At 40.4% G+C, this 121,892-nt stretch overlaps 2 protein-coding genes and 2 long non-coding RNA genes across 10 annotated transcripts; 2 read left to right on the top strand and 2 right to left on the bottom strand.

Moving 5' to 3' along the window:
* Positions 1-13,503: 13,503 nt before the first annotated feature.
* Positions 13,504-43,175, bottom strand: LOC5566950 (cationic trypsin). 6 transcript variants are annotated; one of them, XM_021852118.1, is made up of 6 exons: positions 43,117-43,175; positions 27,295-27,448; positions 27,121-27,201; positions 26,918-27,042; positions 14,216-14,493; positions 13,504-14,146 (listed from the first exon to the last, which is right to left on the bottom strand). In XM_021852118.1, exons 2-6 carry the CDS (start codon positions 27,422-27,424, stop codon positions 13,552-13,554), a joined length of 1,209 nt encoding a protein of 402 aa, XP_021707810.1. In that variant the 5' UTR covers positions 27,425-27,448; positions 43,117-43,175; the 3' UTR covers positions 13,504-13,551. The 6 variants fall into 6 exon arrangements, with proteins under 6 accessions (XP_021707810.1, XP_021707809.1, XP_021707811.1 ...); XM_021852117.1 differs by having other exon boundaries at positions 42,848-43,157; XM_021852119.1 differs by having other exon boundaries at positions 43,075-43,156.
* A 9,347-nt stretch (positions 43,176-52,522) lies between these two features.
* LOC5566951 (nudix hydrolase 2) lies at positions 52,523-91,884 on the bottom strand. The gene is made up of 5 exons (XM_021850284.1): positions 91,336-91,884; positions 91,136-91,260; positions 53,375-53,466; positions 53,103-53,316; positions 52,523-53,037 (listed from the first exon to the last, which is right to left on the bottom strand). The coding sequence occupies exons 1-5, from the start codon at positions 91,473-91,475 to the stop codon at positions 52,646-52,648; spliced, it is 963 nt and encodes a 320-aa protein (XP_021705976.1). The 5' UTR covers positions 91,476-91,884; the 3' UTR covers positions 52,523-52,645.
* Positions 91,885-101,047: 9,163 nt separating this feature from the next.
* On the top strand, positions 101,048-101,966 carry LOC110678473. The gene is made up of 2 exons (XR_002501647.1): positions 101,048-101,612; positions 101,676-101,966. It is a non-coding gene; the product is annotated as an uncharacterized LOC110678473 (long non-coding RNA).
* Positions 101,967-115,420: 13,454 nt separating this feature from the next.
* LOC110678389 lies at positions 115,421-116,554 on the top strand. 2 transcript variants are annotated; one of them, XR_002501560.1, is made up of 2 exons: positions 115,421-115,679; positions 116,157-116,554. It is a non-coding gene; the product is annotated as an uncharacterized LOC110678389 (long non-coding RNA). The 2 variants fall into 2 exon arrangements; XR_002501559.1 differs by having other exon boundaries at positions 115,421-115,838.
* The last annotated feature ends 5,338 nt before the right edge of the window (positions 116,555-121,892 follow it).

Genomic DNA, 121,892 nt, shown 5'->3' with positions numbered 1-121,892 from the left:
ATCCTACGTCATTGACGTAGAGGGCGCTAACTATCGACGTGACCGTAGTCACCTGAAGCTACGTAATGTACCACAAACGCCATCGAAATCTCCCTCAATTACTGAACCACCCGAGCCACCAACATCAAAAAAGCTACCTGTTGCATCTTCAACTACCATTGCAACGCCAGCGATGGCCAACACCACACAGCATCAACAGACACCGATGGTCAACACTCCTGTCAGCGAGGTCCCGAATATTTAGAGCAAACAACGAGAAACACTATCCCGATTCCTCCAGAAACGGATTTTTCAGCTGTCGCCAGTGGTTCTCAACTGATCACACCTCGGCGTCCAAGAAGAGAGATCAAAGCGCCAGCTAAATTTGAAGATTATCTTCTAAATTTTGATCAAACTGTCTTATCTTTAATTTTGCGAAAGAGAAGATGTTGCGGTGTTTACTATAATGTCCCTCTTCAATATTCCAACTACACCCCTGTGCATTGTCAAAACGTCAAAAGACATCGTTGTAACATTCAGTTAATAAAGCTACCTTCTGAAATAAACACGTCTTTCAACAGGTTGAATAAATTAAATTGAAATTTACGGAAAAAACTCCTGATGAAACTCATATTAGTTATACCCTTTTTGTTCAATGCAAAACCAGTAAAAAAGTAAAATTATTATAAGCAAACGAGCATTTTAAAGTATGCGCAAAGTTAGGCACATCATGCGCAAAGTTTGGAACAATTCAGATTTTGTGCGCAATGTTAGGCACAAGGTGGTGAATCACCTTTTGCATTTTTTAATTTTTTTTATGGATTATTTTTATTTTTTTAAATTATGTGTTCTACTAAAGGGTTAAAAGCCTATCGTTGGCAAAGGTTTGAATGAAAAAATACAGATTTTAGCCTTGTTTGAAGCGTAAATAGGATGATAATTTCTTAACTGCGCAAAGTTTGGTGCGTACACGGTAATGCTAATCAAATGGGAGCGAGTCGACAATTGTCACCCCATTCGACTCGACTCACCTCAAACGCCACGCAGAATAAGCACAATTGTCTTCCAATACTCTAAGTTCCCTTCGTTGGACTTCACATCGAATTTCATCCTATTTTACTTTGGAAGATGGTACATTGCACGCGATCCAAACACCTTCAAGTGATGTAGATTCGGTTTTCCTTCGAACCATGCTTCTTCCGGTGTAACCATGTCAAGTGATCTGGATGGGCTGCGGTTCACATGATACGCCGCTGTGGAAATAGCATATATTGTCGGCGCGGTAAAAAGTTAGAAATGGTTCCTCGCCGAAGTTGGATTTTTCTCGGAATCCATGCAGGATACCCTACTTCGGAAGTGGTGCATTCGATTCGCATCTGGATGCGCTCGAATGCGCCCTACTTCCGAAGTAGGGTATCTTGCATGGATTCCGAGAAAAATCCAACTTCGGCGAAATGCATTTTCTAACGATTGACCGAACTTACAATACAGTACCCACCATAATTATGGAATCGCGTATTGCAACACTCATACTGAATATTGCAGCACCTTGAAAAGTTTAGCATCACCTAAAATGAATATTATCTCATGATTCTGAAGTGCTAGATCAATGTATTTTTGAGGTCATCTTAAAAAATATGTCTTTGAGCCCCTGCGATTTTTTTTTATTTTCGTTGGAAAAATTTTTAGCACTGGATTTTGGGTGATGATAAACTTAAAAGTGCTGAAATATTCAGTATTGCTACGATTCCATACTTATGGTGGGTAGTGTATCTCGTCGTTCAGCATACCTTCTCCACTAACGTGCGATTCATCCGCTCGGCTACTCCATTTTGTTGAAGTGTATAAGGACAACTGGTGTAGTGCACGATACCGTCTCGCTGCATGCCGCATTCTTGAATTGAAATATTCCGTGCCATTATCCGTCCCCAATACCTTCAATTTTCTGCCAGTTTGCCGTTGGACTAGACTTAAACAGTTCGTAAACCTGTGCGACTTTGAACTCCAAACAATACACGCATACCTTCCGAGTTGCATCATCGATAAAAGTGGCGCACGGTGTGCTGGAACACACATATTATCGAACTTGCATGAACCTCCGATCTTTTTTCACTAAAAGTTAGCCTTTATAGTCAAGAAAAGCTTGCGGAATATTAAAAAATCTTTCATCGGCAAAAAATTGAAAAAAGTCGATTTTTGTATTTTTACCCTTCTCCCATATATGAGTTCATAGGAGAATATTAGAGTTACACTAATTTTGATGCATTGCAATAGCTCAAAGACTTATTTGATATACCTTGATCACGAATCGATTACAAGACGTTTCAAATTTAGCATAATTTCTACCTACATTCACACAAGGTGACCAGCCCATGGTGGTATGCCGTTTATTAACGACATCGCATTTTTACATAAATTTATTAAGGTAAACATACTACAACTCATCAAGTTTCAATCATTGTTTCCTATTCTACAGAATAATTGAAATCATTGGAGTTCGTTATTGAACATGAAGCTTTTTTAAGATAACAGACAATTGTATAATTACATGCAACCATTAAAATAAACCGCCATACAATTATATAGGGCAATGTACTGTTTAAATTTTGTATGGTGTGTTCACATCTAGCTGGTCTTGTTATTCACATTTGTTTTGATTGAAAGATGGAGGATGATTCTACGTAAACATGTATACGGTATGTCTGCATCCAAAACAAGAACGCATACAAATATTGTAAAATATCGTTACATATACAGGGTTTATACACAAAATGTAAGATGTGAAAATAAAAAAAAAACTATGATAGTCTTATATTTCTTGTATGAGTAACAATATTATATAATACTTGTAAAGTTGTCATGCAGATTTAAATGGAAATCTTGCAGCCGCTGGTTGGGTGCGTTTGCTAAAACCTCACATCATTAACGTATCCCTAGTTACATTCATATACTTAAAACTAAATACATACCATCAAACGGGGTAACTTTGATAGTGGTTTTTTAGAGAAAATCTAAATATTTTATTTTTTATTTGTAAATCAAGCACTGGTTTGTTAGTTATCGATTGCACATGAAAGATTGCATAACGGTTCGATCTTAATGAATCTATAGTTTTTCATATAATCGAAAGTCAGTTTTTGGTAATGGGGTAACATTGATAATGAGTAGATAAGCACATGACAATCCAAAACAAACTATTGTTTGACATCATCACAGTTTGAATTGGATTGGAGAATGTTAACCTTCCAGTCGTCGCGCGGTTTGCCACCGTCAGAACGAAGAGCGAGGTTTTTCCACCAGTGTTGTACAGAATACAACAGCGCGACGACTGAAGTGTTAAAAGAGAAACTGGATTAGATTTTATCAATTGAAGTACAGAATTTATTGAACAAAAAACATCTTTAAAACGGTTTTCAGTCAAAACAAACATGATAAACACCATCATAAATTGATAATAATGGGTATAAGAGTATATCTCTGAATAGATATCTATCGATAATCATGTTTCGACATTGAATTCACCAATCGTTTTTGGAACATGAATGAGTATAAATCGAATGAATCCCGTAAAGTACATGAGGCGTTGCATACCTCTAGGCTTTTAATGTTATATGGGAATTTGTGACTTTGATTACGAAAATGATTCCAAATTGTAAAACTGTTTTTCCCTATGAGGTTTGATACCGGATTCATGTTCTACTATAGCTAGGCCATCAAGCATACGTACCGAACTCATTATAGTTTCATGAAATAGTGATAGTAAAACAGATTGTTTGTGAGCGTTTTGAAAGTACCAAAATCTCATCATTTTTAAATATTCGAATATAAAACCTCAAATACTCTCGATTGGCACGAAAACAGCTCAGAGGTGAAGTGTCACACTGATACCCCTTAGTTTCGTATTCGTTTTGCTTAACTGAATAACATAATTTTTGTTATTTTGTTTAGTACGTTGCGGATCCCGCACTATCAAAGTTAGCCGCATTTTTAAAGATACCTCGTTTTACGATACTAAAATGTATGTGTCCATGTTGGATATTGAAATTTTTGTGTCTATTTCGCAAAATTTGCCCCCTCCATAAGTGCGAAGTCTTGAATAAAAGTGCTGAACTACGTTGGATCGATTTGTCATCGTCGCCACATTTATTATTCATCCTATGACAAATAATTGGAGTGATGACATAATGTCGATCCGAAGTAATCCAGCCCTTTTACTCAAAATCAGGCACTTCAAACCCCAAATATAATGTGCGCATTGCATTTGAGTAGATTAGTGACAGCACAAAACTTGTATAACGATGAGCTTGAGACCACATTAAGGCTATACAAGCCGTTTACTGTTAATCATGTTATAGTGAACCCTCTCTCAAGACTTTTGCGCGTAGAAGCACATGAATACAGCCTATTCTGCCATGTGTATCCATTTCTGGGAATTCCTATTCTGATTAGAAAACTTTACCGTATACGTAAAATATTACTTATTTGATTCAGAAAGAAGAATACAAAGCGTTCGTATGAGCTTTTCTGAAGTGAAAAGTGAAATTTCCATTATATAAAATACGGCATACCACCATGGGCTGGTCATATTGTGTGAGTGTATGTAGGAAATGATGCTTAATTTAAAACATCTAAGAATTCATTCATGTTAAAGATATGTCAAATTGATCATTAAGCCGTTAAAAGTCATCATATTAGTGTATCTCTAATATTCTCCTATGAACTCATATATGGGAGAAGGGTAAAAATACAAAAATCGTCTTTTTCCAATTTTTGCCGATGAAAGATTTTTTAATATTCTGCAAGCTTCTTTTGACTATCAAGGCTAACTTTTAGTGAAAAAAGATCGGAGGTTCATGCAAGTTCGATAATATGTGTGTTCCAGCACACCGTGTGGCGAGGAACGGACTTCTTCCAAACGATAAAACTTCAACCAGGCCGCAGGCATCCCAATGCACCTAGTCCTGTACGCCTTCTGCTTTCGAGGAACTAAAACGAAACGTGTCTCGAATATGCTTACCTTGAAGACAAGCGATACAATCTTGAAGAGCTTCCTTCTTCAGCAGGATTCCATCTGCCATCGATACAAGCTTCACTACTCTGCTGGTTCAGGTGTCCTAATAGCTAGTGCCAAATATTGAAATCCACCGTTAGAAAGGACTTATCATTTCTATGATTCAGCCGATATAGTTCATCTTCTTCCATTCCTGGTGCGATTACCTTGCCATCATTGTCCACAATTTCACATTTCGACTTTGTCAAAAATATCTTTCAAGCTTTTCTTGCAAATTTAGCTGATTGATAACAGGTTTGTGGCCAGATTAGGAACAATCAACACGTCCTGTACTTCAATACTTTCTTCTTTGTGAATGTATGAAGTGTAAAATTAGTTTCACGATAAGTGCTATTTGATCTAGTATAAGAAGACCTGAAGTTATCGGAGTCAAAATCTGTTTTCAAGCTCAACTGAAAGGTAGCAAATATTTCCAATGTTGCGATGGATCTTCTTCGTGAACAATGATCGACGCATTTTCGCGATCCAGCATTCGCCAAAATTCATTTTTCATTTTTGCGATACGAAGAGCATCGCAAAAAGCGAACGGATGCAACGCCGAAGAAGCAAAATGAACACACCGATAAGTGGTTCGCGATGCCTTTCCACTCGTAGGATTCATTTATCCACGCGCTGTTCATTCTGGTGATTGATTGCAAGGCGATGTGGGGTATGGACCTTTGCACGAGTTCACTAATTTGACGTTTGAGCGGTGCCGAATTCACTTGTTACCATGGTCACGTAAATAACACGGCACCGCTCAAAAGTCAAAATAGTGAACTCGTGCACCGGTCCATTTATATATCACAGTTGCCAGCTTGCTTTGATAGCAGTCGGTCGCATTTTTCAATCGCTCCGTATAGAGTAGGTAGTAGGTAGTGCGCAGCCTATTGTGTTCACTTAGCTACACATTTTCGAGTGCGGTTCTGCTCGGTCAACGAGCTCGGTTAGAGTGCAAGTGTCCTTGAATTCAATACTCGTTCGAACAAAAGTGCAACAAGTGTAGTGCGAATAGTGCGAAAAGAATAAACATAATAAAAAGAACGACCCGTGTACCAACGCCAGTTTTTGGAAAGCATTACTTAGACGCCATCCCACTCCGCCGGTATGATGCCGGGGAGTGGGTCCGCTCCCCACAGAGGGGACCCAGGGGGCCCTGGTGGAGGAGGGAATAGTCCGAGGAACATGTTTCAAGGAACTTATGCCGGACAACGCTTGCCCACCTACATGGACAAGGAGGGTATCGCAGGTTCACTCCAAGTCCTCAAAATGCAGGCAGTAGGGGAAAATACCTCCCTCCCTAATGACCCTTTCCTATTACGGCTCTCGGTTGAAAAATGTGTCGGAGGACCCATCGATGGGGCCTTTAAGGAGAATCGCGGCATTTCTTACGCTTTGAAGGTGCGCAGCAACGTGCAGTTCCATAAACTGCTAAAAATGAATCGGCTTATCGACGGAACCGAAGTGATGATTACCGAACATCCGCAACTCAACACCACAAAATGTGTTGTTAGTAATTATGATTCGGTCGGACTTTCGGATGCTTACCTGAAGGAACAGCTAGCAAGTCAAGGGGTACGAGACATCCGTAGAATACAAAAAAGGAATTCGGCCGGAGTGCCAGAAAACACACCCACCATGATTTTGTCCATAGTCGGTACGGTCATCCCTGAGCACATTGATTTTGGTTGGACCCGGTGCAAAACCAGGAGTTTCTACCCCTCACCTATGCTCTGCTACCATTGTTGGGAGTATGGACACACAAGAAAGCGATGCCAGGAAACCCACCAAATTTGTGGCACATGCTCACAAGTGCATCCTGAGGACAACATCCTTAATGGATCCAACAGTCAAAACGCCGAAGATGATGAATTCTCCAACAAGAAACCACATTGTACGAACCACCCATTCTGTAAGAACTGCAAATCTAACGGACATGCCGTTTCAAGTCGAAAGTGTCCTGTTTACAGCAAAGAGACTGCCATTCAGCATATCCGAATCGATATGGGCTACTCTTACCCCCAGGCCAGAAGGGAGTACGAGGCCCAACAAGGTGCCACCGGAAACAGTGGATCATACGCTAGAATTGCCAATCTGAGCAAGGATAAAGAGATTGCTGATATGTCCGACGTTGTTAAGAAATTTCAGGATGACTCGAAACGGAAAGACGAAAAAATCGCGGAACTGGAAAAGATTGTTCAAAACCGTAGTGTCGGCAAGAGGATGGACCAGGTTCAAAAGAACGGTACAATAGAGGATTTAACTCGAAGGGTTATTCAGCTAACCGAAGCAGTGGAACAGCTACAAAAAACTGTTCAGGAAAAAGACCGTGAAATTTCACGCCTGCGCCAGTACGAAACGCTCTACACCCATATGGAACCAAGTCAGTCTATAACAACGGTCAGTCAGTCTTTAGTACCCACTCCTGACTGCGCTTCAATACCGGCAACACCAGTGGCACCCTACGATCTCAGGGATCCTAGAATCAGGTCGCGATGCTCAAAATGGATCGCTGAAAATAACAGCAGCGAAAATGGCCCAGCGCAAAACACCAAGAACAACCGTAGGAAACAGAAACACCGAAAGCAATACGAATCAAACAAAGACAGAGGATTCTCTTCTGAAGAAAGTATGAAGAGCTTCCACTCCAAGAACTCAATGCAAACTACGACCTCAGTAGGAACAAGCGCCTCTAACCCAACCAAAAGAAATCACCCAACCACAGACTCCAACAGCGACTCCAACAGCCGCACTTCGAAATCTAAGCGAAGCGGCGTTGATGGTACGGATACAATCGAAATCGAATAAACATCGCTATCCGTTCAGTCCTCTCAGCTGAAGCTAAACACCCGTAAACTCCTTACTACCAAACTATTATCTTCAGTACCCAAAAGAAGCCCGTGAAGAAGAAGAATCGAGAGTTGACTGAACCAACATCTCCCCTATCAACTACCAACACAACAAGAACAAGAAGAACAGCAGTGAAAGCTCCGGATAGTCGGGGCCCCGTCAGTGCGGACATTACACCCCAACCGGAACTGGCGGACAACCTCCGGCATCCGAGAGTGATTCTTGCATATGGGACGCACAAGGGAATACAAACCCGTTCCCCATTTTCCCCAGATACTTCTCAGGACAGAAAAGCACCTGGCAGAGTAACTGGAAGAGGGACGCACAAAAGTAGCAATACTTGTACCCCTGAGGACAGCGAGGGAACCCAATTCAACGATGGACACCAAAATAGACATTTCCACGCCTATTCTCCATTGCACAACGTGGAAGTCAAGCCAGTTCTGAGAAGATACGATCTCCGAACACGCATCAAACCACCACGAAACAGGTTAGATACTCCTTCCTCTTCAAAAGTGTTTATAGCATCTCGATTACCACCACTTGGCCCGGAGGTTTGCAACGCCGATCTCTATGATCAACTTCATCGTGTCCGCTTTGGAGCTTCAGCTTCGATAAAAGCGGGACCATCAAACCGTTCTTGCGTGTCAGCTTCTCGAAAAAATTTTAAAAATGTTAATCCCTTGGATCCTCCTTCCGATTCCACCGGCACATCTAATACCGCTACCTCAGATTGTTCATCTCCACCGCCAGAAAACAGCGAACCGGAACGCGCTTCCGGTGTAACTTCATCAGATTGTAATCACTTGAGGAAAACAAGTAACTTCGGCCACAGTGAGCAGCACACATGGATCCTTCAGTGGAATATGAATGGGTTTTATAACAATCTGCCTGATCTACAAAAGATTGTTATTGAGAAGGATCCCTCTATCATCGCATTACAGGAAATTCATAAGGCAACAACAGAGAGCATGGATAATACACTTGGGAGAAAGTACAAATGGATTACTAAAATAAACCGAAATATCTATCATTCCGTAGGCATTGGCATTGCAGCCGAACTTCCATTTTCAAATATAACTTTGGACACAAATCTTCCAATTATAGCGGTACGATTGTCTTGGCCTTTCCCGGTCACAGTAGTTTCAGCGTACATCCCAAATCAAAATATACCTGATCTTGAAAATCAAGTTAAGCAACTAATAGGAAAGTTGCCAGAACCAATAATCCTACTAGGAGATAGCAATGCACACCACCAGGCGTGGGGAAGCCGTCACACCGATGCTCGTGGTGCTATATTGCTCGAAATAGCTGGCCAAAATGGACTGACCATACTCAACGATGGGTCACCTACGTTTATGAGGGGCCAACATGAATCAGCAATAGATATCTCTCTTGCCTCCATGACCATAATGAATCGGATAAGCTGGTCGGCAGAATGTGATCCGATGGGAAGTGACCACGTCCCAATAACCATTCTCCTTAACACGACTCCCCCAAATACATCTCGACGACCACGATGGATCTATGACAAAGCTGACTGGTCAGGATTCCAATCATCAATCAACAGTTCATTCAAAAATTCCGAACCAAAATCGATAACGGAATTCACTGAAACAATTCATGAGGCCGCAAAAACTAACATACCGAAGACCAGCCCCAACCCTGGGCGCCGGGCCCTTCGTTGGTGGTCCGACGACATCAAGAAGGCTGTTAAAGCACGACGCAAGGCACTCAGAGCCGCCAAACGACTTCCAGCAGAACACCCCGACAAGGAAAAAGCAGTTTTGAAGCTTCGATGAATGTCGACAAATCGTACGGGAAGCCAAAGAACGCTCTTGGGCAGAATTTCTAGACAGCATAAACGATTCCCAATCTTCCGCCGAGCTTTGGGGAAAAGTAAACGCTATCCAGGGTAAAAAGACAAAAAATGGTATAGCTCTCAAAATAAAAAACCAAACCATTAGAGATCCAGCCATAATAGCTGACGCACTAGCTGATCATTTCTTCAATTTATCATCACTTCAACGGTATCCAGAAGCATTTCTAAAGCGCCACCCAGGAGCAAAGACAGCCATTGCAGATTTTGTTATTCCCTCTGGTACCGACGAAAGCTACAACCAAACGTTCTCTATACAAGAACTTCAATTTGTTCTACAAAAATGCTGTGGAAAATCTTCAGGGCCGGATGAAATTGGCTACCAGATGATCAAAAACCTTCCAATGCACTGCAAAACAATCTTACTCGAGATGATCAACAAGGAATGGACATCCAGAACTTTTCCAGAAAGCTGGCGACATAGCCTAATAGTGCCAATCCCAAAGGGTACTGGACCATCTAGCGATCCACGAAATTATCGACCAATTGCTCTAACAAGCTGCATGTCCAAAATCATGGAGCGGATGGTTAATAGGAGACTGATGGAGTATTTAGATATAAATGGGAAACTAGACTACCGACAGCATGCATTCCGATCTGGCCTTGGCACTGGAACATACTTCGCGACTCTAGGTCAAACCCTCGATGATGCCATTTCGTGCGGTGAGCACATCGAAATGGCTTCTCTTGACTTGGCCAAAGCTTATAACAGAGCATGGACTCCTAGTGTGCTTGAGAAATTGGCACAGTGGGGAGTAACGGGAAATCTGCTGGCCTTCCTAAAAAACTTCTTGACAAATAGAACATTTCAGGTGATTATAGGAAATCATCGCTCCAAACCGGTTGCAGAAGAAACGGGGGTTCCACAGGGATCAGTGATAGCAGTCACTTTATTCCTAGTGGCTATGAATGGGGTGTTCGACGTTCTGCCTAAGGGTATATTTATTTATGTGTATGCTGACGACATACTTCTGGTCGTCACCGGAAAGCACCCAAAGGCTATTAGAAGAAAGCTGCAAGCCGCAGTCAACGCAGTGGTGAAATGGACTGATCTAGTTGGATTTGATATCTCTCCAGAGAAATGTGTTAGAATGCATATATGTGCCCAAAAACATCGACCACCCCAAAAACCTATCACTGTTAGAGGAAAACCAATACCCACAAAGAAGTTTGCTAAGATACTTGGTGTCACATTTGACCGAAATTTATCCTTTCGACCCCACTTTGAAGCAACCAAAAAAAGCTGTGCAAATCGTATGAACCTGTTGAAGATCCTATCAAATAAACGAACGAGAAGCGATAGAAGATCACGACTGAGAATTGCAGATGCGATTATCTGTAGCCGTCTTCTATACGGGGTTGATATCACTTGTAGAGCTTCTGATGAGCTTGTAAGCATCCTAAGTCCCACGTACCATAACGCAATAAGAACCATCTCCGGCTTATTACCATCGACACCTGCTAAAGCTGCTTGCGTTGAAGCCGGGGTTATGCCGTTTATCTATAAGGTAGCAACTACAATCGGTACCAAAGCCGTTAGTTTTCTTGAGCGCACCAAAGGTGACGGATCGCCGGCTTTCCTTGCGACAGAAGCCGACCGAATCCTAAATTCAGTGGCTGGAGTCACGCTCCCCTCGGTGGCTGAGCTCCACCGTATCGGACCTAGGAGCTGGCGAGCCAGCGAGCCATTGGTAGACAATTTCATCAAAAATAGACTTAAGAAGGGATCTAATCCGACCATAGCCAAATCACTATTCAATGAGCGTATCACAACAAAATACGCCAACACAGAAATTATGTACACGGACGGATCCAAACTATCCAATAAAGTCGGAATTGGCATTGTGGGAAAGCACATAGAGGATCATTTTAGCCTACCTGACTCGGTGTCGGTTTTCTCGGCTGAAGCGGCCGCAATAATGCAAGCTGTATCTCATCGATCAACGAAACCCAAACTAATTGTTACGGACTCCGCCAGTTGTATCCTATCCATCGGATCCCAAACATCAAGACATCCATGGATTCAAGTCACACAAAGTTTGCTAGAAACTAGAGGTACCCCAAAAGTAAGTTTTATATGGGTTCCTGGCCACTGTGACATCCCAGGAAATGAGTCTGCAGATCGACTGGCAGACCTTGGTCGAACAAGCCGCCGACTCACTTCAGAGATTCCCGGAGCTGATGTGAAATCCTGGCTAAAGACAGCAGTGAAGCATGCATGGTCTAAGGACTGGTGGAGTGACCGAACATTATTCATTCGGAAAATAAAAGGAATCACAACCCCCTGGAAAGACAGAATCGACCGAAGGGAGCAAATAATCCTGTCTCGTCTTCGGACGGGACATACGAAGGTCTCCCATAATATGGGAGGAGGTCGAAATTTCCGTATCATATGTGATAATTGTGGGACAGCCAACACAGTGGAACATATGTTGTGTGTTTGTCCGGCATTAGAATCATACCGAACGCAATACAATCTTGGAGGCATCGACACAATACTGAGCAACGATTTGGCGATGGAAACAACCTTGATACACTTTTTGAAGGATACAAGGCTTTTCACTGCAATCTAACACAATAAAATAGATAGAAAAACGGACTCTGATGAAGACTACGAGACTACAACAGACAACGAGCACCTGATATTTACTCTGATAAATTAAATATGAGAGTAGTCTTCAGACTATTTTTTTTTCTTTTCAAAAAACTCTGTAAAAAACTCTGTTTGCAACTTTTGTGATGGATCCTTAAGACCCATCTATAATCAGACACGAACCGGCCTTGGGCCGAAAGTCTCTTTAATAAAGAAATAAAAAAAAAAAAATTATATATGACATTGATTGCAAGGTTGCTTCTTCTCGTAAAGTCAAGCAAACACTCCACGCTAAGCCAGCTCCACGCAGCGCATGTATTAAAACTACACAGAATGAGGCAACCAATGCAGCACTGCCTGACTGAGTGAAAATTATGTGTAGGTCGCACTCATTCTGTGAGTTGGCCGTTGGTAAGATGGGGAGTTTTCTGAGATGTTTTCTAGCGAAAAGCCGGAAGATGGTCGCAAATGCGAAAGTTTTTTCGCCATTTGCTTCCACTTCGGCTATTCAAATGAAAAAAATCTCTGAGAAACTTTAAAATTGGAAGTGAATTCCGCATTCCAAGCGTTCCTCCCCTGTGCTTACCACCGTTTGCATAAAATTGAGTACAGCCCCTGTGCACAGAATCTGTGCTGCACGAAAAGAGGCCAATTTTGTGCGCTCGGCACTCATTTTTGAGCGGAGCAAGTTTAGCGTGATTGTTGCGAGCCCGTATGAAGATGATCGAAATAAATATTTTCCTGCTCTTCGCGAAGAACAGGCAGCGTGGATCGTACCGTTCACATTACCGAGCGATGGAAAATCACCTGATGATAGCGTCGGGAGAAACAGCGATCCGAAAATGAAATACGAACGAATGAAGCGCCCGAACGGTTGTTTGTGTTTATTCGCAGATTCTGTTTTGATGCCTACGAAAATTCATCGTGCCTCGCGTTTCCGATCGTTGTTCAGCAACATTGAATATTTCCCCGCCTACCCTCACTCCCTTCTTATTGAAGAATACAAAAATGAAGAGTCCCGAAACGTCGGATGAGGTAAACTCCTGTAAAGTTTGATACCTAATTTTCACAATGTTTCATCAAATCACCGTCATGCTAAATTGTGAATTCGGACTGCTTTATGTAAAGCAATAGAAGTTACACCCACACCAATATTCTCTCATTCTTGAATATGTTTAATATGCAAAAAAATACAATAACTCAAGCTAAACTTACTGTACTAGTAATCCATGGTACATATGAGGCAACATTCACGTAAACCCCAGGAATATTTGAAGTACCACAACCAATACCCCATGCAACTAATCCCACCACAAAGTAACGTCCACCTAAGGAGCACACCAACGGAGAGCCTCCATCTCCGGTACAGGCATCTTTTCCAGCTTCACCGCCAGCACACACAAAGCTGGTCGCGTCCAAGACAAACGTCGATCCAAGTCGTGTTGTCCGTAGTGCAGTTTGACAGTCAGCAGGCGATCTAACGGCTACGTCAACTTTCTTCTGAATGGCTTGATAGGAGCCGCTGACGAAATCGTTCTTACCCCAACCGGACACCCAACAAGTTGTTCCGACGAACGACGTAGCAGGAAGGCACGCCGTAGTTATCGTAGGCGTAGCTCCTAATGGAACCGCTGACGAGAGCCTGAGCATTGCTATGTCGTTCTGTAAATTTGCGGCATTATAGCTGGGATGAACGAAGAATTTGGAAACTGTGTATTCTAGCGCAGGAATCGGCTCCGATGCGGCAGAAGCATCCCATTCGCCCAAACGTACTCGGAGTGCTCTTGCTCCGCTCCTAAAATAAGGAATAAAAATGTTAAATTGAACATATACCAGTCTGCTACTTCAGAAGACGTATACTTACACATACTCACTTATACGGTGTGCTGCCGTAATGACATTCAACGGATCAATAAGAGCACCTGAGCCGACATAGATATCGCCGGGTCCTAGTAAAACCGCTTGCCATGGGTACTCGCCGTAATAAGCTTGACCAGCTGCGGGTGCCTTTGCGGCAGCCACCGCTGGATATTGTAGTCCACATTGGAATGGCCCCGGATAACAACACCGATCTAATCCAGCCGCACAAGTTGGTGGCGTCACGATATTGGGAGTAGGACTAATGGGACTACTGGTTTGCGACTGGAGAATGATAAAAGCATTGGAATCATTGAATTACTAACAGGAAGAAGTAATGTGGGATCAAATGTATTGCTTAAGAGTTATGGATACTGTAGAGTTTGATATTATAATCCATTTTCATACGTTAGACTACATTTCAATGTAAGCTTCTAGGTTGGCAACGTTAGCGACGGTCGGGAGAGTTCCGTGGAGAGTTGACGTGAAAGCAAGTGAGTGAGACCGTGAGGAACGCGGGTTGTAAAACGATCGGACGAATAAATGTAATTTAAGTGCTTTTAACTACCTGTCTGAATTACTATTCCGAAACCAGACTTTACATCTGGCGACGAGGATTGAAATTCAAAAGGTTTCGCTGTTAAAATTTTTCAAAAAAAGTGAGGAAATACCAGTTGTGAGACTGGAGCAAAGGCTGAAGGCAGTGAGTGAAAGAAAAAGGGGCACAGCATCTGCCCTCGACTTCCAGCAGAAGGTAAGCGACGAGGTTATGTACAACATGATGGTAGTTGTTGAAGAGCTTCGAAAACAGTGTTAGAATCGTCAATATTGTTGTTTTTGTTTATTTTTTTTTCCAATGGTGCTAACGGTGTTTTTATGAACGGTGGTATGACCGACGAAGAATGAGAATGAAAAAGCAAACAAAAAGAAATAGTGGTGAAATTTTGTTATGTTTGCGTTTTGTATGGAACTTTGTTTTCAATTACGACGTCATGGGAGGGTTGTGTACCCAGATGGATATTCTACTGCTGCAAAATAAGACACGTGAAGGTTGAGAATGATAATTGTTTTTGGGTTGTTGATCTTGTGATGAGAGTGTACCTAAATTGAGCATTTGGACGCGTTTGTGAGACGGCAGTATTGAATAAATTGAGAAGACAACGGTTGGGTACCAAAATACAAGAGCTCTGGTTGTGTACCATACAGTGGAGTTAAAGGTTATGTACCTGTGTGCGGATCCTTTCCGAATGTAGTGAAGGTTGTGTACCAATGGAGGAAAACTTTTTTTTTTGCTGTGTGCGTTGAATAAAATGAGAATGAAAATGGTTGAGTACCATAATACAAGAGTCCTGGTTGTGTACCATATAATGGAAAAGGCTGTATACCTGTGTGCGGATTATTTCTGAATGTAGCGAAGGTTGTGTACCACTGGGGGAAAGAGTTTTGGCTGTGTGCCATGTGAAACAGTTCTTGTTTTAGCTGTACAAGAAAAAAATATGGCGAACAATACAAGAAATAATAGCGAATGAAGTGATTTACATATGAACATATTGCTAATTGAGGAAAAGCGACTATTAAAAGGAATAACGTAAGTGGTTGGATGCGAGGGTGACAGAATCATGCATTTTAGATTAACGTTTCGAGCTCCCAAGGTAAGTGGAAATTTGACTTTGTCGTATAACAGATATTATTACAGATTACAGATACTATGATTTTCACCGATATATGTAGCACCATTTGAAAAGAAAAAAAAACAGTTCAATGATTTTTTTTAATTTTAATGTAACTAATTCTACGCATGTTACATGCTCATGAATTTTATTGTTATTTTTTATATGAATTAAATTGTACGGAGTTCCGTAACGGATCATGATATGATTCTTTGGAAACAAATAACAACATTATTGACGGTTCAATGCAACAACTAAATACACTTGTAAGAAATGTAAGATTTTATGTTACATTTAAATGTTTTGAATACAGGATGAACATACCTAGCCGCATTAAGCCATTCGATGTGCATATCGAAACAAGCAGGTTACCATCGGAGTGGGAGGTATGGAAACTGGATCTTGAATCGTTTTTCATTGCACAACGTATTGAAACACAATCCGAAAGACGAGCACAACTGGCATACTTGGGTGGACCGGGACTTCAAGAATTACTGCGTCACCTTCCGGGAGTAAACCAGGTTCCACATGTGACATTAGACCCTCCTTTCTACGATGTTGCTATCAGATGTCTCGATGAATATTTTGAACCATTTCGTCGCAAGACATTTGAACGTCACGTATTCCATCAAATTAGACAAACTCCTGGTGAGCGGTTTGCGGACTTTGTTATGCGACTCCGTAAACAAATCTCAAGATGTGGTTATGACGCAAATGTAGTAGACGAACTCATTGCGGACAGAATTGCCCAAGGTTGTGCATCGGAAGATTTGCGTATCAAACTCCTCCAAAAAGATAGAAGCCTTGAAGAAATTGTTGCTTTGGGAACCAGCATGGTCGAATCGGCCGAGCACTCCAAGAAATTCTATCAATTGTCCACATTGAAACCAGAATCTCACGATATCAACAAAGTTTCGGAACGTCGCTGGAATTGGAAACCTCAGAATACCAAGCGGGAAGGCATGTTTCAACAACCTCGTTTTGAGAAACGAACAAGTGAACGTCAAACCGACCGTTTTATTTGCTACAGTTGCGGTCGAAGAGGTCGCATGCAAGGCAGCGATGAATGCCCAGCAAAGCGCACAAAATGTGCAAATTGTGGTAGAATTGGGCATTGGGCCAAACGATGTTATTCTCGTGGGGATTCTCATAAGCGACGTCAACAATCCCCTGGCAGAGGACCACCTCAAAAACGAATTCGTGCGATCACTGAGGAAGTCGAAAAGCAGCAATCATCGGATTACATTTTTTTCGCTATGGGTCGAAACGTGTTCATGTTCAAAGTGGGAGGAGTTGACATCCCGATGACTATAGACTCAGGAGCGGATGCGAACGTGATAACAAGCGACATTTGGGAACAGATGAAAGAATCAGGAGTTAAGGTTTGCGAGATGACCAATGAAGTAGATCGAACTCTCATTGCGTACGCATCGAACGAACCAATGAAGATGAAAGGTATGTTCCACGCAGACATCGAAGCAGGAAATCGACGAACATTTTCACCATTCTACGTCGTGGAAAATGGGCAACAATGCTTGTTGGGTGATAAAACAGCCAAAGAACTACAAGTATTGAAAATCGGCTTAAATGTGAATTCGATAAATTCTGAACCAAAGAAACCTTTTCCAAAAATCCGAGGATTCACGGTTGAGATTCCAATCGATAAGGACGTCCAGCCAGTCCAACAGCCCTATAGGCGCCCTCCGATTGCTATGGAGGAAGAAATTGGGAAGAAGCTTCGCGTGCTTTTGGAGCGAGACATAATTGAACGCGTTGCGGAACCATCACCCTGGGTTTCGCCAATGGTACCGGTAGCGAAAGATTCGGGGGAAATACGCCTATGCATCGACATGCGTCAGGCGAATAAAGCAGTGCTGCGCGAAACTCATCCTTTGCCTATTGTTGAAGAACTACTGGGGTCAGTAAATGGTGCTGTGCGGTTTTCGAAGATAGACATAAAGGATGCCTATCATCAGGTGGAAATTTCTGAGAGGTCTCGGCCGATTACTACATTTATCACCAAATACGGGCTATTCAGGTAAAGCGAGAACGTTATATCCAAGTTTTTTCTTTTATTCAGATGAATTTGAAGTTGTTTTGTAAAATGTTAAATAGATGAACTCCCATTGAAATTATTTGTTTTATTCTTCCAATTGTTATTTTTGACCACCATTGCTTTCAACCAGATACAAGAGGCTAATGTTCGGTGTGAGCTGCGCACCAGAGTTATTCCAGAAAGTTATGGAATCAGTTCTTGCCGGACTTGAAGGAGTAGTTATATACCTCGACGATGTTATGGTGTATGGTACAAATCAAGATGAGCACGATAAAAGGTTGGCCGCTGCACTACAACGACTATCTGAATATGGTATTATGCTAAATGATCAAAAATGCGTCTATAACGCCGAATCACTAGAATTTCTTGGACATGAGCTCTCTGCTATTGGCATTCGTCCAAAGGAAAGCAGATTGAGTGCTATTCAACAATTTCGGGAGCCTCAAAACGTATCAGAACTACGAAGTTTCTTGGGTCTAGTTTGCTACGTGGGTAGATTTATACCACATCTAGCTGCAAAAACTGATTGTTTGAGACAGTTGCTTCGCGCAAAGGTACCATTTAAATGGACGGAAAAAGAGAAAATTGCGTTCAATTCGATAAAAACGGATATATGTAAAATTGAGCACTTGGGATTTTTCAATCCCAAGCACCGTACAAAGCTAATAACCGATGCAAGTCCAACGGGGTTAGGAGCTGTCCTTCTACAAGAAGATATGAATGGACAAACAAAAATAATCGCTTTTGCCAGTAAGGCTCTAACGGATCTAGAGAGAAAATACTTTCAAACCGAAAGAGAAGCTCTATCCCTTGTGTGGGGAGTAGAAAAATTTAAGTTATACTTGCAAGGCAGAAAGTTTGTACTAATGACTGATTGTAAGGCTCTCAAATTCCTATTTAGCACCAGATCGAAACCCTGTGCCAGAATCGAACGATGGGTCCTTCGATTACAAGCCTATACGTACGACGTAGAACATATTCCGGGAAATGCAAATATAGCTGATGCTATTTCGAGACTATCGTTATCCTCACCTGAACATTTTGATGAACCTGTAGATGCGTTTATTCGTACAGTAGCTGAGCAATCAGCGGTAGCAGCAATAGAATTTGGTGACATTGTAAAAGCAACCCAGGAGGATGAAGTAATTCAAAAAGTTATGATAGCATTACAAACAAAGTCGTTTGACGATGTTCCAAGAGAATTCAAACCGTTTACTAATGAGCTTTGTGGAATTGAAGGTGTTCTGCTCAGAGGGACTAGATTGGTAATTCCTCGATATCTTCAACATCGTGTTCTCGAAGCAGCACATGAAGCACATCCTGGAATTGCTGCTATGAAACGCAGATTGTGCCAAAAAGTGTGGTGGCCAGGTATCGACAAAAATGCAGAAGACTTCGTGAAGAACTGTAAACAGTGTATATTAGTTGGTTCCATTGGAGTGCCAGAGCCGATACGTCGCTCTAGAATGCCAGATAATCCATGGACTGACATTGCGGTAGACTTTATGGGGCCACTTCCTTCCGGTCATTCGATATTTGTTATGGTCGATTACTATAGCAGATTCACAGAGGCAGTAGTCATGAAACAAACAACTGCTAAGCGAACAGTTGATGCGTTACATGAAACATTTTGCAGGTTTGGAATGCCAGAGACTATCCGATCTGACAATGGTCCACAGTTCATAAGCGAAGAACTAAAATCATTTTGCGCCCAATACGGAATAAAACTATTGAAAACGACGCCATATTGGCCTCAGGCCAATGGCGAAGTAGAAAGGGCGAACCGAGCCATACTTAAACGTCTAAAAATCAGTCAACTTTCGGAAAACACAGATTGGATATGGGACTTGCGGTCATTCCTTCTCATGTACAATTCTACTCCACATGCGACTACAGGAGTTTCACCATCTAAACTGATGTTCGGTCGTATTTTGCGGGACAAAATTCCAGTTTTCGGGGAAATGGGTAGACGTGCCGATGACGAAGAAATACGAGATCGAGATTGGACAAATAAAATCAAAGGAGCAGAGTATGCGGATGCACGACGTGGAGCAAAGCAATCTGTTTTCAAAGAAGGCGAGACAGTGGTCACAAAGCGCATGACGAAGGACAATAAGCTTTCTAGCAGTTTCGAACCAGAAGAATGTATAATAGTAAGTTTGGACGGCCCAGAAGCTACTTTGCGTTCAACGAAAACTGATCGACTTTTTAAGCGGAACGTCGCTCACTTGAAACTATTTCCTCGAGATGCACATGCAGAAACAATGATGACAAGCGAAGAAGACATAACGGTAAGAGCAGGAACTGGCAAAGATCACTGTACCGTTTGGGAAGAAAAATCTGAACGAGCGAATCAAACCAACCCTAGCACAAAGCTGGAGCGTCCTACGCGCACACATCGAAAGCCGACTTATCTTGATGAATATCGAACATAATTGATTGTAGGTCAGTAAAGTTAAGGGGGGATGTAGAGTTTGATATTATAATCCATTTTCATACGTTAGACTACATTTCAATGTAAGCTTCTAGGTTGGCAACGTTAGCGACGGTCGGGAGAGTTCCGTGGAGAGTTGACGTGAAAGCAAGTGAGTGAGACCGTGAGGAACGCGGGTTGTAAAACGATCGGACGAATAAATGTAATTTAAGTGCTTTTAACTACCTGTCTGAATTATTCCGAAACCAGACTTTACAGATACTACAAATACTCGGGTAATATTGTTAGCCCATCGCAAACTGGCAGGCCTTTACAGAAAAGTCTCAAATAGACTATATGCCTGTTGATGGACGACATTTCTCAGATGTGTCATAAATGCCAGGATGTCATGACGGTCAGGACCGTTCTAGGCACTTCATTCGGATCATTACCTCGTTGCAGCCAGAATTCAATATCCAATTAAAAAATTGTCCACGGATGAAGTGATTGCACAATACCGGGAGCAGCTAGACAAGCAGTTGGAAGTATGATTTTTTCTGGAGCTGTCAACGGCTTGTGGGACATATGTACATATATCTACGAAGCTGTGATCACAACGGCGATGTACGTGACTAGCACTGGTTAAAAACGAAGACGAAACGACAATACTGATGAGGCGTACCAGAGATTGGCATTCGTAAAAAAATGTCACTAGGAATCTAATGTCGAATTCGTTTTTGAACCTAGGTTGGAACTGGCGCAACCCGTTCTGAATCACAGTTTCAACCCCAACCCGATTCAGGTTCGACCAAACTACAATTTGTTTGACGTTAGTTTGTTTATGTGTTGATCACCGACCCAGTTCCTAAAAACGAAAACGATATAAGATAGTGGCTGGTACTCGGTCGAACAGAGAGCGGTTGAGGTGATTAAAAAACTAAGTTAAACTTTGAACTTTCTAGTGCTCAAGTCTGGAGAATCCGACAACCGTTCGCGTTGAAAATTAACCAAATTGTTTGCTTGCTGGTAGTGGTCAAGTGGATAAATTTTCAACACGGAGCGCGGTTTTGGTTTTCAAGACTTGCGCTCTTTGAAAACTCGAGGTTTGGATTCGTTCTATAATCATCTTAAGAACAACTAGCGTTGAAAAAGGATAATCCACCGCAAAATGCAACGGCAGTACAAAGATAGCGTGATAGCTGAAGCACAAGATAGTATGAACTGGAACGATATGTGAAGATTTTATGCAATGGTCAACGGCAGTGCTGGGAATGGTAATAGTAGTAGGCTTGAGTTTTTGCGAAAATCACGTGGCTCTCCTAATATAGTAGTTCAAAATTGTGAATCTCATCAAGTAGCCTATGTTGGGTGCATGAATTTTCTAAATCAGGAGTGTCATTGAAGGCTGCAAATCCGGGAAATGCAACGGGAAATAGAACATTTTTCTACAGTAGTTTTGGGTTGCCCTTAGCAACTGGTGTTTTGCTATTTTCAAGCCATTTGCCTACAGCAGCGACACGCGTGAGTTTCACTGGCTCCGGTGACTGTGATTCGCTACAATAGAAATATTAGAATTAGAACGCTAGAGGCGCTGTTACGTCCATACATTGGTTGTGATGGAGATAAATCGACCACAGTAGCCTTGATTTCTACTAACGCTTTCCTCCGGTACTCAAAGTGTCAAGGAACATTATTTTGGTTTTGTTTTCTTTTTCACTCTTTGAAAACAAAGTGCGACAAGTGAAGCCAGTCAATCCTATATGCAATTGCAGGAACAACCGATGCGATGAGAGAAACTTCTAATCGATGCTTGAAATGCTCTTTAGTTGGAAATCGCTATAATTAACAAGCATTGGTGTGACTCAATACGTGATTCAACTTGTATGTGAGCTTGTGTACTTCTGAGCTAGTTCTAATAGCAATATTTGACCAAGAATTAAACGACAGAGTCAGACCTGAAATTTACATTTGCGTAATTGGATAAATTGTTTGGAGGCTCATCTTAAAAACTCTCAAACTACATTTCCTCTGTGCATCACAATATTTATTTGCAGCAAGTTAAACTGCTTATCAGAATCCTTTATCGATGATTTACTTCTTATTTTTCCTCTCTGTTAGAATGTAAAAATCCGTGGGGACAAGAGGCATTTTAAACTTCTTATATTCGACGCCATCCATTGAAACACCGTCACTGTGGGGAACCTAAGTTGAAAAGCAGTTAGTTTAGAATTTAATCGCGTATATGGAGGAATTAATCACCTTTCGAAGGACACGGCTAGACGGGACTTTCGTCTGCATATGGATTTAAATTCTTCATGATGCACCTGATTCTTACGAAAACACACAACACGGACGTGAGGTGGCAATAATTGCGACAATGTTTATTTTGATTTTATAACCCGGTTACTATGGTTCTATTGAAGGAATTTTGACACTTTGAGTACCATCTTCAAAATTCGCATACTAGATGTTTGTCACACGATTTGCAGCGACAATAGCGGTCTAATTATTATATGTCTATTTTCGCTACGCTTGCCTACTGTAGTGTGAACCTTAGAACTTTTCAGAACTCTGGTCAACGGCACAATTCCTTACCAGTTTCCGCCATGTGCATTGCTCAAGAGTGAAATTTATTGACGGACACAACGACGGTAGCAGTCAGGAGGAAGGAGTACTTTCAGCAGTTGTTGAAAATGAAAATACATCGAGAAATAGGGTGAATGTAGATGGCGGCTATCGAGATGTTGACCCACCGACCATAGAACAGGTTAAAAGGGCTAAACGAGTTTTGAGCCTCTGTAAGGTTGCTGGGAAGGACAAGATCTCGATTGTGGTATTCAAGCACGGAAGTGAGCAGCACGCCCAATAATAATAGTAGTTTATGGAACAAGTTGCAGAATAATGATTTTTACAGCACGAGTCGTAAATTTATCCTACGAGGCTTGCCGAGTAGGATAATTACGACGAGTGCTGTAAAAATCGAGTTCTGCAACGAGTTACGTACAACATTTTTTGCAATTTCGTAGAAGACCACTTGAGGGTATCAGAAATTATATCGGAATGCATTCACCATCATTTCACAATTTCTGAAAAATTGTTGTGTAATGATTCATTACGTAACTCAAAACAGTTGCGTAACGAGAAAGCGTTGCGTAATGAATCATTACAGCACTGGTTTCAGTTAGGTAATGACTATTCCCGCACTGCATACTTCAGTGCAGGAAAGTAGGCCGTTTCATGACAGATTGGCGTGATGAAAAACAGCCTATTACGATGAGAAATTGCAAAAAAAAAAGTATACGAACTGCAATGTGCCAATAAAGGAAGGATTATCATGCTGAGTTCGGCGTACAAAAAACTGACACGCAACCTGTTCAACAGACTGACACTGCTCGAGGAGTCCTTTGTCGGCAAATACCAGGCTGGATTTCGTGGGAGCCCTTCGACGATGAACCAGATGTTCGTCATGCGAATGGTCGTAAGATAAATTACGGTAGTGTAACTTGATGACTTATCATTTCATGTTTAATTTGAAGGCGTTTTACAGTTTGGTGTAAAGAAATTAGCTGTAGCAGTTAATATCTGAAAATGATTATCCACTGAAACTAGACGCACTCTCGAATTTATTGTTCAATATTGCACGCCATAGCGAAGAAACGGTCATGTATCGATCGAAGGACAGTGGAAAAGATCTTCGTGCCTCTGAAGAAGGAGACAACGAATAGGCTTGGCCATTAGTACACTTCAAATATCAGTTTTGAATTAAGCTCCGTTTGCCGCGTGTATCGTGATAACATGATGATGCATTCTGCACGATATTGTCGATGTTTATCTCCGTTGCTACTTCTCGGCACCACGGTGTCCGACCAAAGTGAATCGAAGAATAGTTCATTTTCGTCTTCCACTCGTAAGCTGTCCTTCACGGTGTTTCCACAGGGTTTCTTTGTTCGATACGGTGGTGAATCGTCTTGTAGTCACTATGTGTGTGCCCATCGCAAATTCTCCAGTTCATGTTCGTCGTCAGAAGAGGACTGCAGAGCGAGACTTCCCGAATGGTGGTGGATTCCGTTTCGTTTTTTTCTTTTTCGCTATTGGAACCTTAATTGCGTAATCGTACATTTATCTTCGCTTGAGCTTCCTGCATTAACAGCTCTGTGATTTGGGTTTATTCTACGAGTGGCGTGAGGCGATAAATGTCGGTCTCGGATAGCAAGGTGACAGTACTCGACTCGAGTGAAGTGACTCCCTATTTGATTCAGACGGCTAGTTTCGCTAAACGATACTGACATTTATCGCCTCACGCCACTCGTAGAATAACCTTAATTGGCTCTTGAGATGATTAACGTGTTTTTTTCCGATACTTTATTTGATGCACTGATCTACCATCAGACTGATCTGCTTCAATGTCCGCTTTGGAGGTGCGTAACAGCTGCTCACAAGGGCAAAATTATTTGTGGCGACTCGGAGCATTCACTATTTCCTGCTTGAATCTGTCCATAACTTGTAGGTACCGCAACCTCTTCAGTTTATGATTCGTTTTCCCACAATTCTAGCACACAATTGAAACATCTCTCTTGCTCACTGTCAATGGGCATTTCGCCAAATTCCATTACCGTGTTAGCAGTGGTCACCTGCAGACAGTTATGTCTGTCTTCTTTCATACGCTTCCCTAAACTGGATCGTCATTTGAAGCTCACCTCAGTTGCACTGTTTGTCACTCGCTCCTTTTCTGACGAGACATCATCCGGATCCTTGCACACAATCACAATCTCCGGATATAAAGCCTTCACTTTCTTCACGCAGCGATAGAGCCATGCGCTCCTAGACAGCTGAGCGCTCATTTATTTCATTTTCATTCATTTAGTTAACATCTAGACAGATAACACTGAATCAACAATTTCACGCCACAATACTCGGTTCGTGGCCGCATATCTCCATCCTCGGTTCTGCCCCACGCTTGCCAAATCGATACGCACTTGATCCGCCCACCTAGCTCGCTGCGCTCCACACCTTCTTGTATCAATCGGATCCGACGCGAACACCATTTTTACAGCTTTGACCACCTTCTGGATACTGGGTGGTTCGCCGTAGAGTTGGGTGAGCTCGTGGTTCATCCTTCGCCGCCACACACCGTTTTCCTGCACACCGCCGAAGATCGTCCTAAGCACCCGACGTTCGAAAACTCCAAGTGTTTGCAGGTCCTCCTCGAGCATCGTCCACGTTTCATGCCCGTAGAGGACTACCGGCCTTATGAGCGTTTTGTACATGGTATATTTGGTGTGGGCGTGAATCTTTTCGACCGCAGCTTCTTGTGGAAGTCATAATAGACCCACTTCCACTGATGATGCGCCTCCGTATTTCACGGCTAACGTTATTGTCAGCCGTCAGCAAGGATCCAAGGTAGACGAACTCGTCGACCACCTCGAACGTATCCCCGTCTAACGTAACACTGCTACCTAGGCGAGCCCTGTCGCGCTCGGCCCCACCAACTAGCATGTACTTTGTTTTGGTCGCATTCACCACCAGTACAACTTTTGCTGCCTCGCGTTTCAGGTAGGTGTACAGGTCTGCCACCTTTTCAAATGTTCGGCCGACGATGTCCATATCATCCGCGAAGCAAACAAATTGACTGGATCTCGTAAAAATCGTACCCCGGCTGTTAAGCCCGGCTCTCCGCATAACACCTTCTAGCGCAATATTGAACAACAGGCACGAAAGTCCATCACCTTGTCGTAGTCCCCGGTGGGATCCAAACGAACTGGAGTGTTCGCCTGAAACCTTCACACAATTTTGTACACTTTCCATCGTCGCTCTTATCAGTCTCGTGAGCTTCCCGGGAAAGCTTTTCATGTCCATGATTTTCCATAGCTCTACGCGGTCGATACTGTCGTATGCTGCCTTGAAATCGATGGAAAGGTGATGCGTTGGGACCTGGTATTCACGACATTTTTGGAGGATTTGCCGTACAGTAAAAATCTGGTCCGTTGTTGATCGGCCGTCAGCAAAGCTGGCTTGATAACTTCCCATGAACTCGTTTACTACAGGTGACATACGACAAAAGATGATCTGGGATAATACTTTGTAGGTCGCATTTAGAATGGTGATCGCTCGAAAGTTCTCACAACCTAACTTGTCGCCTTTCTTGTATATGGGGTATATCACCCCTTCCTGCCACTCCTCCGGTAGCTGTCCTGTTTCCCAGATTGTGCCTATCAGCCAGTGCAGACAAATGGCCAGCCTCTCCGGACCCATCTTTATGAGTTCAGCTCCGATACCATCCTTACCAGCAGCTATATTGTTCTGTGCGCTCAATTGTAGGATATTCCTTCAACTCAAAGAGCATCTTTAGTTTTCGGGTACATCTGGCTTTCACCACGTTCTCACCCTAAACTCTGGAACGCATTGTGATTGTTTCCAAAAGGTACCGTTTAGCTGAAATCCTATAATTCTACCCCATCATACCTCCGAATGCCATCATCTTCTACTCTTGTTGTATTAACAAGTATCATAAGTAAATGTAAGAAATCCAAAAGAAGTTATTGTACATATTTAATAATGAGAATAGCTTACCGTCACAATTCGGACATCGATCATGCCAGATCCATCGGTTGGAACCGTAGTAGTGGCACAGCGCCCAGATGGAACGCAAACGCACGTTTGATTGGTGCTGTTTGTGAAACCTAGTATAGGAAGCGCTGTGAGAACAGATATTGTTTCACAAGAAGAAAGCTTAGCATAATTGCACAAATAAATTCAATGTGGTGCGTTATTACCCGTTTGCAACGGAACAGTGCCATTTAGAATTCCAGTGATAATGCCTGTGCTCACATTTGTCGCCAATTGTCTCGTCAAATCTAACAAAAAAAAAACAAAAACAACAAGCCAATTAAGATGAACGAAAAATCAACATATGCCATGATGCATGCAAAAGAAATGGTTCAACTCACCTCCACCGCCACCGCCGGCGGGTTTGTCGTCGGGAAATCCGATTTGGGCATATGTGTGGACAGGCGTCCACGTGGTCCCCAGCAAAATGAGCACCCCCAACGCTGGTAACGACTTACGGTAACGTTTCATGCTGCTCCAAGCTTTGATGTACAACTGAAGATAATAGATTGCACACATGACAAAGCTGATGCATCGCGTGATGCGTTTGAATAAATGAGTTACAATTATTTTAATGGAAAATGCATTTCCATTGATACCATCGAGTTGAGAATGGATTTTCAGATGATATGACACTAATAAGCGCAATGCTAGCAATCCACAATAATTTTCACTCTGCATATAGGGGACAACGCAAGATCAAATATAACGACACTGTTGCTTCAGAAGGACTTCATCGATTTCTCTTTAACGATCCTCTACTTCGCTAATAATAATCGTAAAAAAAAAAATAATCCATAATTAGCAAAAAAAAGAAGAACTAATCAGCAACTTTATTTTTGTAAAGCGATGGTCACATTAAACACTATATAACTCGTTATTGAGAATAGTGCTGGTGCTATGGCCAATACCGGTACATCTATCCTATTAGAGTATTTTATTATAATCTTAACCTTCGGGCTGTCGCGCTGTTGTACTTTGTGCAACAGTTGTAAAATTTATATGGTATAATTTTGCAACAAAGATATCTATCGACACCAAACCAAAATGTATTCCTCAAGAATTTTCTTAAGAACAATACTCGACAGTTTTTATTTATAGTATGGCCCTTTATAATACGGTAAAATCAACAAATGTACATGGAAGTCGCAAAATAATGAACGCACTATATACGATTCGAGGTAACCACAGTTTGAAATCGTCATATCTCAAAATCCAGATAATAGAGAAACTTGGGGTCTTTAGTAAAGTTGTTCTGGAGGTGAAGCGCTATCTGATTATACCTCATTTAATTCGGAATTTGACCGCTAGGTGGTACTAGTGGGCATGGAAGTTTTACTTTTGTTTAGCAGATATTTCAGGATCCTGACCAATTAGAAGAATGTCGTCTTTGACAAAGTTGTTTAGTAAGTTGAGGCCTATCATTTTTCGAGCTAGTTGATTCAAATTTTTGCCACCAGGCAGCGCTAGTGAACATGAAACTTTTGTTTGCAGATATCTCAGGAGCCGGACCACGTAGAAAGATAGTGTCTTCGGCAAAGTCGCTAAGTAGCTCAAGGGCTATCATTATTTGAGCCAAGAAATAGAATATTTTGCCACCAGGCGGCGCTAGTGAGCATGACATTTTTGTTTTGCGGATACTGACTTTTTAGACAGGCACCTTCGGCAAAGTTGTTCAGAAGCTCAGGTATTTTATATCCTGTAAATAAAAAATTAAATGATATGGTAATCAGTGCACAGTTCGGGAAGTCTCCCCTCTGCGCCTACAGCAGCTAGTATTTATAGCTCAGAAATTATGTAGGTACAAGTAAAAGTAAACAAGTAAAAGGTACCAGATTCATAAGGTAGAATAATAAATGAAACACTAGAGATAGGTAGGCATGACAAGGAACTATCATTATTTTACAAAATCTCGAACTTTAAGAATTAAACAAAGAAAGAATTTGAGCTACTCTATAAAAGACGCCATCTTTCTAAGTGATCAGGCTCCTGAGATATTTGCGAAACAAATGTTTTATGCTCACTAGCGTCGCTTGATGGCTAAATTTCGAATCAAATAGCTCAAACAATGATAGTCTTTGAGTTACCGAACAACTTTGCCGAAGACGCCATCTTTCTAAGTGGTCAGGATCTTGAGATATGCGAAACACAAGTTTCATGCTCCCTAACGCCGCCTAGTGGCAAAATCCCGAATTTCTTGACTAAAATAGTGATAGCCCGAGCTAATAAACAATTTTGCCGAAGACGTCATCTTTCTAAATGGTCAGACTCTTAGGATATTCGCAAAACCAAGGGTGTTGTCCAAAGTACAACGCGCGACTACTCGCGTTGCAAAAATTCGCGCGACGACGAAGGTTAAACATGATTTTCAGCACTAAAATCACATTTGTAATAAAAAAAAGTACATGAGCCAATGAAGTTCACTTCACTAAGTACTTGTTTTTTTTTGCATTTAATTGTTTGGAATTGACAAGATTATAGGACTTACTTACTTATTTGGCTTTACATCAATTATCTTGATAAAGCCTCGCCAACAATATTTCGCCAATTCCCTCGGTTCATGGCCGCTTCTCTCCATCCTCGACTGTGACCCACGCTCTCCAGGTCCTGGTGTACCTGATCAATCCACCTAGCTCGCTGCGCCCCACGCCTTCTTGTTCCGACCGGATTCGTGGCGAACACCATCTTTACAGGGTTGTTGTCCGGCATTCTTGCAACATGCCCTGCCCAGCGTATCCTTCCAGCTTTAGCTACCTTCACGATACTGGGTTCGCCGTAGAGTTGAGCGAGCTCGTGGTTCATCCTTCGCCGCCACACGCCGTTCTCCTGCACGCCGCCGAAGATCGTCCTTAGCACTCGGCGTTCGAAAACCCCAAGAGCTTGCAAGTCCTCCTCGAGCATAGTCCACGCCTCATGCCCATAGAGGACTACCGGTCTTATGAGCGTTTTGTACATCGTGCATTTGATGCGGGGGTGGATCTTTCTTGACCGCAGTTTCTTCTGGAGCCCATAGTAGGCACGACTTCCGCTGATGATGCGCCTTCGTATTTCCCGACTAACATTGTTGTCAGCCGTCAACAAGGATCCGAGGTAGACGAACTCGTCCACCACCTCGAAGGTATCCCCGTCTATCGTAACACTGCTTCCTAGGCGGGTCCTGTCGCGCTCAGTTCCGCCAACCAGCATGTACTTTGTTTTCGACGCATTCACCATTAGCCCGACTCTTGTTGCTTCGCGTTTCAGGCGGGTGAACAAATCTGCCACCGTTTCAAGTTTTCTCCCAATAATATCCATGTCGTCCGCGAAGCAAACAAATTGTCCGGATCTCGTGAAAATCGTGCCTCGACTGTTAAGTCCGGCTCTCCGCATGACACCTTCAAGCGCAATATTGAACAACAGGCACGAAAGTCCATCGCCCTGTCGTAGTCCCCGCCGAGACTCGAACGAACTGGAGTGTTCGCCCGAGATCTTCACGCAGTTTTGCACACCGTCCATCGTTGCTCTGATCAATCTTGTGAGCTTCCCGGGAAAGCTGTTCTCGTCCATGATTTTCCATAGCTCTATGCGGTCGATACTATCGTATGCCGCCTTGAAATCGATGAACAAATGGTGCGTAGGGACCTGGTACTCACGGCATTTCTGGAGGATTTGCCGCACGGAAAAGATCTGGTCCTTTGTCGAGCGGCCGTCGATGAAACCTGCTTGATAACTTCCCACGAACTCGTTTGCTATAGGTGATAGACGACGGAAGAGAATCTGGGATAGCACTTTATAGGCGGCGTTTAGGATGGTGATTGCACGATAATTTTCACACTCCAGTTTGTCGCCCTTTTTGTAGATAGGGCATATAACGCCTTGCTTCCACTCCTCCGGTAGCTGTTCCGTTTCCCAGATTCTGACTATCAGCCGATGCAGACAAGCGGCCAACCTGTCCGGGCCCATCTTGATGAGTTCGGCTCCGATACCATCCTTGCCAGCGGCTTTGTTGTTCTTGAGCTGTTGAATGGCATCCTTAACTTCCCCCATCGTGGGAGCTGGTTGATTTCCGCTATCCGCTGTGCTGACGTAGCCATCGCCTTCGCTGTCCTGACCTTCTGTGCCTGTGTTCTCTGCGCCATTCAGGTGTTCATCGTAGTGCTGCTTCCACCTTTCGATCACCTCGCGTCCGTCCGTCAAGATGCTCCCATCCTTATCCCGGCACATCTCAGCTCGCGGCACGAAGCCTTTGCGGGATGTGTTGAGCTTCTGATAGAACTTCCGCGTTTCTTGAGAACGGTACAGCAACTCCATCTCTTGGCATTCCACCTCTTCCAGGCGGCGCTTTTTGTCCCGGAATAGGCGGGTTTGCTGTTTCCGCTTCAGTCTGTATCGTTCCACGTTTTGCCGCGTACCATGCTGCAGCATTGCAGCCCGCGCTGCATTCTTCTCCTCTAAAACCTCCTGGCACTCCTCGTCGAACCAATCGTTTCTTGAGCTCCGTTCCACATATCCGACAACGCTTTCGGCAGCGTCGTTAATGGCTGCTTTGACTGTCCTCCAGCAGTCCTCAAGAGGGGCCCTATCGAGCTCGCCCTCATCCGGCAACGCTGCCTCAAGATGCTGCGCGTACCCATTGGCGACATCCGGTTGTTTCAGCCGCTCGAGATTGTACCGGGGCGGGCGTCGGTACCGTACATTGTTGATGACGGATAGTTTTGGGCGCAGTTTCACCATCACCAGGTAGTGGTCGGAGTCAATGTTGGCGCCACGATAGGTTCTGACGTCGGTTATGTCGGAGAAGTGCCGTCCATCGATCAAAACGTGGTCGATTTGCGATTTTGTCTGCTGAGGTGATCTCCAGGTGTACCGATACGGGAGGCTGTGCTGGAAATAGGTGCTACGAATGGCCATGTTCTTGGAGGCGGCAAAATCTATCAGTCGTAGGCCGTTCTCGTTCGTCAGCCGGTGGGCGCTGAACTTTCCAATCGTCGGTCTGAACTCCTCCTCCTGGCCAACCTGAGCATTCAAATCTCCTATGATGATCTTGACGTCGTGGCTTGGGCAGCGGTCGTACTCGCGTTCGAGCTGCGCGTAAAATGCGTCCTTGTCATCATCAGTGCTTCCGGAGTGTGGGCTATGCACGTTGATTATGCTGAAGTTAAAGAATCGGCCTTTGATTCTTAACTTGCACATTCGTTCATTGATCGGCCACCACCCGATCACGCGCCTTTGCATATCACCCATCACTATAAAAGCTGTTCCCAGCTCGCGTGTGTTGCCGCAGCTCTGGTAGATGGTATGATTACCCCTAAACGTTCGCACCAATGCTCCTGTCCAGCACACCTCCTGCAGCGCTACGATGTCGAAACCGCGGGTCTTCAGTACATCGGAGAGTATGCGAGTACTTCCAATGAAGTTGAGAGATTTGCAGTTCCACGTACCGAGTTTCCAATCGCTAGTCCATTTTCGTCGCTGTGGTCTTTGCCGATTGTTCCGGTCCGTATTCTCTCGTTGACGTTCCTGTGCTGATGTGTTTTTACGGCTGGCTCGCAGGGCCTGACACCAACCCCCTAGATTTCCGGTGGACCATTCCCCCTAAATGTTCGGAGGGCCATAGTGCGCAGTTTAGCTTAGAGTCCTTCTCTGGCACTCGGGCGATGATCAGCCGCCCCTGACATGGGGAACAGACGCTGTTGTGAGCCGCTCCTAACGTGGAGTACAGACGCTCCAGGTTTGCAAAAGCAAACCCCCCCTTCCCTGTCAGCATACGACCAAAGTTCCCACCGGGGGTTGGTTACCCGATCTTCCCCAAGGTTACTCGTACCCCGGCCAGTACCACGAGGAGGTAGGGATAGGAGTTGCTGGGCAAGAGGCTAAGGACCGCACAAAGGGGTCTATTTTATTCCTGCAGGTACGCGAGGTACCAATGGTACGCCATGCCCAGCCATTTACCGCGATTATAGGAACCACACCTTCAAATCGTAAGAAAAGATCAACTTTTGTATAGTCTGATTTAACCCGTATAGGCCTGAGAGAAAGAAAAATTACTAAAATTCTTATCGCTCAGTCAATACTTAACGGATTTCAATTATTTTTTGTCAGTATACTCGTACACATATCTTGTTTCTAAAAAGAATCTCGGAAATGTTCCTGTGGCCGTAGTTATTGCGGTGGGTTACTGGGTCAGGTCGGGTAACAAGGGTTCTGTGCTTCTGTGCCCCTGGAGGTAGGCAAATTTCACGTCACAGATAATTTACAGAATCAGCTATAATGTGGCCACAATATCAAGGAGTTTTAAGAAAAAAAAAACGCATCAGCGTAAACCTTCTGGTAGTCGATTAAATTGAATAATTATGTCAACTGCATTTGTAGGGAGTCGAAGTGCACAGTTTGTATCTTCACATCTATGTCAAGCTTATGGGAACGCATTTTAGTGAACTATTATGTTCGATCTATACTTTTAGAGATTTGAAACGGTTTAGTACCTAACAAATGTAGAGCCGGTTCTTCAGGGTATTAAGTCTGAGTGGCCACATCTGGTACACTCTAAATGTTGAATATCAGATCTTAATGATATATGCAAAATAAAATTAATGGCATTAGAAATAAATAAAGATAACTTGGCATGTCCCAAAAATCGCCTTTTTCTACCCGACTTGACCCAGTGACCCACCGCAATAACTCCGGCTACAGGAGTATTCCCGAGTTCCTCTGGCGGCCATTTCTAGAAACTAGATATGTGGGCCAGTATACTGACAAAAAAATATTTGAATCCGTTAAGGTGATTATAAAACGAAGCCAAACTTCGAATTTTCAACTGCACAAGACTAGAGACACTGACAACAGTTCGCGTTGAAAATCAATCAAATTACTTGCTTGCTGGTGGTGACCAATGGGATAAATTTTCAACGCGGGGCGCTGTTTGGTTCTCAAGTCTTATGCTCTTGAAAATTTGAGGTGTGGCTTCGTCATTGGTGTAGCTAGGATTTTTTTCTGGAGGGGGCCTAGGGGGGCCTAGCAAATACTTGTTTTACAGAAGTAATGTTGGTCCCACAAATCACGATTTACACAAATTTCGTAGTTTTGACAGATTTGTATTGATTTCATTAATTTGTTATTTTGTCTCATTTCGCGGCTCATCAGTAATATTTATAAATTTTAATTTTTGCTACGAAAAAGATTCGTTCATTTAATACTCCAGTCAAAAATCTTTCAAGAATTCTAGCAAAAAATCTCACAAGGAATGTCCTTTGTGTTTCTTGCTTGAATTTTCAGGTATTCAACCATGTGCTTTGAAGAGATTTCTCTGAGAACGAAATTTCTTCATGAATAATGTTCGTCATTTTCAGTGCTTTCTCTAAGAACTTCTTTACCAGTATTCACTGAGTTCGTGCTGGGATTTCCACGGAAAATCATTCCCAAACTTTCTGATTTCACCAGAAAATTTCTCGAAGAATCTCTATCGAATTGCTTAAAAAATCTTTTGAAAAATTCTACCAGAGAATGCATTAGAAATTTTGTTAGTCATTTCTCCTTGAAGGTTCTCTAGGTACTTAGTACATATAAATTCCAATTGCTAGTTAAAGTATCCAAAAAATAGTACAAAAAATCAAGGAGTCTCAACAAAAAACTTTTTCAAAAACACCAGCTGGGAATCATTTCACGAATTCTTCAGAGAGTTCGTCTACAGTTTTTCCAACTTTGCTTTTGAAGTTTCTTCTAAAGTTTCTCTACAGGATTGTTTGAAAAAGTCACAGCAAAATTATCCAGACTTCCTGCAAAAAAAAAACTAAATAATTCTTCCAGGTGTTACTTTAAGGATTGCTCGTAGTATTTCACAAGAATTTTGAAAGCAATTAAAAAGAATTCAATTTGGAAAAAGTTTTTCATGATTTCTCAGGGCTTCGTAGCCGTGCGGTTAGTGTCACCGAGGCATTTAGCCGCATCGTGCTAAGGAGTGTGGGTTCGATTCCCGCCTCAGGCCAAAAACTTTTCGAGAGGAATGTTTTCCGACTGTGCCACTGGGCGTTGCATGCTAGTCCGTTGTCTAGTGTGGTGCTTTCTTCAAAAAGCAAGCAGCCCACTGGAAGCATTAACGTGTAGTGTCTTTTTAATAAAAAAAAATCTATCTGTTTGTTTTCACAGATAATTATTTTTTATGTTTTAACTAAAATCAAAGAGCAACATCTCGCATTCCCTCAAAACTCGAAAATATTAAACTAAGAAATGTTCAAACAATTCTAACATTCCTATAAAATTCCATGCGGAATACGTTCAACTGTTCTTTCAAAAACGCGAAAATACTCAAAGATTTCCCGAGTAATTTGTTCAGAGATTTCCTAGAAATTATGTCATTGATTCCCTAACATTCTTCCGAAAAATTTACCAAAGATTCATCTAAGCATTTTCCAGAGTTTTTTTTTTCTTTAAATCGCACTAGCGATTTTTTTTAAAGAAATTTTTTACCAGATTTACTAAGATCTTGCAATTCTCTTTTAAACTTCTCAACAAATTCTCCAGAAGTTTCATCTTGTATTCTTTCAAGTTTTATCAATAACTTTATTTTTTGCGCATGGTAATCTCAGGATTCTTTCATAAATCACAATTAAAAATTTATCCACTCTCAATTTTTGGTTCAATAAATTAGTCCAGGAATATCTCAGTATTTTTTAGGGATTGTTTTATTGCGCAGTTCCCACCTTATTGGACCCCGCACTACAGAAGTGCGGGCGGGTTCATAAGTGCGGAAACGTCAAACTCTTTGTTTTCGCCGTTGGCGGGCAAGAAAAGGCAGTGAATCGGTTTCGCGCCAACGAAAATTGTTTACGTTTTTGCAAAAGCATGTGCTCTAAGCATGGTTGCTAGTTTGCTTGTTTTATTTGTTTCACGAAAACTTGTTTGTCAAACATTTTTAAAAGTACCGTAATTTCGGGTGAAATTGATCATTTTTCACTGTTTTCTTGGTATGCTTTCTAAAATGTTATCAATTTCATACAACTAAATGCGGGAAAACAAGTACGACGGTGAACCTCATAGGCTCATGTACCGAATTTTTTTAGCAAATGTGATGTTAGTGCCAAAAATCTGGTCTAAAATTAAAAATCGAGGAATTCCATTTCGGGGTGAAATTGATCACTTGTCAATGTTATTATTGTTAGTTTTGAAATCAACTTTACATACTTAATTTGGGCCTCCTGAATCAGAATATGCTTGCCAAATTCTTAACGAGACAATATTTATGGAAATAATCAATAATTAAATTTCAAGAATACTGTGAAAAACGCCTAGATGTATGCAATTTCCAAAGGATTTCCCTTCTTTGTTGCAGAAAATTGAATTTTTCAACAAAACGAGCAAATTGGTAAGAGTTTTGATAGTAAAATCTGTTTTGGAGATATATTGTTGGCATCCTCACAAACTCTCAGGTTTACACCATGTCCGAATCCTTGTTTAGAACTAGAAGTTTAAAGATCATTATCAATTTCACACCAAACTTGATTTTAGAATTTAACATTATTTTCATATAAATAAACATTCTGTGTCACAAAAAACTTCACTATACCCAATTAGACATTATTTAAGACAAACAACGTTCATTTACTATAGGTTGCAATGAACTTGGTGCACTATTAGTAAGAAATAAAATCGAGTGACACGGTGATCAATTTCACCCTACTGATCAATTACACCCGAATTTACGGTATGTCAGCCACTTGAAATAGGCTTGTTCGATTATAATCAATTGTGGCAATGATGCAGTCAAGTGCAAATCTGCATTTGAATAGAAAAACCAGTGTAATTTGTCGCGTAAATGTACATTTGAAGAACTTTGGGTATGGATCCATTTGCATGGAAACATATTTGGAACCACTGCTTGGTGACCTTCGAAGTGCGATACATAACTTTCCCAATTATCACTTTATCAAAGCAAAGCACAATACAAATTCCTATACGAATCACTTGGCATCAGATTTCTAAAGAAGCATGTACAAAGAAAGGTTTGAAAGAACTTTGTTGGTATTTTATTTTAATAATTGCAGCTTAAATATAATTTGAAAAAAAAAACTAAATTCTTGTCGTAAAATTCAAGAATTACACCGCATAATGTCTGAAAATTGTTGACAATGTACCTCACAGAAAAGCTTAAATGGTCCTTGAAGGATTTACTACAAAAATTCTTGTTTTCTTTTCTACGCCTTTTAAAATTGGAGTGAAAACGGATGGATTTTTTGCTGAAAATATTTGTAACTAAAATCTTAGATAAAATTTTGTATAAACTCCGTTGTTTCATAATACTACTCACTTAAGTTATTTTACCGTAATCCGTGAATTTCACCGTAACCTCAACAGCTGAACAGTTCGGCCAAATAAAACACCGTAATTCCGTCGAAATTTAACGGATTCCGGTGAAATTTTACAAAATACTGTAAAAATTTACCGTACTCCGTTAATTTATTTCACCGAACTTTTCAGCTGTTGAGAAAACGGTGAAATTCAAGGACTCCTGTAAAATAATTATAGTTTGTATGATGCACATATTGATGTAGAGCCCATTTTCCTACCTCTATAAATTCCAAGCCAACTTTTTTTTTTTTTTAAGGCACTCCGTGCTCGTGGCCACTACTGTGCCGGAATCAGTTTTATCTGTATCTTCCTTACCGATGCAGTTCTATTTTTAGCTAATCTATATTTAAATCTGCATTCACTCTCTTCTGCTCTTTTGCTCTCACACCGAGCAGGTAGGAGAGTGCTCTGCTGTTGGTCCAATCGATTTCCATAAGCCATACTCCATTGCTCTTGCGGTGGTTCGTTTTGCCGTGTTCCTGAGTCGTTTGAGGCTAGCTGCCTGCGAAATGGGTCAGTTTGTCTCAGTCACCATCTGATACTGACGGAGGATGGATGTGTTCCCCTAAGCACGGTCCTCCGTGCGGTGTCTTCTGATGGCTGGATGGGTTTTTTGGAGGGGCTGGGAATTGAATCCATGACCTTCCGCTTATGAAGCGAAAGCGTAACCTCAAGGCTACGGACCCCCCATATCTGAAGGGGTTATTATCGACTATTTTGACGTGAAAATGTAAGATTTTAATGAATTTAAATCTTAGTGGAAACTTTTGCATCACTTTGAACATTTGTTGAGGAATTCTCAATAGACTTTCAGAAATCAGGAACCATACGTATAAGAATCAGACATCATGTATACGCGCTTCATATAAAGAGCTTGAGATCAGCTTGCCATGAGCGCACAAAAATAATCGCGCGCTTCAGCACGTGCTATGGTGAGACACATATTTTTAGATCTCATGTAGCAATGTACTAGCTCAAACGATCACATCTGCACTGGCTCATGCGCCGTCTCAAATCTCAATGTGACAGTACATTTGAGCCTCGCAGGCGAAGGTTTCAGAAGCAAGGAAAAGGGATTAAACTATGGATCAAACTGCCCGTAGGCAGTTTCAAAGGACTGATGTGGTTCAACAGTAGAAGCATTAACCTAAGAATGCTAATGTCGCTACTGTTCGTGTTACCAACATCTAGTTTGCCACGCGCTGACAGCTTGAGTACCGGCCCTCAAAGTGTCAAATAAATTTTAAAGTCATCCACTACAACATGACAGCGAACAAACGATGAAAAGATACAGTTAAAGGTGATAATAAACTAATTCAGTATTGTGAGAACAGCGCCATTAGCGTTCTACTACTAATATTTCTATTAGTTCAACGCGGTTGAGATTCTAGAATTTGAATCGAAAAACTTGGGCTGGCCAACGAAGAAGCATAGGTATAGACCGAAGTCGTATGCTTCCGTGGAGTTATTGTATTAGGCAGACATAACTGCATAAAAGTACTCCTAGTAAGCGCATGTGACGAGCCTCACGAGAAGTCTCATGAGACTCGCTCACTAAGATATATTTTGTACGTATCCGCATCTCGTGTCTCACATAATCTGTGAGCTGCGATATGAAATATCGCATGGCACACTAGCTCATTTAGGTATACATGAGAAACACGACACTCTGATGAGAATTCTACAATTTAAAAAAAAAACTCCTATAATTTACCTTATTTTAGGTTCTATAAAATGTTCATTCATAAATTTCCTAAAGCGTTGTTGAAGCAGGTAGAACAATAGATGAGCAATGGTACAATGAGAGATAATTTATAATCTTTTCTCGAGAAGTAAATTACAGGATTAAGAAGTTTCTCAAGAAAGTATATTAGAAGCTTCTTTAGAAATTATCCTTGAAATCTATGCTTTTTTTTTTAGAATTCTACCAAAAAGCTTCTAGAAATCCGCCACGTATCACACACAAATTCAAACCAAAAATATGGATTCTGGCAATAATTGGTAAATTTTTTAAAGTGTTTTAAGGAAGATCAATACAAATATCTTTATGAATATCATAATAAACCTTTTCCCCTTCCCAGTGATTTTGCTTCATGTTTCCCAACAGATTCCTTTACCGCTATGCTTATTTCGGATACAAAAGTACCCCCCAAGAAAACTTTTCTTTCCGAAATTAGCATTTAGCAACAAGTTTCCTCTGGAGATTCGAAGGCAAGAGACATTTCAAAAACCGTTTTCTTTCTAATTCTTGAATAATCCAGGGATTTAAAGCAAAATTACTGAAAAAACATAGCACAATTTTTGAATTTGTGAAGTATTTTTGAAATATTTCCTAAGGAGTTTTGATGAACTTCGCGGGAGAATTTGTAATAAAAGGTTTGGGAAAACTCTTTTGAAGAAATTCACAGAAAAAATCTAATAGAACTTTCTGCGAAATATCTCTGTATAAGATTTGACAGAATTAATGATTTTTTGGAATTTCGAGGAAAACTTGATATTATTGATTATATTCAGGTAAATCCGGGAACATTTCCGGAATCAATTTGCTGATAAAAAGTATAGAAGGAATGGATGTCCACCAAGAGGAATTCACCTTGAATGTATGAACAAGTCCCACAATATCATTTGACTAATTTCGAAAAGATTTGCATAGTTCTGAGGCCACCCTTAAATATTCTTCGAGGAATTTGTTTAAACTAAAATTCTACAAAGAAAATTGAAAGGTTTTTTTTGAAAACTTTTGCAACAAATCTGTTAAAAATTAATCAAATAATTAATAAAATATTAAGTTTTCTTGGTAAAATATAGCAAATAACAATATATTAAGCAATAAATTTATTCATGCGAAAACACTTAAAAATTAAATCGAAATTAAAGAGAGCTAATCTAATCTAATCTAATCTAATCTAAGCGCTTGCACAGCCAATATAGAAAAGCATCCTGGGAATACTAGAATATCTTCTAATATTTTCTTGTCATCATTAATATTTGCAGCATATCGAAAATATAATACGAATATTAAAACGGCCAGGCCTACTGTGCAGACTTGGGATTGAAGGTAATTGCAAAATTCACGGCGATCAGATTATCCACGAACAGTGAATCAAATTATCATCAAAATAGACGAAAAACAAACAACAAAGCAAGCTCGCTCACAACCATTTGTCGCAACTGTTGCGGAAAAGGACACAATCAAAAACAAAATTGTCATGACAATCACAGAGCGCAACATTGTTGCAACCTTTTCAACTCACGAATAATCAGTTATTTTAAACACAAAACCAAATTTGTTTTGTGGATGTTGTTTGATAATGTGTCAATGTTTACCAACACGGAGAAAGTTCTCGAAAATTGCAATGCGAAGCCCATAAAATCGCTGCGCACGTGGTGATCGATCTTTGTCATATTCTGTTCAAGTGATGATAAACTTATGTTGCGGAATAAAATTGTTGCAACAAGAATAGTAGGTGACAATGTCTTTGTTTCTGTGTGTTGGGTGACAATTGATTCACTGTCCACGAATGAATAACTTGATAGACGAGAATTTTTCAATTTTACGAAGGAAGAAACGGGGACAACCGTACCAACTGTTTCATTCAGGGGAAGATAGGTCAAATCGTTGGGAGTGGCGTTGCTAAGAAAGTTAATGCACACTCCATTGTTGTGGTTTTCCTGGGATGGGACAAAGGTATTTCTTCCTAATGTCCTGGCTTTACAGCCTAGGCTTAAGCGCCGTTACTCGCTCTCTGAAACGTAAAGATAAATTGTCCCTCTCCTGTTATGTCACCCATCCTATAAAATCCCAGAATCTCCACATTTTATTTGGTGTTGAAATGAAGTGTTCTATCCGGGGTACCTATACATTTTCATAGGCAAATTACTCCCGAAAGAATTTTTCCTTCTAGTACCAAGGGGAAAAAGTTAGGATTTCATTTGGTCGATTTGAAGATTACTGATTATCGTTACTATTTGGGTGTATTTTATCACATGTAACTACGGGATGGTAAATGGAAAGATCTCACCAAGTATTCTGTTATGCCTGGACCGCATTGATGTTACGGATTCACTTCACTTAATCCAGGAGTACTAGTAGCTTTCCTGCTTTCCCTGAATTCCAGTTTCCGGCACAATATCAACCTGTTGGCCCCATTTCAATTTCAACACTTTTTCAATTGCAAATGAACACTATTTCAATAATTACAAGTTTCACCAAATCATAATATTCAGAACTAAATACGGGAAAAATCTTCAGCCTAATGTCAGCCAAAACACCAAATTGTTCATTTTACGCTCGCGTTAAATCGAAATTAAAGAGAGCTGGAATAAAACACTATGATCGATTTTGTTACATTTTTGCACCAGGTTAAATTCATGCCATTCATCTAAAGAAAACTTGGCCATGCCGAAATTCCTTGAAAGTTAACCCTCATTTTCCAACGAAATTTCCCGCTATGTACTGTCTGAGAAATTCCTTTATAAATTCTGTCTATTTTTTCAATTATCTTTTTCGGACATTACCACACACCTCGAGCAGGGTATCTTCCAAAAACATGAGAAAGTAGAATGCAGTGAATATGCTGCTTTATGCTGAAACAGCATTATTTGGAATATTCAGAAAAAAAAAACGATTTTTTGGAATCAAACTTCCGCTTTTTTGTATCATGATAATTTTGCAACGGAGATGTTGAAAAATTGCGCTTATCGCATACAGCAAGAAGCTAGTTTTAACAATAACCAATCGATCGACAGCCGGACGATTAAGCTTTCGGTTGTCGCGCAATTCACCGAAGTCTGAACCGCCACGCTGATGCTATAAAAGACAAGCGAGGTTTTCTCACTATTGTGTTGTACAACATAAAACAACCTTAACTAATGAAGAAATTTGTGTCTATTACAAGAGTCACGTAGGTACGTTGAGTCAGACGATTTTGCTTCATGTTATTATATATTTTTTATTGGCATCAAAAATTCTGGGGGGGGGGGGGGCTGGATGATTCTGGAGGGGGCCAGGCCCCCCTGCCCCCCCTGTTCCTACGCCAATGGGCTTCGTTCTATAATCACCTTAAGTATTCGCTGAGTGGTAAGGGTTTTAGTATTTTTGCTTTCACTCAGGCCTATATGGGTTAAGTTGCGAAATGAATATTGGGATATTGCACAATTCAGTGCAGGAAAGTAGGCCGCTTCATTATAGATTGGCGTAATAAAAAGCAGCCTATTACGATCAAAAAGATTGAAATACAACAAAATTGAATTAAATACTACAATAAAATTGATTACCATTTCCAGTCAGTGTCATGGCATATTCCAGCGTAACAATTCAATCAATACGCCATACAAAAACCGTGTGTTCACAATATGAGTCTGCTCGGAATTTGAGACAACACGATACCTTAACCATATAAGATTAAGAAGCACCATTCATGGATTAAAAATGTTACGAAAAAAAGTGTCCATTTGAACTTTTGTTAAGTAGGATCGTAACGATCAAAGTTATCTCGTTGTAATAGATTTGAATTCAAGCTTCATTCTACACGTTTTTTTTCTAAAATATTAGAATGCACATTTTTTTACCTTGAGAAATATTACTATATAATAATATTAATATTAATCAATCCCGAACTCTTATTTAAACAGTATTTTAATTCTTCATGAAACAGTATATAAAGTCCTTCATTTCCTCCCAACACACTTTGTGTCTATCTTTGAAATTAAACTGTCAATTTATAAACACTTTTTCATTGCGATTACTGCATTGTGTACTACTCCTTAGTGTCTTGTTCGCATCCAGCAAACTTAACTGTTGTGTAAAATATAATCGCAAATTGTTCAAAAATATTCACCAGCCACTATTTGGAATACGTTAACTTATCAAACGTTGGACGACTACTGGAGAGTTGGCACAAAACGAGAGCTCTCTATATTGATAACTTTGAAATTTTAATAAAAACACATTTTGCGAACAATAGCCAAAATATGATTAGACTATTTCAAAGTGTTATAAAAACTTTGCTAAAACAGTTTGCATGGCCATTCTGATGTGATTGTAGCCATGAGAGGTGATGGTCCAATCCATTCAAAAACCTATAACAATGGCTAGTGAGGAAAATGGGTGGATGATCCACATGGCTGCCTACAATGCGCATTAGGGTGGGTAATCATGACCCGTTTTTCGGATCAAGTTTTTTCGGATCATACTTTACACAATTTGGGCGCGATCGGTTTCGTCTACGATGTGCGCATCACAATTGAAATTTGTATGGGATTTTATGGTGGAAACCTCCTTTAAGTACTTTTGTTATTGATGATCCTAATTTAATTGATACCTTCACTAAATTTTGGTTAACTATAATTTGTCAATAAATAAATATGTGAACCAATGTAAACCAATAAAAAATACTTGCTCGATCAGTAAGTCAATTTTCCATACGAATTTCAATCGAGATGCGTACATCGTAGACGGACTTTGCCTAAACTTTAATCTAATTCGTTCAAATTTATTTATATACCCGCCCTAATGCACATATTAATCGTTACTTGCTATTTTTCTCGGCAAATAGAACCAAAAGTAGCAAACCTGGTGAAATTGCGTATGTTAATTGAGCTGCCAATCATTCCTGGTGTGTCGTATATTCTATGACCTAGAATTCTGCACGTTGTTAGATCTATATTATCGTAGCTCTAATCAATCGTGTTAGCTTCCCGGTTAAACAATTTCCGTCCATTATCTAACATAGCTGTACACTAGGGCGATTCAAATTAAAAAAATGTTGAAAAAACCAATCTCCCATATGCTTCTTACCATCTTTACCATAAAAATAGGATTCTTTCAGCTTTCTAGGTGGTTATTTAATGGTGGGCCAAAGACAAAGTAGGTTTATATGGAAATTACATTCTTCAAACCTTAATGAAGGATGTTGTTGATTAATTCCATATAAACCTACATTGTCTTTGGACCACCTTTAAATTACCACCTAGAAAGCTGAAAATTTCACAGAACACTTTTTTATGGTAAGGATAGTAAAGAGTCTATGGGAGATGGGATTCTCAAACATTTTTAAATTTTGAACCGCACCGAGCAAATCTGCCCAATAGTCGATCGGTCGTCGATAAGCCCGCTAACGCTCTAACGCTATAATTGTAGTTAAGGTATTGTAAATTTTGCACCCTATCGGACGCGACGATTTGTAATCGTCGCCGGTGAAACCGTCGCCAAAATCGTCGCCAGGCAAGCAACCGCTGTGTATTTGACGTTTCACCAGTCTTACCAACACAATAGCAAATCACCTCCTTTGATTTTTTTTTTCAGGCATTTGACGTTTCACCAGTCTTGCCAACACAAAGGCAAATCACCTCCTTCGATTGGTTTTGATGGCGACAATTTTTTTCAATTTCCTCATAAACCGACATCTCTTCTCTACATTGCGTCAAGCAGCGATTTGAAAATTGAGTGTTTGCCCCCAAGGTGGAGTCTTGTCACCACTTTCGTGGAATTTCGTAGCAGATACGCTATTGAGGCAACTCAATAATAGCGGTTTTCCAACTTATGAATTTGCGGACGACTATATAGCTTTGATAACATACCAATTGCATAAGCACCCTATTCGACCTGCTGCAAAGCGCTCTTCAGGTAATCGAAAGTTGGTGTCGCCAATATGGCCTTTCGGCTATCCCGAGTAAAACATAGGCAAGACGAAACCGTGATGGAAGTCGACCTTAACGTCTTTTTAGCACTGCGATTAATGTGAATGATCAAGCGAAGTATGTCGGGGTCATTCTAAACTTTCCTGACACCTCACATTGAATTCAAAGTCAAGAAAGCTTGCATGACAATCGGTCAGTGCCGGTGAACCTTTGGAAAAATTTGGGACCTCAAGTATATATGAATGGATTTACATAACAGTTGTTTGACCAATATTGGCATATGGATGTCTTGTGTGGTGGCAAAAGGGTGAAGTAAGAACAATGCAATCAAAATTGGGCCATCTTCAAAGGATGTGCTTGATTGAGATGTCTGGTGTGTTCTCTAAGACTCCAACGACAGCGCTCGAGGCTCTTTTCGATGTTGCACCACTACACATAAAAAAGACACTGACACGTTAATGCTTCCAGTGGGCATTTATGCCCTTTGAAGGAAGCACCACACTAGACAACGGACTAACATGCAACGCCCAGTGGCACAGCCGGAAAACAGTCCTCACGAAAAGTTTACCGGCCTGAGGCGGGAATCGAACCCACACTCCCTAGCACGATGCGGCTAAATGCCTGGTGACACTTACCGCACGGCTACGAAGCCCACATATATTTCAAGCAAGAAGCATTTTCTTGCTCTCACCGTCTATGGGTACCAGATCTACTGGAGGAAAATCTAGTGAATCGTAGATCTACACACACTTCGTTGTTTCCGCTTTTGATGAATTGGGATAAAATTGTCCTTGCTCCAAGTGATCACACAATTGCTTGTCATTTTTCTTACAGGACATTTACCACACAATTCCCTTCCCGGGAAGAGTGGATGTTTAAAAAAAGTATATCAAATAATATACAGTCAACTCTCCCTTACTCGATATTGAAGGGACCATCGAGTTAGGGAGGTATCGAGTTACAGAACACAAAACCAATGAAACTGCGATCCAAGAAACTATTGAATTAGCCATAAGGTAAAAGAAGAATGCCGTGAAAAGTGTTCTGCGATCTGTCAAACTTGGGTATCTTTTGCAGAACCAAGGGACCAAATGCAGTGCTAGAAGTGGTACCCAATCTGAACCCGACTACTATGTCTTTATTCGTCTCTGGTTAGATCATACAATATGACCCTGCGAAAGATAATTTCAAGTCCATTCAAGGTCGATAATTCTGACATCAGCTAGAATGAGGAGGTACGTTTCAAGCGTCTATCCACCAAGGAGGTGCGGCTCAAACAGCGTCTGTTCTGGCATCTAGCGGCTGAGTATGAAATGCTGTATCACGTCAGCTACACCTAAGATGCCAGCCCCACCATCGTGACGTAGAAACTAGTAGATACTTTCGGCAACCGACCAGGCAACGAAATAAAGACTACCCGACCAACCAGTCTTCATAATTCTTTATAGATCTTTGACCAACGATGGCGATCGCTAACGGTTCAAAACGAATCTTTATCGATCGCTATCGAAAATCACTGACTGGTTGACCGGGTATGATTGAAAACTCGGTACCTATAATGTCAGGGCGTTAAATGAACCCGGACAAGTAAGCCTTTTGGTCGTGGCTTGAATTGTATATGGTTGGTGTGAGCGTGGCTGATATTCAGGAAGCAACCCAGCTTCCGAATATAACATTTACCATAGTGGCAGCGATAAGGCAGAACATGATGTCGGATTCGTAGTTATCGCGAAGCAGATGAAGCGTGTTTTGAGGTGGAAACCGATTAATGCACGTATCTATGTATTGAGGAGTTATCTATTTATTTATTTATTTATACACCAACAGACAGTAAGCCCCAATGATGTTTATAACTAAAAGATCAAGCATTTCTCAGGATTACCTGTCAATCGATTCATGTCGCACGAAACTACAAATATATCTAAATCATGTTGAAGAGCAATGGTGTCGGCTATGGTACGGACCCGCAGAACCAGTTTTAAATCATGTGCATAAGATAATCGAGGTCCTTTAATAGTGGTTATCACGCTCAATGGTATAGGTGCCCTAGTGTAGATGTGCACTCTGTCTCGGAATGGTATAGGTGCCCTAGTGTAGATGTGCACTCTGTCTCGGAAAACACCCAGAATCTGGGTATAAATATTTCAAATTGGGTAATATTTCCATATGCATTTTGATCTGTCTGGAAAGTGTGTGCAAGTTTCTTTGAGGAGAACAAAATCAAACTATTCACGGGAAAAAATTCTGTGGTAAAAATTACTATTGTAGCTGACTACGCCCATTCTTGAAACTACCATGGAATTTCAGACCAATTTACTATGTTTACGGTACATCCCACCACATTACTGGTACATTTGACAGAAATAATTTACAACAATCTGATTTCGACAACAGACATGGTAAAATCAAGCGCATTTCTGGTCTGCTGAAAATTGCCGGTGCGAGCGCTTAAGTTAACCCCCTAAAATGGTAGTTTTTACCGCACAATTTTTTTGCGTGTTTAGGATAATGAATGAGCCCTTATTGCGGATGAGATTTCGATCTCCTTCGTAACCTTGGATGGATTTAAGCTAGGCGATGCGCTTTCGAATCTCTTGTTCAGCATTGCCCTCGAAGGAGCTATTAGGAGAGCAGGAGTGCAAAAAAGCGGTACGGTACGGTATGGTATAATAGGAATCGATCTTCGAGCCTTTTGTGCATTTTAAAAGGGAGACTACGAGGATTGAACTTACCATCAATACCAGCAAAACAAAGTACATGAATGCATGTAGATCGTAAAGCGTTTGGGATTTTTGAGTGTAACGTGCTGCGAACAATACTTAGCTTAGCTTAGCTTAGACTGACTACACATATCAATGGTTGCTATTCCGTGATTGATCAAAAGCAGTGAAGATGCACAAAGAATCAATTAGAACTTTGGCTGGGATTGGCCATAATCTTCTTCAGTGTGCATAATTCAGTGCCTCTATTTATATACGGTCAATAACGGCGCCACGTCCTTGCAGTCAGGTGGGATTGGGGGAAGGAATGTTAGTGTGTAACCTTTGCTATTTGGAGACCGTGTTTGCCTCTGCATCTTCACAAAGGTTACTGGGAGGGATGATTGTTAATGAGGTGGATCGTTGGGTCAAAGGATTCACTTTGATAAGTGTTTGATATGACAAATTCCAAGTAAAAGAAAATAATGTCGACACTTAAAGTGACGAACAATTCAAACTTTGTCGAACAAATAGCTAAACGCAACATTCTTACAGTTGTCAGGACGAAAGCATATGTTATCATATTTTACTCATATGAGCATTACCATGAGCACGAGCATAGATGACCGTACAATTCGTAGTTGCTATTACGTGATTGACCAGAACAATCGAAGTTGCACAAGGAATTATTGAATGAGGCTTGGGATTAGCTTACCATTCTTCAATGTGCACACATTTTAAAAGTCAATAACGGCGTCGGCCACGTCCTTACGATCATCGGGGGAAGGGAAAGAATGTTAGTTAGACAACCGTTGTTACTAGAGACCGACTACAGTGGGGATTCGCTCGTTGGGGGTCCGCTACATGGAATGACTCGATCGTTGGATGTTCGCTGGTTGAAAAAAATTCCAACTAAAAAGCACTCCAATGTCAGGAGAAGATGTCAAACTAACTTTGACGTCTGACTACCATCGCATTGAAATCTCCATACATAGAACAAATGTGTATGTATATGTGCGTTTGGTGACGATTTGCGTTCCGGATGCGTTAGTCTGGAGCATTTTCACCAGCTGTCAGTCGTTTCAACTAACGGGTCAGATTCGTTAGATGGAATGCAGTCGTGTTCCAACCAGCGAATCCCCGCTGTATACGGCGCTTTTTCATTTCACTACTCGACCGACGCGCGACATGTTTGATCCTGTCCTCGTCGCTCGCCCAAGCAGGAGCAAGTGTCAAGGTCGAAGAATCAAACAGAACTCTGTTATCATATGTTACTCATATGAAAAGAGAAAGTCTAGCCAATCAACCAACTCAGAACACTCTTATGCCGACGCTTACAGTGGCGAAACGTTCAAAGTTTGTTGTATAAAGAGAACCTTTAGCAAGTCTGCACTTATAGTGTCGAACCATTATATTTTTTAATTACGAAAATGGAAAAGGATGTTTCGAAAAAAAGTTAAAAATAATAATAATAGTAGTAATTTATGAATAAGAGTTTATGTGACACTCACAGTGACGAACCATTCATATTCTGTTGAAAAATCATATTTACGTCCCACCGTTGTAAGGATTAAATGTGCAGTATTTTACAGATTCAAAATTAAAGCATGAAACGAGCTCACCAATTAATCCTTCATTCTTGACAGAGCAGCTTCACTCTACTCGAAAACGACCAAAGCGCAAACCAAGAAAAGAAAAATAAACAAAATCACACCGGACGAAAACGAATTCGAGCGCTTGGGACTTCGTACTGCACACCCGGCAAATCGCACGCAAAATGAGGGAAAATCGCCAAAACGATTCGATTGCTCGGGTCCTTTCTAGACATGGCAAGGAGTTCTAGTCCGTAAAAGGCCCTATTCGCAGCCGCAACACGTCTTTTCACTTTGCGGGAAACGTCGTTGTTACATGTCACAAGTGTTCCAAGGTAAACAAATTCTTCAACAACTTCAAACACATCCCCATCAAACACTACCTCAGCACCTACACCACCATGCCTGACTCTATCTTTTTTTTTTTTTTTTTCATGCATCTCTAGGAGTTAAAAAATCTTCTCAAGACTGGCCTGTATTTGTTCATGCTCATGCCACAGTGTATGGTTTGGCACTGTGTGGGATTCGCAATGGGGCGCCTACCCACTAAAAAACAGTCTCCTAGGTACACCGTCACCGTAAAGAATTCTTCTCCGGCACCACCTTGCGGTATTACTTCGAAGAAGAGGCGACACATGCTACGCGCACCCTTCATTAAGCCCTTCGGCTCCATCATTAATTTGTTAGTTCCTAATCCATGCCATGCTGAGCCCTTCGGCTCCCATTAATAATTTGTTAGTATTCCTAGTTTGTGATCTAAACATGCCATATTCAGCCATTCGGCTCACGATACCATGGGTGCCAGAAACTCCCTGACGAAGGAAGTTCTCTCGGTGCTGGACACATGCCATTTAGCACTCCAGGTTCTCGCGCACTATTCGGATAGTCCCCGGCGGTGAATCTACCCTACCCCGACGAAGACTTCCCCGGAGGTGGAAGTTCTTCCGGTACCGATGCTGCCCGGATAGGTGCCAAGGTCGATCCTGCGATTCCGGTTGGTGGATGACTTCCGGTTCACAGGTGCCCTGACGACCAATTTGGTAAGACAATTTACACCGTCTTCAGCTCAAGGCTGCACAGACTGAACAATCACAAACATTAGGCAACGGACAACACGAAACACCCAGTAGCCCAATGATGAATTTTTCGTTTGACGAAAAGTTTCCACCGACTGGAGTGGGAATCGAACCCACACTTCATGGCACAATATGCCTAAACGACTGACGCCGCTAACCGCACGGCCACGAAGCCTACAATTTCCGGGGCTTTTCCACGATCTACTCGGTCTTGTCCCCGACGGTGGATCAAGCTTACCTACCGGTTGGGTGCCGAGGTCGGTTTGGCGATTCCGGTTGGAGACTGACTTCCGGTTCACCGGCTTGTTCCTCCCTCCACTTCCGCTGAAGCAATGACATTATTTTCGTCACCGCCATGTTCACCGCGTTCCACATCACCTCATCGCTACACATTCTATCCACTACGTTGTCTACGGTAACGTCAGCACCGCAGACCGCTGTCATCTCGCTACGTTCCGCAGCAAAACGTGGACACTCGCAAATGACGTGTTCCGGCGACTCCTCTACGACTGGGCACTCAGCGCAGAGCGGCGACTCTGCGTGGCCGAACCTGTGCAGATATTTCTTGAAGCAGCCGTGACCTGACAAGAACTGCGTCAAGTGGAAGTTGACTTCTCCATGGGATCTGCTCACCCATTTCGCCAGATTTGGAATAAGGCGATAAGTCCACCTTCCCTTCTCAGCGGTATCCCACTCGCGTTGCCATTTCACCATCGTGTCGGCTCGGGCAATCTTCCGGGCTCCTCTAGTACTACTAGCTTCGTAGCACTCCTTATCCTCTTCCAAAACGTAGCCGATAGGGACCATTCCGGCAATCACGCATACTGCCTCCGAAGATATGGTTCGGTAGGCACTCGCTACCCGCATGGCCATCAGCCTATACGTGCTGCTAAGCTTGACTCGGTTCCTCTTCGTCTTCATTGCGGTTCCCCACGCCGGGCTAGCGTACCTCAGGATCGACGTAGCCACGCTAGACAATAGCCTCCGCTTACTGCTGCAAATCGCCGAGTTATTCGGCATGATCCTGGACAGCGCCGTGACTGCCCTTGCTGCTTTCTCGCACGCGTAATCGACATGGCAGTTGAAGTTCAGCCGATCGTCGATCATTACGCCGAGGTGTTTTAGCTCCCGCTTTGAGGCTATGGTGTGTTCTCCCACTGTAATCTCAGCCTTCTGCACCACTTTTCGATTGCTGATAAGCAACAGCTCCGTTTTTTGGTGGGCTATCACCAGTTTCTTCTCGTACATCCAGTTTTCGACTGCGTCCACTGCTTCTGTAGCGAAAACCTCCACCCTTTCCAGTGAGTCACCAATGACCACAAGCGTGATGTCGTCTGCAAATCCAACGATTTTGACGCCTGTTGGCAGCCTAAGCGTCAGCACTCCGTCGTACATAGCATTCCACAACGTTGGACCCAGGATAGAGCCCTGTGGAACTCCCGCATTTACCGACCTCGTCTTCTGTCTGCCTGACTCTATCTCAACCTGCAATCATGTATGTATGTATCATGTATGTATGTTCGTTTTGGTAGAATTAACGGTCAGGTCTATCCTCGCTGTCTCCCTCTTCCAGGAGGGGTATACGCAACGAGGTTCGCCTACCGTACATGTTTTGTGAGCGTATTCGTTTGGCTCACAACGCTGCTAGGCATCCCGCTGTTTGAGTGTTGAAATGCATCAGCATTTGCTGTCTGGCATGGCCCGCGTTCGACCTGTGCTGTTTGGGTCCGCCCGTGTGAGAGATAATGCTGTTTGGGACGGCCCGCCCGAGAGATGATTGTTAGGCGAGCTTTGTTTGTAGGTGACAGCCGTACACCCACCCTGCCCTCTTCAGAGGCACGAAGGCCTCTTCCACTGACCTGCGATCGATTTCAATTAGGTCTATATCGTCCGCAAAGCCAAGGAGCATGTGCGACCTTGTGATAATAGTGCCATTTCTCTGCACGCCAGATCTCCTAATAGCACCCACCCGTTGTCTAGTGTTAGCTAAGTTTTACATTCTGTGCAGGTAAATGACCGAAGATGGTGTCCGTGTCTTAAAAAAACGTTCTCGATTTCGGATTCGTTCTGCAGGTGTTGGATGCTCGGATGAATTCCACTACGAATTTCCCGAGGAATTCCATTCCAAGATCCAAGGAGGAATTCGTTTCGAAATCCATTATGTGACTCACAAAAGAATGTGAAAACAATCTCACGGTTTTGTTAAATGAGAAAATCTAGGTAGAGAAAAATCGACACTTTTCAAATATTCAACATTGTTTTATTTCCATGGAAAAAATATTTACAAAACAATATATGACGACAGTGCATTTCAAACCACATGCGTCGGGCTCATCGTCCATGAGAATCTTATTCATTTGACTATAATGAGCTATTGGGAAGTTTGGTATCTTCGATCTCTACTTGGTAGATGTTGTATTGTTTTTTCAATATCGAATGCACTTCGTCCTTGCAAATGAACTTCAATCCGTTCTGTTTGTACCTCAGATAAGTACGGACAAAATTACGATTGGTTTCGTGCACCTTTTGATGCTGCAAATAATCCTCAATGTCCATCCATTCACATTTGGAAATCTCCCGGTCGCACTTTACGATTTCCCTGTTTTCCGGCGCAAGAGCCATGACTATGTACAGATCAGAGCACCCGAAGCCGGCACCGTGAGCATGCCGTAACGAAACAACCGATTCGAATTTCGTTTTGATGTTGGTCTCCTCCTGGACCTCCCGGATGGCCGCTTCAACGAAGTTTTCACCTAAGAACAAATACATTAATTTTCAAATAAATTTAAATTCTCTCAATCAAATCGGTTATTATCACCTGGTTCCACGTAACCACCTGGGAGCTTCCATGAACCCTTGATGAGTGCGTTTTTCTCACTGACCACAAGAATTTGATTCGTATCATTTAGGACTAGAGCACCGACTCCGACCATTGTGTGCGCGTATGGTGGGATATTTGGAGTTTCATCGGACGGCAACCAACGGTACATCATTACGAAGTTGTCTTTGGCATGATGGAATTTAAACTGACTCTGTAAATGTAACGGTTGCATTTAGTTATTTTTTTTTGCAAAATACGGCACGACTTACATTCACCAGTTCTGGAACCCAGTGACTAGAATTCAGGTACACCTTGAACCATATGCCTCGTTTTTTATTGTCTGTCCAGTGGGAGAGAGATTCTGAAAGGATTCAAAAAATTGTTGTTAACGTTATTTCTTAGGGAGGTCTGTAGTTTTGAGGTTACGCTTCCGCTTCATAAGCGGAAGGTCATGGGTTCGATTCCCAGCCCCTCCACAAAAAAAAAACCGTCCAGCCACCAGAAGACGCCTCACGGAGCACATCCATCCTCCGTCAGTATCAGATGGTGACTGAGACAAACTGACCCTCTTCGTAGGCAGCTAGCCTCACTAATAGCAGAGCTCTCTCCTACCTGCTCGGTGTGAGAGTAAAAGAGTAGGAGAGAGTGAAACTAGATGTAAATATAGATAAGTTAAAAATAGATCTGTAGCAGCTACAGAACAACTGAGTCCGGCACAGTAGTGCCCACGAGCACGGAGTGCCTAAAAAAAACCTTATTTCTAGAATTCAGCTTTAATTTTATGGGCACAGAAATAAAATGGTAAAATTTTGGGATAAGTATGCACTTTGCGGAATTTCGCGATCCAATTGAGTCGAGCTCCCCTTGCTTGAGCTAAAGTTACGCTAATCAGAGTTAGTGTAAGACGTCTTTCTTCATAGTTGAGGAATGGATGAGGTCTAGGAAACCGGGATAAGGCTACTATAGTAGTGATCAATAAACTGCAAGTCTGAGGGGCTCATATAGCCGTAGCGGTAAACGCGCAGCTATTCAGCATGACCATGGGTTCGAATTCCGCTGGTCAAGGATCTTTTCGTAAAGGAAATTTTCTCGATTCCCAGGGCATCTTCGTACCTGCCACACGATATACACATGCAAAAATGGTCAATCGGCAAAGAAAGCTCTCAGTTAATAACTGTGGAAGTGCTCATAAAAACACTAATCTGAGAAGCAGGCTTTGTCCCAGTTGGGACGAAATGCCAGATAAAAAAAGTCTGAGTAAATGGCGCTTATAGGTGACAGCACCACAGATTCCAAGCGATACCTTAAGTAACTCGGGGTATTGATTGATGATAAGATCAGGTTTACTAGCCAAGACGCATGAATCTACGGCTATTACAAAGCTTACATGGATGATGTGTAACAATTCAGCTGTAATTGTGTTGAGGATCAATCTAGTCAAAAACGCCTAAGGACTGTTCATTTAAGAAAGTGGACACGTGTTTTTTACAGTAAACTGTTTATTTTCGAACAAATTCATGAGTTTACCTAAAATACATGGAAATCAACGTAATTTCGATCAAATTCACATAAATTTGAACATTTATTGAGCATTGCTGGAGAATGCTCTTACTTTTCTTTTGATACCTCCCATAAAATTCTGCACAACTTTTTTCGGAACTTTTCGAACTGCTTTTTGAACTCCTGACCACATTTTCTTGAAAAAATCGATGAAGCTTGCTTCTCTTCCATCCTTCTTAAGATGCCGTTTGATTATTGCCCAATATGTTTCAATGAGGCGTAGTTCTGAGCAATTTGATGGATTCGATAATTTTTCTACAAATTCGACTTATTCCTTCTTGAGAATCTCCAAAGTAGCTGAAGCATATTGAGCCGATGCTAGGTCTGGCAAAAACAATGGAGGCATGGTATGCTTTCAGTAGATGGGCAGAAGCCATTTTTTAATGCATTCAGTTCTGTAATTTTCGCCGTTGATTGAACCCGTCGTGAAATATGTAGTACTTTCATACCGCAGGAGCAAATTGCTTGCCATACCAAATCATTTTTCCTAAATTTTTCTGTTGGGATTTATCGTACGTCGTCAGGAATATCTGTTTTGGCCACAGCGTTGAAAAAAATCAATTTGGACACTTTGCGATTTAAGCCAAATCTCGGAACGGCAGTTTTCTGTACACCATTTGTGCAGAAAAAAATTGAGAGTCGCCATGTCAATTCGACCCATCGTTTAGAATTTATAATTTTTTTATGTTACTATAAACACTATAAACACTTGAGATCACACTGAAACAAAATTTTATTTGTTTTTATGGAAATTTTACACCAAAACGCTAATATTTAGGTGCCTACTTTCTTAAATGAACAGTCCTTAGAACGTCCCGAAACATAAAGCGGCTGGAAACCACATATAATGTGCTTGAGAGTAGCGAGCGCGTACCGAACGATTTTCAAATCAATCCCATCATAGCTGAGATGACGCCAATATCCTTAAAGACTGGATTGAAAGAAATCATAGAGAAGTGAACTTCGAAAACTCCGGATTTAGCTGTGGTCGATTTTTAATAGGTAAATCCATTAAAACATGTAAAAATTTTAAATTTTTATTGCCTATCCAAAAGTATAGATATTTAACATAAGTAAATTTGAAAAGAATTGCCTTGCCTCTATGGCTACAGCGTCACGCCATTGCCGGGCGTATTGTAGAGCTCCATCTTCGGCGGTCTTAGGCGAAACTTCTCCAGTTGCCCCGAACGTATAGGGTCGCCTGGTCCTCTTCCACTGCGTACAGTCAGCGTATTCGTTGTCTTCTACCTGGTTCCCTGCTGAATATTATTTTCGCAATTCTTTCTTCTGACATTCGCACTAAGTGACCAGCCCACTGAAGTCTGCCGTATTTTACACGCTTGATAATATTCGCATTTTTGTACACTTGATGCAACTCGTGATTCATGCGTCTGTGCCACACACATTTTTCGATTTTCCCACCGAGTATTGTCCGCAGCACTTTACGCTCGAAAACACCGAGAGCTTTCCGGTCTGACTCTTTCAACGTCCACGCTTCGTGTCCGTAGAGAGCCACCGGGAGATTCAATGTTTTATACAGGACGAATTTTGTTTCGGTTTGCATGCTGCAAGCCCTAAGCTGCTTACGTAGTCCGTAAAAGGCCCTATTCGCAGTCGCAACACGTCTTTTCACTTCGCGGGAAACATCGTTGTCACATGTCACAAGTGTTCCAAGGTAAACGAATTCTTCAACAACTTCAAAAACATCCCTATCAAACACTTCCTTCGGGTAAACAGTTCTCTGAAGCTTTGCTGTGTTAATATTGTTCTGCTTGCAGCTGCTATCAGAAATTTGCCCTTCTTTTATTGGAAGGTTGTTCTTTATAGATAAATATGTCGATAAAAACTGACAGAGCTACTGAAATTTTAAACAGATTTTTTTGGTAATGGTATGCTATTACTTCAAATGTAATTGTAAGAACAAATACTACAGATTCTAATACAGTCAAATTTCGTTCGTTGCACTACGTTTGATTGCACTTCGTTTTAATTGGGCTCCCGTTAAGTGGGCTATAGCCCACCTAAAACGAAAGCAAAGGTCTCTTTCTGACATAAACCGTAATTTGTCAATGTTGGTAGCGCTGAATTTCTATTGTATTCGGTTATTTGACAGCTAAAAACTTAGCCCGATTAGTGAAAGTCTTTCACTAGGTGGGCTACGGGTTTAGTGCAACGAACGAAAGTTGACTGTATTAGATTCTAAGGATCAATGGACTCACTATAGCTACTGTTACTAGGTATAATGAAATAACATAGTGAACATATGGCATTAGGACGTTTGGGCCGAATATCTTTGCGTAATTATGCGAAACAATGTGAATGAACAGCCTTTTATTATAAGAAGGCAAAACTAAGCCAAGCGTTCATTCGGCCAAATGTCCATAATCCACATAATCCAAATATCCATACTCAAAAGATACCGCTTCCAATGAAACTGCCTATCATGTACTCGTTTTTTTATTAGGCTATCACAAAAAATCTAATTTGCTTTGAGTCAAATGCACGTGACAAATTATATTGAACATGTGTTACTTAAAACACATGGATTTTATAAAATATTAATCAATTTTTATCTAATCTTACATCAGCTAGCACGTTAAATACTTTTTGGCAGCAGGATCATGAATAACTTTCAGCATGTCAATTTCATTACGACTTTTTCGGGGAAATGGTACATTCGGGAAAACATCATTCGAGGAAATTGCATTCGGGGAAATGGTTTTCGGGGTAATGTCGGACAATCATAGATTGAACATATTTAGCAATAAAAAAAAAGCACTAAGTTTTTACCGATAAATCAAAATAAATAAACAATAATGTGTTGGAATCTAGTAACTTCAAAGTCCTAAAAAACTTACAAATTAGTCATGACAAATTAGCACAACAAATTTAATATAGCACTTTAAAATTTCAAATATTCCAAGAAAACCAATATTTAGCTCTAAATTACCAATAAAACTTCTAATGAAAAATTAGAACTTAGCGATAAACAATCGAAAAACGTCAATGAAAAAAAGCACTAAAATATCTGCATATTGACAAGGAAACCTGTAACAATTGATTGTTGGGTTTTAGTGCTATATTCATTTTTCTTTGGAAAACTTCTTATATTATAGTGCTTATTTTAATTATTTTCTTGGAAAAAAATCTATTCTTATAGCTATTTTTTTGTTTTTTTTTTTTCTATCTGTTTTTTGCGTTTTCTTCGGCGATAAACACTCTTGATTGCATTTTTTGAATGTTTTAATAGCTTATTTACACTCAATTATTGCTTGTTTCGATTTTTTTTGCTATTTTTGGATAAACTAGTGATGGTTATCCCTTTCCTAGGGCATGATAATATACTTCCTCAAATATTCAATTTTAGTAGGATTTAGTTATGTCATAGACATTTAAAACAATTAGAAATACTCAGAAACAATGTGGATCAAAAACAAAATATTATGTCATCCTTTTGCTTGAAATCTTGATGATTCATTAAATATGTGTTTCATATATAGTATACATATCCCACCTTTGTGAGAAGAATGAACATACTTCTTGAAAGCTTTATCACACACTACACAACATAGTTCTTTCACTACGATATTCGATTAAACTATTGCTTGAATCATAAAGATCAAATACATTGAACAGTTAAGTTTTTTTCAACATTAATATATTGGATTACAAAATTAGAAACAAAAGTTTGTCGAACTACTATTATAAGTAGATGAAAAGACCGAATTTAGTACTATACCATTTAATTCCACTAGAGTTTGTACCCTTTGACAGATACGCGTGTTTCGACCTCAACTGTAAGGCCGTCTTCAGTGTCGTGTACTAGACTACTAGTCTAATTTCTGGTAGTTAGAACCTTACATTGAAGCATACAAAAATCTTACAATTAATTTTAAACAAATCTACGGAAAAGGCCCCTACAGGACTTTGGCTCCGGGGTCTCCCCATTTGTAAATCCGTCCCTATAAACTCTGAAAAACAAACTCGTAAATATTTTTTTTTAGTAAAATTCCTGTTTATGAGGAACATACTCGCAATTTTTTTTTAATTTTGAAGTAGGGGTACAAAATGAATTAGTTGAAGCATTACAAAAAAAGTGGAATCAAACAAGGGAAAATGATTGGTAATAGACAACATTGTGGCGAATTTATTGAAAAAAGTGGATGGATTTCAGAATATTCCTTAAAAATCCTGGCAGAATCCAACATTCAAAAAAAAAAAAAAAAAGCTGAATTTGTGACAGATTTTTTGAAAAATGAAACTCTTTCTTCCACATAAATTGCAACTCCAGAATTTATATTTGACGAACTTTAGACAAACCGAATCAGATGAATGTTGTACATTAGTAATGAGAAAATGATTCCATGCGTACTTAATATATATACATTTCAACTGAACGTTTCAAAAAATAAATTATAGAATGATAATAAATCTTACAGCTGTTTACTGTGGAATACCTATAAGAAGATGAAAACCCGAATTTAGTACAATACCATTTAATTCTACTATAGTTTGTATCTTTTGACAGATACGCGTATTTCCACCTCAACTGTAAGGCCGTCTTCAGTGTCGTGTACTAGACTCGACTTGAAGAAAACCATCGTAAGCACACATTATATATTTAAACTAGGTATCAGTCAGTGCGAACTCTGAGGTTCTTTAAGAAGGCAGGTTTATGATGCTTTCTACACACTTAAATTATTTCACCGACCTCAGCAAAACGATTGGCCGAGAACCCTACAGTTGAGAATTCGATGCTTTTCACTACCGAATCTCTGTGCTAATTTTACCGAAATATCTGCAATCCGAACGCTATCGAAATTCAGTAAACGTTTACCGATATTTCAGTAAAATTGGTTCTATCCCGTTAGGCCGAAAAGATCATTAGGCCTAAAATGGCCGATAGTTATTATTAACCGTAATGTCGATTGGGTAATTAACAGGGATAGATCAGGTTAATTTACATCACCTAAAAGCCGCTGGATGAATTTTCAGGTCGAATGAATTGTTAGTTGTTAGATCTGTATAATTTACATTACCTAAAAGCCCACAATAACTGCTGTGCAATATAACGAAAAAGAGCAGCCTTTCATTAAAAGAAGGAAAAAAAAAACACTGATGAACGCATTAGCAATTTAAAATAGTAGTAAATTATCAATTGATTTTTCGGCCTAACTACCCTTTCGGGCTAACGGCCCTTTCAGCCTAACGACCTGTATCCAACTATTCCAACCAGAAAATTCAGCCCAATATTTCTTCCTAAGTTTTGCCAGAATCTTCTACAAACTTTTCTTAGAATGTTTTCTAGATTTTTCGTTAAAAATATCTGCGAAATATTTATCTGAATTACCTTAATTAAGCTTAATTTACCTTTTTATTTCATATGTTCGCTCATGCAAATGGAAGTTAAAGACACTTCAAACGGCATAACAATATTCTATTGTAATTTCTCATCGACCAAAATTTTAAAACAAGGTGTCATTAGAATCGTAATCTTATATTCTTTGAAAAGCACTCATAAAAAATTTGCAGAAAAATCTGAAAAGTATTCAAAATTAATGAAACAGGCAGTCAAGTCATCGTGCAAAAGTTTGGGTTCACCCCTCAGTATGGTGTATCGTGCAAAGGTTTGGGTTCACCTGAACTTACTTAACCTTAGTTAGATACTGGGGTCATAATGACCCAAAATCGAATTTCAACCTGCAATATCTCTGTTGTTATCAAACGGATCTTTCTGAAATTCCCTGACTTTTAATATTTTGTGGAAACGAAGCGCAAGACCAAAAAAAATTTTTCTTAAGGTGATTCTAAGATGGCGCCACAAAAAAACAACTTAATAAGATACTGGGGTCATTATGACCCAGAAATGTATACCCCTATAAATCAGCGAAATATCAACCGAATAATGAAATTTATGCCGCATTCGAAAGATATACTCCTCAAGATTCTGATCACTACCTGGAATACCGGTTCCGGATCCAGTGGCCACCGGGAATCGGCTACGAAGGGGACCATGTTGGCCACGTGGAATTTCAGTACACTCAGTCCAGAAATCTGCAGTCATCACCAAATTGTATAAGATGCAGGCCATATAGGAATGTACTGTCTTCAGCAAACTTGCTTCGGGGACCAAGAACTTCCACATGGGATACAATTTAGTTCAGAACTCGACCACCGCGTGGCGCTAGCGTCGATACGAACTTCCGGTAGAGGCTAATTATGCGATAACTCGAGAATGCGAACACATAGAAGGATGCTGTCTTCGGCAAAGTTGCTAGGGAGGATAAGCACTTCCTCATAAGATACAATTTAGTTTAGAACTCGACCGCTGCGTGGCGCTAGCGTCGATATGAACTTCCGGTAGGAGCTAATTATGCGATAACTCGAGATTGCGAGCACATAGAAGGATGCTGTCTTCGGCAAAGTTGCTCAGGAGGATAAGGACTTTCACATGAGATACAATTTAGTTCAGAACTCGACCACCGCGTGGCGCTAGCGTCGATACGAACTTCCGGTAGAGGCTAATTATGCGATAACTCGATAATGCGAACACATAGAAGGATGCTGTCTTCGGCAAAGTTGCTAGGGAGGATAAGCACTTCCTCATGAGATACAATTTAGTTTAGAACTCGACCGCTGCGTGGCGCTAGCGTCGATATGAACTTCCGGTAGGAGCTAATTATGCGATAACTCGAGATTGCGAGCACATAGAAGGATGCTGTCTTCGGCAAAGTTGCTCAGGAGGATAAGGACTTTCACATGAGATACAATTTAGTTCAGAACTCGACCACCGCGTGGCGCTAGCGTCGATATGGACTTTCGGTAGAGGCTAATTATGTGATAACTCGAGAATGCGAACACATAGAAGGATGCTGTCTTCGGCAAAGTTGCTAGGGAGGATAAGCACTTCCTCATGAGATACAATTTAGTTTAGAACTCGACCGCTGCGTGGCGCTAGCGTCGATATGAACTTCCGGTAGGAGCTAATTATGCGATAACTCGAGATTACGAGCACATAGAAGGATGCTGTCTTCGGCAAAGTTGCTCAGGAGGATAAGGACTTTCACATGAGATACAATTTAGTTCAGAACTCGACCACCGTGTGGCGCTAGCGTCGATATGGACTTTCGGTAGAGGCTAATTATGTGATAACTCGAGAATGCGAACACATAGAAGGATGCTGTCTTCGGCAAAGTTGCTAGGGAGGATAAGCACTTCCTCATGAGATACAATTTAGTTCAGAACTCGACCGCTGCGTGGCGCTAGCGTCGATATGAACTTCCTGTAGGAGCTAATTATGCGATAACTCGAGATTGCGAGCACATAGAAGGATGCAGTCTTCAGCAAAGTTGCTCAGGAGGATAAGAACTTCCTTTTGAGATACAATTTAGTTCAGAACTCGACCGCTGCGTGGCGCTAGCGTCGATATGAACTTCCGGTAGGAGCTAATTATGCGATAACTCGAGATTGCGAGCACATAGAAGGATGCAGTCTTCAGCAAAGTTGCTCAGGAGGATAAGAACTTCCTTTTGAGATACAATTTAGTTTAGAACTCGACCGCTGCGTGGCGCTAGCGTCGATATGAACTTCCGGTAGGAGCTAATTATGCGATAACTCGAGATTGCGAGCACATAGAAGGATGCTGTCTTCGGCAAAGTTGCTCAGGAGGATAAGGACTTTCACATGAGATACAATTTAGTTCAGAACTCGACCACCGCGTGGCGCTAGCGTCGATATGGGCTTTCGGTAGAGGCTAATTATGTGATAACTCGAGAATGCGAACACATAGAAAGATGCTGTCTTCGGCAAAGTTGCTAGGGAGGATAATCACTTCCTCATGAGATACAATTTAGTTCAGAACTGGATCGCTGCGTGGCGCTAGCGTCGATATGAACTTCCGGTAGGAGCTAATTATGCGATAACTCGAGATTGCGAGCACATAGAAGGATGCTGTCTTCGGCAAAGTTGCTCAGGAGGATAAGGACTTTCACATGAGATACAATTTAGTTCAGAACTCGACCGCTGCGTGGCGCTAGCGTCGATATGGACTTTCGGTAGAGGCTAATTATGTGATAACTCGAGAATGCGAACACATAGAAGGATGCTGTCTTTGGCAAAGTTGCTAGGGAGGATAAGCACTTCCTCATGAGATACAATTTAGTTCAGAACTCGACCGCTGCGTGGCGCTAGCGTCGATATGAACTTCCGGTAGGAGCTAATTATGCGATAACTCGAGATTGCGAGCACATAGAAGGATGCAGTCTTCGGCAAAGTTGCTCAGGAGGATAAGCACTTCCTCATGAGATACAATTTAGTTCAGAACTCGACCGCTGCGAGGCGCTAGCGTCGATATGAACTTCCGGTAGGAGCTAATTATGCGATAACTCGAGATTGCGAGCACATAGAAGGATGCTGTCTTCGGCAAAGTTGCTCAGGAGGATAAGGACTTTCACATGAGATACAATTTAGTTCAGAACTCGACCACCGCGTGGCGCTAGCGTCGATATGGACTTTCGGTAGAGGCTAATTATGTGATAACTCGAGAATGCGAACACATAGAAGGATGCTGTCTTCGGCAAAGTTGCTAGGGAGGATAAGCACTTCCTCATGAGATACAATTTAGTTCAGAACTCGACCGCTGCGTGGCGCTAGCGTCGATATGAACTTCCTGTAGGAGCTAATTATGCGATAACTCGAGATTGCGAGCACATAGAAGGATGCTGTCTTCGGCAAAGTTGCTCAGGAGGATAAGGACTTTCACATGAGATACAATTTAGTTCAGAACTCGACCGCTGCGTGGCGCTAGCGTCGATATGAACTTCCGGTAGGAGCTAATTATGCGATAACTCGAGATTGCGAGCACATAGAAGGATGCAGTCTTCAGCAAAGTTGCTCAGGAGGATAAGAACTTCCTTTTGAGATACAATTTAGTTCAGAACTCGACCGCTGCGTGGCGCTAGCGTCGATATGAACTTCCGGTAGGAGCTAATTATGCGATAACTTGAGATTGCGAGCACATAGAAGGATGCTGTCTTCGGCAAAGTTGCTCAGGAGGATAAGGACTTTCACATGAGATACAATTTAGTTCAGAACTCGACCACCGCGTGGCGCTAGCGTCGATATGGACTTTCGGTAGAGGCTAATTATGTGATAACTCGAGAATGCGAACACATAGAAGGATGCTGTCTTCGGCAAAGTTGCTAGGGAGGATAAGCACTTCCTCATGAGATACAATTTAGTTCAGAACTCGACCGCTGCGTGGCGCTAGCGTCGATATGAACTTCCTGTAGGAGCTAATTATGCGATAGCTCGAGATTGCGAGCACATAGAAAGATGCAGTCTTCGGCAAAGTTGTTCATGAGGGTAAGGACTGCTACATAAGATACAATTTAGTTCAGAACTCGACCGCTGCGTGGCACTAGCGTCGATATGAACTTCCGGTAGGAGCTAGTTATGCGATAACTCGAGATTGCGAGCACATAGAAAGATGCAGTCTTCGGCAAAGTTGTTCATGAGGGTAAGGACTGCCACATAAGATACAATTTAGTTCAGAACTCGACCACCGCGTGGCGCTAGTGTCGATATGCACTTTCGGTAAGGGCTAATTATGCGATAACACGAGATTGCGAGCACATAGAAGGATGCTGTCTTCGACAAAGTTGCTCAGGAGGATAAGGACTTCCACATAAGATACACTTTAGTTCAGAGCTCGACCGCTGCGTGGCGCTAGCGTTGATATGAACTTCCGGTAGGAGCTAATTATGCGATAACTCGAGATTGCGAGCACATAGAAGGATGCTGTCTTCGGCAAAGTTGCTAGGGAGGATAAGCACTTCCTCATGAGATACAATTTAGTTCAGAACTGGACCGCTGCGTGGCGCTAGCGTCGATATGAACTTCCTGTAGGAGCTAATTATGCGATAACTCGAGATTGCGAGCACATAGAAGGATGCAGTCTTCAGCAAAGTTGCTCAGGAGGATAAGAACTTCCTTTTGAGATACAATTTAGTTCAGAACTCGACCGCTGCGTGGCGCTAGCGTCGATATGAACTTCCGGTAGGAGCTAATTATGCGATAACTCGAGATTGCGAGCACATAGAAGGATGCTGTCTTCGGCAAAGTTGCTCAGGAGGATAAGGACTTTCACATGAGATACAATTTAGTTCAGAACTCGACCACCGCGTGGCGCTAGCGTCGATACGAACTTCCGGTAGAGGCTAATTATGCGATAACTCGATAATGCGAACACATAGAAGGATGCTGTCTTCGGCAAAGTTGCTAGGGAGGATAAGCACTTCCTCATGAGATACAATTTAGTTCAGAACTCGACCGCTGCGTGGCGCTAGCGTCGATATGAACTTCCGGTAGGAGCTAATTATGCGATAACTCGAGATTGCGAGCACATAGAAGGATGCTGTCTTCGGCAAAGTTGCTCAGGAGGATAAGGACTTTCACATGAGATACAATTTAGTTCAGAACTCGACCACCGCGTGGCGCTAGCGTCGATATGGACTTTCGGTAGAGGCTAATTATGTGATAACTCGAGAATGCGAACACATAGAAGGATGCTGTCTTCGGCAAAGTTGCTAGGGAGGATAAGCACTTCCTCATGAGATACAATTTAGTTCAGAACTCGACCGCTGCGTGGCGCTAGCGTCGATATGAACTTCCTGTAGGAGCTAATTATGCGATAACTCGAGATTGCGAGCACATAGAAGGATGCTGTCTTCGGCAAAGTTGCTCAGGAGGATAAGGACTTTCACATGAGATACAATTTAGTTCAGAACTCGACCGCTGCGTGGCGCTAGCGTCGATATGAACTTCCGGTAGGAGCTAATTATGCGATAACTCGAGATTGCGAGCACATAGAAGGATGCAGTCTTCAGCAAAGTTGCTCAGGAGGATAAGAACTTCCTTTTGAGATACAATTTAGTTCAGAACTCGACCGCTGCGTGGCGCTAGCGTCGATATGAACTTCCGGTAGGAGCTAATTATGCGATAACTCGAGATTGCGAGCACATAGAAGGATGCTGTCTTCGGCAAAGTTGCTCAGGAGGATAAGGACTTTCACATGAGATACAATTTAGTTCAGAACTCGACCACCGCGTGGCGCTAGCGTCGATATGGACTTTCGGTAGAGGCTAATTATGTGATAACTCGAGAATGCGAACACATAGAAGGATGCTGTCTTCGGCAAAGTTGCTAGGGAGGATAAGCACTTCCTCATGAGATACAATTTAGTTCAGAACTCGACCGCTGCGTGGCGCTAGCGTCGATATGAACTTCCTGTAGGAGCTAATTATGCGATAACTCGAGATTGCGAGCACATAGAAAGATGCAGTCTTCGGCAAAGTTGTTCATGAGGGTAAGGACTGCTACATAAGATACAATTTAGTTCAGAACTCGACCGCTGCGTGGCGCTAGTGTCGATATGAACTTCCGGTAGGAGCTAATTATGCGATAACTCGAGAATGCGAACACATAGAAGGATGCTGTCTTCGGCAAAGTTGCTAGGGAGGATAAGCACTTCCTCATGAGATACAATTTAGTTCAGAACTCGACCGCTGCGTGGCGCTAGCGTCGATATGAACTTCCTGTAGGAGCTAATTATGCGATAACTCGAGATTGCGAGCACATAGAAAGATGCAGTCTTCGGCAAAGTTGTTCATGAGTGTAAGGACTGCCACATAAGATACAATTTAGTTCAGAACTCGACCACCGCGTGGCGCTAGTGTCGATATGCACTTTCGGTAAGGGCTAATTATGCGATAACACGAGATTGCGAGCACATAGAAGGATGCTGTCTTCGACAAAGTTGCTCAGGAGGATAAGGACTTCCACATAAGATACACTTTAGTTCAGAGCTCGACCGCTGCGTGGCGCTAGCGTCGATATGAACTTCCGGTAGGAGCTAATTATGCGATAACTCGAGATTGCGAGCACATAGAAGGATGCTGTCTTCGGCAAAGTTGCTAGGGAGGATAAGCACTTCCTCATGAGATACAATTTAGTTCAGAACTGGACCGCTGCGTGGCGCTAGCGTCGATATGAACTTCCGGTAGGAGCTAATTATGCGATAACTCGAGAATGCGAACACATAGAAGGATGCTGTCTTCGGCAAAGTTGCTAGGGAGGATAAGCACTTCCTCATGAGATACAATTTAGTTCAGAACTCGACCGCTGCGTGGCGCTAGCGTCGATATGAACTTCCGGTAGGAGCTAATTATGCGATAACTCGAGAATGCGAACACATAGAAGGATGCTGTCTTCGGCAAAGTTGCTAGGGAGGATAAGCACTTCCTCATGAGATACAATTTAGTTCAGAACTCGACCACCGCGTGGCGCTAGCGTCGATATGAACTTCCGGTAGGAGCTAATTATGCGATAACTCGAGATTGCGAGCACATAGAAGGATGCTGTCTTCGGCAAAGTTGCTAGGGAGGATAAGCACTTCCTCATGAGATACAATTTAGTTCAGAACTGGACCGCTGCGTGGCGCTAGCGTCGATATGAACTTCCGGTAGGAGCTAATTATGCGATAACTCGAGAATGCGAACACATAGAAGGATGCTGTCTTCGGCAAAGTTGCTAGGGAGGATAAGCACTTCCTCATGAGATACAATTTAGTTCAGAACTCGACCACCGCGTGGCGCTAGTGTCGATATGAACTTCCGGTAAGGGCTTATTATGCGATAACACGAGATTGCGAGCACATAGAAGGATGCTGTCTTCGACAAAGTTGCTCAGGATAATAAGGACTTTCACATGGGATACAATTTAGTTCAGAGTTCAGAACTTCCGGTAGGAGCTAATTATGCGATAACTCGAGATTGCGAGCACATAGAAGGATGCTGTCTTCGGCAAAGTTGTTCAGGAGGATAAGGACTTCCACATGAGATACAATTTAGTTCAGAACTCGACCGCTGCGTGGCGTTGGTGTTGCTATGAACTTCCGGTAGGAGCTAATTATGCGATAACTCGAGATTGCGAGCACATAGAAGGATGCTGTCTTCGGCAAAGTTGTTCAGGAGGATAAGGACTTCCACATGAGATACAATTTAGTTCAGAACTCGACCGCTGCGTGGCGTTGGTGTTGCTATGAACTTCCGGTAGGGGCTTATTATGCGATAACTCGAGATTGCGAGCACATAGAAGGATGCTGTCTTCGGCAAAGTTGCTCAGGAGGATAAGCACTTCCACATGAGATACAATTTAGTTTAGAACTCGACCACCGCGTGGCGCTAGCGTCGATATGGACTTTCAGTAAGGGCTAATTATGCGATAACTCGAGATTGCGAGTACATAGAAGGATGCTGTCTTCGGCAAAGTTGCTCAGGAGGATAAGGACTTCCACATAAGATACAATTTAGTTCAGAACTCGACCACCGCGTGGCGCTAGTGTCGATATGAACTTCCGGTAAGGGCTAATTATGCGATAACACGAGATTGCGAGCACATAGAAGGATGCTGTCTTCGACAAAGTTGTTCAGGAGGATAAGGACTTCCACATGAGATACAATTTAGTTCAGAACTCGACCGCTGCGTGGCGTTGGTGTTGCTATGAACTTTCGGTAAGGGCTTATTATGCGATAACTCGAGATTGCGAGCACATAGAAGGATGCTGTCTTCGGCAAAGTTGCTCAGGAGGATAAGGACTTCCACATGAGATACAATTTAGTTTAGAACTCGACCACCGCGTGGCGCTAGCGTCGATATGGACTTTCAGTAAGGGCTAATTATGCGATAACTCGAGATTGCGAGTACATAGAAGGATGCTGTCTTCGGCAAAGTTGCTCAGGAGGATAAGGACTTCCACATAAGATACAATTTAGTTCAGAACTCGACCACCGCGTGGCGCTAGTGTCGATATGAACTTCCGGTAAGGGCTAATTATGCGATAACACGAGATTGCGAGCACATAGAAGGATGCTGTCTTCGACAAAGTTGCTCAGGATAATAAGGACTTTCACATGGGATACAATTTAGTTCAGAGTTCAGAACTTCCGGTAGGAGCTAATTATGCGATAACTCGAGATTGCGAGCACATAGAAGGATGCTGTCTTCGGCAAAGTTGTTCAGGAGGATAAGGACTTCCACATGAGATACAATTTAGTTCAGAACTCGACCACTGCGTGGCGTTGGTGTTGCTATGAACTTCCGGTAGGGGCTTATTATGCGATAACTCGAGATTGCGAGCACATAGAAGGATGCTGTCTTCGGCAAAGTTGCTCAGGAGGATAAGGACTTCCACATAAGACACAATTTAGTTCAGAACACGACCACCACGTGACTAATTTTTAATGAAAACAAAGAAATAAATTGCTGAAAGAAATTCGTGAAAAACTCCAAAAAGACCTAAACAGTAATATAGGGAGTAATTTTTAAAATCATTGGATAAATAAATAAATTGATAAAATTACGCCTTGAGTAGTACTGGGGGTGTCTCTCCTAGGAAATAATTTATAAGGATGTCACCGAAAAAAAAATTCTGTGGCGTATCGCTAGAAGAAATAAGAGATAGAATTCCGAAAGAAATTCTTGAGCACATTTCATAAGAAACTTCCTACATTTTCTTACCCCTACTTAAAAAATGCACGTCATAAAATTTAATTTGAACGTAATCTTTTGTTTGAGTTGTGATTATCTAATCACCTACACTATTCTTCGCAAGTTAGAGTAAGTAGATTTGCGAGCATGACTTGAAGTATAAAGATGTGAATGTGTTCGGATAGTGATAATTATCAATATTATTATTGAAATAATTAAAAGTTTATAGTACAGTGAAACCTCCATGAGTTGATATTGAAGGGACCATCGACTCATGGAAATATCGGGTCATGGAACAGCATTCCTTTGGATAGCAGCTTCTAGGGACCATCATAGTAACCATGAAAGTTTGTTTTTACTATGGTCCCATGAGTCGATATCGAGTCATGGAACATCGACTCATGGAGGTATCACTGTAAAATCAATAGAGTGTGTGAATTTGATTTAACGTAAAATTTAGTGCTGAAGTAGTTGATTTGATTCAGAATCAATTATTTTTGCGTAAGTAAAAATAATTAACAGGATAGTAACGCCAACATAAAACATTCTTCTCCATTAACTTCTGGACATTTCTTTTGAATCAGCTTCTGCAGAAATTTCAACAAGAATTTGCATACAGGTTTTGTATGATAACAATATTGGCAGGAAGAACTCAGAAAAATTTCGTCAGATTTGTAAAATAATTAAGCAATTTCGCAAACGCCAATGAAAAAATCCCAAAAACCCAAATTTCTCGTAGAATTCTATAATAAAGGATTAGAAGAATCAAATTAGACTCATGTAGAACTTCGAGGAGACCTTCAGTAGATTTCTGGAACAATTGAATAAATGACCGTGGAGGAATTCATACATTAACTCGAACGAATGTTGGAAATATTTTATGGACTTATACCAGAAAGAACAGCTGGAGGAATTTCAAAAATAGCTTCATTGGGACGCATTATTAAAAACTACTCTGAAGTGTTTTTAAAAAATCCTCTTGAGCATATTCAAAATTATCCTTTAGAAAAAAATCAGACTATTATTCCGTCAAATCCAAAAATAATAACTTGAGAAATACCGAAAACAATTTTAAAATCAGATCGTAGAAGAATTCAATAAAAAAAAAATACCTGTGAGGGAATTGCAAAAACTCTGAAGAATTCACTCCAGATAGATTTCTCCGGGAATTAATCCATCCTCAGGGAAGTTTTCCAGGAATTATTGCATAGATTACTTCAAGCACTTCTCCAGCGATTTTTCCAAAGATTCTTCGAAGCGCTCTTTCTCCTGAAATTCCTCTAATAAAAAATAAGAGATTCCCCTAAGGATTCCTCCAAGAAGATCTCTACAGAGATTTTTGCAGAATGTCAGCGGTTTCTCTAAGTAACATTTCTTCAAGGATTACTTAAAATATTTCCACAGTGAATTCTCCAGACATTCCGCTAGTAGTCCTCTCAAGATTCCTCTAGGATTTACTTCTAAGATTTCCTCCAGGGATCGCTCCGAAATTCTATAACGAATTATTCCAGAGATTCTACCATTCAATTGGGGATTTTACAAGAAATTATTTTAGGAGTTCTTATAGGGGTCGCTGGAGAAATTCTTGCAAGAGCCCAAGAAGGGATTCTCGAGGTAAGCTCTGGAGAAATTCCTTACAAAAATCCCCGGAACAGCATACATGCTTTTCAGTTACGCAGTCTTTATTTTTTTCAACGTTCTATTTATGATGAAGACTGCGTGTGTGTGTGTGTGTGTGTGTGTGTGTGTGTGTGTGTGTGTGTGTGTGTGTGTGTGTGTGTGTGTGTGTGTGTGTGTGTGTGTGTGTGTGTATACAATCCACCTCCCACTGACCGGCAGTGCTTTTATGGAAGAAAATTGTATGCATGTATTTATTGATTCCCTTCGATATCTTTATATATGCAGACAATTTTAGCCCGGGAGATGAAAGGTGATAGCTCTACTGAAATTCCAACGACCCATTTCAAGAATGGCAGTAAATACACACACATTCTGAGGTCATTTTCATTTACAGTAAGCCCCGCATAAAAACACCCAGATATCAAATGGATATATGAAATGTTTTTACACTTCCCGCATCGAAAATTAAATTTTCGACCCTGGTACGTATTTAGTTTCAAGTGGTAATAGGTGAGTAAATAATAATAAAGAATAAAGAACGATTTTACCTGGATGTAAGGCTGTTTTTTTCCGTCGCCACACTGAGCTTACCGCAAAATACTATACACTTTTTCACTGCACTACGCGCATAACATGATCGCTTCACTCGCCCCCGCAGGAGCAAGCGTCACGGTCAAAGGATCACACACTACTAAATTAGATCGCGGATCACGCCACTTCCCCCCACTGCACTGCGCGTGAAACAAGATTGATCCTGTCTGATCGCTTCACTCGCCCCCGCAGGAGCAAGCGTCACGGTCAAAGGATCACACGCTACATGAAGACTGCGTAGACGAAACTCATATTTCATTTATTTATACAGTCAAATCTCTACCAGTTCATTCCTGAAACGATATCTACAGGAAACCATGTAGAGATTTTTCTGAAGCGATCCTTGGAGAAATTCCTGAAGAAAAAGCTGGAGAAATCTCTGCAGGAATTCCTGTAAAGATTTGCATAGAGAAATCTCTGTAGGAGTCTTTGGATAGACTCATGTTCTGCCCATAACTGCATATTTGTAACATTCGACAAAAGTAGGCATTGAGTAAATGGAATACCAAGAGTACATTTGATGACAGTATGGGAGGAAACTAAAATTACTAAAAATTACCAGGAACTCAAAAGTGCTTATTTGAGGCTGATATTTTGTACAACTCATATCGCATACTAGGTGAATAGTCAGAAAATAATTCTGGTAGAAATTTCATTGCTGTTACATTACGAGGCTCATTTATAATCTCAATGTTACTGTTATGCGGTTATAATTACCAATGTGACAAAACAACTTGGTTTTTTTTATCGAATTTTCTAGAACAATCTCACATATTTCAGTAAGTTGATCGAAAGTATTTATCATTTGATGACTCTCCATAGTATTAACTTCAATTTGTCAAAAATGTCGAATGTGACAAATATGCAGATATGGGCAGTGTAGGCATCCATGAAGGACTCTTGGAGACATCTTTGGAGGAATCACTGATGAATGGACGTATCCTAGGAAGAATCGATGTAGAAATTTTGCAGGTGGAATCGCTAGAGAAATCCCTGGAAAAACCCCTGTAGATTTTTTGCTGGAAAAACCCCTGTAGATTTTTGTTGGATAAATCCCTGAAAGAATCCTTATAGGAGTATTAAAATAGAAAAATTTCTCGAAAAATCTAAGGAGAAATATCTAAAGAAATCCGTGAAAAGATTAAAAAAAAAATTATAGAGATTTTACTGTAGGATATGTAGAGATTTTTTTTTAATGAAATCCATGGAGAAATTTTTAGCATAAGTTCTGATAATATTCTAGCAGGAATTAATGGGAGAATCTCTAGAGAAATTTCAAGAAGAACTCTTGGGGGAATCCATGGAGTATTATTGAAGACCCAGTACGAATCCCTGGAGAAATTCTTGGGGAATCCCTGGAAGATTATCTTGAGAAATTCTTGAGGCTTTTCATGAAATTTCCTTGAGGAATTCGTGAATATTAGAACACCTGCAGAAATTCCTTGTGAAATCCTTGTAGAATTTCCTCGTAGAATCATCCCTGGAGGAATCCCGGAATAACGAATCTCGAGAGAACTGCTTGGGGATATTTTTGTATGTATCCGTGGAGGAATCCTCGGAAAAATATCTGCAGATATCATTAGAGAAAGATCTTTAGTAATCCTTGAAGAAATTGTTTTAAGTGTTACTCCTGGAGGAATTCCTGAAAAAAGCCTTGAAGATATCTGTGCAAGAATCCTTGAAGACATTTTCTTAGAGAAATCGTTGCAAAAGTCTGTGGAAAATTTTATAGAGGAATACTAGAAGAAATAACTTAAAAAATCCCTGGAGGAATCGCCGGAGAAATTTCGAAGTATTCCTGAAACGAATCCTGGAGGAATCCTTGGAAAAACTCCTGAAATCCCAATCCCAATAAAGATTTTTCTGGAGGATTCTATGAAGGAATCACTAAAGACATTTCTGCTGGAAACCTTTGCGAAATCTCTAAAGAAATCCTTAACCATATTTTTTTTGTAGGAATCCTTGTAAAAATTCCATGTCAACTTCCTGGAGGAAGCTATTCCATGCATGGCAAACAAGAGTTCTTCCTGAAAGAATCTCTGGCAAAAGTCCTAGGGAACCCCAAAAGAAATCATTGTAGAGATTAAGGTACAGAATAGCTTGGATTATTTTCTGGTAAAATACTTGGAGGAATCTTCGAAAGATTTCCTGGAAAAATCTTTGGGAGAGTCTCTGGAGATATTTCGAAAGGATGAGGACAGAAGGGCATGGGTTTGTATTCCATCGGATGAGCTCTCGGTAAATAACTGTAGAATCCATCATACAGTGAGAGGCAAAATAAAGTGCCCACCTTACCAGTTTTCGAATTTCTCTCATTGATTTGGTTCAAATTAAAGTTAACACACCTAAATCTTTTGTGATATTTTATTTTTGATGTTCTTTTAAAGTTGCACTTACGAAATTTTGATAAAAAAAAGAATTTTACTTAAAGACAAAGAAAATCAATTTGTATTGAAAAAAAAGTAGTGACAAAAATAAGTGCCCACTTCCTTCTTGGCCCCAGAAAAGATGATTTAAGAAAAATAAAAAGCAATTTAATAGTTAATGTGTCCTCCTTTGGCCTTAAGGACTTGCTGGAGGCTCTTCGGCATGCTTTTCACCAGGTTTTGTAGGTGTTGTGGATCTAGTTCTTCCCAGGCGCGCTCCAAGGCTTCAAAATAATTATTTTTGTTGGTAACACCAGTTTTTTCAACCCTGGCATCGAGAATCGCCCACAAATTCTCGATGGGGTTGAGGTCTGGGCTTTGTGGAGGCCATTCCAGCGGTTTAATCCGACAAGACCGGAAAAAAGACTTGGTCTTCTTTCCAGTATGCTTCGGGTCGTTGTTCTAGAGAAATATGAATTTCTCTTCAAGGCCCGTCTGGATCAGCGAAACCTCCAGATTTTCCAGCAAGATGTTAATGTAGGAATCTGCCATCATTATTCCGTCGATTTTCACGAGGTTTTCTACTCCACTCCATGAAAAACACCCCCAGACCATCACATTTCCTCCTCCATGCTTCACCGTTCCTTGGATGTGGTGCTCTGCATCACACACGAGCCCGCCGCTCTCGGTTAGACAGCTCGAGCTTCAGGAGCGCCACATCCAAGGAACGGTGACGCATGGAAGTGTGATGTGATGAAATGTGATGGTCTGGGGGTGTTTTTCATGGAGTGGAGTAGGAAGCGTCGTGAAAATCGACGGAATAATGACGGCAGATTCCTACATTAACATCTTGCTGGAAAATCTGGAGGTTTCGCTGATCCAGACGGGCCTTGAAGAGAAATTCATATTTCTCTAGAACAACGACCCGAAGCATACTGGAAAGAAGACCAAGTCTTTCTTCCGGTCTTGTCGGATTAAACCGCTGGAATGGCCTCCACAAAGCCCAGACCTCAACCCCATCGAGAATTTGTGGGCGATTCTCGATGCTAGGGTTGAAAAAACTGGTGTTACCAACAAAAATAATTATTTTGAAGCCTTGGAGCGCGCCTGGGAAGAACTAGATCCACAACACCTACAAAACCTGGTGAAAAGCATGCCGAAGAGCCTCCAGCAAGTCCTTAAGGCCAAAGGAGGACACATTAACTATTAAATTGCTTTTTATTTTTCTTAAATCATCTTTTCTGGGGCCAAGAAGGAAGTGGGCACTTATTTTTGTCACTACTTTTTTTTCAATACAAATTGATTTTCTTTGTCTTTAAGTAAAATTCTTTTTTTTATCAAAGTTTCGTAAGTGCAACTTTAAAAGAACATCAAAAATAAAATATCACAAAAGATTTAGGTGTGTTAACTTTAATTTGAACCAAATCAATGAGAGAAATTCGAAAACTGGTAAGGTGGGCACTTTATTTTGCCTCTCACTGTACAAATCATTTAAGGTTACTGGACTATATCCTTTGAATAACTCCGATGTGAACTACGTCTTGAGATCTAGATAACTTTTTGGAGGAAATCCAGAAGGAAATACTGGTATAAAGTCATAAGATTCCTCCGGATCCAATTAAAAACTAAAGTGCACAGTTACTGCAACAACTTCTAAAGAAAATTTGAAGTAATTGTTTTTGCAACTTCATGACGTTATCTGTATCTGAACTCTTGTTGGAATTTTAGAAGTGAGTACAATATAGTTCATATCATATCATAGAGCTCATTTTATATTATATACAATCGACTTTCCACAACTCGATATTCTATAACCCGATATACTCTATAACTAGATAGATTTTCTGTAACTCGATATCTCCACAAGTTGATGTTACGTGAGCGTGAGATGTGAATTTCTCTCCATAACTCGATATTTATTTAATTCTTTTTATTTTTTGGGGAAACGTGATCTAATTTTTGTTTGAAGGTGAATAAATACTTACAAGTTGTAATGACATGAAAATGATAAAAACTATTGTCAATAAAAATAACGTGATTTTTCGAGCACTTCGAAAAATGTTTTCAAATAATAGTTTGTAAAATGCTATCAACAAAATAATATTGCTTTCTTACAAAAATGATAATAAAAATATTGAAAATACATAAATTTGTTCCTTCGATTTTGTGTCGGTATATTCTATTATAACATAATTCTATAAGTCGATGGTCCCTTGAATATCGAGTTATGGAGAGTCGACTGTAGTTTATATCGTAACATATATTTACTACGCAGAATTAAAAAAAACTGAACAACTTTGCCGAAGATAAAACCTTCAAAAAGAGTTCCTTCTGGAAATACATATAGACGCCAGCACCACATGCTGGTTAAATTTTGAACGTATGTTCATGACTAATTCCTTATTCTCTTGAACAATTTTACCGCAGACAGCATCCTTCTATAAGTCGGGTCTCGGGTTTTCAAACCCGAACTCGAATGGTGCGGGACGGATTTGAAGGCTAGAACATCTTTTTCGAGTACGTCGGAATCGGGCTTGTAAAAATTCGGATTTAGGTGGACTTTAGTAAGAGTTATGGTAAGAGTAACAACCAAAAAGCTTCCTTATGCATCAGAAACGATGAATTTATCTATTTTTAAAAATAGGTCTTTTCTTACAAAAAATGTTTAGGTTTCGAGTCAGATTCGGATTTGAACAGCGGATTTTTTTTTCAAGTTCGGGTCAGGTCTGAGTACGGGTCGGGTCCGGGTTTAAAAAATAAAGTAAGTCGGATACGGGTCGTGTTTGGGCTCAAAAAATGTGAAACCCCCCTCTAATAATTAACCTCTATCGGAAATACAAATCGACGTCAAATCCACCGGGTGGTCGAGCAACTTTGTGGAAGACAGCATCCTTCTAAATGACCCATAACGCGGGTACGTCATAGTTTCGTGGTGCGTTATGGAGAAAAGATAAACCAGTAAACCCTAGTCATGACTGCTTCAAACGAAGAGAACAGGATGTTCGAATAATGAAAGGAACACTTATTAGTCCTTGTTACATTTTAAACCTTGTTGAAAGTGACAAGTCGCGGATCCCCAGTTGCAGAGAATGATCTGACAATGATAGAGACAAGGAAAAAAATGAAGTCGAATTGAACAATTTGTTTCATAATCCTTCATTCATTTGATTCTCTAGTTTGAAGAAGTAGGGACTATGATTCTGATGCACGGACAATATCTGTGTAATTTCTACCGAAAGTCCATATCGACGCTAGCGCCACGCGGTGGTCGAGTTCTGAACTAAATTGTATCTCATTTGGAAGTCCTTATCCTCCTGAGCAACTTTGCCGAAGACAACATCCTTCTATGTGCTCGCAATCTCGAGTTATTGCATAATTAGCATCTACCGGAAGTTCATATCGTCGCTAGTGCCACGCAGCGGTCGAGTTCTGAACTAAGTTGTATCTCATGTGAAAGTCCTTATCCTCCTGAGCAACTATGCCGAAGACAACATCCTTCTATGTGCTCGCAATCTCGAGTTATCGCATAATTAGCCTCTACCGGAAGATCGTATCGACGCTAGCGCCACGCGGTGGTCGAGTTCTGAACTAAATTGTATCTCATGTGAAAGTCCTTATCCTCCTGAGCAACTTTGCCGAAGACAGCATCCTTCTATGTGCTCGCAATCTCGAGTTATCGCATAATTAGCTCCTACCGGAAGTTCATATTGACGCTAGCGCCACGCAGCGGTCGAGTTCTGAACTAAATTGTATCCCATGTGGAAGTCCTTATCCTCCTGAGCAACTTTGCCGAAGACAGCATCCTTCTATGTGCTCGCAATCTCGAGTTATCGCATAATTAGCCTCTACCGGAAGTTCGTATCGACGCTAGCGCCACGCGGTGGTCGAGTTCTGAACTAAATTGTATCTCATGTGAAAGTCCTTATCCTCCTGAGCAATTTTGCCGAAGACAGCATCCTTCTATGTGCTCGCAATCTCGAGTTATCGCATAATTAGCTCCTACCGGAAGTTCATATCGACGCTAGCGCCACGCAGCGGTCGAGTTCTAAACTAAATTGTATCTCATGAGGAAGTGCTTATCCTCCCTAGCAACTTTGCCGAAGACAGCATCCTTCTATGTGTTCGCATTCTCGAGTTATCGCATAATTAGCCTCTACCGGAAGTTCGTATCGACGCTAGCGCCACGCGGTGGTCGAGTTCTGAACTAAATTGTATCTCATGTGAAAGTCCTTATCCTCCTGAGCAACTTTGCCGAAGACAGCATCCTTCTATGTGCTCGCAATCTCGAGTTATCGCATAATTAGCCTCTACCGGAAGTTCGTATCGACGCTAGCGCCACGCGGTGGTCGAGTTCTGAACTAAATTGTATCTCATGTGAAAGTCCTTATCCTCCTGAGCAACTTTGCCGAAGACAGCATCCTTCTATGTGCTCGCAATCTCGAGTTATCGCATAATTAGCTCCTACCGGAAGTTCATATCGACGCTAGCGCCACGCAGCGGTCGAGTTCTAAACTTAATTGTATCTCATGAGGAAGTGCTTATCCTCCCTAGCAACTTTGCCGAAGACAGCATCCTTCTATGTGTTCGCATTCTCGAGTTATCGCATAATTAGCCTCTACCGGAAGTTCGTATCGACGCTAGCGCCACGCGGTGGTCGAGTTCTGAACTAAATTGTATCTCATGTGAAAGTCCTTATCCTCCTGAGCAACTTTGCCGAAGACAGCATCCTTCTATGTGCTCGCAATCTCGAGTTATCGCATAATTAGCTCCTACCGGAAGTTCATATCGACGCTAGCGCCACGCAGCGGTCGAGTTCTAAACTTAATTGTATCTCATGAGGAAGTGCTTATCCTCCCTAGCAACTTTGCCGAAGACAGCATCCTTCTATGTGTTCGCATTCTCGAGTTATCGCATAATTAGCCTCTACCGGAAGTTCGTATCGACGCTAGCGCCACGCGGTGGTCGAGTTCTGAACTAAATTGTATCTCATGTGAAAGTCCTTATCCTCCTGAGCAACTTTGCCGAAGACAGCATCCTTCTATGTGCTCGCAATCTCGAGTTATCGCATAATTAGCCTCTACCGGAAGTTCGTATCGACGCTAGCGCCACGCGGTGGTCGAGTTCTGAACTAAATTGTATCTCATGTGAAAGTCCTTATCCTCCTGAGCAACTTTGCCGAAGACAGCATCCTTCTATGTGCTCGCAATCTCGAGTTATCGCATAATTAGCTCCTACCGGAAGTTCATATCGACGCTAGCGCCACGCAGCGGTCGAGTTCTAAACTAAATTGTATCTCATGAGGAAGTGCTTATCCTCCCTAGCAACTTTGCCGAAGACAGCATCCTTCTATGTGTTCGCATTCTCGAGTTATCGCATAATTAGCCTCTACCGGAAGTTCGTATCGACGCTAGCGCCACGCGGTGGTCGAGTTCTGAACTAAATTGTATCCCATGTGGAAGTTCTTGGTCCCCGAAGCAAGTTTGCTGAAGACAGTACATTCCTATATGGCCTGCATCTTATACAATTTGGTGATGACTGCAGATTTCTGGACTGAGTGTACTGAAATTCCACGTGGCCAACATGGTCCCCTTCGTAGCCGATTCCCGGTGGCCACTGGATCCGGAACCGGTATTCCAGGTAGTGATCAGAATCTTGAGGAGTATATCTTTCGAATGCGGCATAAATTTCATTATTCGGTTGATATTTCGCTGATTTATAGGGGTATACATTTCTGGGTCATAATGACCCCAGTATCTTATTAAGTTGTTTTTCTTAACATCCGCGGAAGGTTAAATCTGTGAAATCTCAAACCAATCATGTACGCGCCATTATTTGCGCTCAAAAAAGCTTTAAACTATTACAACCGGTTCAAAAAAGCTTTAAACTGAAAAATGGCAGAGATATTGACAAAAATGATGTGCGTGCGGCTCAGGTGAACCCAAACTTTTGCACGATGACTTGACTGACTGTTTCATTGATTTTGAATACTTTCCAGATTTATCCGCCTAAATTTCGTGTGGTCTCTTCAAAGAATATAAGATTATTATTATATATATTATTCTTATGACACATTGTTTTAATAATTTGGTCGACCCAATGCTGAGGAAATTAGATATGTTTTTTCAGCGCTTTTTTTGAAAAATGTAACAACTTTAAGTAAAAATTTAGTATACAAAATTTAAAAAATGTTTTTGGAAAAATACATACGAATTGAGAATAACTATTTGCCTTTCGAATGCGGCTTAAAGAGTTTCAATTGGACGTTTAATCACATAGATATGGACAGAACACTTTTGTTTGATTTTGAGGGGGTGAATTTTTGCACGGGAGTGTAAATCTAGAAAACTAGACAACCGTTTGCGCTGAAAATTGTATCGTTTGGTCATCACCAGCGAGTGACTAGTGAGTTAAATTTTCAGTACAAACGGTTGCCTAATACTCATGAATGTTTTGACAATGGAATCGTTTTTGGCGATGCCATTTTTAGTATCAAGCGCATTTTCTTTTCCGATATCGAATTCATTTGAGACATGATTCTATTGACAAATTTACAATGATGACAATGATCATGATAACTTGACAAATATACACATAAACTAAACATAATTCTCGCAAAACCTTAATTTTTCCTCATGAACATCATTCATACTTTGAAAATGTTCCATCAATGAATGATGATTCGAACCTTTTAAGAGATGAGCCATTCCGATCAATGTTTCCCCGGATCACGGTACTAACCAGTGGCGTAGCTAGGGTTTTGGGGGCCCGGTGCGGAGGTAGATAGAGGGCCCCTAAAATAGAGGTTTACAAAATATGTCTAATTAGCTTACAAATACCTTCATATTTTTGTCAGAAACGTTTTATATTGAAAATCGTGATTTGAAGTGTAGCGGTCCTGCCGACCAAAGGAAGCATTCCCCTCCCCGTATTGAATAATTCGTAAGATCAATGATCACCATTGATCTAAGAAAGAACCCTATTATTTTTCGATGATGTTCCACGCAAGTTAGTGGATTACATCAGATGTTAACTAGAAACAAGCGATGTAAGCAGAAGAGAAGAACCTTACTGCTTGTTGCTCGTTAACGTATTCCAATGCCGGATAATGTTTTTGTTTTAATTTTGTTTGTGTGTCACCCGGCAGCGCTGACTGAACGCCCCAACAAGGTCTCGGTCACATGGCTGCACTAACCGAGCCAGAGCGACGCTCGTTTTGGCTTTTCTCTTTTCTCTCTTTATTTTCAGATTGGAAGATTGAGTTTCCCGCGGGAGCGCGATAAAACGCCCCGATCGCTGGCGGTGAGGTCCCCAGTTCTGACGGTCCGTTCCAGGAGGTGTGACGTTCGGGTTAAACCTACTTTTCGTTTTCGACATTTTCGTTCAAAGTTCAGTGGACATTTTCTGCCAAATTGACGAGCGGGTCATTTCGGGTCGAGAGTGTTTGATAGTGATATAAGGTGGATAAAGGTGGACTGGTGTGTGATAAGAAAATCGAGAAGAAATCACGTGTTGGTCGACAATCCGTATAAGGAAGAAAACCTTGAGCTTATTGTGCAACGTAATCGGAAACAAAGATTTCTAGCAAGTATTTCCAGCAGTTGCGGCAGCTGCGTCCGGTGCAAGTGATAATGAACAGGACGATGAGAAGTCGACGCATTCCAAACAGTCGATTGATGACCAGCAGCAACAGGAAGAAGAGGATGAGGCTCGTGATGATAAGGACGAATCCGCGGTGAGTGTGTACTATTTTCTTCTTTTCCTAAGGTAAGCTCTAAACTCTTTAAAAAAATCTCTGACTGCGATCCAACTTCCTCAGTTGTAAACATATGTTTATATATTTTGAAACTTGGTTTTATTGGATAGGGATAAGTTTTTTCCTTCTTTCGAACTATCAATATAAGAAGACTGTTGAAACAAGTTTTAATTATAATATCGATGATTATAAAGTGAATGAAATAGCGTAGATTTTAAGCCACTAGTGTAACTTTTAAGAGAGGGATAACACATCTGTACATTAGGATTATCGAACGGAATCGAACGGAATCGAACGGAATCGAACAAACCCTTCTACTCATGGGGCAGGACACTAGGTCCAGTATTAAAATATTAATATTTATTAATGATATTTATATCGATATTGAGAAGATTATCAAGTATGCATGGAGTTTTGCTGTTTGCCTGTTGCCGGAGTTGCCAAGGCAAATTGATTATTTATATGAAAAAACAAGTTATGTTTATCGTCAGATCGTCTCACAGTGCGTTGCTCCATAGACAAAAATCAAATTTCAAGTTATTTTATTCGGCGATAATAAGTATCCACAAGTGTTTATAGATAACATCGGCTATTGAAACGTGTATTCATAAGATTTATAAAGCACTAAAACGACTACAATAAGCGTTGAAAGTGACAGATGTAGGAGTAGCACAAAAACTTAATATTGTCGCATGTTTTCAACATTACTTTCAACTAGTACGGAGGATGTTGAAACCAATCCATTCAATCAAAATTTGAAAGAGAACATGTTTGAAGGTTAAAAAAGTATATTTTATGGGATAAGCACACCAATTTTAACTTTGAATATGAGAAACAGGCACGATGAGTTGGCTATGAAATCAAACTTATGAAATACTAACATGTAACTTTGGTAATCGATTAAAAAAAAGTTCCACCGAGTTCCACCCTAAATCACTCACAGACATGTTTCTCAGAGTGTCCTCTAAGAGATCTGAAAGATACAGCTGCAACTTCCTGCAACTCTTCGAGATTTTCAACTATTTTTCGGTATACTCCTTAACCAGCTGAAGTATGAAAATGAGTTGTTTGTGATAAGAAAACCGAAAATCTCGCAACGCTATGTGGTCAAAGCTGAACCAGACATTACACCAGAGCAAGTTTATGTTTAAAATAATATATTTTATATGAAGTTTCCAAGATTTTATTCAAATTTTATGTTAAAAACTAGAAAATTTTAAAAATATGCGATATTTTTGCATAATGGCGTATAAGTCACTTTTGCAGCTACGAGTGTGAAGAGAAATATTTGCAAATTACTTCTTACATCATTATAGGCAATAATAGTACAAATTACAAGGTTTTTCTTGGAAAATAATGGATTTGGCGCTTAGGACAGGACAAATTGCAGCTCTTTTCATCAGAAAAAACTTTTCCTTTCATACAAAGGTGCTTAAATGGCTTGATCTTCCAGTTTTGATTTTTGTTCCGCATCGCCATACATTCAACGCACTGTGCGTCTGAGCAAAATATATGAGAAATCCGTCCAATGCAACATAGACCACACTGTTTGATGCCACCATCCATCTGGTAGTCTGACTAGAAGAAGACTGGCACCTGTACGATGCATCACATTCTGTGAAGCTCCATTGTCATCAATGCCCCACATCTTTCTACGATTTTCGGGCCATTCAGCAACTCAATTCCGATGCAATTTGTCTCCTATGGTATGTCAGATCGGCAAGACATACAATCCACAATCCCTAGCCTTTTGTTTATAAACCCCCACTATTGACTTAGATTCAAGATACTTCTGTCAGATGTCTTTAAAAAAATCGTAGGTAACTCGATGATATCATAAAAATAATATATATTAATCCGTATTAACGGATATTAATACCAATATTAATGAGTGGCTTACCCCATGCTTCTACTATTCTGTTTTGGTTGTATGATGGATGAGTTTTTCTCCAAATTGCATTTACTTCTACCTATCTCGAGTCTAAGCACGATTGTAGGGCATATTCGGTAAACTTTAACGTACTTATTTATTTATTTATTTGACGTCAAACATTTTGTAGACCATTCTAAATTACATTGTGTTCTTAAAATATATGTGTTTATATACTATAAATTTGTTGAGTATACTCGATTCAATATTATTTTGATTTCTCAAAACAGATTGACAAATTTGCGTTATCTAATTTCAGTCTAATATTAGTATAATTGGCTCTACCATAATCGAAAATATTCTCATGCACATATTCGTGAGGAGTATGATAAATATGCATAAACAGAGAATATTCTATTGCCGTGTGAAACACTTCATTTTTCCATAATGGTGAAATTGACTCACTTACACAGAAATATTCATGCATATTGGTCAATAAAAAAATCTAGGTAACAGTTTTGTTTATTTTTTTACGTGATTTATTTGATTAAGGCCTAAGGATGCAGTTTTGTCAAAAATAAATTGCAAAGTTTCATTATCGCCAACAACAGGGAGTAGAATACTCTCGTTTTCAAAATCAGGAATGAAATCTGCATTACGTTGATTGAAATCGCCATAAATATGCACCTTGTTTTCGGGAGGAAGTTGATTTATGATTTCTTCTGCTATCAGGAAAAAACTCTCGTATGTTGACCTACAAGCCTGATCTGGGGGAAAGTAAACTGATACAAAAATATGAGTTTTTTTACCAATATTTGATTTAACCCACACATGCTCAAATTCTTTGAAGTGAGGTCAAGCAATGATTTCAGAACTGAAATTTAATGATATTGCAACGACGACTCTTGAATGTAAATAATTTAAATAAAATATGGAGGAATTCCCATCTAATAAATACATATATACATTAAAGCAGAAACACAAGTAAAGAAAAAAAAGCCAAATATTTAGCAGATAGTGATAAAATCTTTAAAAGTAGCGAAAATTTTAAGTTTTCTGTAAATTGTCTTCTCCAATGTTCTTTTATTAAGCTGTAGCGACTATTTATTAGCATGTCTTCTTTTTGTTTTAGCTGCAAATCAAGTTAAGATTCGCGAAAAGTACAGGTTTTTAGAAACTCAAAACAGTGTATACACACTTATAATTACTGCATTAAAGCCAACCGATAATGATGGAACAGTTGAAGTTCATAAATTTGCATAAGGAACGATCTCAAAACCAACCAAATATATTTAAAGCAAACAGAAAGTAAAGAACAAACACGCAAATCTCTCACACAAGTGTTGGAAAAGCAACACAAAAAGTGAGGCTCGGTGAGTTATTTTTTTTTTTAAGATTTTGCAGATATGCAAGAGGGATAGATTATTGTCTTGCATCCCTGCAACAATATGATGTAGTTTTTTCTCTTTTTCCGGCAGCGTAGGGAAAAATTATTTATATAGTGAAATCCAGATTTGATGGAATATGAAATTTAATTTGTTTTTGGCTGACAGAGATGATTTTCTGAAGTTGGTTCAATTGTGTTCATTTGCTTTGGATTTTTGGTTTGTCACATAATTTGCCGAAGGCATAAGGCTAGTCAAGAGTGTCCATTGAAAAAAGGCAAAAGAATACATTTTCGAAAAAAAAACAAATATTAGATAAAAAAAATAAGAAATGTTCGAAAAAAAACATTCGAAAAAAAAAGTATTTCGAAAAAAAAATAAGAAATGTTCGAAAAAAAAATACATTCGAAAAACAAGTAATTAAACGCCATTTTCAAAAAAACTCTTAGGAAAAAAACTATACTTTATAAAGGAAAAAAAAAAACATTTCTTTTACTATTTATTTGACTAATTAACTTAATTGATATAGGAGACGGAATTTGAATTTTTCGTAGGGACAGAATAGGGTCAGGAGGATCATGAAGCGGTAGTCTGTGATGCTAGTCATGCCGGGGGTTGTCCGATCAAGACGAACAAGGTTTACACGTTTGAAGGTGTTGGTTTGGTGCCGATGGAGAAATGCTGGGCTGTTGCTGCTTAAATTGCCATGTTAGACCGCAGTCCTAGTCTTTGTTTTCGGTAGTGAGATATGCATTTGGAATGGGAAGAATATACTGAGCTGTGCCAAGAGAGTAGTTATTAGGCATCTGGAATGCCTCGCAAGAGTACTAGGGTAGTGATGTCAAGGAGCTGATGAATACCTACGATGTTCAAATTGAGCTGTCTCCTTAGGATCAGAAGCTGGACATCATCAAGGCCACTGGTGCCAGAGCGAACATCGAAGAAGCCAAGATTGCAATTGCCAAGAGAATCGAAGAGCTCGAGGCTGATCGCAAGAGTACTATATGACATGTGCCAGCTGAATCCGACAAACTTCACGAAGTTGAACGGTGACATGGAAGAAGGACACTCGTCGAATCTCTGAGAGTGGTTCGATGGAATCGGAATGGTGATTGGTGGCTAAGGTTACTCAACACATGGAAACGACTTTGTTCAGATAGAAGGTTACGTGCAATGGAAGGATGTCAGTTACTATTTGGAAGATACTCCGGTTTTTGGTCTTGCCGGTTGATTGGGAGATTTTGTTCAATGGACAACCCTACAAATAATTCGTTCGGGGCTCGAAATCCAGTTTCGTTTGAGGGAATTTCTATTGGAACACAAACACGAAGCGGCATTCTGACAGACTCAAGCGGCAAGGAGGTAGGTGAATCATCTTAGAGCAGGGAAAGAAGTAAGGAATAGATTAGTACGCATTTGCAAAGGAAAAAAAATCTTAATTATATTTTTGTTTTAGAATGTAGAATAGTCCTAGGGATACTATTTACGCTAGTCAAATGCCTACTGCAAGTTTTTCTTTGCTTCGCAAATAAAAAACTTAATTTAAGGGGGGCGGATGTAGCGGTCCTGCCGATCGAAGGAAGCATTCCCCTCCCCATATTGAATAATTCGAAAGATCAATGATCACCATTGATCTAAGAAAGAACCCTATTATTTTTCGATGATGTTCCACGCAAGTTAGTGGATTACATCAGATGTGGGTTTTCACTAGGTTAACTAGAAACAAGCGATGTAAGCAGAAGAGAAGAACCTTACAGCTTGTTGCTCGTTAACGTGCTCCAATGCCGGAGAATGTTTTTGTTTTAATTTTGTTTGTGTGTCACCCGACAGCGCTGACTGAACGCCCCAACAAGGTCTCGGTCACATGGCTGCACTAACCGAGCCAGAGCGACGCTCGTTTTGGCTTTTCTCTTTTCTCTATTTATTTTCAGATTGGGAGATTGAGTTCCCCGCGGGAGCGCGATAAAACGCCCCGATCGCTGACGGTGAGGTCCCCAGTTCTGACGGTCCGTTCCAGGAGCGGTGGCGTTCGGGTTAAACCAACTTTTCGTTTTCGACATTTTCGTTCAAAGTTCAGTGGACATTTTCTGCCAAATTGACGAGCGGGTCATTTCGGGTCGAGAGTGTTTGATAGTGATATAAGGTGGATAAAGTATATTTCGGGAAATTGGTGGAACCACCCACATACGCGATCAGAATCGAGGGAAAAGTGAAAGTGTCTCCATCGATTCCTCAAGAACGATTCTAAGGGCGGAAAGCTAGTGAATTGTGACGACTTTTAGTGTGAACATCTATTAAACTTTCCTCATTAACGAACCCCCCCCAACGGTGTAGCTTAGCCTAGGCGTAGTGCTTTAGTAGGAATTGTAGAATTAATAACATTGACTAGACTAGAAAGTGGAAAAATAAATCGAATTGTGCAGGAGAAGAAATTGAGTGTTCAATGATCCGAAAAACCAGTTCCGCGAGTGCCGCTCGGACGCTACAAAAGGTCAAAATGTATTCTGCTAGTACATACTAATTAACTCATACGAGGACTTAGCCAGGAAGTCCATAAGGAAGTAGTTTTTGATATTATATCTTGTGGAATCAAAATATATCTATGAAGTAATTGCAACAGAGGTTCCTATAAATTTCTGTTTTAAAGGATCTTAGAAGGAATTCTTGGATAACTTTCTGTTTGATGTGCGGTATTTAGTAGTTTGCTTATGGTTATACCTAGACGTACGCTTTGAAGGCTCGTGGAAACGGCTCTATTTTAGTTTGAATTATCGACTGTTAATAATTTTCTTCGCTCTGGTTTGGCATCCAGTCTCAAGAAATCAAAGGAAAACAGTGCTTTTCCTTTGATTCCTTAAGACTGGATGCAAAACCAAAGCGAAGGCTCTATTTTAGTATTGCGCAAATCATTGAATTTTGTTTGGTTTTTGATGCAGATCTAGGAGGCAATCAAGATGAAATTTTTGATGTTATTATTTATATCATTTTATGAGGAATCCCAGCGAAACTCATAGAGGTTTCCTGAGATAAACTTTTGGAATATACCTTAAAAAAACATGCAGGAATTCTTCTGAAGTAAACATATTTTCCAGGAACTCTGTCCAAATTCCTGAAAATTAAGGATTCTTTTTTTTATTTTTGAAAAACTCTTTATAACAGAAGCTTTGTAAGAATATGTAAAAAAAACTTGAAGAAATTGGTAGAATCGCTTGAAAGTTTTTGGGAATATTACTGCTTTTATCACTTGAAGTAATCGAAGAATCCATGAAGAGCTCCCTGGAAAAAATGAGGGACGTATCTAAAAGGATTTCCAATTATCTGAGTAATTCAAACATCTAAGATAAATACCAGAAGAAAAATAAATTTCTCAACGTTAGCGAAACGTAGTCATTCGCATACACTGACACACCGGATGGATGGCGATACTTACATGCATGGATAACATAGTGGATGGCGTCAACCGCCGAGTCAGCAGATTAATATTATAAAAAGGTAGTGACCGCGTGGCTCGTTCTCTTTTTTCCTGAAGGCGTCTGAACAACTACCGGTGGTAGAGGTATAGTGTAGTGAATAAAGTGGTTGTAAATTAGAATTAAAGTTTTTAAAAAGTTGAAGAAGTTCCTGCCGAACTTAAGTCAAATAAGTGTATTTTAAATAAATAAAACAAAGAATCCCTGAAGCTAGTGGTAAAGGAATACTTAGGAAAACCACGGGATTTCTTGACCAACGGTACGCCAAGATCTCCCTCCAGTGGTTTTCAGAGGGCTCCTTAGTGGAATTTGTGGTCAAAACCTTGATAAATTCCTAGAATGATTTCTGTAGGAGTTCTTGAACGATCCTTCAGAAAATCCGGGTATAAATTTTCGGATTTTCTGTTCCAATTTCATTGAAAACCCCTAATGAATTAAAAACCATATAGGAACGCCAGATAGATTATTACTAGCAATGATATAGTGTGTTTCTTTAAAAAATTATAAGAAAAATTGCTTAAAATATTCTGTACAGTTTCTACATGAAAGCGCTGGGAAAAGTTCCCTGGATTTGTTGCTTATGTGTATTCCGAAGAAATAAATAATTTCTGAAAAAAATCCTGGAAGAATTTCACAATGAACAATTGGAAATATTTTCTCGTTCGTTTCAACGTAATCTTAAAGGAATCTCTGGATACATTTAATAAAAAATTATAATAAATCCATGGCATAATTTTATACAAATTACCAGGAGAAGTTTTTTTTAAGAAATGCCCTGATGAGTTATTCAAGGTCACTTGAGAATAACTTTGAATGATTTTTGGAAGGTATTTTTGGATGATTTAAAAATAAAATCTAAAGCTTTTCGATTTACATTCAATGTTAAAAAAATTAACTTTTTGTATTACATCCGTTTTTACTCAAGTTTGGGCCCTTAATATTTGTTCGCGCCCTCCATAATGGTCTCGAATTTAAAAGAAAATTAATATTTGCATCTGCCTAAATAGTCTACCTAAAGTCGCTGGCTTACTCATTCTACAAAATTCATGCTTTTGAAAATATCTCCAACATTGAAATTTGAACAAAATGTACATTTAACTCATGTATATACTATTGAGAAGGTATCTGTCAAATTTCTAAAATGAGTGACAAAGAGAATGATTAATATCGTAAGAAAATATATACAGGTTAAAATTTCTCAAATTCTCCAGATTTGTTGAGGCCTACAAACTTGGGTAGATTTGATTGGAAATCAGAATTCATGAAGTATATCTTATATAAATATAAATAATTATGAATCCAAAGCCGTAATAAGACTCAACATCTTCAACATAGGTGTTTGAGCCTACTTAAGTATCTACATCAGAGCCCCATTTAGCTATTAGAAGACTCGGATTTCTCATGCGTGCTATCGATTGAACAACAACAAGGGAAATAGGGGAAGATCCCCCAGTACCTGACAGCACCCAATACCGGACAAAGTCGAAACATTGAGAAATCATTGTCCAATACAGATGGTGTATTTGTAGAAAAGGAATTAGGGAGACTAATGTTTGCGTAGAATAAATAATAAAGTTTGAAAATCCTAACAAATTTGACGTATCGCCTTAATTTCGAGCCTATTTAGTAATTATTTTGAACATAAAAAAATGCTTTGAATTATGCAAGCATGTTCGAGCATAATCCTAATTTGATGGTATGAATTTATTTTGTACCATAATTGAACTAAATATGGGCAAATTACAATTTTGGTTAAGCACCTCCTGTCCCTGTTCTGTCAAGTTTCGGACAGCTTGATTTGTCATATGATATCTTTGTAATTATTGCATTAGTGTCTCAAAATACTTTCATTTTTCATGGGTTCCATCGATCATGGTATCAAACATGCAATAAAATTAAGAAGAATGAATATTCAGAACAACATTGTAAAATGTGCTATTTTTCATCATATATGAAAGAGGTTTTTGATAGGCATCTTGCAAACTAAGAAAAACTCAAATTATTCTTGTAAATGTTGCAAATGCATTGAACTGGCAAATATATACTATTCCTAAAGTAAACACATTTTATGATGTTCAAATTCACAGAATTTGAGGCATTTTCAGATCGTGTCCGGTATAGGGGGCCACCTTTCAAGATCGATCAATTTGGTACTAAAATACATCATCAAAATGCAATGCCAAACTTTATATTCATATTTTCAAATTTATTTTTGTACATGATAAAAATGACAATATTTATCATAAATGGGTAATACGAGCACATAAAACCAATATTTTTTAAATTATGAATTTAGTGGCTTAAGTGTCCGATACTGGGGGATCTCCCCCTACTTACAATACAAATGTTCGTGGAGGTCCCTAAAATGTGGGATAGATTTAGGGTGGACAGAGGGCCCCGGTAGGACCGTGACTGTGGGCCCCATATTTTAGGGGCCCCCAGGCACGGTCCTCCCGGAACCCTCAGCCCACTCTAAATCTATCTCTAAAATATTAAAAATAAGGGATAATCAAGGGGCCCCTGAACATCGCAGATCCCAGTCTGCTTGTTATGCTCATTTGTTTTTTTGGGATCTTACAAATTGCCAGTTTCTCACAAGCTATTTCGAACTTTTAAAGCTATGAGATATCCGTACTGCGATTTTGGGGCTTCTAGAAGCTCGGGGCCCGGTGCGGACCGCATCCACCGCACCCCCCTAGCTACGCTACTGGTACTAACAAAAGAATCAAAGAAGCATCTTCACATTCAATCAGGCAGTCTGAAGAAACTGATAACAAAGCCGATAGGACGATGACAAAAAGTATCAATTCCAATTGGTTACCGTTTGACCTAATTTCGTGAGACTTTTATATTTATGTAGGTACTCACTTTGTAAAACTGACGAAAATTGCTCTGGATGACACGTTTCAAGATTCGAATCGACGGTGATTCCATTGAATCGATCGGAAACTCCTTTGAAGATTCCATCCGGGGCATCCTCGACGGCAACATACCTAAAACGTGATACAACTCGTGAGCGTCCAAAGTCTGGTTTCGACAAAACATTATCAATTCAAAATGAGTTATACTTATTGAACCAGCTGTCGGAAGCATTCAACACGGTATCAGCTCTCTCACTCATTTTTCTGGCGTAAATCTGAACTAGCGGCACAGCGGTGTTGAGTTTAAACCGGGACAGTAACCGAGTACGACTGAGCACACTTGTCATTTAACTTTCGTGCAAACAAAAAGAACTAAAATGATAAGCACTGGCTTTCCGTGGATCACTTTAACTCATTAACATTCGTCTAATGTGGGCCAAAATAGTTCACTGCTGCAGTGGATTATAGAGTACCCTAGTAGTGAGTCAAGGTCAGCAGATTTTCCAGTGATTGAAATAGTGCGATCCCATTGTCTACTCGGTCGATTCACGAGAATGGCGAGTCCACTGTCTCTTGCATAAAGATACGACTAAAATCACAATGGTCGGTCTGGAATACAATTGAAACGAATCTCCGTGATTGGCAACTTCTGAGCGAGATAATCGAATATCTCCTCCGTACGAATGGTTTATATAAACCATATAAACAAATGACGCACCCACACTACAAGGTTGAGATAACGCACCTCAACGGGCCATGCTAAAACCAGATGATTGGAATCAATGGGGCCGGACGGATTTTAGGTGTGCCTTGGAATCGTCTGTGTTGGTAACATCTACACCAATGCACATTTTGTGTGAAGTCAGAAAATCGTCGTCGACGTTATAAATTACACGATTATTCTGATTATTTTTGTGTTAAATTTGACTGGCAAATTTTGTGGCACTTCTTTTGAATTATTAACTTATACGATAGACATATTTTCATTTAAAATAATAGAACCTGACCCAATATATTACGCAGAATTATGGACTGATATGAATGAAATTTTAAGTATTTTCAAACGTGTCTTGATTTCCAACATACCTTTTTGAGTTATTTTTGTTCATCACGAAAAGCAATTAGGGTTTGACTAAAGTTAATTATTGACAAAATTTAATAAATGATATAATTAAAAAAAGGAATAGTTTCATTATACCTTCAACGAAGTTGTAGTTTAACATGAGATGAACAAGTTTGTCAAAGACTTTTAGCAAGTTTGTGTAGGGCTTTCAAATTTCAAAATTAATCGTTCATAATTTTTCAACATATTTCACCTTAGTCCAATTGTCATTGATTTTAATTAATAAAATTACTTATTTTTTATGTGCTGTGAAAATGTCATTAAAATTGGTCCATATGTTACTGAGATATGGAAAATCTAAGAAGTTGCAAATACATTGTTGCAATGCAACTTTATGTCAAGCACGTAATAGATTACCTACATATAGTGGTTTCTGCGCTCGTGTACATACACGTTACATGTCACCAACACTACTTAAAGAGTGCTGGTTGAAAATATAAACAAAGATCAGCTGTTCCCAGCAAAATCAAACGGAAGTATTTTCAACCAGCAAATTTGCGCACGTGTTCGTGACACCGCTCGGCGAGAGCTCAATTAACGGGGTAAAATTCCATGCGTCTCCATTGCCTCCACAGCTAGCATACACGGAGAAAACATAGTACTCAAAAACAAGGTTCCAAATAATCGTATCGGTGAACACTCATTTCGATTTTTTGGCCGATAAGGATCACAAATCTCAACGCGCATTGTTTGATCGCAGCCTTCCGGTTGTGATCGTGCACGAGAACAGAAGTGTTTTAGAGAGTGCTTAGAAAAAATCGAAAGTTTTATTACAAAAACCCTAAAACAAATCCCAATAATTAATCAATAAGCTAAGTGATAGTAATTTAAACATATTAGTAGTATAAAAAAAAATAAAAAGGCAGCGGAGAGAAATGAGTAATGGTGGCGGTGCCCCTCCGGGGGCACCGGGGTTAGCACAAAATGGCGGGGTTGCAAATATGCAGCACAGCCAAAGCAGAGGAAGCAATAACCAAAATGGCGCAAAAGTGTTCGAAAAGTACTACTACAAACAGTGCGACAGTGGTCCATACAAAGTAGTAGTAGAGAAAATGCAGGAAGAAAAACCAGCTGGAAATGACGAGCGAAACAGTGGAATCAACAAAGTAACAGTGGGACTACTGCTGAAACAAAATGGCCTCTCAAAATCAGTGATTGACATCAAGAAGATTGGAAGAGCAAAAGTGATGGTGTTGTTCAGTGAATGGAAAGAAGCAAATCGGCTAACAACGTGTCAAAATCTGATCCTGAAGCGCTTCAGAGCATTCATTCCGAAGAGCTTTGTGACGGTCAAGGGAGTAATAGCAGGAATACCGGAAGAGCTGCAACCAGAGGAGCTGATCCCGGATATCGAAACGGACAAAGAAATTTTGGAGGTATTTCGACTACAGCGAACGACAGCAGCAGGTAAGAGAGTACCAATCGAGAAGCTAGGAATAGTATTCCGCAGCAACAAGCTACCAAGCCGTGTGAGAGTTTACTCGGTCATAACGAAGGTGGAACCATATGTTACGAAGGCAGTCATGTGTAACTCATGCCTGCGCTACGGACATATTGCCGGGAACTGCAAGAGCCGAAAACGTTGTGGAAACTGTGGTGAGTCACATGAGGAACTGCCGCAGGACCAGGAGTGCCCCAATCAAACAAAGTGTGTTCATTGCAAAAACAACCATAGATCACTTGACATGAAATGCCCGGAACGCAAAAAGCAGAATGACATCAAGAAACTAATGGCCAGCAAGAACTTAACCTACCAGGAAGCGCGAGATGAATTTAAGATAGTCGTGAGCAATGGATTCTCCCTGCTTGGGACAGCAGATGAGTTCCCGTCGGTCTACGAAAGCTTTTCAAACGTATTGAAAAAATCCAGCATCCAAGGCGGCAAAAATACAACACAGCAGACACCAGCAAGAACAACAGACAATCGCGACGGAGTACCTGAACAGAAGGGAAGGAATCTAGGAGCGGTGAAGAAGCATTCGCATCCGAGGAGCAAAAAGCCAGAAACTAGTTACAGCCAGGAGAAAGAAATCTCCGAAGATGGATTCGAAACGGTAAGATACTCGAACAAGAAGAGGAGGACGGACAACGAAAGCAAGGCGCAGGAAAAAACTCCAGAGAGCTCAAATGTAATGACGATGGAAAAACATCTGGAGCTGAGGAAACGATGGGAAGACAAAATAAAGGAAATCGCGCGACAAAAAGAAGAACTGCAATCCACAGTTGGAAAAACCTACAACACGCTCTCCCAAGCCATTGAGGCTAAGGACGAAAACGGATACTATACCGTTCTTGAAGTAGTCAGACAACTATCAGTTCTCATGGGGTGTGCCACCGAGGGTTTACCCGATGCCACTATCGAAGATGGCGACATTCAAGATATTGCAGAGTAACATCCAAAGTCTAACGAAGAATAAAAATGAACTAGCGCATGAGTTACATGCGAAGATAGTAGATGTAGCTTTATTATCAGAGATATGGACTAACGAAAATACTATAGCTTCAACAAATATAACAGGTTATCATAAAATTCTATATAACAGGTTATCATAAAATTCTCAAATCACGATTGGTAGTAACAGGCCTAGGAACAGGCGGAGGTGTCGGTATATACCTTCGCGAGGTTTACAATTATATACCACTAGAATTGACCACTAGCGAAATGTTCGAGGTTATCGGCATTAACATTCCTAGTAAAAACCTAAATATAGTCTCGGTCTATATAAACCCTAGAATAACAGTATCAGATCTGATGTTAGGTGTAGAAAAACTGTTAGCTGAAACACAGGCACTTAAGAACTTGCTGATAGGAGGAGATTTTAATGCCCACAATGAGGCTTGGGGTTGTGTATCGACGAATAGCAAAGGTAAACTTATACTGGAGGCCATAACACGTACCGAACTGCTGATCTTAAACAATGGCGAAAAGACGTACAGGCCTACGTCCTTAAGAGGTACCCCCAGCGCAATCGATCTAACTCTATGCACACCGGATCTGTTCAACGAGCTGGTTTGGAATGTGAAGGATTCCACATTTGGAGGCTCAGGCCATCTAATTATAGCTATTGAGCTAACAAAGACGCAATCCAAAAAGCAACGGCCAATATACAACCGCAAAAAGATTAACCAGGAGGTATCGCACATCAGCGCAGAGCAATTGGAGTCAATCACGGATCTGGAACGTATAGTCACCGACACTATCAACAGGAATAGCGGATTTAGCGATTTCGTCCCAAAATACTACTGGAGCGATGAACTCTCCCAGCTTTACAAGGAAAAGGAAGAGTGCCGTCGAAGTTTCAACAGGCTTTCCAACGAGGAGAATCTCCTGAAGTTACAAAAGGCCAAAGCGATCTTTCTACGCAAGAAAAAACAACTCATGAAGGAAAATCTTGCCTACATCACAAAATATATTGATCCTAGGGACACGAAGGCAAACTGGGGTCTAGTGAGGAGATTGCGTTACAATCACGACAAGAAGGACAAGAATAACATCATACTTACAGCGAGGGAGAAAGCAGCGGAGTTCCTAGAGGGACACTTCGGGCCAACACAACCAACAACACACCAAGAGAGACCAACAAACGCGCCACCTGCAGAAGAGCTGCTCAACCTGGAACAATGGAACAACATAATTCAGAAAAAGAAGGCCAACTCTGCGCCTGGAACCGACCGCCTGACATATGATATTCTGAGAAACCTAAACACGCAAACAAAACAAAAAATCGTCCAGGAAATAAACGCCTACTTTGCCGCGGGCAACATCCCAGAAAGGCTAAAAGAGATCAAAATAGTTCCTATCAAAAAACCCGGCCGTGATTCAGCAGAGGTATCATCATACAGACCGATTGCATGTCTATCAACGATCGTTAAATCAGCCAACACCGCAGTACTTCATCGCATACAACAACATGAAAAGGAGAGACAGCTCCTGCCGGAGTTGTCGTTTGGGTTCAGGCCAGGAAAATCAACCGAGGATTGCCTGGAGTTCGTGACTAATCACATAATGGCTGCTAAAAGGAACAACATGATAAGCATAGCTGTATTCTTCGACTTCTCGAACGCATTCAACACTGTGGACGTAGACATCCTTGTTGATATCCTGACCAGAATGCAGTTTGCAGAAGAAATCAAAATATGGGTCGAGAACTTTCTGAAAAATCGAAAGTTGGTAATGCGTACAGAGCAGGGGCTAGTATCAACTATAATCTCAAGAGGACTACCGCAGGGGGACGTTTTATCGCCCACCCTATTCAACCTTTACACCACGGAGTTACACGAAACTGAACCAAACGAAGGAAATGTCGTAACTGTCCAATATGCAGACGATTTCGTAAAGATTATTAGCGGAAAAAACGTTGAAGAGGTCAGGGTGAGGGCTCAACAAGCCATAAATAGTTTTGTGGAATGCAGCGACCGCTTAAGATTACAAATCAACGAAAGTAAGACGAAAGCTATTGTTTTTCAACTAAGGGAGACTACGCTAGATCTCAAAATCAAAAACGTACCAATAGAGTTTGTCAGGTATTACAAACATCTAGGAATCTATGTAGACAGCAATCTGAACTATGGCACGCACGTAAGGGAGCTCAAACACAAAATAAAGGACCGGCAAAATATGCTGAAAATCATCGGTAGCATAAAAAAGGGCGCCACTCCAGAAGTGATGGTACTATTCCATAAAGCACTATACGATAGCTTCCTAAGGTATGGAAGTTCAATCTACGGCAGCACATCAAAAACTTACCGGAACGACCTTGACGTAACACACCGACAATGCCAACGAATAGCTACAGGGTGCTCAAAAACAACCCCGATCAACACCCTAGCTGCCCTGGCAAACGAAGAGCCACTAGAACTGCAGCGAACATACTGGACGAAGAAAAGGATAACACTGCACTTCAGAAAACAAGACGCTGTTTATCGCCAATTGAAAGGACTGGAAAATGTCGATCCAGACAACAACAAGAGGTATACTTTTATGGAAAAAGTATACAGGGACAACGCAGAGGAGATCAGCAATGTCTATGAGCAAATATCGCCTGAGAAATCGTTCGACATCACAATCCGGCACCAAATTGAAGGCATGCCAATCAACAAAACAAAAATGGCTCAATCTACAATGCGACAAATAACTCTGGAATATCTGAACAAGGAATATCCTCTATGGAGAAGGGTATATACAGATGCCTCAAGAACAGCGGACGCCTGCGGAATCGGGGTCTACGAATCCGAAAACAACATAGCCATCAGTCTCAAAATGGAACACCATTCCAGCATCATGACGGCGGAACTCATAGCCATACGGATCGGTCTGGAAGAAATCGCAAAATTAACCAAGGAGAACACAGTAATACTCACCGACTCCCAATCAGCATGTTTTCTTTTGGAGAACCACCAGGAATCCAAAACATGGGACAGTCTGACTGGAGAAATTTGTAAGGAATTACAATCTACAGGCACCGTGCTCCAATGGATTCCTGGGCATGTAGGACTGGACGGCAACGAAGCAGCGGATGCTTTGGCCAAAGCAGGAGTAAATAACAATGCAGTTATCGTCAACAAGCTCCTCTGGAATGACGTAGTATTACGATACAAGAAACAGCTTGCAGAAACAACGGATGAATGGTACAACGGTATCGTAATGTTCCAAAATAAAGGGAAGAAGTTCCACGAACTGTTTCCCAGCTTCCCGGAAAAGCCGTGGTACTGGGCCACCAAATTCAATGGGGAGGAGGTCCGAACTCTGAACAGAATACTAGCCGGGCTCATTCGGAAGAATGTGAACTTTGCAATGTAATCAACACGACGGAACATATGTTACTGCACTGCATAAAATACACCCACATCCGAAATCACTTCGATTGGGAAAACCACAGACGCCTACAAGATCTAGTACGTGACAAAGAAGGAGTGAAAATCGACGAGTTGGAAAATATACTGAAATTTATTCGAATGTCAAGACTGAAGGTTTAGACGGTAACGTCTAACCGTAACAGCAACTGGCGTTTATGAGGCATAGTCCCTCGGGCCAAACGGAAAACGAAACTCCAACAACAACAACAACAACAACAACAACATTGTTTGATCGCTCCGGCCACGAACACAGCTGTCATATTTTTGCAGCTGTGAGCTTTCGTCGGTTTCAGCATTGCCCGTAACAAAAAAGCTCTCGGACATTCATTCTGGTTCATTCAATTGTCAAATCTATCGGTCTCTCAATCGGCAATAACCAACGTTCATTCTCAGTGAAAATCGGGAACTGATTATCGCGGTTTCTTTTTTTCACATAAACAGGTGATAATTGGTTGCCATGAGTGAAAACGGACAGTTTTTTAGATTGGTATTGGCAGCGTTTCTGAAATATTGACTGGTCAGTTGGATAGACATTGTACCAATACTCGAACGACAAATACCCGAATGCGATATTCATCCGAAATGAGTCCCCAGTTATTCTAGATACAATCATTTTGGTTTCAATATAATCAGAAATCTTACCGGGAGTTTGATTTTATGGACTTTGAGTTGATTTTCTGAATACTTCAAAGTGATCCATTGATTACTGGCTGGTTGTGTTCAATGCATCGAATATTCAGAGTGATCGGCTGTGTGGTTATTTAGATTGAGTCTATAAGAAAAGCCCGAATATCATTTACCCGAAAGTGACATTTTCCTGAATTGTATATGGTACACACTTAAACAGATCATAGGAGTTCGGTAATGAAAATCACCGAAAGCGATCGGTATCTTATGAAATTACTGATGTTTCGGTAATTGGTTGATTTTTGACATTGCCGCTTGAACAAAATAGCTGAAGTTCGGTAAACTAGCATGAAACTGTCAAAAAAATTACCGAAAAGTCTGCAAAACATCGGTATCACCAAAGGCGGTAAATATAGAACCGAGTTTTTGGTAATCGTCCTATCAAGTCACCGAGTTCGGTAACTTGGAAAGTCCAAACATGACACATCTTTCAGATGTGTGGTGCGATGAAGTGCAGATTCTACATCAGAGGTAATTGAATAGCAATTAATATTTTTTCAACTAAACTGTATTGCTTGCAGCATGAATAAAGCTTTGAACACGCCGATGGGCATCGTTCCGCTATGAAGGCCTCTTCATAGTTTACCCACCGACGAAGCTTACCTCTGATTTGAAACATCGAAGGAAAAGGCACTACAGGCTCCGCATTACTGACATAACGATGATATTTTTTTTCTGGAATCATTTTTTTCTGAGTGCAATTCCACGTACTATTGATATGAAATAAATCATTGCAGCAACCAAATACCGTGGCTTCTACCTTTTTTTCTCGATAAAAAAAAAAACAAAACGCAGCAAAAATACCGGTGCACCGAGCTGGGCACCGTATATCGATAAGCGATTACCGAACGGTCTGTAAATTTGACAGTTGCTCGTCAGAATCCAATTTACAGACTGTTCGGTAATCTGTGAGTTTACCGAATCGATTGCCGATTAATCAGCTGTTGAGATTTCGGTAAATAATTTATCGAATTCGTTAACTTATGTCAAGTGTGTACAGTGAACCAGACACGAAAAAAAATTGAAACTCCTGCTTCATAAGAAACGTTCCTAGTGCCAAATTTGGTCCTCGGCTATTAATTTGACCCCATTTTTAATTGAACGAATCATGAGCTAACAAATAGTTTGATTGTCAACAGTCAGTTGACTAACTCCCGTTTTTAAAGTGACAACGCGCCTTATTTGACCCTCGAAAAGAATTAAGAGCCCCTAGCTTGAATCTACACTCTACAATAAGACTTTTAGCCGATGGCTAAATCATTTCCGAACTATCAAATAGCAGAAAATCTTTCGAATTCTGTTGTTGCAACAATTTATAATGTTAGAACTGACCTTTGGTTTTCGATCATCTCACCCTATGCAAATTATTTTGTACAGAATCTGTAAAATATGAACAAAGACGATTCTCCATCCTCTCTCCTCTTCTGTCTTGTTATATATGGTCTTCCATAATATGATTTATGATCTAGAATCACGGGGACCTCATTCGGGTTATTGTCGCATTTGGGGGAATGTAGCATTCGGGTAAATGTCGTTCGTTTATTTGTCTTTCGGGTAAATGGTAAATTTTGAAGCAGAAGTACTAGTATTTGAAGATCGTGTCTGATTCACAATACTGTATATAATTTGAGTAAATGTCGCATTCGGGTAAATAGAATTCGGGTAAGTGTCGCATTCGGATAAACGGTTCATATAATCAGAATCGCTGGATAGCATAGATAGAATCACTGAAAGCCATTGAGCGGCTACGAGCAGAAAACATTTTCCTAGTTAATTTTTCTGTTCACAAATCAATTTCAAATTCCGAATCTACTTTTGATGTTCAATTAGTGATTGGCAAGAAATAAGCCTACAATATGCTCGAAACAACTTCACCTTGTCGTACTGGTGATATTTTCATTATGAGTGATAATCAGAATGAATGCTGAAAATCATTACGATAGAATCGGTCAATGAATATCCTATACCCAATGAACATTATTGCGAGTGAGGAAACTTAAGATTCATCCCAAACAGTGAACTAGTATCTCACTGATTCAGAAGGAGTTCATTCATCTGTCTCATACATAAACAAAGAAGCTTTCATTCTCAGCATGAACATTCACATCATTTGACAATGAACCTAATCCTGCAGCTGTAGTGAAAATTATCACGTATCATCAACCTTGCTCAAAAATAAATTTTTTTATACTTAAAAATGAGTAAAGGCAGTCGAACTGACGAAATGGGTGATTTTCATTCTGTCAAATACGTCAATTTAACCCAAACTTTGAGTTGTTTAACGGAAACTCAAATTTGAGTAAAAAAATACTTGTTCAATTTATTACCCCCAAACAATTTTAATATTTGAACTGATGTAATTTCTTTTTTTAACATAATAATAAACTATTTTGTTTGAACTACTGCAGGTATTCATCGAGTTAATAATTGCCCCAAAATAGCAGTCCAATCCTCGGTCCAATCGATTAATCACACAAGTTAGCAAAACTATCAACAACAAACACATTTAAAACGCAAAGTTGAATATAAATAACTCATCGTATGGCATTTGCGCTGTGTACTAGCCGTTGAGTAGTTTAAACTCAATTTTGGATGAAAAAACGCATCAGCCATTTTGAAATGTCAACGCTGATCATTTCAAAACATTCACCGTCAGAGTAAGTCGGGTTAGTGGAAACACCGTATTTTTCTTTAAAATTAAATCCGGAAATGTTTAAAATTATGTTTGACATACATTATAAAGTGCTACATCAATGTTCCTGAATGTTTCATATAAAGCTCCGGCAGCTGAACAGCAAATATTCTGGATTTACTAGAGGTGAAAGTCCACCAAAGAGCTAAGTGTGCTGAAAAATAATGTAATTTTTTTTTTCTTTTTCAGATGTCAAAGATTGTCAGAATGAAGAAGTGGCTTTTCCCGAATCCTCACGCCTCATTTCAACTTCTGTTTGCCGTTCCTGTACCCACCATGCAGATTTCCGGAACCAATAATAAGCTGCTTCCAAAAGAGTTACCGCGACGCCGTTCCAACTGTTCCAAGATTGCCAGAACCGTCGCGCTGATTGATGTGAATGTGATTTAACAGTGATGAAATGAGTAAAATGAAATGTAATATTAATGTCGTAAAATGAATGTTGAATGTTGGCCGTCTCCACTAATTATAAAAATATAATTTGAGCGTTTTTGACTATTACATATTTTGTTTGTTTGCATTTCGTCTTGATTAAAAACTACCTATTTTTGAGTTTTTTCACTCGAGGTGACGTTGGGTAAATACTACCCACTGGTGTATTTTAATGCAGTTACTCAAATTTGAGTACTAGGCTATTTACTCAAATTTGGGGTAACGCACAAACGTGCCGAGTTGGGTCAAATGAACACAAATTTGAGTACTTCGTTTTCTCCGTGTAGAACACTCAATAGGCCTATTCAAATGACGTCTCAAATCAGCTGATCGGGAAGCACTTTGAAATTTCTTCTATGAAAATGACAGGCCCGTGTTAGCACCGGTCCTCCACCGATGTAAACAAATGCATAGACGGATCTGTCACATGAAAAGGCCTATATATCCCACTGTCTGCTGTCAATGCTGTTACGCTCACTACCGTGATATCGATTCTCTGAACCTTTCTTGTTTCATTTTCTGCATTGGGCTCTTTGCCAAACACACTGTAAGCTCTCGAGACGTGTTTTGAAAATCATCAAATTGAGCTAGTGGAGTAACTTTAGCACAGAGAGATTGCATATTAGTGAAATTTTTCATGTACAATGATTTTTGATTCAAATATAATAATTTGACATTTTCATGTTATTCCAAAAGAAAATAAATGTTATATATTTTTTCTCTTATTCTAATCAAAACAATAAAATGTATAATTGTTTAGTTATTTACCCCTACATGAGTCATAAGGATAATTTTGAAATCAGTAACAAGTTGTGTCATAAAAGGATAATAAATTAATAGGAATTTCGTTACCGCAATTCCGGGTGAAACAAATAATTTTTCACGGGTTTTCTGGTCTTTTCCGTTCGTCAGATGCTGCATTAGGGTGGGGCTTATTTCCAAAAATCTTCCGTAGTCAGGATTTACAAAGTGGAAAATGATCATCGGTCCCAAAATAACATCCTGTGAAAAAATGAGAATTTTCGGTGAAGGTTTAGAGGTGGCGCAAAGGGCGTAAGTGCAATTTTACCATTTTAGTGAACTCTGAAAAAATTTGGTATGCTTTTCGGCTTGTTTTGGTGATTTTAGGACCCTTAAGGGCAAAAAATCACCTCAAAATTGCGATATCTCTACTCCTTTAGATGATATTTGACGAAATATATTTATGCATGCGATTTTTGGGTCTTGTTTAGGTTACGCTGACTGATCACTATGAACCCGAATAAGCATATGATTAGCTGGGGAGAATTCCTATGCTAGTAAAATGGAGCGAAGTGCAAAGAAGAATGAGAGAAAAAACAAAGAACACAGAAGAATGTAAGGTGGGCTGGGTTAAACAGTTGGGAGGGTGAAACTAGTGATGTGTTGAGTGTAACTGAGGAATCTTGTAAAATCTCGATTTACGCAATGGAGAAAAGTTCCAGTAGAAAACGATGATTATATTGGCTTCTATTTAATATTACCTACTTCAGAAATATTTCGAGCAATGTTTCTTCAAGTAGGGAAAGAGCACCAATTTTTGACTCATCTCTAGTTTTCGACCCATGCATACGATTTTAGATTACTCTTAATAGAAAAATAGTAACGGCTAAAATGTCCTCAACTCCATGCGAAGTTTCATCATTATTCTCCTGGTAGGTATAGATAAATTCATGTCCACTTCACTGCTTTAGTTCGGTTTTTTTTCCCTGGATGTTGATAGCAATTTATCGATATGGACCGTTGCAAAATATACATCCTGGAAATTCAGCCTCACACAGTATTAATTAAATTCATAACAAAATTAATATAAGCATTTATATATACATAGGATATCCTGTGAAAATTCCTTCATTGAGCTCTGTCGCAATTCCTAAAAAAAATATGTTTCAGAACTAGGAAGCTTTAATTTTGTTTTAATTCTAGAGGTTTTCAACCTGAAGTGCCTTATCTCTTGCACCCTATAGAAGCTCGTGCGGTAATTTGAATTTTTACTACCGATTTTTTCCTTCTGTTGTTGTTTATATACATCGATTTCATATACCGATGTAGAACGATGTATTGAACTTCAACTGCATTTTCGTTTGTCCGAAGTTATGTTGAAGGTGTTGTGGCAAAAGTGAAGTATTGGAAGCCCAAACGCAATTAATTGTTGAAATGGCATCATAATCCAGAAATTCCTGTGGAAATTCTAAAAGGAAGTGTTACTGCTAGAAAGCAGGAAGGATATATCGTGCGGGATCAAAATCCGAACACTTATGAAATGAATCTAAACCCTTCCACTTCATATAAAACTCCTTCTATTTGTATGAAGTGTACGGATTTTGAGCCTGTATGGGTTTAGGCCCCTCTGTACTTTCTTTCAGATTATAAAAGCAATTGCTGAAGTTATATCAAACGGGCATTCTAAAACACAAATTTAGTGTTAAACTTGCATATAATCACATCTCATACATTCAACCGAGATATTTTCACGGTTCCGGAGTTCATTCTAATATAATATCATCAGTTACACCTTTTTTGTTTAACTCACCCCACCTTACATTCTTCTGTGTCCTTTGTTCTTTCTCTCGTTCTTCTTCGCTCTTTGTTCCATTCTACTTTCATAGGAATCCTCCCCAGCTATTCATATGCTTATTCGGGTTCATAGTAATCAGTCAGCGTACCCTATACAAGGGTCAAAAATCGCATGTATAAAATATATTTCGTCAAATATCATCTAAAGGAGTGGAGATATCGCAATTTTGAGGTGATTTTTTGCCCTTAAGGGTCCTAAAATCACCAAAACAAGCTGAAAAGCATACCAAATTTTTTCAGAGTTCACTAAAATGGTAAAATTGCACTTACGCCCTTTGCGCCACCTCTAAACCTTCACCGAAAATTCTCATTTTTTCACAGGATGTTATTTTGGGACCGATGATCATTTTCCACTTTGTAAATCCTGACTACGGAAGATTTTTGGAAATAAGCCCCACCCTAATGGGACATGGGACAGAAATCCATTTCCCAGAAAGGGACATTCCCCAGAAAGGTACATTCCCCAGAAAGGGACATTCCCCAGAAAGGGACATTCCCCAGAATCATTTCCACGAATGCCAGCTCTCAATGACCGATTTCCCCAAAAGACATTTCCCCAAATGACTCTTTTCCCCGAAAAGTGATACCGTTCAAACAGGTGCAAGAATAGTCTTCAGGGACTGGGTGATGAACTAGATACATCTTGTCAAAAATGCCAATTATGGTGAACCTCGAAAGAACCGCCAATCAAGTAAAGAAGGGTGCATATCAGATGACCGGTTTTTTCACCACCTTGAAACACACTTAGTTATGACAATTATAATGTTTTGTTTTGTTTTCATAATAATTCTTCCTTCTTTTAAAATTGGCTGTTCTTTCTAATTGTATTTTCAAAGGATTATTATTGGTATAATATTCTTTGTATGTACAAAATAAAATGATGGATTCGTTTTTTTGCTTTCAAAGCATATTTTCTCTTCTTTTGAACATATGCTGTTCTTCCTACACGGAGAAACGGTTGTAGGACATTTCCCAGAAAGTTAAACCCCAGAACGACATTCCCCAGAATGACGTTCCCCAGAAATCCATTCCCCAGAATGGGACATTTCCCAGAAATCCATTCCCCAGAATGGGACATTCCCCAGAATAGGACATTCCCCAGAATCGTTTTTATAGGTTTGTAAGGAGTGGAAAAAATGATTGTACGACATTTCCCAGAATGACGTTCCCCAGAACGCCATTCCCCAGAATTGGACATTCCCCAGAAATCCATTCCCCAGAATGGGACATTCCTCAGAAAACCATTCCCCAGAATAGGACATTCCCCAGAAAAAAAATAACAAGAGATCTTTGAGGTGTTCAAATCCAGGAAAATGGTAAATAGTAAACAGTGAATGCATCTAACTGGAAAATTCGAGGAAAATCATAATTTTCATAGGTAAAACATTTTCGTATTGTTTTTTTTTTCATTTTTAACGGTAGGACTTTCGGTTTGTTGCAGTAATTCGAACAATTTGGACGATTTTTATATTTTTTGACGATTTTCTCGTCGAAAAAGTTAAAATTTAGCGTGACATAATATGTGTACCATCCCTAATTATTTAGACAATAAACCTAGGAAGAACAGCATATGTTCAAAAGAAGGGAGAATATGCCATGAAAGCCGAAAAACAAATTCCATTAATTTACTTTGTGACATATTAAACTACACCAATCTCCCTTTGAAAGTACAATTGGAAAGAACAGCCAATTTTAAAAGAAGGAAGAATAACTATGAAAACAAAAAAACAATAGCTTGGATCAAGTTTGATCATAAAACACAGTATGGCATATGTAGGAACAGCTTATGTTAAGGTGAAACATCTCGGAATCCAAAGATGGCCGGCACAATGGCCGACTTCTCACCCTACTCACGTTTTCAAATGCACAAAACTGGAGAAATAGTTGGCAAACGTTCCTGATCTTCTTATTTTAAGCTTTCTGCTAGTGCACAAAGCCAAAATAAAAAGTGCACTGTTGTGGGATGCTTTCTTCGCGAGATTTGTGCCTTTAAAGTTTTAGTACAATCTTAGAAGTTGATTCCAAACTGTTTCACCTTAAACGGTTGAGCTACTTTTCCTCGAATGTCGGTTTCCCAAATGTCGTTTCCCCGAATGCCAGTTCCCAGAATGCCAGTGCCCCGAACAACCCGTTTCCTCTAATAGCCTAGTTTCCGAAAAGTTTTTAGCTCTTATAATTATCATAACTTTTGTGTTTCGAGGTGGTAACGAACCGATCATCTAATATGCACCCTTCTTCACTTGATTGGCGGTTCTTTCGAGTTTCACCATCATTGGCATTTTTGGCAAGATATATTTAGTCGAGGATGACATTCAAATCTAATTTATTTTCTTCTTTTAATTGCTAATCATTCATTTTAGTTCAGCACCCAGTCCTTAAAGACTATTCTTGCACCTGTTTGAACTGCATCACTATTCGGGGAAACGGGTCATTCGGAGAGGTGGCATTCAGGGAAATGATATTCAGGGAAACGACAGTAGCACAATTATGAAATTAGTTAAGACACAATCAAGAAAATTTTTAAACAGCATTTTCCTCCTAAGATTATGGTTGGGTCTGCCGATGAACCACTTAGCCACAAAACCACCTCTTTCCCGGTTTTGACCGTACAAACTTTTTGAAATTTGTATGCCACCCCCCCCTTCCATAGAAGACCAAGTGATTTATGGACGGCAGCTTAGATGGTTTGCCTGAGAAAAAAGAAGCAAACACTCGCCGTTCAAAAGATTTTTTAAATCAATTCCGATTTTATTCGCTTGAGATCCATAATAATGAATTTGACAAAATAATATTTTGGGTGAATTGATGTCTGTGTCCGTAATTCGAAGCATCTGGGAATTCGAATTGGTAGGTACATTTCTTAACGACAAAAAACTAAACTACCAATTTTTTTCCACTCTTTACAAACGTATAAAACCCATTCTGGGGAATGGATTTCTGGGAAATGTCCCATTCTGGGGAATGGGTTTCTGGGGAACGTCATTCTGGGGAATGTCGTTCTGGGGTTTGACTTTCTGGGAAATGTCCTACAACCGAAAAAATTGGTTGTTTAGTTTTTTTGTCGGTAAAAAATGTACCTACTGAATTGATTCGAATTCCGGACACAGACGTCAATTCACCCAAAATATTATTTTGTAAAAATCATTATTATGGATCTCAAGCAAATAAAATCGGAATTGAGTTAAAAGAAACCTTTTGGAGTGTTTGTTTCCTTTTTATCAGGCAAACCATCTAAGCGGCTGTCCATAAACCACTTGGTCATCTATGAGGAGGGGGGGAGGTTCATGGATTGGCCAAAGACCACGGCCCATACAAATTTCAAAACGTTTGTATGGTCAAAAAATCACGAAGGAGGAAATAGATGGTTTTGTGGCTACGTGGTTCATCGGCAGACCCAACCAAAATCTTAGGAGGAAAATGCTGTTTAACAATTTTACATCTATAAATTGACGCTTATATTGAGCTGTTCGGTAATCCAATCCGCATGGTTATTAAACTAATTAACTCATTACGCGTGGTAAAGATGGACAAATTATGGGTGAAATTATGAAAAAAATCCACGTGCTCGGCTGTGGATTTTTTTCATAATTTCACCCAGCCCTGTCGTCGTAAAATTTGAGCTACTTAGTCGTCTTGTTTTCTGGGGGGCGTTACTATAGCTCAGAGGGCACTACTACTCACAGGCGTTTATGTGGTCGTTAGTAAAGTCTAATGTATGAAGCTGTTTAGCTTTATCAAACAGACAAAATAAATAATCTAAATCATTTTTTATTCTTCAGGCGCATTATCCCTACAAGGCAGAGACAGGTTTTTATCTCTTAATTTTATATGGACAACTGTAATACATTATTTGTTCAATCAAAAAATCAATCAAATCGATTTGTTGTAATTTACTTATTAACCTTACCGGTTAGGGTAAGTCCTGGGCGGCCGGACACGTCTCCATTTGACGTAGTCCATGGCTGCCGGTCCTTAGCCACGCATTCTATGAAGAATCCGCAAGTGATCCTCAACTTGATCGACCCATCTTGCTCGCTGCGCACCACATCGTCTTGTGCCGGTCGGATTATTAAACGATAATCTGTTGACATGTCAGCCCACCATAACTTCTCAGGACGTGTTCTATCTGCACTCCACCGTAGTAATCTGCAAAATCTTCCATTCGAAAACGCCAAGCGTTGCGATTGGCGTGTTGATTCTCTGTACGAGGGGTCCATGTTTCGTGCCCATAAATGAGTACCGGTCTAATCAGCGTCTTGTAGATGGTTAACTTAGTGACGAACTTAACTCGATCGAAGAGTTTTGCGGACTCCAAAGTAGACACGATTTCCAGCAACGATGTGTCTCTGAATTTCTCTGCTGGTGTCGTTGTCGGCGGTCACCAGTGAGTCCAAGTACACGAATTCTCCGATCGCCTCGATTTCATCCTCATCAATATGACCTCGAGGTGGGGGCATGCATCTTTTGAGTCGCTGGTTATCGTACACATTGATTATTCGACACATTGATGTCCGATTCGCCTAACTTTAGACCTCAATCAGTTGTACGTATCCACCATCTTCTTGAAGTACCGTGCTAGAATATCAATATAATTGACGAAACTAAGTAGCTGAACGTACTTTCGGAAGATCGTACCACTCAGGCCTTTTTACGAGGCCTTTTTCGTACTCTGTAGGCCTTTTTACGAGTCGTTTCATATCAGCCCACTTTAAAGAAATTCGACAGTTCTTCTATGGAGATGACACCGGAGCTCCACCGATGTAAACTTTTGCATAGACGGACTTGTCGCATGAAAATGCCTATTCCCGCTCTTCTTATCATACCCTCTAAAGTAGTGTTGAACAGCAAGATTCGAAAAGACTCGAAGGTGTCCCTGATACTCTGGGTATGCACATCACTCGATCTATCTACGCATTGATCAATATTATCAGGTTGACCAAAAAGCTGTATTTTTGCATAATCTGCCATAGCTGGTCTCGATCATATGTATCGTAGGCCGATTTGAAATCGATGAACAAAATTTGATTAATGATGTGTGGATACATTGTACTCCCGGCAATTCTGCAACAACAGGCGATTAACGAATATCTGATCCTGTGGCTTTGTTGTTTTTTAACCTACTCATCTCCCTCTCTATTTTCTGAAGATGTGGAACCAGACGTCTCTTGTCCTGTGCTGGTGTTCCTGGATTTGTAACTTAATCCTGTTTAAATCTACCGGTTCCAAAAATAGTTCGATAATTTTTAATGAGGCTGCTACGTGACAGTTGTTCACTAATCAAAACGTGGTTGTTTGAACTTGTTAAACATAACTAGAACATCATTCTGTACTTTTATACTTTCTCTGATTTGTATTAAAAAAAATCTAAACAGCTAAACAACAGTTATTTGATTAAATTGACTTGATGTGACCTCTAAACATATTTTTCTCAATTCAAATACCATTTCAAAATCTTATTATACTAATTTTCATGACTTCATCACTTACAAGTATGATCAAGATAATAAAAATAACCAAAAAATATAAACAAGGCTTGTGCAGAGATTTTTCAAGACAATTTCTGCACAAAAGCAATTTCTGCAAATAAAATAAAAATTGTTGATTTCCTCCGATGTTGTAATTTTTATTTTTATTTTCGAATTATGCCAATTGGATTATTATTTTCATACAATTCTATGATAGTGCCTATATGGAGAGAAACGGATTTAATATTATTTGAATCACAAGAGTTGCCCAAACATACCAAGAATAGCAAACATATTGCTGTTATAATCTGTCGGTTTATTTTTAAAAATAAAGAAATGTAACAGTTTTAGAGATAAAACACTTAAAAAATTGTATTTCTCTTATCAGTTCAACAGTAGCAGACATTGAAACTTTCAACACTATGTGGACAATATTTTACTTGAACAACATTGTTATAAGGCTGAGATGATAAAAATCAATTATCAATCCAGTTTAGTTGTTTAGCGAATTTATTATTTTTTTTTTTACTTAATCATTTATTTATTAGGCTCATGCGCCATTAGGCATTACGGAGCCGAGTTCTTTTGATTTTATTTACAAATTCATGGTGGTTTCTTAATTTTCTATGTTAGTTTTGGGGAACCGAAAAACTCGCGGTTTGGTCGAGGTTAGGGGTAACAATAATTTCAAGGATGGGAAAGGACAATGGGATCGTTCCGTTGACATTCAGCAGCTTTAAGTTGTGACGTGTTTGCTTTGCTGCTGGTCGAACGTTGAGTGGACAATGACAACCTGTAACGATACAAAAAGACGGGTTTCGAGGGGACACAAGGTGGACAAGTGGACCGACAAGAAAGGGGAGTTAAACAATGATGTTAGCTTGTTTCAAAAAATTGTACATCAGCTTCATGTACACAAAATTAAGTTTACCCAACACATCCCTAATGTCTTCCTTTTCTGGTTTCCCTTGGGCCCTGAGGGATGCACATAAATCAGATCTGGCAAAACCGTATTCGGGGCATTCCCAAACTACGTGGTTGATATCCTGGTAACCTGCACCGCAGCTGCAGTGATTGCTATCTGTGAGCCCTATTCGATAGAAGTGAGAGCCTAGAGAGTAGTGATTGGACATAAGACGACACATTACCTTAATAAAGTCTCGGCTTAAGTCCAACCCCTTGAACCACGGCTTCTTCGATACCCGCGGGAGAATGGAATGTAACCACCTGCCCAACTCTCCGGCATCCCACTTTTGTAGCCAGCTGACCAATGCATGTTGACGAGCCATTGAAAAAAAATCATTGAAGGCGATTTGTCGATCATAAATATCGCCTTCCATAGCGCCCACCTTGGCAAGCGAGTCCGCTTTCTCATTGCCCGAAATCGAGCAATGCGAAGGGACCCAGGCCAAGGTGATAGTATATGATTCATTCGATAGAGCACTCAATGTAGATCGTATTTCACCAAGGAAATACGGAGAGTGCTTTACCGGCCTCATTGAACGAATAGCCTCTATGGAGCTAAGGCTATCCGTAAAAATGAAATATTGATCAGAGGGAAGAGAGGCAATTCGCTCTAATGCGTAATGTATAGCCGTTAATTCTGCGACATACACGGAGCAAGGGTTCTGAAGTTTATATGCGGCGCTATGAAACTCGTTATATACACCAAATCCAGTGGAATCATTTGTTTTTGACCCGTCTGTGTAAAACCTTTTATCGCAGCTGGCGTGACCGAACTTGCTTGCAAAAATTTTTGGTATTTGCTCCGAACGAAGCAGATCTGGTATTCCACGGATATCTTGCTTCATGGTCAGATCAAAAACTACAGCGGAACTTGAGAAGTCAGGGAAGCAACCGTGATTGGGAAGATTCAAAGAAGGGTTAACCTCCAGAGTCATGTACGCGTAGTACAATGTCATGAATCTTGTTTGAGGATTGCGTTCGATTAGCTTCTCAAAATTTTCAATTACCAACGGGTTTAACACTTCACAGCGGATGAGGAACCTTAACGACAATTCCACGAACCGATCTGATAAAGGCAGTATTCCTGCTAATAACTCTAAGCTCATGGTATGAGTCGAGTTCATACAGCCTAAAGCGATCCGAAGACAGCGATACTGAATACGCTGAAGCTTCAGAATGTGTGTTTTCGCGGCGGATTGGAAGCAAAAACTACCGTATTCAAGAACCGACAGAATCGTGGTGCGATATAGCTTTATCAGATCATCCGGGTGGGCTCCCCACCATGTTCCTGTGAGTGTACGCATGAAGTTGATTCGTTGTTGGCACTTCTGATACAGATATCTTATTTGTTTTCCCCAGGTGCATTTAGAATCAAACCAGACCCCTAAATACATATGTGATAAACCTTGAGAGAGTTCCTTACCCATGAATTGAAGCTCTAGATCCGCAGGATTACGCTTCCTAGAAAAGACAACTAACTCAGTTTTCTCCGGAGAGAATTCGATACCCAGCTTCACAGCCCATGCGGACAAATTGTCCAGAGTATTTTGCAACGGTCCTTGCAAATCGTCCGCCTCTGGTCCTGTGACAGAAACAACGGCGTCATCCGCAAGCTGTCTTAACGAGCAATTTCTCATGAGACAATCATCAATATCTCTTACGTAAAAATTGTAAAGAAGAGGACTTAAACACGAGCCCTGGGGGAGACCCATGTAACTTATTCGCAAAGTTGTCGAGTTTCCATGTGAGAAAAACATATCACGGTGTGTATATGGGGAAGGTTTATCACAAAAAAATAGGCATTGCTAAATCTTTCACCATTCGAAAATATAGGTTTTTAGCTTCCATTTGACGTGTTTCCCAAAAAAATCCACCGAGGGATCCTGAACATTTTTTTATTTAAAATTTTTGTTCCTTAGAGTACATTATTTTTAAATGTAATCATGGTGTATGACAGTTTCGTTAATCTTAAGCTCGATGAAATTTTCATTTCCATTTATAAGTTAATAAAATAAATTTACATACATATATATTTGATTCCATTTTGCAAAAAACAGAATTGTCCCATGTGATTTTGAGGATTTGATGAGCTATAGGACACTTATTCGATTAGATATGTTGGAAGTTCGACTGTTCGCTTATTCGTACTGTGGAAGTATATCGAACCGAGCACTGTTTCCCTTCATTGTTAGAATACATTAAATTTCTTCTTCTTCTGTCTGGCATTACACCTCTGTTGGGTCATAGCCTGCTTCCCAGCTTAGAGTTCGTTGAGTACTTAGTTATTAATTGAAAGTTATCTTTACCAATCAACCTTAATTATAGGAAGGTTCATAAAAAATAGAATGGATGAACATTACAACAACCTACGAAAGTAAATGGAATATGCTTAAACGCCCTGTACCCCAAAAAGCTTAAAAAATCCTCATTATGCATATTATTGAGGCACCCGGAGTAAGTGACAATCCAAAGGCTTTTTTAATAGTATTGAAATTATTTTGATGCTTTTATCGTAGAATTTCAAAATTTAACAAGAATTTATTGGTAGATGTTTCTGGTTAAATCAAACCATAAAAAATAATTTCACCGTTAAAGTGGTTTTCCGACAAGCATAACAACAATATCACAATTTTTACAATTATTGCAGTCATTAAAACACGTAAGCAGCTTACAAACAACAACATTTTATCATTTTATACTCCTCTTAGATTGATACCATATTTAAATAATCAATGTTTTCAACATGAAATATGGTTAATTTTGTGATTATTGGCAACGATAAGTATTATGAGGTAGATTAACAAGTTGAATTTAATGTGCCCACTTGCCCCGCAGAGTTGAGTAACTGCAATTTACAGTAGATTTTTAAGACTTTCTTCTAAAGGTTTCAATACATCGAAAAGATACCTTCCCATCCGTGCGCACTTCAGCGAATACAGGGTGCGCCATCTTTTACGTCGGTCAATTTCTATATATGAGGTATTTTTATTTAATTTAAACTTCTACATTTTTTGGAGCTTTTTAATGAAAACAACATCAATCAAGTGGCTGCATTTATTGGTCGTAGCAAAATCCATGCAACATGCATTTTACATTACCTTTTGGAGCTTTTTGGGGGGTTTCGCGATGATATCGGCACAAGAGTCTGCTTTGAGCTCGCCAATAGTCCAAGATTTTCAAGTAGCTCCATAAATTTAAGTCAGGAGGAGTCAAATTAGGATCTCCAAAATCAAATCATGTATCCCCTTTTTTATATCAGATATCCATGGAATTTCCGTTGCAGAGACATAATGAACAAACTTCCAAATATATCGAATCCCATCGACTTTTCTGTACTGTTTGAAAAAAAATAAATAAAAGACTCTATGATTCTTTTGCGCGTACGCTGGTACAAACTCGTCCCCTTAATGCTACAACTAGATAACTCTAAAATCAAAATTTTTTGATGTGCCATTTTGAAAATATGACCGTTTTACAAGGTGACGGTTAATCGCAGCGGATAAGGTTGAAAAATAAACTTTAACTTGTGTATTTTGAATCACACGCTTATGAGCTGTGGGTATTTTACAGATCTAATTAATAAAAATGTTTTGGCATATTGAAGTCAAAAATTTCAAATTTCGAGTTATCTAGTTGTAGCATCAAGGGGACGAACTGTTAGTACTTGGTCATGGAATGGCGTTTCTTGGATCTTGAATAGATTTTCTGGTCCTCAAATGTGGCATTTTTTATTATTATATATTTATATATTATTTTTATTAGAAGCCAGATAGTTCCTGTTGACCACGATATTTTTCAATGATATAACAGTTGAGTTAACACAACTGTAACACTATTTTCAATTCAAAGAGTCACTATTTTGGTATGTTGTTCCGGTGTAAAGTTATTCATGGTTAAAAGTGTACTAAATTGACATTTTCAATACATGTCAAACCAAATCAATCGGTTAATAAGTGTCAAAGTTATTCAATATTCACGAACCGACATGAAAGATGACGAAAATTTACTGAACTACTTATATGTTCTACTTGCCCCGTCCATCTTCTAGCACATCAACTGTCCTTCTACGCTTACTTGTACCATGCTCTATGTTAACCTTATAGACTGCGGGACAAATATGCGTAGAACGGCAGTCAACCATTACTAAATGAAAGTTTTCAACAGTTTTCAACAGACTGAAGGATTTATCTCTTCTCCCTTATTATATCACTACCAAACTAGTTAATCAAGCATCTTTGTATGTCATGTTAATTGTAAAAACAAAATAAAAATATTAACACAGCAGCAAGTGTTATTGATTTGTAAAAACGGTTTCTATTTCATATCAATCGTTTTCAGCTTTAATTTGTACGGAATATAAGACTGAAATATGTAATGGTAGAAAAAGCTACGTGAAATTGTTATGAATAACGTTATTTTTTTCAGGATTGTTGATTCGATCTCATCGGTCGAGAATATGTTTCTTACAAATGTGGTGTATGCCACCCTTACACACAATGCTGCATACTGTAGCTCTCAATATGTAAAGAAGAATATTACAACTAAGCTGAAGTAAAAATAAATGAGACGAGCTGTAGCTCGTCGGCTTTTTACGTTTGACTCTTGAACGATAAACATGTCTTTTATTATACGTCTCTTCACCCATAATTATCAGTAAATTCTATTTAAATCTAGTTGATCCGTTAATACAATGTTGAAATAATATAGATTTAACAGTGGCGACGAGGAAAAACAGGTTATTGACAAATCCAAGTGGATAATTTTACACAATATTTAGCGACATCAGCGTCACCGAGAGTATAGTGCACAATGCATGCAACGGCAAATTTTCTGTGGAAGTGAACAATTGATAAAAATAAAGAGCCCTTTCAGCACGTGAGGGTAGAAAATGATGGTAGGCTATTGAACGAAGTGCAAATCCACAAATTCGACCTTTTAACAATGTTCATAGCAAAGGTGTACAACAAATGTGGTAAATTGTGTGAGGTAGTTTAATAAGTGTAATATCCTCTGTTTTACAATTAAAAGGCTAGCAAATGCTGCATGGACGCAGATAAAGCACATTAATATGTCACAAAGGTGTTAATACGGGAGATCCGTTTGCAAGTAGAAAGAGAAAGAAATAACGCTATTGAAGCAATTATTCCAAATGGAATTCGTTCATGAGACTTTATTAGTTTGGTTAAAATTTTGTTTTGTTTTTGTATTATAGGTTTACGGAACGATTTGTAGCTGACTGGCTTATAGCATGGTATTCAAAGGGATATGCATTCATCTGGGAGAGAAAAATCGAGACCGCTACTGCTTACAAAACGGATATTCGGAGGAAACAAGTATGGAGGCTATGGCTATTCGAGAGCGGTTACTAGTGAGACAAAATAGTCGATTACGTGTGAATAGTATGATAGGTGTGCCTAGCATGCGTTCAGATATGGACAAATATTCCGATACGTTAGTTTGTCTGGAAAAGAAGCTCAAGCAAATGCTTTTGAGTTCTGTGATTTCTTACGCTTTACATTGTGTAGTGCTCTGATTTGAGTAGTTAATTTGATCTAGTAAATATGTTGTATATAGCCTTTATATTTCTTTTTAAGGGGGGAGAATTGTGGTGTATGCCACCCTTACACACAATGCTGCATACTGTAGCTCTCAATATGTAAAGAAGAATATTACAACTAAGCTGAAGTCAAAATAAATGAGACGAGCTGTAGCTCGTCGGCTTTTTACGTTTGACTCTTGAACGATAAACATGTCTTTTATTATACGTCTCTTCACCCATAATTATCAGTAAATTCTATTTAAATCTAGTTGATCCGTTAATACAATGTTGAAATAATATAGATTTAACAACAAATAATATACAAAAAACCCATCAATGAACGATTGGCGAATCAGTTAATGAGTAACCAAAGAACTCTTATCTGAGAAGCTGTTTTTGTCTCAATAGGGGTGTAATTCCAGATAGAAGAAAAAGAAATTTCATCTATTCTAAACATGAAAAGAAACAGTTACACAGTATACACTAGAATCAAATACACACTTAAATCAGAATGCCGATCTCAACTGTTGCAAATCTCGGTTAAAGCTCGTTTGCTAACATCTTAGTAAAAGTGACGTTTGGTGACGGCATCCAAAGGTGCTGTGTTTAGTAAACTTGATTTTTTGCTGACGTACCTATCAGTTGAAATCAATTTGCTGACCGCGCAGCTGGGTGTATCTCGGTAGAAGAATGAAAATTAGTTGAAATCAACTGAGTGTGTCCTTCATTGTACGAATAAGTGTCCTATGGCATATTGAATCCACAAGATCACATAGGACAGTTATGTCCATTACAACATGTAATCTTATAAATCTTTGTTATATCAACTTTCATTTGAAATTTTGGCTACCATCGAGCTCGAGAGAAAAAAAACTACTTTGTATCATGATTATATTGGAAAATAATGTATTTCAAGGAACAACAATTTAAAATAAAAAAAATGTTTGGGATCCCTCGGTGGATTTTTTTGGGGAACACGTCAAATGAAAGCTAAAAACCTACATTTTTGAATGGTGAAAGATTTAGCGATGCCTATTTTTTTGTGATAATATTGTTCTACCAGACACGCCGTGATATACTTCTCAGACAACAAATTGTACAAGTAGTTGTTCAAAATCGAAGAAAGTCCACACTCGTGGAGTTTGTCTGAAAGGACATCTACGCAAACTGCATCAAAAGCCCCCTTAATATCCAGAAAGACTGAGCCCATTTGTTCTTTTTGAGCATAGGCCAGTTGAATTTCAGTAGAAAGCAACGCAAGACAATCGCTCGTTCCTCTGCCTCTGCGGAATCCAAATTGAGTATCTGAGAGAAGGCCATTCGATTCAACCCATTTGTCCAGCCGAAAGAGAATCATCTTCTCTAACAACTTCCGAAGACACGACAACATCGCAATAGGACGGTACGAGTTGTAGTCCGAAGCAGGCTTTCCTGGTTTTTGGATGGCAATAACTCGCACTTGTCTCCAATCATCCGGAACAATGTTGCTCTCCAAGAATGCATTGAATAAGTTCAACAAGCGCCTCTTTGCGACGTCTGGGAGGTTTTTGAGCAAGTTGAACTTAATCCTGTCCATACCTGGGGCAGAATTGTTACATGAAAGGAGAGCAAGTGAGAATTCTGCCATCGAAAAAGGTGAGTCCATTTCATTTCTTTCGTCTGGATAATCTCGTGTGATCGTTTGCACTTGGACAGAATCCGGGCAAACTTTCTTCGCGAATTCGAATATCCATCGAGAAGAGCTTTCACGATCCTCATTTACCGATACCGCATTGCGCATTCTTCTTCCGACCGTCCAAAGAGTTCGCATCGACGTTTCCCGTGATAGAACATTAACGAAATTCCTCCAGTAACCGCGTTTCTTCGCTTTCACGAGGCTCTTGAACTTGCGGTCAAGAGAACAATACCGATCGTAGTTATCGCGCGTGCCACGTTTCCGATATTCTTTAAAGGCATCTGATCTTTCACGATAGACTCCGGTGCATTCGCCATCCCACCACGGGGTGGGTGGCCGACGTCGTACTGAAGATCCTGGAACCGGTTTTCGCTGAGCTTGAAGAGCACTGTTCATAATCAACGCGGATAAGAATTGATATTCTTCCAGCGGAGGAAGTATCTCGACCGATTGCTCACCTACGGAGATCGATTCAGCATATTTTCCCCAGTCGATATGCTTCGTGAGGTCATACGCTACGTCGATCTGGTGTGTTCGACACGGATTATTGGTAACTGAAATTTTGATAGGCAGGTGATCACTACCATGGGGATCCTGAATTACTTTCCACATGCAATCCAATGATAATGAATTCGAACAGATTGAGAGGTCTAACATACTTGGGGGATCTGGAGGTTTTATACGAGTTGCTTCCCCAGTGTTTAAAATTGTCAGATTGAAGTAGTCACAAAGATCATATATCAGTGTTGCGAGATTGTCGTCCCTCGGTGACCCCCAGGCTGTACCGTGAGAATTAAAATCTCCTAGGATCAACCATGGCGCAGGCATAGCTTCGCATATTGCCGCAAGGTCTCTGCGAGATACTCTAGCATTTGGCGGTATGTATACACTGGCTATGCTGAGGCTTTTACCTCGAGCTGTGATATGACATGCAACTACTTCAATGCCTGTCATCGAGGGGAAGTCGATTCTGTAAAAGGAGTGGAGCTTATTAATCCCCAAGAGCACCCCTCCGTATCCATCCTCTCGATCCAGACGAATAATATTGAAATCGTGGAAAGAGACAGTTTTATCAGAAGTGAGCCAGGTTTCACAAAGAGCAAATATGTTGCAGCGAATGCTGTGAACTAAAAATTTGAACGCCTCCATATTTTTCATAACACTTCTACAATTCCACTGTAGCACTTCGATCATATCTCCGACCTCATTGACCATATTAGCCATCGAAAGATATAAACGAGTCAAGAATCGGCCACTTTGAAGCTATTTGCTTCAGAAAAGGTTTCACCAAGGAAAGTGCCATGTTGAGCAGGTTCCTCGTTTCGGGTGAGAATTGAAACATTTCGAAAATGAAATCCACTATCCCAGAAAGAGTCAGTTTTCCGGAAGCATTATTTTGCTCCTGCTGACGAATTGGTTGTTCTTGTGGGCAAAAAACTGGGACAAATGGGGTTTTAGAAGTTCCCGGAAGTGACGGAAACTCTCCAGCTGAAAACTTGAAGCCTGGAGGTGACCCCTTTTTGGTGATTCCGCCATTTCTTGATTTAGTCAAAGGCTTTGAAGAAGCGTTTTGATCAACAGGGACGTTCTGAGAAGCCTGTTGCTTCAAGCGCCGTTTTGTAACAGCACGCTTCCTTTTCGTCCCTGTCTCAATTATTGTATACTCTTCTCCATCCTCAGAGTCAGAGCATTGATCGTTATCCGGCAGGGATGCGAAGATATTGCTAATTTGAAAGGTATGGGCCGATGGAGCAACAGTCGGAGCGATCTTTTTCAGCATGTCTGCATAAGAACGCCTGGACCGCTGTTTCAGAGAGTTTATGGTATGTTTCTCCTGCTCTATGTACTTCGGGCATGCACTGAGTTCGTGAGGAGCTTGGCCGCAAGAGGTACATTTTGGCTCCATATTGCAGGAACCTTCGGCATGTTGTTCGCCACACTTACTACAACGTGGTTTGTTGCTGCAGTAAGGTGCAGTGTGGCCCAACTGCCGGCACTTTTCACAGTGCATAACCGTCGGTACATAGAGACGAACAGGTAACCGAAGACGCCCAATCACGAGGACGCTTGGTAAGGCCGAACCGGAGAAGGTTACACGGAACGAATTTGACGGCTGTTTTGAGCCATCAGGCAACACTTTGTTCATTTGATTGGCATCAAGAACAGGAGCCAGCGGAACGGCACGATTTTTAAACCCACCAGCTCCCGACATGATGTCTGCGCGAGTCAAATTGTGCTCCGTGACCACTCCATAACATTCGACCTCGCGACTGGGAATGTAGACTCTGTACTCCAACGAAAAGAGCTCAAAGGCAGCAATTTTGTTCGCCTGGTCGCGATCACTGACGGTGACACGCAACTTATCACGGCTGGGTGAATCTATCTCGAGGATACCTCGAAACGATTTTGCCAGATCCCTTTCAATTTGGAGTTTGTTCAACGGTTTTCCATTCGCTTTGGGCCGAAAGAAAACCAGAAAGGGACCCTTAGATCCGGGTGGGTAAGCTTTATGGCGGGGGGGTGCCGGGTTCGATGAGGAACCAGAGGGGGAGAACGCATTGGATTGGCTTGAACTGCCAAGCAGACCAGAATTAGTAACCGTTTGCTTTTGAGACGAATGCGGTGAGTCATGAACAGAGAGATTAACCGTAACATCTCCTGACAATGCAGTACCTGAGTGTACTGAAGGCACAGCTGAAGGAGATAAAGGAGGAGAAGGAGTACCATCATCGATGGTCTCCATGGCCTCACAGTGTTGGGTTTTTAGAATTTTATTCATCTGACCCAAAACTAACTCATCGTCAGAAGAGACTAAATATTCCGGCGTGCCCCCGCCAGTATCATTTGGTTCCATTGCGGAGCAATTTTTGCTCTACCGCAAAGGAAGATCAACACAGCGCTAATGAGCGAATTAACTTCACTTAATTTGATCACACTATTGCCAAAGGAATTAAATAAAAACCAACTCACGTACTACAACTAGTTTGGCGAGAAATTCCTAATAGTGTTAAAGATATTAACGAGAGAAAAAAAATAATAATAATAACAAAAAAAAACAAAACAAAAGAAAAAAAATATTAATGAAAAAAAAATAATAGAGAAAAAAAATATTTACAGAAAATAATATTTCATAATAAAAAAAAAATATATATACAAAAAAAATAAAGAAAAAAAACAAATTTGCGCAATAAAACACTCCGAGACCACTGTGTCACTCGGTGTGTGAAATTTACTTCAACAAAATGTTTTGAAAAAAAAAATCAAAAATATATCAATTAATTGAGCAAAAGTACACTTCGAGACCACTATGGGAATATCACTCAAACAACGGAGACTAACAGCAACCAAGTAGTGCGGATGGTATGCGACTGGAGAGGAACAATACCTACAATCTCCTTTCTGCTGTTGTAGCTGCGCTGCGAGGACAGATGTACCGGCGTGGTGCGATCGTCTATTTCTGCAGCTTGGTTTGAAGCGATGGAATGATGACGCCGATCGCTTTTGTTCTACCACGTGGTGCGATTTTGATGATGCCTCTTGTGGTATTATCGCCACCGATTAATGCTGGTGGTAATGATGATGTTAAAGATGTTCAGTCTACCAATCTGGGCTCGGCCAATGGTAGCTGCTCCTTGTGCGGGTGCACTATCGGCGGTATGATTTTCAATCGGCCAGCGAAAAAACCCATATACTTGGGAAAAACACTTGGGAAAAATAAACTTCGATTGATCGTA

This window comes from Aedes aegypti, chromosome 3 (genome assembly GCF_002204515.2).
Source record: "Aedes aegypti strain LVP_AGWG chromosome 3, AaegL5.0 Primary Assembly, whole genome shotgun sequence".
Taxonomy (NCBI): domain Eukaryota; kingdom Metazoa; phylum Arthropoda; class Insecta; order Diptera; family Culicidae; genus Aedes; species Aedes aegypti.
Note: the sequence above shows the minus strand (reverse complement) of the source record. Positions and strands in the feature narration are given on the sequence as shown.

Excerpts from the sequence above, each read along its gene's own strand:
- LOC5566950 (XM_021852114.1), bottom strand. The coding sequence starts at position 27,634 with ATGCAGAGTGAAAATTATTGTGGATTGCTAGCATTGCGCTTATTAGTG. Across the intron at positions 27,202-27,294 it reads CGCCGGCGGTGGCGGTGGAG|ATTTGACGAGACAATTGGCG; the intron begins GTGAGTTGAACC and ends TTTTTTTGTTAG. Across the intron at positions 14,494-26,917 it reads TCGATGTCCGAATTGTGACG|TCGCAAACCAGTAGTCCCAT; the intron begins GTAAGCTATTCT and ends ATCATTCTCCAG.
- LOC5566951 (XM_021850284.1), bottom strand. The coding sequence starts at position 91,475 with ATGACAAGTGTGCTCAGTCGTACTCGGTTACTGTCCCGGTTTAAACTC. Across the intron at positions 53,467-91,135 it reads ATTTTCGTCAGTTTTACAAA|AATCTCTCTCCCACTGGACA; the intron begins GTGAGTACCTAC and ends GAATCCTTTCAG. Across the intron at positions 53,317-53,374 it reads GGGTTCCAGAACTGGTGAAT|AGTCAGTTTAAATTCCATCA; the intron begins GTAAGTCGTGCC and ends TTACATTTACAG.